The sequence below is a fragment of the Chenopodium album genome, chromosome 10, assembly GCF_948465745.1.
Source record: "Chenopodium album chromosome 10, dcCheAlbu1.1, whole genome shotgun sequence".
In the NCBI taxonomy this organism is placed as follows: Eukaryota; Viridiplantae; Streptophyta; class Magnoliopsida; order Caryophyllales; family Amaranthaceae; genus Chenopodium; species Chenopodium album.
The window spans coordinates 13,761,434-13,877,461 of record NC_137843.1 but is presented as its reverse complement, the minus strand read 5'-3'; the positions used below and the strand labels follow the sequence as shown (position 1 = coordinate 13,877,461).

General features: G+C 34.2%; 9 protein-coding genes, 1 long non-coding RNA gene and 1 other non-coding gene across 11 annotated transcripts; 5 read left to right on the top strand and 6 right to left on the bottom strand.

Annotated features, from left to right (window-relative positions):
- Nucleotides 1-7,447: 7,447 nt before the first annotated feature.
- LOC145563616 (dirigent protein-like) lies at nt 7,448-8,156 on the bottom strand. Its single transcript, XM_081624060.1, has one exon. The coding sequence runs from the start codon at nt 8,154-8,156 to the stop codon at nt 7,575-7,577; it is 582 nt and encodes a 193-aa protein (XP_081480186.1). The 3' UTR covers nt 7,448-7,574.
- Nucleotides 8,157-20,531: 12,375 nt separating this feature from the next.
- Nucleotides 20,532-21,839, bottom strand: LOC145564889 (uncharacterized). The gene is made up of 2 exons (XM_081625054.1): nt 21,553-21,839; nt 20,532-21,417 (listed from the first exon to the last, which is right to left on the bottom strand). Exons 1-2 carry the CDS (start codon nt 21,837-21,839, stop codon nt 20,532-20,534), a joined length of 1,173 nt encoding a protein of 390 aa, XP_081481180.1.
- A 4,845-nt stretch (nt 21,840-26,684) lies between these two features.
- Nucleotides 26,685-28,412, bottom strand: LOC145564888 (putative indole-3-pyruvate monooxygenase YUCCA10). Its single transcript, XM_081625053.1, has 4 exons — nt 27,801-28,412; nt 27,465-27,698; nt 27,096-27,218; nt 26,685-26,873 (listed from the first exon to the last, which is right to left on the bottom strand). Exons 1-4 carry the CDS (start codon nt 28,410-28,412, stop codon nt 26,685-26,687), a joined length of 1,158 nt encoding a protein of 385 aa, XP_081481179.1.
- Nucleotides 28,413-36,489: 8,077 nt separating this feature from the next.
- On the bottom strand, nt 36,490-38,068 carry LOC145564887 (uncharacterized). Its single transcript, XM_081625052.1, has 2 exons — nt 37,743-38,068; nt 36,490-37,339 (listed from the first exon to the last, which is right to left on the bottom strand). Exons 1-2 carry the CDS (start codon nt 38,066-38,068, stop codon nt 36,490-36,492), a joined length of 1,176 nt encoding a protein of 391 aa, XP_081481178.1.
- Nucleotides 38,069-39,643: 1,575 nt separating this feature from the next.
- Nucleotides 39,644-40,729, bottom strand: LOC145564886 (uncharacterized). The gene has a single exon (XM_081625051.1). It carries the CDS (start codon nt 40,727-40,729, stop codon nt 39,644-39,646), a length of 1,086 nt encoding a protein of 361 aa, XP_081481177.1.
- An 11,827-nt stretch (nt 40,730-52,556) lies between these two features.
- LOC145562267 (uncharacterized) lies at nt 52,557-60,225 on the top strand. The gene is made up of 8 exons (XM_081622484.1): nt 52,557-52,977; nt 56,162-56,242; nt 56,345-56,404; nt 58,284-58,327; nt 59,359-59,401; nt 59,510-59,581; nt 59,670-59,771; nt 59,885-60,225. Exons 1-8 carry the CDS (start codon nt 52,603-52,605, stop codon nt 60,002-60,004), a joined length of 897 nt encoding a protein of 298 aa, XP_081478610.1. The 5' UTR covers nt 52,557-52,602; the 3' UTR covers nt 60,005-60,225.
- A 6,265-nt stretch (nt 60,226-66,490) lies between these two features.
- Nucleotides 66,491-70,239, top strand: LOC145562266 (uncharacterized). The gene is made up of 3 exons (XR_014094306.1): nt 66,491-66,764; nt 66,882-67,041; nt 69,641-70,239. It is a non-coding gene; the product is annotated as an uncharacterized LOC145562266 (long non-coding RNA).
- Nucleotides 70,240-78,536: 8,297 nt separating this feature from the next.
- On the top strand, nt 78,537-80,056 carry LOC145562264 (S-adenosylmethionine decarboxylase proenzyme-like). Its single transcript, XM_081622483.1, has one exon. It carries the CDS (start codon nt 78,709-78,711, stop codon nt 79,840-79,842), a length of 1,134 nt encoding a protein of 377 aa, XP_081478609.1. The 5' UTR covers nt 78,537-78,708; the 3' UTR covers nt 79,843-80,056.
- A 1,979-nt stretch (nt 80,057-82,035) lies between these two features.
- Nucleotides 82,036-82,107, top strand: TRNAH-GUG (transfer RNA histidin (anticodon GUG)). Its single transcript has one exon. It is a non-coding gene; the product is annotated as a tRNA-His (tRNA).
- Nucleotides 82,108-101,632: 19,525 nt separating this feature from the next.
- LOC145563615 (protein CLAVATA3 INSENSITIVE RECEPTOR KINASE 5-like) lies at nt 101,633-105,588 on the top strand. The gene is made up of 11 exons (XM_081624059.1): nt 101,633-102,052; nt 102,142-102,274; nt 102,475-102,546; nt 102,661-102,804; nt 102,974-103,045; nt 103,142-103,201; nt 103,317-103,414; nt 103,546-103,698; nt 103,796-104,137; nt 104,402-104,781; nt 104,864-105,588. Exons 1-11 carry the CDS (start codon nt 101,947-101,949, stop codon nt 105,182-105,184), a joined length of 1,881 nt encoding a protein of 626 aa, XP_081480185.1. The 5' UTR covers nt 101,633-101,946; the 3' UTR covers nt 105,185-105,588.
- Nucleotides 105,589-107,285: 1,697 nt separating this feature from the next.
- On the bottom strand, nt 107,286-109,998 carry LOC145563614 (F-box/FBD/LRR-repeat protein At1g13570-like). Its single transcript, XM_081624058.1, has 4 exons — nt 109,810-109,998; nt 108,466-109,315; nt 108,217-108,375; nt 107,286-108,118 (listed from the first exon to the last, which is right to left on the bottom strand). Exons 2-4 carry the CDS (start codon nt 109,279-109,281, stop codon nt 107,825-107,827), a joined length of 1,269 nt encoding a protein of 422 aa, XP_081480184.1. The 5' UTR covers nt 109,282-109,315; nt 109,810-109,998; the 3' UTR covers nt 107,286-107,824.
- Nucleotides 109,999-116,028: the final 6,030 nt, after the last annotated feature.

Here is a 116,028-nt window from a genome sequence, read left to right as displayed (position 1 = left end):
GAACTTCAGCCGGTAACCGACTGATGCCTCAGGGCATCCGGTATTCGGAAACTTAATCATTCTTGCAGACTATTCTGGTCAAACGACTATGAGTTGACCATTTTGGTCGTTCAATCTTTTCCGTCTGCATAGATACTTAGAGCTGACAAAGAGTCTGTTCTATGCAACGATTGCACCCAGAGGGGTGTCGCCGGACACCATTGTCCATGTCGGGACAGGCGATTTTGTAAATTAAGCAACCATCCGGCCATTGGCCTTTGGTCTTGTTTGAGACCGATTGTATAGCTACTAAGCGTTTTTGTGCTTAGTTTTTTCAATCTGGCCATTGGCCGCGTGTTATTTGATCATTGAATTTAACACTAAGTATCAAACTTAGTTGGTTAAGCAAATAAATTACCCAGACGGATAAGTAATTATAAACAAAACAATTTTGAAAACAAAGTCTGATTTCTCATAAATAGACTCTTTGTTTACAAAAACTTACAATTCTCAGAAGTAATACTTTTTTAAGTTATCTACATTCCAAGTTTAAGGTAGGCGTCTGCCGTCTAGGGTTTCCAGACGGTAGGTGCCATCCCTGACTTCTTCATAGATCCGGTAGGGGCCTTCCCAATTGGGGGTTAGCTTTCCAAGCTCATTGGCCCTACCGGTTACCTCCATTTTCCGTAACACAAAGTCGCCAACTTTCAAAGGGCGCTTGCGTACCTTCTTGTTGTAGGCTCTCGTCATTCTCAGACGGTATATCACATGACGCAGGGCAGCATTGCCCCTGCGTTCCGGGAGGGAGTCCAATGCCAGCCGCATGGCCTCCCAATTTGCCTCTTCATCATAAAGCATGACTCTAAGAGTCGGCTTGTAATGCTCAATGGGCAAGACGGCTTTAGCACCGTACACCATGAGAAATGAGGTTTCACCGGTTGCCCCTTTGGCAGTTGTCCGGATGGCCCATAGGACATGAATCAGTTCTTTTGCCCATAAGCCACCGGCTCTTTTAATTTTCTTCTTTATGCCGTCTGAGATAAGCTTGTTGAAAGCTTCAACCTATCCGTTTGCTCGGGGTCGGCCGACTGATGCAAAACAATGCGAGATTCCCTGATCTCCCAACCAAGTCTTGAGGTGAGGCGTTTCAAACTGAGGGCCATTGTCGAACACCATAGACATAGGTACTCCAAACCGGGTGATGATGTTCTTCCAAATGAAAGAGATGACATCCTTCGTCTTGATGTTCTTGACCGGCTCAGCCTCTACCCATTTGGTGAAGTAATCCACATCCACCAAAATATAACGCTTTTCACCTGGTGTAGGGGTATAAGGACCCAAGATATCCATGCCCCACTTAGCAAACGGGATTGGGCTGTGGATTGCCGTCAGATCAGTAGCCGGACGGTGTATAAGCTTGCCAAACTTCTGGCATTTGTCACACCTCTTCACCAACTCCTTAGCATATGCCTCAAGAATAGGCCAAAAATAATGCCGCCTGGCTCTGACGGCTAGGGACTTGCCGCCTATATGAGAGGCGCAGTATCCCGCATGCAATTTTTCGAGAACTTCCCTACCCTTTTCTAGGGTAACACACTTCAATATAGGTTTAAGGAAACCCGCCTTGAAGAGCTCTCCATTTCTTATCTCGAAATTTTCTGCTCGTTTCTTCATGACGGCTGCCTCCTGTGGTGAATCAGGAGCGTGCCGTCTGTTAAATATGCCCGGATGCCATCCATCCAGGTAGAGCTTCGGTCTAGAATTCCAATGGGCTTTTCATATATACTTCTTTTTTCCAAAACTTCCCAAAAGACTGACCGAGACGTATCGCAGCAGGCGGAGGATGCTAGTTTGGACAGTGCATCCGCCTGGTTGTTATCTGACCTGGGCACTTGACTCAGACGGAATTCTTCAAGTGCCCCAGCCTCTTCTTTGACTGCCTGAAGATACTTGATCATAGCCGAATAAGTTGCCTCATATTTTCCCTCATACTAGCTTACGACCAATTGTGAATTAGAGTAGGCGTCAATTTTTGTTGTCCCTACTGTCCTACACATGCGGATTTCGGCTAGCAGGGCTTCGTATTTCGCCTCATTATTCGAGGCCTGGAACTTAAACCGCAGTGCATATTCAAATTTGTCCCCCTCAGGGGACTCATAAATAATTCCTGCACCGCAGCCGCTCTTCGTAGAGCTCCCGTCTACATACATTTTCCAAACCTGATCAATGTTATCCGGTGGTACCGGTCGTGTCTTTTCAACAATGAAGTCGGCAAACGCCTGACCCTTCACTGCCTTTCTGGGTTCAAAAGTGATTTCAAGACTTTGCATTTCAATAGCCCATTTTAACATTCTGCCGGATGACTCCAAGGTAGACATTGGCCGCTTGAGGGGCTGATCGATGTAAATTACAACTGGATGTGCCAGAAAGTACGGCTTCAATTTCTTGAATGCCATATATAAAGAAAGGTCAAAATTTTCAACCATGGGGTACCGGAGTTCAGCATTTTTTAGCACATGGCTAATTAAGTAGACCGGGAGCTGGATGTCGTCTCTCTCAACAAGGAGAACAGCACTAAGGGCATGGTATGAGACGGCTAGGTATATATATAACGTCACTTTGGGCAGAGGGCTAACAAGCCTTGGCAAAGAGTGCAGGTGTTCTTTCAGCTTTTAAAAGGCCGCCTCAGCATCATCCCCCCATTCAAATCTGGTGTTCTTCCTGATTGCTTGGAAGAAGTAAAGGCATTTGTCACCTGACCAGCTGAGGAACCTCCCCAGTGCCGCCAGGCAACCGGTTAGTCTTTGTACTTCCTTAACAGTGCGGGGTGACTTCATGTCAATTACCGCCTGTATCTTCTCAGGGTTAGCCTCTATCCCCCTTTGATCAATCAGGAATCCGAGAAACTTCCCAAACTCAACACCAAAGACGCATTTCTTAGGATTTAACATGACCTTATGCCGCCTGAGTGTGGTGAAGGTTTATCGGAGATCAGCAAGGTGATCCGCCTGCTGCTTGGATTTGACTATCATGTCATCTATGTACGCTTCCACATTCCTCCCAATTTGATTAATGAAGACTGTATTAATCATCCGTTGGAATGTAGCCGGCGCATTTTTCAAGCCAAACGGCATCACAGTGTAACAGAATAACCCCTGATCAGTGACGAAGGCCGTCTTCTCTTGATCTTTTTTCCACAGGGGTATCTGATGGAAGTCGGAATAGGCATCCATAAAGCTCATCAAGGCATGCTCGGCTGTAGAATCGACCAGACTGTCAATCTTTGGAAGCGGATAACTGTCCTTTGGACATGCCTTGTTGAGGTCTGTGTAATCAACACACATACGCCAAGTAGCATTCGGCTTTTTTACAAGCACAACTTTTGCCACCCAGTCGGGGAAATTACATGGCCGAATGAACCCAGCATCCAGCAGCTTTTTACTTCAGTAGCTGCCACCTGACTTCTTTCCTCGCCGTGATTTCTTTTATTTTGTCGGATGGGCTTCTTTTTTGGATCCGCGGCGAGTTTGTGGACAGCAAGATCCGGGCTGACGCCTGGCATCTCTTCCACTTCAAAGGCAAAAATGTCTTTGAAATCTTTCAGCAATAGGTGTAGGTCTGCACCCAGCTTAGCATAAGCAGCCGTCCCAACCTTAACAGCACGCCCGTCCAAGGTATATCAATATGTTCTCCAGCCGGTTGGGGACGGAGCTCATCTGACCGTTCCCCGGTCAGTAATTGCTATTTTTTCTCTTTCTTCACCTCCAACAACTGAGGAGCCGGTGCTTTTCTTTTCTTCCCGGCTGCTGGTAGGGCTAGGCTGGCGTCCTTGACATTGTTAAGGTCTATTGGTTCCTGCCCTTGGCCGTCTAGGGCCACAGTATCCTTGACGGCTGAGAGGTAGCACTCCCAGGCTGTCTTTTGGTCCCCATTCAAGGAACTAACAGAGCCATCATCCCTCTCATACTTAATGAGCATGAGAGAAGGGATGATTACAGCCTTGGCTTCGTTGAGGGTTGGACGGCCTAGGATGATGTTATAGGCGGTCAGTTCCTCAACGACCAAGAATTTGACTACCAGATGTCGTCCTTTTCCTTTTTCACCCAACCAGATAGGTAGGTCGATCCTACCGACTGGGTAAACCATCCCACCCCCAAAACCAACCAAGGGGTGGGTAACCGGATGCATGCTGCTGAGGTTGTATTTCAGCTTTTGCAGGCACCGGAGACTGATAATGTCCGACGAGCTGCCGGTGTCAATAAAGATTCGACCAACCAGCTGGTTGGCGACCTTACATTCAATGACGACAGGATCGTCATGCGGACGGCGTACAGTTCCCCTGTCCTTCTCAGTGATCAGCACGTCTGGGAAGGAGGAACTACCTACCGCCTGATCATCATCATCATTATTGTCCATCTTTCGAAGATGGCTCTTGGTGCCCCGGATGGTAGGGCCACCGCATGAGAACCCACCTGGTATGGTGTAAACCGGCTCCTTATCGGTGTCTGAGCTACTAGCAGGCTGGGGTGTCTTAGATGACTGCCTCGGGTTCTTCTTATGAGTCACTTTGGACTTAGAAATGTAGGGCTTTAACATCCCCTTGTCAGCCAGACGATCTAACGCCCGTTGAAGGCTGAAGCAGTCGTTGGTGTCATGGCCAACTTCCTCATGGTATTGGCAAAATTTATTTTTGTTCCTTGATTGAATGGAACTTTTCATTGGATTTGGCTTCTCTAGAGACAGCCGGTCCTTGATCTCCATGAGGATGGAGTTGCAGTCCTTGTTAAACTCGTACCTGGGGACGTACGATTTAAATTCTTTCTTTTTCTTCTGGGACGGCTGGTCAGAATCACTCACCGCCCAGACTTCTTTTCTCTTTTTGCTCTCATCTTTTTTCTTGGCCAGCTAAGCAGGCCGGCTGTCTTTTTGCCTATCAGACTTCTTGGAGTCCGACTGGCTACCAAGCGAGCAGAGGTCCGTTGCTTGAATATAGCTTTCCACCTCCCTCAGGGCCGCCTGCAAAGTAAAAGCCCATTTTCTAACAAGGTCGAACTTAAAGGCCGACCCATCTCTCAGACCCTTAAAGAAGTCTGTAAAAGCTACCTCATCAGACAGTCCTTGAATCTGAATTCTGGTCAGATTGAACCGCCTGACGTAGGAGCACAGTCCTTCTCTCTCTCCCTGCTTAATGGTGCTCAAGTCAAGACTTGTTTTCTTCGCAGGGATGTTCATTGAGAAGTTGGAAGCAAACAAGAAGGCAAGCTTCTTGAAACTATCGATGGAGTCGGCTGGCAGGTTGCCAAACCATTGTTGGGCAATGCCCTTCAATGTAGCCGGAAAGCATCGACACCAAGTGGCATCATCCGACCCCTGTAGATACATGAGGTATGTGTAAGCCAAGAGATGATCTTCCGGGTTGGAGGTACCATCATAAGTACCCACCAACACATTTTTAACCTTGGCCGGCTGCGCCACCTCGGTTATTTTCCGGGTGAACGTAGAAGGTTTCTCACCCAGGCAGAGCAGACGAAGCTGCCAGTCCAGTGGCAGGATATTGTTGAATGTCACCTGACCTCCGAAGAGGGCCGGCTGCATGTAATGAGGAGAATACGGGTCGTAGACCATAGGTGGCACATACGGTGCATTCCCAATCATCTGAGGGCCAGAATGGACGGTATTACCGTCTGTATGGCTCTCATGCAAGGATTGCACATTCCCTGCTGACGTATTCTTAAAGCTGTCTGAAAAGCTTGATGTAGAAGCCGACTCAGACAACTGTTGATTCCTCCTGCGGGAGATGATCTCCCGGGCATCAAGAGGTGATTTTTTGTTTCCCACCGGTTGTTCACTCCGGCGGGTATTGTTGGTGTTCCTCTTAGGCAAAAGAATCTTGGACCAATCAATGGTCCCGGCTGCCTTCTCCTTTGGATGCGGAGTTGGCTGCCTATTTCTGACTGACTTCCCCTTCTCCAGAGGAGTCTTCCTTGCTGACTGACCCCTGCTTGGGCCAGCCCGACTCTTGGTGATCAGATCCTTAATTTCACCCTTGAAACTAGTCATGAATTCGTCTCGAGTGACGGGAGCAGATCCACTGGCCGTATGGGTTTCCCTTTCCGGCTGTCCAGGGGGTCAGTTTTTACCTGCCTGGTTGGCACCCCTCTCCAGAGTTTCTCTGGGCCGGATGCGCTTGGTTATTAGAGAGCCATCACTGGCTCTATAGGTTTCAACTTGAGGATCGTCGTCCTCTTGGTCAGTAAAGACTTCCGATTGGTCTACCGGATGCTCAGGAGGTGGTACAGACTCTTGAACCATCCTTGAGGTACTCTCCCCACAGACGGCGCCAAATGTTTTGGGTTTTATCCCTCGGGAGAGTTACGTCACAAAGATTGGTCCGGCTCGAGTTGTACCTGCAAAAACACGGAGACTCCGGGTGGTGGAGCTCCGTCTCCGAAGATCAAGTTAGTATCTTGAAAGAGAATAAAGAGTGCGGAAATTTAGGTGGGGATCTGCTTGGATTCCAAGCTAAGGTGTTTCTCTGATGAGAGAAAAAGTAGGTGTAATAAATGATTGAATGTATCCCTAAAATGGGGAAATATCTCCCTATTTATAGGGTCATTGGTAGGTGTGCCTCTATCTAGGTCATTTGACCTAGACCTTAGTGGGCTGCGCCGAATTACGGCGGTTTCTTGGGATTTGGGCCCTTGAAGGCCGTCATTTCAGAATCTATCTGAAGGTGCCACGTGTCAGATGGTTGGGGGACCACTTGGGTCAAGCTGGTCTTGACACGTGGCCTTCTCTTATTGGGACACCTGTCTAGGGTAATTTTTACCCTAAACAATATCTAATTACCCGACAACTAGATTCGTACTTGACCCGCTTCCGATTGACCGCATCAGTCACTTCCCGTCCATGAACAAAGTCAGAAAGCCCAGATTGTGTCAATGGAGAAGAGCCTGTCAAGTCAACGCAGACATCACGACCACGATCCCATGAATTAGCACATTACATGAGGAAAGCAAGAGATAATAGAACTAACTAATTTATTTTATTTTTCATCTTACTCTTAATGGTTTAATTAATGGTATTAATATAAGTATTTGTAATTTTGTATTAAATATTCTAGACAATCAAGTAACTATTAAACTTACTTTAAAAAATAGGGTACCCTCTTCCGCAACCAGAACTTGCAGGTTTCGGTTTCCAATTTTTAAGAACCTGTTAAACAAGTTCCACTTTCGATTCCAGGTCCTGAAATTTTTACAGTATACCCTGTGACGCTCACCCCTAATTCAAACAAATGTTTGTTATACCACGTCTTTCCCCTGCTATACTTTTTGTAGTTGATTCCCTTACTAGTCAACAAATCAGACATTTTAAATCAATGCAGTAGTTTAGTACCAAACCACATTGCATCCAGGAATCCAAAATATATATTAAAGTACACAAACTTTCAAAAGAAAAACAATTAAAGTACACAATTTCACTCTTTGTTAAAATTCAAATGACCTTGATTACACACAATTAGGGGGAATAAAATGCAATACGCTTCCAGAAATGTTGCACCCTTAAAAACCTTACGCAAACCATGAATGATATTACCAACATTCATAGAGCTTAACATCAGTACGAAGTCGAAAATAAACATCATCTTCGAAAGCATCAGTCACCAATGTAGCAACACCCCTAGCCATGAAGAAATCACCAGTTCCTCCAATAACAGAGATGTCCCTAGCCTTGCTCGTCGAAGGGTTAGCCCCTGCAAAGTTTAACGACCCCTTATGCTCAGTAGAGTTGAACACGAAAGAGAATCCGAACCAAGATGTAAACACGTCCTTCTTGTCGTATAAGTAGAACCCTTGGGCGCGCCCTACTGGGGTGGAGTGAAAATCATTTGTAAGTGTAATAGGATCGTCGAAAACCACAACATCACCAAAGCGATTTTGCCCGGCAAAAATGGTTCTGTTACCCCAAGCGGGCGCTGCTACGATGGCTGAAGTGGCATTTTTGGCATTCTTGCCGTTGTAGACTACGTCATGGAAGTAGTAAACCATCCTCTTGCATGGTTTTCTAGGCCTTTGGGTGGTTTTTGGGGGGTTTTTAAGTGCATTTGAGAGATTTGTTAGTGAAAATAGAAAGAAAAAGAGAAGGGAAAATGTTAATGATTTTATGAGTGCCATTTTCCTTGTTTTTGAGGAAAGATAGAAATGTGTATACAATAGAAGAGTGCGTATATTTGTGGGGAATATCATATCTATGTAAGGCTGTTTATATAGTGCTCTAGGGTCAAGACAAGCAATCAAACATTTACGGAGTAACTCTCCCTTTAATTTTGTGGGAGCACCAGTTGAGATAAATAAAAATTGTTTATTTAACGGCATTTCTGTAAATAAATCAACAAAAGGTCTCAGTCAACATGATAATGTCTCAGTCAACATGATATTTTTTTAAATAAATCAACATTTATGAGACCTGAACTCAATAAAAATTGTTAATTTATTTACAGAAATACCACCAGATAAACACTTTTTTGTATAAATTTGTATCTTCTCCTTTCAAAGCTCCCGGCCCTACGTACTTCAAAATAATTACTGACCATTTAGGACCCTATGTCATTTATGGTTATTAATAAAAAGATGTTATGTTAAAGAAATCACTAGACTTACTAATGTATCAGCCATGCTAAAGAAAAACAATATTAACTTTGTAATTGGTCAAGATTACAGATGATATCATTTATGGCCTCGGGTTTTGCTCAAGGCAGGGCTGCTTGGTCGGGTAGTAGTAGTGGTGATGCTCGTATCTGTGATCATTGTGGCAAAAACAGTGTTGTCTTAGATATTTTGGAGGCCCGGAGTAGAAATTAAAAAAGGGGCCCTAAATAATAGAGTCACATCTCATAACTAAGGACAAAGCTAAATATACTCACAGGATAAATTACCCATTACTATTACATGATTAAAATACGAAACGAAGTATCATTAATCTTGCTAATTTGTATTCGATTATTACTACTCTTTATTAGAAGTGGGTAATTGTAATTTATCCGGTGGGTAGATAAAGAATTTTCCCATAAAAATACATAGCATGAATTTTATACTTTGTATTAAAAAGTTCAGCAAAATTACTAATAACATGAATGCAAGATAGTCACTTAGATTGGGCAAAACTATTCTTTTTCTTTTGTGGCTTATACTTAATTTGCATTATGACTCATCTTTACTCTTAATTTTCATAATAATTAGAAAATTAATTAAGAAATTTAAGTGAAGAATTTTAACTTACATAGTAATAATTGAGAAGAAAGTAAAATGAGAGAATCAGAGAAAAGGGCTTGAACGACAATAGAATAGTACAGTACTTTGTAAATATTTTAGCTTTGGTTTTGTTTTTATATTTTTATTTTTTTCGTTGGCAATGTTAGTAGCGCAGCAGCTCTCTGCAGAGTAATGGGTAGGAGATGAATGATGAAGATCGTGGTTCTGCTCTAACTCTTACTAATGATGAGTAGGCACAATTTTTAAGTGCTATAAAGGAAACTAAATCCACTGCTTCCTCGACAGATATTAAATCTCACGGTACGTATATACATGGATGAGTGGATAATTGATACCGGAGCTTCAAACCACTTGTTTGGTAACTTAAATTTGTATTCTGATTTGCTTGATATTATATCTCCTGCTGGTTTGCCTAATAGGAAAAGTACTGCAGTTACAACGAGGAAAACTTATTTTGAGTGATGGTTTGATCTTAGAGAAGCTATGTACTATTTAAGACCGTACTTTGGAGAACTTGATTGGGGGGGGGGGGTGGTGCAATGTAATGTGGTCTATTTTTTTCGGCCGATTCGTGCTCATGTTCCTCAAGTTAATTTGGTTAGAGTTTTAGATGCAAGTATTTATGGCATAGGCGTTTAGGTCATCTTTCAATGAAAGTAGTATCATGCATGTTTACCTGAAATAGCCAGTAGTAGTATAAATAAAAAGTGTGATGTGTTAGATTGTCATATTTGTTTTATGGATAAAAAACTCTGAAAGTAGTATCATGTTTGATTTGATACATTGTGATATTTTCTCACTATTGTTTATGTGTTTGATTTCTTCTAGTTGCAATGCTAGATATTTTCTCATTATTGTTGATGATTACTCTCGTGCTACATGGATTTATTTCATGGTTGGTAATTATCTAGGGAAAATAATTCATGATTTTTATGCTCTAATCAAAACTCAATTTTATAAAAAGATTAATTATTACAAAGTGACAATGGGCAAGAGTTTTTGTGTTTGAGACCATTTTTTGATAAAAAAAAAAAAAGTAATACATCAAACCTCAAGTGTCGATACCGTTCAATAACATAGTCGTGTTGAAAGGAAATATAAACATATTTTGAATGTTGTTCGTGCTTTGCGTTTCCAATCTAAATTGCCTAAGTACTTTTAGGGAGAATTTGTTTTGGCTGTCGTACCATTCATCTTATTAATTTGACTCCGACTCCTATTCTAGGTGGAAAAACCCCTCATGAATGTTTGTTTGAGAAACCCCCCTCTTATGATGAACTGCGTGTTTTTATTTGGGTGTTTGAGTTAAGTTGTGAATAATTCTCGTGGTAAAGATAAATTTGATTCGAAATCTAGGGGGTGTATATTTGTTGGTTATTCATTTAGAAAAAAGGGTTGGCGGTTTTATGATTTGGAAACTAATCTATACTATCTATAATATTATTAAAACTCAAAGGGATAACACGGTACATTGGTACCGCCATGTGTCATGGTCCTTTCGTATGATTTGGCACCACATGAGCGCTATGTGTCACCTTATGTGTCATTATTTATCATTTATCATCCTAAAACTCTTCATATGCATAACCTTCAATTGTGTTTAATCTAATATATATATATATATATATATATATATATATATATATATATATATATATATATAAAGGGGAGTTTTTTCTCGAGTATTTAGAGAGCCACGTAGGATTTAATTTTTTTAGCACGCCATGTAGGATAATACATTTTAGTGGTACTCAATTAAATACGAGATTAATAATTTCTTTTAGAATTAAATAATTTAAATGACACGTAAGCAAAATTGGCGAATGAGATTCCCAATTTAAATTAATTAAATATAAAATATTATCTTTTGATATTAGGAATTTTATCTAAATATATAACAAATTTTAGAGCGCGCGCGCGCACAGCATAATATTTTATAATTTATTTATTTATTTATTTATTTTTAAGGAGATTCGATCACTCAACCTCTTATAATAAAGATGACTATTTAACCACCTAAGCCAATCATTAACCATGTTATCAATGTGTAAAAAAAAAAAAAAGTATATAAGTGAAAAGCACTAAGTTTAATTTTTTTTTAAAAAAAATTACGATACTCAAAGAATAAACTCGATAAGTATTCAATGTAACTATTACCTCATACGTCATACCTCTTGAAGACGAAAGGTATGTAAATTATATCTATATAAGTATAATACATAAAAAGTATAATACTATATAATACGTACTTCGTATAATACATAATATATGACTCGGGACAACGCCCGGACTAATAAACACTAGTGAGTTTTTAATTAGTCGTGATGTGAAATTTAATTTGTTGAAGATAAGTTCACATTTATTGAGTCTCTTGATGAGGGTGCAACGGGAACATTACTTTATTCTAGTGACTTGAGTTTGTGGGATGATAAGGATTTTGACAATGATTAGGCATGGCACTGTTATGCGCGCGAGATGATGGTGTAGATTTAAGGCAAGATGTCCCCTCTCACTAAGATTCTAGTGATGTGAAATTTTTTCCATAGAGGCGGATGCATGATGCTTCGTGTATCCGTTTTTTTTAAAAAAGGCGGAATGAATATTTAGTTTTTCAGTAAAGAATATACAATTGTTTTGTAAAGAACATATACCTATTTTATAAAGAGTATCACATATACTTGTATTGTAATGAACATATAGATGTTTTGTAAAGAACATATAGCTATTTTGTAAAAAAAAAATCCAACTTGTTGTTCTTTATATATATCTAAAGAATATCCGTAATATTAATAAAGAACATGATGATTAGAAGTGATCAACTTCGGGCCGGCCCGATCCGACCCGAAAATAGGGCGGGTTTGGACAAACCTAAAAATGCATTTTTAGATAAAAATCCAAACCCGACCCGAAAAGCCCGCTAAATTTTCCGGGTTTCATTACTAGAAAATCGTCCATTTCCGACGGAAATTATCTGTCGCAAACACCCTTAATTCCATCGGAAAACTCGTTTCCGACGGAATTCCGTCGGAAGTTGTTGTCGGATTAGTGTTTGTAGGGAAAACGACCTTTTCCGACGAAAATTGCGTCGGAAACACTTTTCTGACAGATTTTCAGACAGAATTTTCCGTCGTTAGTGGTTTTCCGGCACCGGCTTAATCCGTCGGAAATTTCCGACGGGAATTCCGTCGGAAATTAATTTCAAGAAATTAAAAAAGAATATGCCGTGCCACCCCCAGCACGGCGTATCACCACCTCCAACCACCCAAAACGCCTCTCTCAACCACACCACAGACTACCCACCTTAACCGAAACACCACACCAAAACCCCACACCAAAACCCAATCACCCTTGACCGAATACACTAACCAAACCCACACCACCCACCCCTAATCGAACCCCACCAAACCCACACCACCCACCCCTAACCGAACCCCACCAAACCCACACCACCCTGACCGAATACACTAACCAAACCCACACCACCTACCCCTAACCAAAACCCAACCAAACCCACACCACCCACCCCTGACCGAACCCTAACCACACCACCCACCTTAGCCGTGGCGGCACCCAAGACCACCACCACCAACAAACATAAAAAAATAATAAAAAAAGACCACCGCCACGACCCACCCAAATACGACCCAGACCACAACCACCACCGAAAATCACCCAAACTTAGATCCACCACCACTGAAAATCACCCAAAAATTAAATAAAAAAATCAAAAATTAAAATTAAAACATACCTTAAGATAAAAAAAAACTTTGAAATTCACCTCGAACTTGGTTTAACAAGGCCAAATTCGACCACGAAAACCCTAGATCTAGGATTTTCATGGTCGAATTTGACCTTAAAAACCATTAATTTGACCTTAAAGCATCACCTTAAACGACATAAACAAGTAGAAGAGGAAAACTTGCGAGAGGAGAGAGAGAGCGTGAGAAGAGAAGGAGGAGGAGGAGGAGAGGAGAGAGAAAGCGTGAGAAGAGAAGGATGAGAGAAAGAGAGGAGAAGATCAGAAGAGGAAGAGAGGAGAGGAGACAGACGGATTGTGAATGAGGAGGGGTAGGGGCGCCGTTTTATTAGGGTTTTGGGTTTTTTTTCTTTTTTTTTATAAATTAAATTCCGTCGGAAACGGGTTAAAATCCGTCGCAAATCTCTGACGGAAATAAAATCCGTCATAAATTTACGACGGATTTTATTTTCGTCGGAAATTTCGTACTTTCCGACGGATTTTCGTGTCCGTCGGAACGGTTCCGTCGGAAATGACCTGTTTTCTTGTAGTGTTTGGGCACGAGATATTATGTTAAGGCTCGGGCCAACCTGAATTTTTTATCACCTCTAATGATAATATAATGTAATGAACATTATTTTTATTCAACCACTATGATCTAAAGACAAAATTCAAAGAATATTTTAAAATAAACAATTAACATTATGTCACAAATAAAAGTAAATTATTTTGATAATCAAAGAATATGAAGATAAAGAACATTATTTAACAGCGTGTTATATTCTTTACAATTGTATAACATGTTTTTTTCACTTTAACTTAATGTTTTTTACATTTCTATACAATGTTCTTTACAATAATATAATATGTTCTTTTCACTTTAACTAAATGTTCTTTATATCTCTACACAATGTTCCTTCCACTTTTTTTTTGGAAGGGATGTACCATGCGGATCGTGCACCCGCCTGCAGGAACCACGCATTGTTAGTGATGGTGTTGTTTCCGATCATTTTTTAGTTAGTACTAATATTGCCTCTAACCTTCTTGAATTAAGGGGGAGTACGAGTGGTGATGTGGCAGAGGATAGCACTACAGGTACTGGTGAAATATTGGGTCATGGTCATTGTACAAAATACCCCATACTCTTTCTGTGTTATGTGACTAATACAATTGAGTTTTTGACAATTTAGGTTAATGTTGTAAGCCTATTTTTATATGATTAATGGTAAAGATTAATCCGGTTACTCCTAAAATTCTTGTGAGTTTAACAGATGGATCGGATCAGATGAGATTGAATTCGGGTGATGATACATCCAACACATCACCCAACTCATTCATCTATTCGTGTATATATATGTTTTTAGGAAAATTTGTTATAAAGGTACTTATATGTTCACTTTTTTGCAAATAAGGACCTTATTTGTTTAAAGTAATGAAAAAGGTTCTTATAAGTCATTTTTGTTGTGAGTAGGGGCCTTGACGTCGGAATATGGTCATTGACTTTACTTTTTCGGTATTGACTATCACGCACGTGGCACGTGGATGATGTTTTAAAAAGGCCATTTCGTTCATTTTTTCCCCATATTTTCACATTCTCTCTTTCTATCCCCAAAATTTCTCTCAAAATCCCTTTTCTTTCCTCAAAATCATGGGAAAAAAAGGAGAAGGCTTTTTTTTAAACATCATGTGCTTGTCATATGATGGTCAATGCCGGAAAAATGAAGTCAGCGGTCATATTCCGATGTCAAGGTCTCTCCTCACAAAGTAGCTTATAAGGACATTTTTCACTAATTTGAACATATAAGATCACTACACAAAAAAGTGAACATATATGTACCTTTTAGACATATTTCTGTTGTGTTTATCTTTGTAAAAAGGAGCAAGTATAATATCATGTTCTGTTCAGCTTAATTTCAGTTCAGTTCAATTCAACTCTAATCACTTTAGTTTATTTTATAATTTCCTTCTCTTATAAATAATTCATTTCAATTCAATTCAGTTCAACTCCAATCAGTTAAATTTGGTTCAATTCATTTCAATTGTTTTTAGCAATTCGGAAATCTTCATGTGAGTACATTCGTAAGTTAAAGTTTCATACGGTCATACCCTGCTGCAGCTGCTCCAATTGCAGTAATTCCTGAACAAGTTATGAAAAAGTGGTGGGTCCTTGATATGATGGTGTACACTGTAAAGGTCCAACAATGTCATATCAAAGTTTATGTTACTGACCTAAGTTACCCCATGTCCTGCTACTCCAATACTACTCTGCCGACGTAACGGCAAGTCGGCAAACAAGAACTAACGTAATAAGACACCACAGTAACAGAACGAATCTATGAACAATGCTTTTTTTTTTCTTTTATGTAGTGGCATGAATTGCTAGACAAAGTATGCAAATAACAATCATCACTTCTTGTTCACGAAAAATGAATTATTTGGGATACATAATCCCATTATTTGGGTTAAAAACTACCCTAGCTATTATTACATTTTAATCTCCGTTAGTCTAGTGTATGTATATACATAATCCCATATAATGAGATGAAGAGCCGAAGAAGTTGGTATTCAATACTGTAATGATTATTTATCAATTTCACACACCTAAAATAATAAGGAAAATTAAAAAATTGTATCTATCAAATTTGATATCAACTTACAACCATAAGCTCAGTGAAACATGAGATACATACATAATGGATAATGCCCTGATCTCATGATTATAATCAAATCTTTGAATTATGTTCCCAAAGCTTTTATTCCAAAATACTAGCTTTGTTTCTTATTAAGTGCATCTTTTACTAAATATGTACAATCTTTACAAAACTTTCCTTATTTAAGTAATTTTTTTAATAAAAGGAAAATTTATCAATTGCAGCCATTTAAAATACTCCCTCCTTTTCTGAAAGTTCGACTTACTTAGCATTTGCATGGTCTCCAATAAACATCTTTGACCATTAATAACTTCGACTATATATAATTAAAATTTTTAAAATTTTGATATATATTTGAAAATTTTATCATTAGGGGAATCTTATAATTAAGATCAAGCTTGTTAATACATATATTTTGATTATATAAGTCATAAAATGTGGTCAAAGTTATTTTATTTTGGTCACATGAATAGTAAGTGAGTCGAACTTTCAGGAACGGAGGTAATATGTATTATGCAAATTGCAGCCATTTTTTTAAAAATTGAAAATCCAAAGAAGGGCGGGATGGGTGGGGGCTGGGTTTTCAACAGGGGAAGGGGAAGGAGAGGGTGTTCTCCGGCGGGGGAAAGAGGAGGTTTTTTTTCTTTTTTTTAATTTTATTTATTTAAAAAAATTATTTTTATGTTTTTATTTTTTGGACAAATTAGGGCTTGATAAGTAGTGTCAAATTACCTTTTAAAACAAGTCGTTGACCGGTAATTAATGACTTGATAAAAGGAAACGCCACCAAAATTGGGTTTGTTAGAAAATATTTGATGGTTAGGATTATTAAAAATAAATGATTCAAAGTTGTGATTAATATTATCAAATTTTCCTTTTTTAAAGAGGCATTGCGGGCCAACTCCTAAAATGACCCTTGGACTAGCTAGCTCATGCATCAACCCAATCAAACCCTCGAGGCCTAAGGTTTCGGGCCTTACTTGGAACTTACTTTTCAAATTTTGAGCCCAACCTAATAGTGGCAGATCAAGCCATGGATTGGACCTACAGTTGTTAATGGCTGAGGTTGCTACTAAAATGATACAAACTTTGAGGGAAAAATTGTCAAAAATAATACAAATTTTGAGCGGTCCGTCAAAAACAAGTCAATCTTTTGATTATATCTGAATAATAAAAACTTTGAGGGAAATCCGTTTTTAACAAGATAATTTACCTACATCCTAAAGGATCGGTTAATATTTTTGTTTTTTTTTTAATAAAATTGTTTAATACTTTAATTAACTCCTAATCAAAAACATTACTTAACTTTTTCCTTAAAAAATTACTTAACTTACTAACCTAACTTTAATTAGATTTGTTAATCATCAAATAATCACCCATTCACCCCCCTCTCTCTCCCCTGCCCCCCTCTTTTCTCTTCCATCTTCAATCAAAAACCACCACCATCATCAATGACCACCGCAAACACAACCAACCAAAAATCAATTTTGCCTCCAACACCACCGAAACCAGAACACCGACGCCGCCAGTTCACCAGCAACACCGTCGGTCCACCACCGAACACTACAAGTCCGCCGGTCCTGTTGGAGTTGCTGCCCCTCCCCCTTGTCAAAGTCGAAATCCCCTAAGTTCACCTCCCATATTCGCCAATTTTGCATTAAATCTGAGTTTTCAAACTCAATCTCACAATCCCCCTTTCACTTTTCAAATTCTAGGCTTTTAATTTTAATTTTAATTTCAATTTCGACAATGAGGGGCAGGGACTCTAACGAGGAGGGGTTAGAAGTTGGTTTGTGGTGACTTCGGGCTGGATGGGATGGGTTTTGGTGATTATGGTGGGGTTTACGGTAAGTAAGAGGTGGGTTTTTGGATCTTGGTGGTAGTGGGTTGGGTTGGTATGGAGGTTTCGTAGGTTGGTATGGTGGTTTTGGTGGCTGGTATGGCAGTTTCGGTGGTTGGTATGGTTGTTTCGGTGGTTGGTATGGTGGTTGGTGGTTGTGGCTGTTGCTTGCGATGGTTTTTGGTGGTGCAGTGGGTGGTGGTGGTGGAACAAGGGAGGTGGCTGGGGCACGGATCGGAGGTCGCCGGAAGGCTGAGCGTCGGGAACATGATGTTGATAGGGGGGGAAGAGGTGGATGGGCGGGGGAGGGTTTTTTTTTTATAAAAAATAATAATAAATAATTAATAACATTTGATTTCTTTTTAAAATTAAAAATATTAAAAACATTCTAAAAATCAAATTAAATTATTTAACCAATCAAAAAGTGACATGTGTCCCACATACCTATAAATTAAGTCACCAACCGGTAGATTGACTTATTTTTGACGGACCGCTCAAAGTTTGTATTATTTTTGACAATTTTTTCTTTACTTTAATAAAAATGAACATTTTCTAATTGAACATATTTAACAATAATTTTGTATTACTTAATAATCAAATGTTCATTTTCATGTAGTATAATGTTCATTCTTATTAAATAAATGTTTATTTTCATATTATATGATATTCATTCTTATAAAAATAAATCTTCATTTTATTTTTTAATTAATACAAAATTTTTGTGACCTCACCCAAAAAATTGCAATATGAGTGATTTTATTAATATAGGCAAAATCTTCATCAATCCTTTAGTTTCTCTCTCCTTCGAAAAAAGGCATTTCTGACTCAACTTTACTCTCTTTCTCTACCCTTCACTTTCCTTCACAAACCTCCTTCAATTTACAACTCAAACCAACATCGAAAAAGTAAAGCCAATGGTCATATTCCAACGACAAGGTCCCTCTCTATAACAAAAGTGGTTTATAAGGACCTTTTTCACCATTTTGAACATATAAGATCTTCTTTCCTAAAAAGGTGAACAAATAAGTACCTTTTTAACAAATTTTCCTATTCGAGTTGGCTTAGAATCGCTAGTTGCGCTCATGACACTAGGCAGAAAAAAACTTTTTTTTTTTTCTAAGAAAAACCCAACAATATCGTATTATGTTGTTCAACCAATACGGCAATAACCTTGATTTGTATTTTTTTTATATACAAAAAAAACCAAAATAAAAAATCTTTATCTATCTCAGTCAGTTTCGTGCCCAACACGTTATCCATTGATATTTCTATCCTTATTTTTTTTGACAAAATATTTCTATCTCCCATTAACTAGATGTTAAGCAGCTCTGAGATAAGATGTTAAGTTTCTTTTTATAATCATCGAATTTCAATTTCACAATCTAGGGTTTATCGTCAAACTTCATTCTCATTACACACAATTTAGGTTCTTCTAAACTCGTTATTCAACTATTGATTGTAATCAGCCTGATTTGATAATCGAATATGGGAGAAAGGAAAGTATTAAACAAGTATTACCCGCCAAATTTCGATCCCAGTAAAATTCCAAGACGAAGAAAAGCGAAGAATCAACAAATGAAAGTTCGAACAATGTTGCCAATGAGTATTCGCTGCAATTTTTGTGGGAATTACATGTATGCAGGCACTAAATTCAATGGCAGGAAGGAAGATATCATTGAAGAAGAGACATATTTAGGGATTAAATGTTTCAGATTCTACTTCAATTGCACGAATTGCTCGAAATTGTTAAGAAGACTGACCCTCAGAACTCTGATTATGTAATTGAGGCTGGTGCAACGCGGCTTTTCGAGCATTGTCGAATTCGAGAGGATGTGGAGTCGGAAGACACAGGGGATGTAATGAAGGGGTTGGAGAATAGAATGTTGGAGTCGAAACGAGAGATGGATTTGGTAGCAAGGGTTGAGGAGGAAAATATCTGATTATGGATTTGATTAGTGTGCTTAAATAACAAATTAAAATCGCACTTTAATCTATTGTTTTTAGTACATATCTTTTAACAAGAACATAAAATCCAAATCTTGTCCACCTATAATAAACAGAAACTTTCTGAACCAAGAGATGTGTTGACAATGTGTAATTAAATGAAGATGACTTGAGCAAAATTGAAACTTCAGATGGTATTCATGGTAAGCAACCTAACTTGCAGCCTCTGGCTTCAGTACTCAGATTCATGGTGATGAGGAAGTGAGGAACCAGCTCAGAATTCAGACGGCGACAAAAAACTCTGTGAAGAATGAAGGGATTGCCCCTTGCATTGTAGTGAAGATGAATAAGCAAACAGAACATAATAAGGTATAGTCTGAACACTTTCCTGATTCTATTGGATGTCTAACATGAATATATGGATTTGTAGACTTTACTTCTGATATGACAATTTTGAGTTTGTTATATAAATGAAACTCCGTATTTGATTTATCTTCTTATTATCCTGTGGGGTAGATTCAGAGATTAAAATTTTGTTCCCCTGTTTTTAGTCTTATATGGGTTAGAATAGACTTTATTTTGCTAGCAGAAATATCCAGATGTTAGTTGATACAAGAAGTTACAAATCCAAAATCAACGTATGATAGTCAGCATAGCGAGTCTGTTAATGAGCTACTTGTGTTTGGCTTGAGAAGCTTTTGAACAAGTTCCTTTGTAATACATAAAAGCAACATAAACTGAATTTTCTTGATTTATGAGTAATTATAAGATTAAGTCTTAAAAAGTTAGTGAGAAATCCAGTATATAACTGTAATTCTATGGCTTTTCTGCTTCAAGGTTCATTTTCTTAGCTTTAACATTGGGAGATCATTACTCAAGTTGAGCACTCGAGCAGTTGAACTCAAATTTGGATTGGTTCTAGCTGAGCGGAGCTGCCCATGCTCGAGCACAACTCAGCATTTGATGATAAAGAAAATAGTAGTTTTATGTATGTATATATGAGCATAATCTGCATGAGCAGGAAATATACAATTGAGATTAAAACTTATATTTTGCAAGAACATAGTATATATTCTGATGCTTAAACAAACTAAGCATAATAGTTGCTACTCCCAGTTGGTCTTAATTTGATGAGTGTGCTTGAAATCACAAGTTAAAATCACAGTTCCATCAATTCTTTTTAGAACAAATCTTTCGACAAGAACATAACACCCAAATCTTGCCCACCATCCGATTCCTCCATACTCCTCATCTCTAATCATCCTCACTTGCTTTTCCTTCCCATTAACCCATCCAACTCTTTCTTGCTCCCATAACATTCTTTCAACAATCAACTTATTCAACCCAACACTTTGTTGTTCTCCCACGTTACCAATGGTCTGAAACCAAACCACCTTATTGTCTGAAGTTCTCTCATCTATAACAGCATCCTTTCCACCTACTGCAAACTCTTGTGTTCGAACAACAACATCCATCATCACCTTATTATTATTGCCTTGGTTATAACTACTATCAGTTATGAAAATCCTCTCCCACCGTTGTTCAAGTGTCATCTCATAGTACACTGAATCCTTTATTTGATCTTTCAACTTTCCTTCATGAATGAACATGAAAGGACAGTACCATTTACCAACACAAACAGGTTCTGAAGCTCCACGAGACAAGGGGAAGTTGAAGTCAGGAAGTTGTTTGCGCAGTGAACTATTAAGGCCATTGGCTTCTTCATATATGAAATCTTTGGAGTTTGTAGTTGATCTTTGGATGAGTGTAGGCAATTTGTTTCTTAAGGATCGCGGAGCATGACCATCAGGAGCAATGGATTTAACCACAAATCCTCTGCTTTCAGTGGTGCAGGTAACTTTCATCGAGTTCTCAAACTCGAACTGCTGATATATATCTATAGGATCCAAGGGTTTAGGTGTCACATCTTGAATATAACTCCCTCCGCAACTTATGCCTTTACCTTCTTCCTTTGAACAAGCATACGCTTCTCTATTTCCAAACAATCAAACCAAAAAAGCAAAACATGATAAAGCTTTGTAAGAAGTAAGCATCTGAGGTATTATGAAACCATTGCAAATATGACAGTATGCTCATATTCTATATGTATTCATATCTAATGCTTACCCTTTGTGCTTCTTATGTGCCTTGATAACGTAGTATCGATTTGAAGAAAGTGGCTGATTGATAACAGGAACAGCAAGGATTTGATCCCCATCATCAGTAAAAAGTATCTTGTTAGATGGAAGAGGCAAGTCGTTGATGCCGAGGCTCTTAGACTGACCAAAACAGGAAGGCATCAATGAACCATCGTCTTGGATAACAAGGTAACCCGAATTCGGACCTTCAGGGGGTGGAACTGAGAGCGAATCAGGGGATTTACTGTAAAAAGAAATAGGTCTAGTTACATACATGGTTGTTTTGTTACAGATTCACGGTGTTATCAACTATTCTTTTCAACTGACGTATAAATTGTGTACTATCTTCTTGTCTGTATATATCAGGTACCATCTTCCCATGTTATATAGTTGCTGTTTCAAGTTTTTTTTTTTAATTTTCTGCCTCATTTTTTTCTTGGATGGTCAGTGACTTGTTCATAGATTGCTTAATTGACTTGTTCTGTTTTAGATTAGAAGTAGCTTAATTATATATTAGTAAATGCTAAGGTTTGATCGAAGCTAAATACTTAAAGAAATAAGAGTTGTTAGATAGGAAAATAAGGATATGATGATGACAAGTTGACAATTCTATTTTACCAAGTATCTTGGTATAGTCATGGCTCATGGCTTATTTGATCACTACTCGTAGTACTACATTTCTTTATATGAAAAACATGCATTGAAACTTAATTACTAAGATATTTAAGTGATTTTCTAAGCCAACCTTTCTTGAAAAAATATAGCACATGGAGTATCTTAGTGGAATATTATTTTTGATTTTGTTGTGCTAATTTCCTATTGAAGAATAAGGAAAATTCACTTGAAAGAGCATTAACAATGGGGAGGATACATATATCCTTTTTCATTTTCTCCCCTTTCCTCCGTTTGATACATCACATTTTCTTTCCTCCACATCATTACCCATTATCTCAATTCTTTTCCTCATCCTCTTTCTCCGTCATTAATGAGAATCATTTCCTATTCTTTCTCTCCTGTTTACGTATACCTACATATATTCTCTCTCTTATTAATATACTCAAGTATTTTTTTAAACACCAAAATGTGGGTTTTTTTTTTTACAAAAGATACTATTAAAGAAAAACAGAATTACAACCTAAACATAAACTAATACAAGAATACAAAACAACCTACACACACTAAGAACTATTACTGGAAGAACGAAGAGAACAAAATACTGAAAATGTCTTGTAGCACACGAATAGCTGCGGAGCCCGAACAACCAAGAGAACCAACCCACATCCATACTGTGGACCAAGAGAAGCCGAATTGACTGAAGCAGTCGAGATGGACCAAGAGCGCATATCATAAACATTAAAGAGAACCCGACCTGGCATTGACAGCGAAGGAAAATCGTGATGGAAACTATTGGGAGACGGAAGGACCCGAAATATGCACCTTTTTGCTGAAGAACGTACCTGTGACACCACTCCTCTCCTAGGGATTAAAAAGCATATCTGCATCCTAGGAGTATGGGAACCAAACCTATAGAGTCATATATCCTAACGACTCTATGAGAAACCGTGCATCCAAATGTAGGATCTTTTCTTGAAACTCTACCAACATCAAAGATGGATAGCAAATGCAGGACTTTATTTGGTTAACCCAAACATCAAAGATGGATAGCCTCCTTCAAGATATTGATTAACAGCGATGACTGATCTTGTCATCACCCAAACTAACAAAGGGATGATAACAATTGCTTGGCGATGATAACAATTGCCTGAATGCCCATATCATCCCATAACCTAGCAACAAGACCCGCAAACCAAATCTTCCCTCCAAACCACACTCCTCCTGCAATCTCCATATACACGGAAAACCATCCACTCGCGCAAATAACTTCACCTCCCAGAGAATTGTTTTAACTACCAGGGGTACACATTCACACCCTGACAAGCCTATTTGTAGGACCACCAATCCAACTAATAAGAGAAAACTTAATCTTACAACCCTTAAAACCAACCAACAAGGCTCAAAAGACCACGACAACACTTCATTAACTTGCAAAGCTAGAACTATTCTAAGGAACTCTAACTCAGGACCAAGCTGAGAAAGAGGAATATTTAAAACCAAAACCCAACCAACAAAACAAGCAACTTAAACAACAGCAACATAAATACACTAAAGCAACACCAAAAACAACTAAAAGGAAACAAACTCATAAATAAACTAAAGCAAAACCAAAAACAACAACTAAAAGAAAACAAGCTCAAACTTACTTGAGAACAGAGTAAAAAGCAACGAAAAATTAATAAAACCTCACCGGCAAAAACTCAACCCAATACCAACAACAACACAAAGAACCCCTCACTGAACCTAACCTTGGATACGCGAGGAAACCCTAAACTTAACTTCACCTTTACCGCCGGGAATTAATTAATGAAATTCCTTTCAACGGCGGCGTTAACACTAGTCGTTGGTTCTTAATTCATTGAAGCTAGCCGCAAAACACTTGACGATGAACCCAATAATATGGAACCACCAAAGAGGACCTCTGAATTCTTCACCAACAGAGCAAAAAACGAAAAATGAAAAAAAACTAGAAAGGAAACGGATAGGAGAACTGGGCTCGCCAGCGACGGCTAGGCGAAGAGCGCCAGTCACTGGTGAGCAGGGGTTGAGAAAAGGTGGGGCGGTGGAGGATAAGAATGGGGGTTAAAGTGAGAGTAGTTCTTACAAGGTATTTATGATACCAAAATGTGGGTTAGATTGCACGCATGTTGAGGAGTTCTTTCCTCTTCACCAAGAGGATTACAACTTTTCCTTTTGCTAAGAAGACTCTTTTAGTATGCTCAACATCAATAAAGATCAAAGGATCCTTTAAGCAATAAAATAAAGGAAGGCTAAAAGGAGAGATATCCTATTCATTGCTGATGCTCTCAAAGGGATGAACAATGACTATGGATACGACGTACTTTATAATGCAATTGTATCCCTTTGTTGTTTATGGAGGTAGATAGCACGACATCTATAATGTTATTAAAACTCAAAAAGACAACATTCTAGTATGCTACAGCCATGTGTCATTCTCTTTCCCTCGATATGTTTTAGGTGCCACATGAGTGCTTTGTGTCACCCTAAGTGTCATCATTCTTCCCTCATCACATTGTAATACTCCATTTGTACCGTTTTTTTTTTTTTTTTTTTTTTTTTTTTTTGCACTATATGACTTATAAAGCTCTCACATAAAGTGGACCCATGGTGCAAAAAAAAAAAAGGAATAGAGGGAATAATGTTTTACTTTCCTTGAAAAAAACTCTTCATATTTAAATCCTTTTAAAATGTAGCTCATTAGAAATTGCACAATAACCTATATTCTACTTTGTATAATAGTATCTTTTTTTTTTGTGATATATATTTTTTTTTTGATGGGAAGATTAAAGATGTCATTTATAAAATAGCCAAACGGCACTTACAATCAATTTTTGAGAAATTTAAAATTTCAACAAAAATATATAAAACCCTAAAAATAACAACATCGTAGATGCATAAACTTCATCCGAATTGATACTAGCCTTAACAAAAAACTTCATCCGAAGCAATACAATCTGTGAGTTCGCTCTGATTCGGCATAAGATCTGCAGATGCATAATTTTTTGGATGAATATACTTCCGTGGTCTTCTAAACTCCGGTAGAAATTGCAAAACCTTCGATCTTCATTCTTCAATAAACAAGTAATTAAAATCCCTACCATGAACACCATCTTAAGGATGGTATCTTTTTATTGAAAGCAATTAAAGAGATTTTGGGGCTTTCCACCGGTAAAAACCAGTGGAAGCCCCTACAAAATTCACAAATAAAAATCAAGAATGAAGGAGATGAAGAGAAGTAGGGAAGGATTGAAGAAAAAACAAAGAAAAAACCCTAGCAAAAGAGGCTAGTATAATTAATGAATATATTTCATTAATACTTCCCTTAGGACTATATATAGCATTTTTCATTAAAGTTATAAAATTATAATGATGGGGCATCATCCGGGCCAATAAATACTTATTGTATAAAATGGACTAGATTGTATTCGTGCTTTATTTCACTTGCTCTAATCCGATATACTGTTAAATCAATAGATTCACTATAATATGCACTTTCTAAATATGGAATTTTGTAATTTTAGTAACTTCAAAATTAAAGATCTTAAACGATAAACAAGCCCTAATTAAAAAAAAAAAAAAAAAAAAAAAAAAAAAAAAAAACCAAAACAAAACAATCTTAACTTATTTCGACGTAATATACTACCTTCGTTAGATATAAAATACTCCAAAGCTGCAACTAATATTTAACAGAAGTAGTATATAATTTGATCTAGTAATTAATTCTTAAATAAGCAAATATCAACTTGAGTAAATTGAACTAAACATAGCCCTACATCAACTTTTATCTTTAAAACATTATTAAGAAGGTGGCTTATACTTTAGTGTAAATTAGGTTAGGTCCCGTGCCATACACGGTTATTTTAATTACCCCATATCTTCTTATGACAAATTAATTTATTTATAGCATAAATTATAAAAATTGTTAATCTTGAACAAAATTGAAGTAACATGGAATATTTGATCAAGATCAAATTTTTAAAAAATATTCCACCAAAATTACATCTTCTTGAAAAAAATTATATATTTTCTTACTATTCCATAATTAATTTCATATTTACATAAAAATTGGTAAATATTATTGCTCATTTATATAGTTGACAAAAACAAACTTTTTTTAAATAACTTCCGTGAAAAAATAAAATAAAATAGTAATCAATTATTAAAAAAAATATATATACTAAGGACACACCAGAAATTGACACGAGTCATTGCTGGTGTGTCTTTTAGTATATTGTTATTGATGATTATTATTGATTGATTGATTAAGCTCCTTCTTCCGTTTAACGATAATAATAATGCTAAAAGCATAAGTTAGATGATGAATATGTAATAGCAATATCTATTAATTTATAAATTTATTTGATAGCAACATGTATTTTAGATTTAATTTGCACCAGCCTATGGGTCGTAATAGCTTAAAAAGCAAAGTAAAAAAATAAATTATTCTAGAAAACTCAGCACTAACCACTAAGATACATATAAAAGTTAAATATCTTCACAAAGCACAGTTCTTAAAACCATCTCAATATCGTTGGCAATGGCTATGGCATCCTTTGAAACACCTTGTAGTCCCATTCTCGATAATCCAGCACAATATAATTTATTCTTTCCTTTCCAGTGATTTGGGAAACGATTCTTTGGAAATCCATCGTTCTTTAGTATAAAATCATAATCCTAAGAGAAAAAAAAAAAAAAAAAAAAAAAAAAAAAAAAAAAAAAAATCATTTTTAAGTGTATGTTAAAATAATATATTATACTTATTGATAAAGTAAACCCAAGAGAAAAATAATGCATAAATAATATGATTAATCTCTATCTATGTGTGCATACATGTGTGTGATACTAAGATTGGATTGTTACTTAAGTTACATAAACTTGAGGTAAAAGTGTATATACCGTAAGCCATTCACAAGCCGTGCTTTTGAATCCTGTTGCAAATATTATTGCATCAAAGCTTAATTCAACTTTATCTTCAAATATGACTTTGCTCTTATTAATTCTCTCAATCCCCGGCAAAACCTATAAGTTTCACAAATAAATTGAAAAAGACAGGTAAGAAATTTGCAAATAAAATACAACATATGATAAATTTGGTGGTACTTTTTATATATATGAAGATATTCATGGTAGTTAGTAATTTATTATATTAACATTATTCAAGATTGTCCATTTTGTCCCCATACAATGAAACAACAAATTATCCAAGGGATGAAAAAGTTGAATCACAAAAATTTATTAACAAATAAATAATTAAAAGAAATTTACCTTAATTGCTCCGGATTGAATTTTGGCAATAGTTCCCACATCAATAACCGGGCTTCTTCCCTTTGTTGCCTTAAGCAAAAAAGGGCCTTCATTTGGTCGATAGATTCCGTACTTTGATAAATTCCCGTATTTCAAGTAGCTAGCAAGAGTGACTAGAGCGTCCACTGTTGATAAACTAAAGTACTTTAGCAAGTGCATCCCTACAAAGATCATTTCTCTTGCAACCACATGAACCTATATGAACCAACAACAATAAAAGAATAATACATAAGTATGGTTTATTTGTGTTTCCTATATTTACAAGATAAAAAATGTGATTAAAAAAAAAAAATTTACCGGGTTTCTAATAATAATTGAAGTGTTGGCTCCTGAATTACACAAATCATAACTAATTTCCATCCTAGAATTACCACAACCAACGACCAACACATCTTTGTTTTGAAATTCACGACCAGACTTATATTCACTAGAGTGCAATACATCTCCCTTAAAATCCTTCAAACTGGGGATATTAGGGATGTAACTCTTGCCATTTTCACCTGTTGCGACTACCAAAAAACTCGCGACGAAAAATTTAGATGTTTTCACAAAAGTGTCCTTAGCTTCAACTAGCCATTTTCCCTTGGCTTTATCAAATGATGCAGATTCAACAGAGTGAAAGTATCGTGGCCTAATATCAAATTCGAAAACATAATCATCAATGTATTCTATGAAATCATTCTTACTCATATATTTCTTAGATTGTGGTGCATGGGGCTTATGGGGTAATGAGCAAAATTCTTTTGCTAGATGAAGATGGCATCGATCATAAGCGCGTTTCTTCCAAAGAGAAGCACAACAATCTTCCTTTTCAAGAACAATGTAAGGAATAGATTTTTTGGTTAAGCATGCAGCAATGCCTAGTCCCGCAGGACCTGCTCCCACTATTAGGACAAAGGTTTCTTCCATATGTTTGTTTGTTTTTTTTTTTAATTGTTTTGATTTGCAAAAGAAGGTATATATTCAAAGGGAGCAATTGGATTTTGGGGTGAGTGTTTTTTTTATTTTTTTTTACTTGAGGAATGAAATAATTTGGGACTAAATAGTGTGTTTCGAATTACCCTTCCAGAGTGTTTAGTGTCTATATAGAGGGTTGTGTTGTAATATGACAATGAATATTACATTTATATGATGATTTTTGTACTTTTTAGAGATAGCACATTGTCATGTGGTGTTAATAATACTAGATTTTTCAAGTAATTTTGATATTTTATGATTTACAGAATATAACTTACTAGGACATGCTAAAAAGTAATAAAACAAAATAAGCATTCCTATATTTAATGTAAATAATATGACAATTAGTACTTGTAAACTTGGTAGATTAATTTTTTTGTGATGATTTGGGTAACTTTTTGGAGGGCGCACATTGACATGCGTTCTTACTAATATTTGACAAATTGGCATTATAAGATCTACAACATATAATTTGCCAGGAGGTATAAAAAACTAAATAAACTGACAACATTTTCTAAATTTGATGTGAATTCAATATAGTAAAACGATATCTTAATTGATTCCATTTTTTCTTGACAGTTTTACTAAGTCTAAATAACTTATACAAAATTAGCATTAATAATTCTCTAATTCTTTTAGTTGCATTGTAATTCTAGGACATAATTGAAATGAAATAGAATGTATAAAATTAGTATTTAATTAATATTATTTTTACGTTAATTAAAATGAATAAAAAAAAATAGAAAGGTGCATAGGTAAAAAGGCACTAAATTCACCAAGCATTCATCTATGTATCCTACAAAAAAAATTCACCTACACAAAAGATATATTGTAAGAGGAATTTATGATTATAAGATGCCTAATTATTTATCAAATTAATGGTCATGTATGTGTATTGGATTTTCTATAGCCAAATCATCAATGGATTAGCTAAAATTAAATATCTTATGTACATAAACTTAATTGTGAGTATAATACCTAATTATCTATATCAAAGGTCATTGGATTTTCTATAGCCAAATCATCAATGGATTAGCTGAAATTAATATCTTATGTACATAAACTTAATTGTGAGTACAATACCTAATTATCTATATCAAAGGTCATTGGATTTTCTATAGCCAAATCATCAATGGATTAGCTGAAATTAAATATCTTATGTACATAACCTTAATTGTGAGTATAATACCGAATTATTTATATCAAAGGTCATGTATATATGTGCATTGGACTTCTATAGCCAAACATCAATGGGTTAGCTAAGTTTAAATATCTTATGTAATTGTGATTACAATGACTATTTTTTTTAACACATAATAGACGATTTATATATTAATTATAAAGTTTTACAAACCATGAACCTAAGAGTTTAACAACACAAAGTCTCAAACCATTAACAAAATATGAGACTGATACATAGCAAACTAGGAATGATCCCCTATGAAGCTGAAAATTTGAGATCAAACACCTAGAACAACAACAGGTGCCCCCCCGAAAAGCATTAAAAAACTGAAAGCTAAAAACACTGAAACTGTAGATTAATTTGACAGGGGATATTTCAATCCTCTTGCTCCCCCTGATCCTCCTCTTGTGCTGCAGCGGCAATAGCAGCGAGTTCTGCATTGTAGAAAGGCTTGATATTATCAGGACATGCCATGTGAATATGATGGCCAACACTCATCTCCAATCCAATGGCTGCTAGTTCGTGAGCTACATCATTGTTGTTCCTCTGCACATGGATGATTTCGAAGACATCAAAGAACTTGATTATTTCCTCAATATCCCTGACAACAGCAGCTAACTTGTGGTGAAGATTATTCCCTACTGATCTGAGCATAACTCTAATTGATAGAGCGTCCACCTCCAATTCAACCTCCTTCATTTCAAGGTGTTTCACCATATGAAGGCCCTCCCTTATACCATGAAGTTCAGCTGAAAAAGCTGAAACAACATTATATTTGCTCGAAAATCCCATAATCCAAGTGCCATCATCTCTTCTAACAACCCCTCCACCAGCAGCAACATTGATTCTCACCCAAGAGCCGTCTGTGTTGAGTTTCACCCAACCTTTGAGGGGTGGATTCCAAGAATTTAGCACTCTTGAGCTACTTGGAGCATTAAAAGCTATAGCCTTGCCCTGCATAATATGGTTAGTACATTGATAATCAATAATGAACCTACTGAAAACAACTCGAGAATTATGCATCTTTAGATGTAAACCAGTGGTGTTCCTTTGCCTCCATATATGCCAAAGAGCAATGGTGAAGGTCATCTTCCAATGGTTGTCAAAGCCGAGATTATAATTAAGCCGGCTATACCAATCCATAACATATAGGTGTGAAAGTTAAAACCGACAGGAAGTTGGATTTTAGCAAATATATCCTTCCAAAGGATGGAGGAAGAAAAGCAATCTCTAAACAAGTGCAAATGAGATTCATTATACATATTACATCTAGCACATAAAGGGGAAATATTGGGAAGAAAAATTGTTAACTTCTCAGCTACAGGGAGAATACTATGCACTATGTTCCAGAGAAGCATTCTATATTTCGATGGTACAGTTATTTTCCACAAAGATTTCCAAGCAGTGAAGAAAGAGAAGGAAGAGTATGAGGGAGAAATAAGGGAATGACATGCCGATTTAATTGTAAACTCTCCAGATTATGAAAGAGTCCAGTGAATAAAATCGTCAGCTTTTGAAATAGAAGAGATTGGAGTTGCCAAAATTTCTGAAATTAAAGCAGGAGACAGAAGATGTTTAATACTATCCAAATCCCAAACTCCATCTCTAATGATGTTCTGAACAAGCCAATGAGCTTTAGAGGGGGGAACTTCATCAGACATTAGAAGATAAATAGGACCCTTTCCCACGCAATGATGGTACCACAAAGAAGTGGTAGCACCATTACCTATGCCAATTCTAAGACCCGAGGCAAGAATCAATCTACCTTTAAGAATATCCTTCCATAATTGAGAATGAGAAGCCTTAGGTGTGCACTCAAACAAAGCTGATTTTTTTAATATTTTTCAATGAAAATCCTAACCCAAAGCTTAGAAGGATTATTAAGCATAGACCAACTCAATTTAGCCAGGAAGCACAAATTCCACTCTCTAAGGCTCTGTTCTTTTGAGCTTCTGGGCAGATCAGATTAAATTTCAGCAGAGTAGAGTAGAGCCGAGCCGAGCAGAGCAGATTTCAACATTATTATTAATATTATTATTAATGTTATTATTATTAATGTTGTTGTTATTATTATTATTATTATTATTATTATTATTATTATTATTATTATTATTATTATTAAGTGCATATACCATTGATTTAGGTGAGTGAAAACATAAATAAATGTGTACCATATTTAACATATGTTAATAGTAGAAAGATAAAAGACAATGGTTTACTTATATTTATTTCACAAAAATTTTAAAATAAAATGATTTAATAAGTAATAATGATTTTACTTATAAATTTGTCTTAATCATATATTTTTAACCCTCAAAATAATAATTATATACAAAGTACTACTTGAAAACAACCTCTTTTTTTAATTCTTAAATTGTATGGAAAGATTTGAAAAATAATTTAACTCAATGAATTAACAATCAATACCCACATAAAATGTTTCTACACATTGTGATTCTAATATCAAATGTTTATAAAAGAAATTGTTATTAATTGTTACTATTATTATTTATTTTTTTGAAAGAATTGTTATAATTATTAGAAGTTATTAATTAATAATATTATTAAATATTAATTCTTAATAGTTTGAACTATTAAATATTATTATTGATAATTATTATTAATTATTATTATGATTAATAAATATTAATTATTATTAATATTAATAATTATTAAAATTATTTTTAATATCAATAATTATTATAATTATTCAAAATAATAAATTATTATCATCAATACAATATTAATTATTATTATTATTATTGTTATTATTAATTATTATTTGAAAACAGAGCAGAGCATATTTGATTTGAGAAGAGCATAGCAGAGCAGGGCTCAGCAGAGCAAAGCAGCTCTAAAGAACGGGGCCTAAGTCTCCTAATACCTAAACCACCAGCTGCTAAGGCATTGTGACATACTTCCATCCCAACCTAGGACTATAGGGGACACTATCAACCTTGTTCCAAAGAAACTTTCGATACCTTTGCTCAATTTTATCTAACACTGAAAAGGGAATGAGATTGGTTTGCATATGATAAACCGGATAAGAACTCAAAACCGACTTAACCAAAGTGCATCTTCCTGCCAAATTCAAGAGTTTAGCTTGCCACCCTTTAATTCTACCCATGGTTTTTTCTAGAATCCCGAAATAGTGATAGATTTTCAGCTTATTGGGGCTAATCTCAATACCCAAATATTTCCCAAAGGAGGTAGTGCATCTAAAACCAAAAAATTGGGCTAATCAAATGATTCATCTTAGCCGGAAAAATCATAGAAGACTTACCTTGATTAATTCTCAAACCCGAGATGTCACCAAAAGAATTTATGACCTTCATCATCTCCTTAACATTCTTATGTGCATGAAATTTATATCTCCTTAACATTCTAAACTTACCTTGATTACAATGGCTATTAAAGATGAAATTTATATCTTATGTGCATGAACTTAATTATGGTTATAAAGTGCATAGTAGCCTAGTAGGTATTGGATAGTTCCATATTTGTACATGAACTTATCCAAATAAACTTGCCTAACATTTAGGCTTGTGGATGAGCTTATCCAAGTTGTGTGCACGATCAAACTTATAAGAGCCAAAAAACATTGTGTTGATCTTTCAAAATTGGGGCTTGAGCATGACTTGGACCACACATTGTGCTATGCTAATGAAACCTTAATAATTTTTTATATTTTTGGTCAGCAAGCATGTTGACGTGCTGTTCAGACCGCAATGCTCGAGCTAATGTCAAAATCTGCCAAAAATTGATATATATGGATAGTTCATGGCCCACTAACATACCTACCTTATATTGGATGTGTCATGTCGAGCCATATTCATGTCCGACTCAAACACCCCTTGACCCATACACAACTATAAGTGGTAGCTATTTGACTCGGCCCATGCTCAACTAGTTTGTAATTTGAAGGTTTCAATACCTGAAATGACTTGAAAATTACTCTTCTGGATTTGAAGTGACTAAACTGAATTTTGGTCTGGGTGGCTGCATAGACATAGTGATTTAGCATGATGTGTTGACATGACTCTGTTAGACCCAAACCTACCAACCTGCAATCTCGGTTTGATACCTCTGTGAGCTAAGTCGGTTCATAAGGTGTGGTACCGGGTGTGTGAGGGAGCCAGAATTCTGATAGAATTGAGTTGAGCTGATCAAAACAGGTCTTTTAGTCTTGTAAGTTGTAACAAATTATACAAAATGATGAGGCAAAGGTTGACCAAAGCCCAATCACTCGGTGGATTTTGGACTTCTGGCTTCCCCAGCCCATTACACAACCTTTAGTTGTAGATTTGAACATCATAAGATCTTGCTCTAAACTGCCATTATACCATATTTATTTATCATGAGATTTTGCTCTTAAAATTTTTGAAGGATAAGAATTACTAACATCATAAGATTTTGCTCTAGAAACTGCCAAATTTTTTTTTTTTTTTTCATAAGATTTTCCTCTTAAGAATATTGAAGGATAAGAATTATTATCATTGAATAAGCATATACAAATTCCTCAATTTATTCTCAGTTTTACAAATTGTATGTGCAAATTGTAAGCTATGGACTAATTCAAACTCACAAGATATCAATTTACTTGTCAAAAATGGTCCAAACATCAACCCATTTAATCCTCACTTGATGAGTGTGATTAAAATCAAAATTCAAAGCAATGCTTCCATCCATTCTTTTGAACACAAATCTCTCAACCAACATATAACAAGCAAACATCTTATATGTACCATCATATGCTCCATATTCCTCTACTCGAGCAATATTTGCGTGCTTTTCCGTGTTATTAGACCATCCAACTCTTTCTTGCTCCCACATCATTCGCTCTACAACCAATGAACTTAACCCAATCCTACAACCATCACCGTTGTAGTTGTCTATTACTCGAAACCACTGCATCCCTGCACTACCCCTGTCATTAGTCTCATTACTAATTTCCACGGCTTCCTTTCCATTAACCTTAACTCTTTGAGTAGGAATAGTAACATTAAAAGACACAATGTTTCCTTCAGTACCATTGTTTTTGTGGTAATAAATCCTCTTCCATATTTGCTCGAGTTTTACCTCATAGAACATAGACCTTTTTACCTGTTCTTTTAGTGTCCTTTCTTTGACAAACATGAAAGGAGTATACCATTCACCTACCAATAGTACTTTGGAACATTCTTCTGATGGTAAGAAGTTAAAGTCAGGAAGACGAGCACGTAGAGCATAATTTAGTCCATCAGCTACACCAAGTGTGAAATTTTTTTGATCTGAATTCCATAGTCTCCACCCTCCATTTCTCATGAACGTTGGAGGATGACAATCAGATGCTACAGATTTGACGCGAAACATAGAATTTCCCCATTTTGTGGTAGATGAAAACTCAAATTGTTGTTTTTTGTCAATAGGATTCAGTTCTTTTGTTTTTTTATCTCTGATGTTGCTGATGCAGAAACAGCTTGTCTGCCTGTTGTCCTCCGTCGAACTTGTATAAGCCTCCCTGACAATGAAACCATTTATCACACAATTTAATCCAACAAAAAGAAACAATAAATAGTTCTGTATGTTCAGTATTGGCATACTTTTTCTTCTTGTGAAAGGAGAGGAAACTCAAAACTCGCAATAAGGACAGATTGAACAATCTATCACAATCCAGTAGCTAATAACATAGTTTTTTTTTTTTTTAAATCCATACATACCCTTTATGATTGCCTTCATTCTTGATGGAATAATACTGATGAGATGATAAGGGTTGATTAATAACAGGTATCAAGAACAAAGGGTAGTTAGTGGTATTTTTGTCACTTTTGTGCTGAATAATGAGGGACTTGTTCTGTGGAAAAGGGAGATTTGTTGTAAACGAGTTGTTGCACAACCCGAAACAGGTAGTTGATGTGGAATCTTCATCTTGCAATACGAGATAGCCGGAATTTGGACCTTCAGGAGGTGGCTGAGCAAGAGCCTCAGGGGACTTCCTATACAGAGACAGAAGCCTTGTTACATACATTTTGTCTTCAACAAAGTTGGACCTGATGTTCTGTTGAATTCATATTTGTACAAAAATAAAGTAAATAGATGACTTTCACTACTTTATGGCTATAATAATACAAGTAGAATATTGTTAATTACTTGTCATTATAACAATAATTGAATTTTTAATTTTCCTGATTGATGAAGAAGGAAATGGCACATAGACTTTGTCTTATATAACTTTTGAAAAATCACGTCGTGTATGTTTGTTTCTAAAGACATCGATTTTTGTTGCTGCACAACAACTTGAAACGTTTCATAGTATGAAAATACGTAGCAAATGTAAATTATTACTTGTTATAATATATCAAAGGCTCATCAGTTTTTTATTTTACAGCATACCAAATCAAGGAAGAATGGCAAGCTAATTGATCTGGTAAAAAAACTGAAGCATTAGTCATTGTAAATTTGGAAAATTTTAGACATTGTATGAAGTTTGCTAATCTCTTCTTGATATGTTACTCTTGCAGCAATGCAGCGTGCAGCTCGTAAATTCCACAGCCACCCTGTCTGAATCAGTAGCAGTGGCTTTCGAAAGCACAGGAAAATCTCTCAAAGGTACGACATTATGCAGTACAAAAAACACCAGAGCTTGAATATATCAGTTGAACCGTAATTTGTTTGTACACAATGCTTGTATATACATTTATCAAGTAATTAAAACCAGGAAGTTACTATTTTTACAGTTGAAGAAAACAAATCACATATTTCATACCATTTGCCACACACATAATACTTAACAGATCTTTAACCTCTTGTATTTGTCTTAATCATTTTTCAATGACAGAACAATCAAGTTTAGTGAAGGATATTCGTTCATTCCCATTTGCATCTGATCTTATGAGTATGCTTGAACTCATAGGTTAACACTAAGCTCCCATCTAATCTTTTTAGCACGAATCGTTCAACAAGCACATAACAACCAAACTTTTTCCACAAATCACTTCCGGTATATGTCTCCATTCTAGCAACCATCACTTGCTTTTCGTTCCCATCAACCCACCCTACTCGTTCTTGCTCCCACTTCATTCTTTCAATGACCACCAAACTTAGTCCTATCCTCGATTGCAATCCCATTTCACTAATAACCCAAAACCACATTATGTTGTGAGCCTCATCTCTTTCAGACACAGCATCCATCCAAGATATCTTGACAAGTTCAGTAGGCAGTACAACACTTACAGACACTGAATTATCGCCTCCTACTTCAACTCTTTTACATGAATATATTCTCTCCCATTGCTGTTCTAGTGTTATTTCATAAAACATCGACCTTTCCATTTGTTCTTTTAGTGATCCCTCCACAACAAACATGAAAGGACAATACCATTTTCCAACTGTCACTGACTTTGAATGCTCGGTAGATAAAGGGAAGTAAAAATCTGGAAGCTGAGATCGGAGTACTGAATTAAGGCCATCTGCCTCACCTATCATAATCTTGGTTTTCGAGTGGTTGATCCTCCATCCTTGTTCCCTCAGGAACTTTGGAGGAATACCCTCAGGATGAACAGACCTTGCAGAAAAGCAGCCAGTCCTTGTTTTGAAGATTTCAAACAGTTGATAAATGTTGTGGGGGTTGAGTTCTTCTGGTTCTTTATCTGTTATGCTACTGCAGAACAAACAGCAAGTTTCTGTATCTTCCTCTTTTGAATTTTTGCATGCCAATCTATACATTTCAGAAAAAATAACTTATTTGAAGTTGGTAATATATAAGTTGTGCAGGTTTCTCACTTAAATCAGATCACTCTTCTCATTTGACCTTAAATCTATATACTTTGTATATATGGTCATTAGACAACTTATGTTTCAACTTTTATGTTGTTGCAACCAGGTCGAAAGCTTAATAGTCATTCTATAAAATAGCACTTGATCATGATTGTGTAAGCATAAAATTGACAATTTGGTGATATTCAAATACAGAATGGAACTTAGCAAATGTCATTTAAATACAAAATTGCAATGTTAAATGGTTATCAATAACATAGATAATACAAGAAAGTATGACTAGAAGTTTATGTTGGATAAAATACTAATCAAATAGTAATATGATGAAAACCTTGTTAACTTACCCTTTGCAGTTGCTATCTGCCATCATCACATAGTAGCAATTCGAAGACAAGGGTTGATTGATGATAGGTATGAATAAGGACTTATGCTTTTCACTATGATCACCACTTGGTCCGCCGGATGAATAAGTGTAACATACTGTAAGGACCCTGTTTTGAGGAAAAGGCAAGTCCTTAAGTAACGCCTTAGGACCTGAAATTGAGTGGACATACTCAATGTCTTCATCATTCTGAAGTACTAAATAACCAGAACCTGGTCCTTCTACTGGTGGTATAGACAGTAACTCAGGATGACTCTTGTATAGAGAGAACGGTCTTGTAACATACATTTCAATTAAACTCAATCTGATTAGTCTTGTATTCGTCGATTTTTCTGTTTTTGCTGATGTTAAAACAGAATTATGTGAAAAAAATTGTTAATGCAATATATTTGTGATTGATCATGTATTATTGAGAATGAGCTCAAAGTTGTCTAAACATATAATAACAAGCCACTAGTTCATTGACATATATTTATTTGTATTTTTTCATGCTAGAATTTTTATTACTAGTTCTACATTCTGTTGTTGAGGGTTGAGGTTTGAATGTTTTATGATAATAATAAGTCAGCTTAACTTGCTTACATGTACTGATGTAATACAGTAGAAAAATATAAATTTTGTATATATTGAATTTTTGATGTCTGAAATTTTATTTGTTAGTCGAAAAGTATAATATGAAAACTACATAAAATAAAATAAGGTAGAATGGTACCCCTTTAGATTAAAAAAAGCTCAAATTTGATTAAAATAGAGATATGATATATGGAGTGTACATCTCCTTTTTTCTCAAATAGAAGGTTTATACAACAGGTTTAGTTACCCAAATCATATATACATTGTCGAGTTTTCGAATAAACCCGACATTTACGTTATTTCACTAGTTTGAAATGACTTAGGTCTATTGTATGACTACCTTAGCAAAAAGCATATAAAAGAAACTCACTAGATGCATGCATGATTACTATTAATGAAAGTAACAGCAAGAAAATTCAACCAACATAATACATGTCTTTCTGTCTTCAATTTTGTAAAACCAATTACATTGTCAGTGGTACAACAGACAGCATAAGACCAGTCTTAGACATATTACAGAAAGACAACTTCTTCCTTAGACCTTAAGCCGCAAGAGCTTTTCTTCTCTGACATGCTTTTACCTTAGCAAATCTTCAGACACACACTTTATTTTTTTTTTCATAATTGTGTTTTTCTGATAATGATAACTCTTTAAGTCATAATTTAAGAGCTTATACTATAATGCTGTCCAGCATCTATGTTTATGCCAACCATAACTTTTTTTGTTCTCACCGAATTTTTTACTTACTTTTACACCTTCAAATCATATAAAGATTGGCAAAAGTCAAAAATATGATTTCGAATGCTATATTGACCACTTACTAAAGTTCTATCAAGACGTAATTTGATCTCAGGTCTTGATCGAGTATCAACATGAAGACTTTACTGTTACCTTGAATAGCATTTACACAATCACAGATGATACATAGTATAATATAATAATGCTAAGCCAAATTGAAATATCACACGTGGATGCCAACTATCTTAGTTGATTAAAGTCTTTAGGACGGTGCTTGAAATCTAATTTCGTTTACATAGCTCTTTTTACAACAAAAATATATAGACATGTTTGTATCTAAAATTTGACCCAAGTCTTGGACTAAGTAATGCAACCTAACTATGTAGTAATCGAAATATGAAAAAAGTTCATGAAATTCTTGCAAAGAACAAAAATGCATTCACAAGATGAAACAGGGGAATTAATGACACAAAACAAACCCCATTTGATTGTTGATGGAAATATAGAAACTAGGAAATAAATAAATGATTTACATAAAGAACAATATTTATTCAAGACTTAAAATCATGATCATCAAATTTAGCAGAACTATTTTGAGGCCTGAAAAACCATTTCCAAACCTTGTTATTCTTTCTGCATTTCTTCAATTCCCTTTCCCTAACACTACCACTAATCCTACATGATCCCCCTCCATTGTTGAACATCTCATGCCCCAAAACATCCACCCCTCGAAACCCAAACTCCTTCATCGATAACCCGAGCCCGTTTCGCCTCATAGCAGCAAGATCAGGCACCTTTGAAGGATCTGATGACATACTACTGTTATCATTCAGTTTCAAATCTATAAATGCAGGATCATCAGAACTCACAAATTCAGTCTCCTTTAATGAAAATATATTACTATTCTTATTTGGACCAACCAAATTTGAAGAATCACAATAATCAAAGTTGCTAATTCTTGCTTCAGATTCACTAAAACAGCTTCTTTTAGCAGAATCTAACATGAAATTTCCAGTACTTACATTAGAAGCTCTTGCAGCAGAATAAGAAACAGGAAACCCTCCAATTTCATCAGTATCATAAAACCCTCTAAAACTGCTAAGTGATCTTGATCTTGTAACCCCATTACACTCATAATTCTCCTCATTAATCTTAATCTGATTAATCTTGTCTCTTTTCTTCCTAAACAACCTCTTAATCTTCCAGAACTTTCCTGCTGTTTCTGATCTCTTACTGTCATTCAGAGCAATGCTGCTGCATCTTTTCAGATGGGCGAATTCATCAGTGTTTACATTGCTGAATTGTGATGACCTTTGCTCGTGTTTCGGTTTCGAACCCGAAATCTCAGGACCACCCTTCTTCTCATTCTCAAGCAAGAATGAGATTCTTCCAACATCAGAAGAACTTGAGTTTGAAGTTGAGATTATATCAGAACAAGAACAAGAAGTTATCTTTTGTTCCCCACATTGTTGGCAGACTAACTGAACTAATCTATCAGTAAGACAATAAGCACAAATTCCACCTGAAGAAGAGGATGAAGTTGGGTGTTTTTTGCAGGGAAAATCTGGGAATTTTTCATCAAAGCAATCTCCATTGTTATTATATGGTTCTAGCTCTCTTTTTCCCCTGTCTTTCATGGTTTGTATGATGGAAAATTTTACTATTTTGGGTTGTGAAACTGCTGCAAATTGGAGTATTAGGACAAGATTTTGAAATGGGTTGTTGAGATTTTATGATCAAAAAGAGGAAAAGCAAAAAGACAGAGAATTTGGGGTTTTAACTTTTAAAGTGGAAAGGAGAATATGAAAGGGATAGTAGAGTAAAACAGTGAAAGTGGTGTTCTTATACTTATTTTTTTCCAACTTAATTTATTTTAGCTATAGTGTAATTTTTTTTAGACAAACTTTTAAATAAATCAAATGTACAATAAAATATTATATATCCGTTATAAAGTTACTCTAAAATAAACAAAAATTACCCTAATATGAATAAAATGGAAGACTATTCAATGGCTACTATAAAATTGTGGTCATTATAATAATATTAAATCCCAACCCTTTATTTTTAAGAAATGATCTTAACCATTCATTTGTGTCAACAAAAAAAAATATAAATTAATTTTGAAAACAGTAAGAAACACTTTTTTTCCAAGAATTACACGTTAAATGTATAAAAATAATGTTCTTTTTTAAACTTCAAGATCAAAAGATTTAAAACTTATACCTTCCACGGAAAATCAATGGGAAATCCATTCCAACTATATCTGTTTATTAAAAAAATGTCTCTACTTTAATATATACAGTACATGATTACAATCCTAGCTCATGTTTATTAAATTACTCCGTATCATTCGCTTTGTGTTTTTTCATTTGATTGGTGATCGAATATGAATTTTGTGTTAACTCGGTTGAATGATTGATCACAAATTGCAGAGAATTAGCAATGGAAACTTTCGATAGGAGTAGTTTATTTTTTGGGAAAAACAGTTAAAAGATTTTTTTTTTTTAAAGGTAGTTATTTTGGTCAACTTAATCAATGGTACTAATCTATGTAAAAACAATCAAGGGTGTAGATTTCATTGTTATAATGACTATAACTTTATTGTACCCATTGCAAAACTGTCCTGAATGAAATTTACCCCGACATAAATAAAAGTTACGAAGTATTTATTCTTTATTGATAAAAGTTACCAAAAAATTGTAAAAGTGACCCTAAATTTGATAAAAATGACCCCCAATTACTGTAAATCGGATATATACAAATGTTAATTTGCAAGCATTACTTTAGCCAAACTTGATAAGGTCAAAATTAATGTATTAACGAATTCCTTTTTATTCATGAAATTCTTCCTACTTATTATTATGTGGTTTAAGTAAGAAGATTATGATAGTGTTTGATTATTTATAAGATTAAAGTGTACAAGAAAAACAATATCAAGTAAGATCACTAACATAAATATTCAACAAACTACTTAAGAAAATTACGAGTATACACGGTAATATTCAGTAATATTCCATATTTTGTAAACTAAGAAAACTAATTAGTCTTCCTCAAAAAAAAAAAACTAATTAGTCGTAACTATTAATTAGGTAGTATATAGTAATAGTAACGTCAGTGGGATGGATTTTAATTGAGACCCGCTTCGCATTCACCCCATCAAGGTAGGGATGGTGAAGGCTAGGTTGGTGATCAATGGGGGTGGAGGCGGAGATAAAAATCATACCTATTTATTATAGATGATAGGGCGGGTGTAGATTTTAAAGTGAGACCAATCCATGCTCACCTTATACCTTTTACTTTAAAATCTATTGACTTTAATTACATATTTACCTTCATTTGTTTTTGTTAAAAAAATAATAATAAAATAAAATAAAATTTAATAAATAGTATGGAGTATAAGTCGTGAAATACAAATATATATGTGTATTATGTTTTTAATTTTTTTTGTAGTTCTTATTATACGTGTTGAAATTAAATTAAATTTGACACGTGAGGTGGATTTTATTAGGGTGGATAAAGTAGATGGAGGGGCGGGTAGATGGGTGGTGTAGTGGTACGAGAGGGGTGGGTAGATGGTTGGTGTAGTGGTACGAGAGGGGCGGGTAGATAGGCGGTGTAGTGGCACGAGAATAAGTTTTGTTTTGTACTTAGTGAGAGACTGAGAGTGTAGTGGTACGAGAGGGACGGGTAAATGGATGGTGTAGTGGCAGGAGAATAAGTTTTGTTTTGTACTTAGTGATGGTGAAGGTGGGGTTGGGGGTGGGAGAGGGGGTGGGATAAGTTGTTTACCTATCATAAATTGGGTAGGTCAGTAGAGATGAGGATGAAAATTTGAGGTGAAGATGAACGGGACTGCCTTAACATCTTAGAGGCTTTGTGCTATTTACACAAATTGGGCCCCTAAATAAAGTTGTACTCCATAAAATTTAACATAATATTACTTTTTTTGCAAATTGAAGCTCTAAAATTTAAAATCAACCAATAATGTACCATCCAATCATTTCTTCAAGAATTCCTAAAACAATTCAACCTTCAACAAATCATTCATAATAGCTGAAAATCATAATTTTTATAGTATTAAATATAGTGTGATAATTAGAGATATAGTATTATTTAAATACTAGAAAAAAAATTTAAAAAAATATCAAATTGAGGCCCCGTGCAATGGCACTCTTTACCCTCCATCTTCTATAACACTGCAAATGAGAGAGACTAATATTCGCATCTTACTTGTCCCATTAACATCCCTAATAAGTAATAATATCACTTTTATTAGGTATAAATAAATAACGTGTACAAACGATATTACTCTGTATAAGTATACCCTAGGTACAATCCTCTATTAATCAGTACAAACGATAATTAGCTTTGTACATTCCATAAATTTCTCTCAAAATATCACGTTCTCTATCTAGAAATTAAAACTCGATATACTTGAGTTTCTTTATGCGGCACTCACTTATGCAAGATTTTACTACAAAAATTCTACAATATATAACGTGTATCGCTATATACTACTCAAGCAATATACTGATATGTATATTAGTCATTAGAACAATAATTGCCTAAATAAAGATGTTAGGTAATGATGATTGGGATAATATCATAGAAATACAAATTTATTTATCCTGGTGAGAGTGCACAACATACATGACAACAGTGTATACTTTAATAGCATTACTTATCCCACAAGGCCACAACATGCATGAATTGCTTTGCATGAGCAATTGAGCAGCATAGCATAGCTAGCATTCCAAGCAACATTTTGCGTGTGGGTTGAAAGTTAAATTAATTAAAGTGACATAATGTCTTGTCTATTTATGAGAAAAGACAACACCTCATCGTTGTTGCCCACATAGATAGGCTACGTAAGTACGTACTACTCCGTATATTAAGCGTATATTATTCATAGGGATGTCAGTGGGGCGAGTTAAGTAAGAGACCCGACCCATTCCCGCCCCACTAGCGAGTTAAGTAGGAGACCCGACCCATTCCCGCCCCAGTGAGGCAGGAATGGATCTCGATTTGGCGGGTGGTGGGGCGGGGATGGGGATAAAAACCATACCCTCCATGGGTGATGGGGCGAGGGTGGATTTTAAGTTGTACCCACCCCACCCGCCCCACTTTCTACCCACCCCACCCCCACTTTATATCCACATCTATATATCTTTAAAAGCAAAAATACAAACTTCTATACTATTTTATAAAATAATTACATGAAATACAATATTAATTATAATATTTGTATGACACTTATATTATAAACAAAAATGTGTGTAATATTAAGAATGTTTTATTTTTATTATAATCCGTATTAATTATATAGGATTGTGTATTTGAGAGACGAAAATTAGGTGGATCTTGGGTGAGGATTATGCGGGTCTTTGGTGGGGTTAGGTGGGGATGGATATCCAAGTGGGGTGGGGCGGGGATGGTTTTGGAGTTGTACCCGCCGGGGCGGGGATGGAGATGGTTTTGGAGTTGTACCCGCCGGGGCGGGGATGGGGATGAATATTGGACCCGTCGCGGGGGTGGGGATAGGAATGGGGATGAAAATATTAGGTGGGGATAGGGATGGGAAGGCCAACATCCACCCCGCCCCGCCCCATTGACATCTCTAATTATTCATGAACAAAGTTTTCAACATTCACTGTAATTTTCAAGTGTTTGGTTTGCAAATACTAAACTTAATAAAATCGTGATTGAGGATTGGCTGAGGTATGATTAAGGTCATTCTCTTTATCAATATCGATAAAAGACAATCTAATATGCTGAGAAATATCTTGATTTCCGTGTCGTTATATTCAGGCCGAGAAAATGGCTTGTTTACAAAAAAAAAAAAAAAAAAAAGAAGCACATACATCTTGATCTTATACCATTTCATATCACACATATCGAGATATTTATCGACACAAAAATCTATTACGGAGTAATATTTTACTATCTTAAGTTGAATTCTTAAAAGCCAAAGTGGCCCCAGAACCTTAACTACAGGGTTAAATCTCTTTTTATACCAAGTTTGTTTTCAACTTATTAATTAAGCTAAAATACTTTAATGGAAGATTCACCACATTTATATAGGGTCTAGGGAAGCATAGAGTTGTAGATTTGATAGTTAATGGCTCTGTTTGGCAAAACGTAACTACACAAGCTATAAGGGTAGTTATTAGTTATGATAATTATCTGGATTTGTACTAATAAATTAATAATTTGCTAGGTGTAAGCGTGTAGCATTCAAGAGGAGGGTCTTCTAAGATATTTTCTTCTTACCTATCAACAAAATGTATAATTAATTTTCAATTTCTTAACAACATAATATAAATACTTTGCAGAAGAAAATCATCTCCTAGCTAGTGATGCAATAAACGGAGTACTTTCATCAATTAATAATAGAGTTAGATAATGAAACTACTACATTGACGAACTATAATGTTAAATTTATTATTCATTAATTAATTAGTTGATGAATCAAGAAGATGGATCACAATGCACTAATAAAGCTTTTGTCATCAAATCAATCATGGTATAGGATCGTATAGAGACCCACGAGTTAGGTACATGTTATATTGTTATGTTCTCTTCCATTTAATTTCATTTGTCTTATATAAAGTTCTCCGTATTATTTTACGGAATATTTATTGTCCTGAATTTATCTTATTTTACCTCGCTTTAATTATCAACTCTTATTTTATACGAAGCATATTGTTATATAAGGTGTTATATAATCGAAATAAATTAGTCTTTAACATATAAAGATGAAGTGAATAGAGTTATAAATTCATAATTCCATATTTCCATAGGTAAAACAACATAGAATACAAAAGGGTATAAAAAATACCAGTAGGAGTACAATAATTATTAGCTTATTTTCTTATATGTTTATCATCAAGTAACAAGACTGTAAATAAATCAGCATAATTGTCTAATTAGCATGTCATTTACAATTGATTTATTTATGAAAAATAAAAGGCTGACTGGACAATAACGTTAATTTAATTTTCTTTTAAAATTAAAAAAAAATAAAAATGGTAGGGCAATCTTCAGGTAGCTGATGCACGTTTGTGGCTCTGACAATTGACATGATGGTCATAAATTACAGGATCCGCACGCCCAAGAACCACGCATGATCCTAAATCTAACAAACTATGTATGCTCCGTAATACAAAACCAATTATATATTCTATGAAAATGTAGTGTTAGTTACCACTTAAACTTTTATTCTTAAAAAAATAAAAATAAAAAATAAAAAAAAATATGATTTATATCAGTAAAATTGTTAACAATTAATAGTAAATAATCTATGAGTTGGTAATTTGTTATACAGTGTGTGACTGTATGTGTAAGTGGAGGAGCTTGTCGAAGTTAACTCCAACATTCACTGTTACACACTATGTAGTAAACGAAGTTAACAACAAAGGAACATCATCCCTTTTGTCATTGGTTAACATAAAACGGTGTAAGTGAGATAGAAATACTTACATCCCCATACGCCTTTCGTTCCAAATTTAATGTCCTAACTTGATCAGACACTAAACATGGTTGTCAAACTTAGCCCGTCACACTTTAAAACTAGCCAAGCCCCGTACGGTCAGTACAGTATTGGATTGTGTATTGGGCCTTGACCTAGTTTTGGTGATATGAGTCGAGCTAGACCCTACGCTCGTTTTTAGGCCCACTAGAGCCCCACATGTGTATCATAGTCTAAGTATTTTGACATCGAATTGGCACGCTCCTACCTTTTGGCGGCAAAGATGCAAGCCTTGTGCAAAAACGAGACTTGTGAGCACAAAGCAACACAAGCGGACAACAATATCTCAAAAGATGCTCATGTCTATTGGCCACGGAGTGTGGATGATTGGGGATTGTGAAGGCCGATCAAGTCAAAACGTTCACAAACATAAAAGCAAAACATTAGGTAGAAGACCTTTAGATTTCATCCAGTCATGTACCCTCTAAAGAGCTTAATTGATTTTACAAAAAATCTCTAGTGAACACTTGATTGATAGTAGCACAATAATTGCGTCTAATTAAAGCCTAGAAAACTTAAAGAAAAGTCTAGGAAAGCAATACAAAAATGTATCTGATACATCGAAATGAAGTTGGATTCTGGAATAGAACATCAAGCTCGGCCCATGGGTCTTGAAGGCCAGTTAAACACACGACCCACCCTTGCCTTTTTGTACTTATAATTTTCATTTTTCTTTTTCGTATATAGTCTACTATTTTTCCCCTTCAAAAAAAAAAATATATAGTCTACTATTTTTTAATTATATACTTCGTTGGTCACCATGTATCCAATTGTTCCTCAAGCCATTTTTTTTCTCTTTCTCTGATCATTCTTTATGAATCTAGGTTGTCTTTTTTAATTATGTTTGTATATAAATGTTTTTTTTGTCTGATAAATTAGCATTGTAGATGCCATAATGGAGAGTACTTTTACACACCGAGGTTACTTTAAAAACAGTTCAGCATTAAATTATTTTTTATCACAAGAATAATTTGGAATTATTGATTGCTTGAATGATTATATTCGGTTGATTGAATTATTTGTGTATGAGACATCACAACTGTTAAAATGTAAATTACATAAAGCAAAAGAGGATACGCACCAAATCTCTTGGAACGTATATATAAACCTTGAATGTGAAATTAGGGGGGCGGGGAGGGTATTGTGTGACTTAATATTTTATCATAACTTATCCTGAGGGTACACATAACTTATTTTAAGGATACTGGATGCTGTATTTCCTTTTATATTATGCATAGGGACATCCTCACTTATGAGCGACCTATATTGGTATTAGCACGATTAGCTCCCATGTTAGTCTCCTGCTATGGAAAATTTGAGTGGAAAACCCATTCGACGCGTAATTCATCGAATATTAATAAATAACTTAGTTTAGTCGTGGATTGTGATTTGTATGTTAAACTTAAAGCTTTCTGGTAAGTTTTTTATATTGCTACTTGTGTTGCTATGATGTATCCTATTAGTGTGATTTCCTTTATGTTTATGTACTCAATTTTGTTGATTTCATATGGTGTGTGTTAAGTCATATTTTTACCTTGGTCATACGATGACCCAATTATAGCGAATGGTAGGGACAACATAAAGTGAAGCATTTCAGGTGATGCTGCATATTTTTATTGGGGATTGAGCAAAGAGATAATCATGTTTCTCTAAACTACGTACTCGTTTATGTGAACTTTATGACTTATAAATATTTATTCGACGATTGGTACTAACATACTCATTTTTGAAGATTTGGTTGGTTTAAAGGGCCTACAATGGTTCCAAGTTGGATGTTTAACTTTGTTGTACTTTGATTTAAATTATTTTGGATTTTGTTTGACATGGTTTGACCTTGAATTTATTTTGTTCGATTTTGACTTTGTTTTGAATTATTTTGGAAAGACCACTAGTAGAATAAGGCAAATGAGAAGCAATTCAAACCTCCTAATGGGAAGCGGTTTTGAACCGCATGTGCTTGGGGGGCTTTTCATTAGCCTTTTAAATGGGAAGCGGTTTAAATTATTGATTTTGTTTGACATGGTTTGACCTTGAATTTATTTTGTTCGATTTTGACTTTGTTTTGAATTATTTTGGAAAGACGACTTTCATTGTGTGTCTTTGATAAAATGTCTTAACCGTTATCACGGTGGCAATAATGTCTTACTTATTTCCTTATTCGAAATTAGTAAAGGCCAAAACAAGGTTTTTAAAAGAAGGAAATCTCTAGGATGTTACATGAGAGCAACAAGAACAAAATGGAAAGTCTAATCTTACTATTTTAACCAAATTGTATTACTTGTATTTATTCAGTTTATTGCAAAATAACATTGAAAATTATATGATTTCAAGAAATTACAGCATATAATAACATCCTTATTCATTCAATATTTACATTACCGTTAAAATGACTAGAATCCGAAATCTAGTTCTTGGTTGTAGTTTTAAATGTTGAGTTTACTTTTAGGAAAAATTAGAAAATAACACCACAAAATAAAAAAAACTTTTATTATAACACCACAAAAAAAAAACTAAAAAAAATTGATTTCATCACCTAGTAACGGATTTTTGGATGGAATCCATTAATGGGGCCATAAGAGACACGTGTCAAATTCCTATTGGTTAAAAAAATAAAAAAAAAAAACCTGACCCAAACCCAACCAGCCCCATCACCGGCGGCCACTACTAAAAATTAAGGTTTTTGCGACCGCCTCTAACGTTCACAAAAATAGCAAAAACGGTCGCTAAAAATAATTGCGACTGTCAACGGTCATAGAGGGGTGGTCGTTATTTACTTTGGTCGCAAAAACAAATTATTACGATTGTTTGACGGTCGCATATTTATTGCGACCGTTTTTATTATTTTCAACGACCGCAAGGGTAACAGTCGTAAATATTAATTATTGCGACCGGTAAAAGAAGCGGTCGCAATTTTGGAAATTAGCAACCGCTTTTGGCCGTCGCTAAAAGTTAAAATAAACAAAAAAAAAAAGAAAATACGCACCCACCCCTGCTCTTCACAGCCAAGCCCCCCACCGCTTCTCACACCCAAGCCAAACTCCACCCACTGCCCCTTCCAAGCCAACCACCTTTACCCACCAAACTGCACACCTCGAAAACCCCAACCAGCCACCACGAAAACCCCAACCAGCCACCACAAATTAAATTAAAGAAAAATTCAAACATATAAATCAAACAAAATTAACCAAACTGAAATTAACGAAAATAAAACCCAAAAATAACAAAAACCAAACAAACCAGCAAAAATCAAATCATATCAACCCAAAACACATAAAATCAAACCCAAAAAATAAACCAAACACAAACCACAAAAATCAACCAAAATCAAAAGATAATCAATCAAAAAAACAAAATCAAAAATCAACCAAAAACACGAATTTTAGCTGTGAAAGATCATGAAAATTAGAACAAAAATAAGACAAAATCCATGAAAATTAGAGCAAAATCAACGAAAACTTAAAATCAACGAAATCCAAACAAAAATTCAAACGAAAATCGAAAAAAAATATCAGACAAAATTCGAATGAATAAAACATGGAAATACGAATTAATAAAAGTAATAAACCACAAAATCGAAAATAAAATAAACAAAATCTAAAGAAAAATAAACATATCTTTCCTCAAATTTCTTCCTTTTTGGGTTATATGGTCAAATTCGACCAATAAAAATTCCAGATCTGGAATTTTTATGGTTGAATATGACCATGAACACCAAACTTCGTGTACTTGCTTGAGGAGATAGTGGGCTTGCTTGAACGAGCAATGATTTTCCGGCTTCCAATTCTTCAAATGCCAAAGTACTTTGTGCTTTGTTCTTTGTCTGATTTTTCGAAATTGGACGTTTGAGAATTAGGAGATAAGGAATATGATGAGATAAGGAAAAGATAGAGGAGAATGAAAGTGGAAGCAAAGAGAGGAGGGGCGTGAGAAAGAAGAGAAGGAAAGAGAGTAGTTAAGGAAAGAAGGAGGAAGAGTGGCGTGAGAAGAGAGAGAAAGGAAAAGAAGAGATAGCGGCTGAGTTAGGAAAAATTAGGGTTAGGGTAACCCTTTTATACCCGATGTTAATAAAAAAAAATTACGACCGTAAAAAACGGTCGCAAATAACAAATCTGCGACCACCTACCCACCGCAATTTACCATCTACCACAGCAACATCAACCCTGAAAATCACCTTCCCTTACCTTTCACCCTCAAAACGGCCGAAATCGACCATGACACCCTCGGTTGGTCGATTTTGGTCGCCAATTTCACGGAAATGGGGGAAATGGGTGTGTATTTTGCGGCACTTTGAGAAATGGTGGTGGATTTCGCAGCGGTTAGGTATGGATTTTGCGGTAGTTTAAAGGGTCTAGGGTGGATTTTGGGGAGGGGGAAGGGGGGAAGAGGTGGAGCGGCGGTTGAAGGGGTGATTTTTAACGGTGTTAGGGCAGGGGATGCTGGCGGCAATCGCGGCTGGGTGGTGGGTGATGAGTGACATTTATGTCACTCCTAGGATAGTGTTTATGCCTTGTTTTAGCTTGTCTTAGGGTGTTTTGTAGTTGTTTTGTTCAAATAATGCGTGCATACATGTCTCGATGTGATTTTAATGAAATCGCGTATATTGTTGTATGCTTGCCTTCATTGCGTGTTTGCACCGTTCCCTATACCTTATTGCTTCCCTTGGTGTTTGTGCTTAGGTATTTGAAGTCTTGGATTGCAAAGAAGAAGCCAAGGAAGCATGAGAGAAGAATCGAAGAAAGCAAGGTGCAAGGGCGCAAATAATGTGCGGGCGCGCAGCCCTGTGAGAACCCGCGCAAAATTGGCGAAATTGCAGAATCGAGGCAGAAAGTTTTGCGCGGCCTGTGCGCGGGCGCACACTCACACCGTGCGGGCGCGCACACCCAAGCACAAGCCGCGCAACCCACAAATGTGCGGGCGCGCAGCTACTTTGCGCGGGCGCGCAGGCTGCTGCGAGGGAGCGCGGGCCGCTGCGAGGGCGCATAGACCGCTGCGAGGGCGCACGCGCGGGCGCACAGCTACCATGCGCGGGCGCACAGATCCTTGCGCGGGCGCACAACGGGTCCTGTTCAGCGTTTTTGCGCAGTGGGCTCACTGGTTAAGGGGTTAGAGTTTTTTTTTTTCTTTTTTTTAAATTAATTTATTTAAACCACTAGATACTTGACATGTGTCTTCAAGGGCCCCATTAACTAATTTCATCCAAAAAAACTGCTAAGTGGCGGTGAAATCAATTTTTGGGATATTTTTGTGGTGTTATAATAAAAGTTTTTTTTTTCTTTTCTTTTGGTGTTATAATCAAAATTTGGGTTTTTTTTTTTGTGGTGTTATTTTCTAATTTTTCTACTTTTAAGTTGTATTTTGCAAAATAGAATTAAAAGGTTGTAATTTGCAAAATGTGACAAAATATGGAAATACGACAATATACCTCAAAATATGTTCAATTGCATAAATTTCTTTTTTTCTGTTCTAACAAACAAGTTCTCCCTCCGTTTTTATAATAATTAATACAATATGCCTTTTTTCACTCTTTATTCTCACTTCCACTATCGTATTACACTGATGAACTAAAAACAAACGTTATCTTGTAAAATATTGTTTAATATTTATTAGCATAAATTCACAATATCAAAAATTTATATATATAATTAGACAATTTTAGCTATATATGTTTAGGTCAAACTTACGCGTTGCAATTAAATGGATAGATTATTTTGAAATCTTTCCAAAGCTATTGCAAAAATACAAAATGAAGGGTTTTAACTTGCAATTCATGTATGCATACACAAGCAATTGTTGTTAAAAAGAATAAAATAATAAAATAAAATAAAATAAATGTCTAACCCGCTAACCTGATCGGGTTGTTCCATACAAGGTTCGGCCCGTGAGAAAGACAACATTCTTAAACGGGCCGAACCCCTCCTCCCTCATCCGGAACCAAGCATTACTTTGTTGTGATAATGGAAGAATTTCAACAAATTTTAAAAAATGAACAAATTATTGAAACTCCACCGTTATCACTCTCCTCTCTGCTCACCTCCTCCCTTCCTTCTTCACTCTCAAATCCTCTCTTTCAATCCCAAACCCATCAAATTCTTCCGCCATTACAATGCCTTTTCAGCTTCATTTTCTCTCTCTTCTTCCTCCTTCAAACCCAGAGCAGCTTTCAAGGTCGAAGACATTGTTCCTTCTTTCTGGGGCAATGAACAAGAAAGGTTAAATGATGAAGATGATTCTGGGTGTCTTGAAGATTTGGCCTCTGATAGTCCAGTTTATCAGAAAACGCTGAGATTAGTGGAGTGTGCCATGTTTGCTGCTGTTGCTGGATTGACTTATCTTCTCAGTAATTCTCTTGCTATTGAGGTTAGGGTTTTTTTTTTGAATTGGGTTTTACGATTATGTTAAGATTGTTTATTGCAGTAAATATTGTTCCTGAATTTAGAGATTGGTTTGCTGTGCATATTTGTGTAATTGTGTTCTGGGTTTACTTCAGTTTGTGTTAATTCCAAGTTATTTTTGTGGTATAGTGTGATTGGAAGTTTGTGCAATAAACAATTATCAGTTCAGTTCGAATTTATGCAAGTGCTATATATATGTTAATTTTGTTTGAATAATTATACAACTCGGGGGTGATTATTTTGATTCACAGAGCTGAATTACAGTGACTATCTAATTCCCTTGTGGATTGATCTTGTGATTCTTGTCGCCGAGAACGGCCGTTGGTCATAGGAGTGTTTGCTCAGTTTATTAGACTCGGTCTTTTCAATTTCATTGTTGTACTGTGAAGTTATTTTATCACTTCATTGGAAGCATGAATTAGACTGTGTTCCCAGGAAAAATGTTTGCTCAATTTTAAAATTTATCACTATATTTCCTGTAAGCATATATGGTTTCCATCCTAAGGGATCGTTTGGTATGAACACTGGAACAGAATGGAAAGGAAACAAATAAGAGGGGGAAAAAGGAATCATTTAACTCTTAGCTTTCCATTTGTTTGATTTAACCATGAAAATGAATCACTTAAACTTAACTCTTTCATTTTGTTTGAGGAGGGTAAGGCTAATTGTTACCTTAGGTTTTAGAGAGGTAACAAATTGATGGAAACCATGTCCCCTAGGCCCTAGGTAATGGTAATTGTTACCCAAACACTTGGTTACATTAATGGTTTAATTGAATATGTTTCCATTTTCCAACCAAAGAAAAAAAACACCCCTTATCAAACGTGTTCAAAAGTGAACGAATCAACCAAACACTAGGAACAGGGGAAAACAAAAAAGTTCTAAAATTGAACCAAACATGTACAAATAGGTATGGGGTTCTTTAAATGGCACAATCAGTGTGAGGTTCTATTCCATTTCATTCCATTTCCAACATATTAAATCTAATGACCCCTCCCCTTAAACATTTAGACTATGGTTGTTTTCGTTCATTGTCTTTGGAGTAAATCAAATGACTCAAAAGTTCATACCATTAATAGTGTTGGGCAAAGTAATTTTAAGCTGAGTTTGGCTTTTGGGGTAGTGTTTTAAAAGCTATTTAGGATAGTGGTTCTTTAATTTACTTTACTATTTCAATGGCTAGTTGTGTACTTGTGCCAAAAACTTCCGTAAATAGTTAGTACAAGTGTACAACAGCAGACACTCCTACTATACCAGCCTTTTTGAATAGACCTATATTGTTCAGAAAATTGACTTGCACTAGGGTAATGGTATTATGATTTATAAATGGTCTGAAACACACGTGCTCCCAGTCTATGAAGAAGTGTGGCTAAGGGGCGCCTAGGTGCTGATGTGCTAGGCGATTGGGGTAGAGCCATTATTTTTGTCTAGGTGAAGCGCATTAGTCAGGTTTTAAAAAGGTTTCTGTTGTGGCCTTTCTTCAATGAGGTGCACTAAAGTGTGTACAAGGTGCACCTAGGCACAGCAAGAGTGCAGGACCCAATTGCCTTAGTGTGCCTTCAGTTTTATGCAATCATTTGTAAAAAGTGCTGTCAGTAAAACATCAGTAAATAGGATTAATGTATATTTTAGGGTATTTGTTCCATAACTTTGACATTGCAATAATGCATGTAAACTCTTGCACCCAATCATCCATCATGATTTAAGCATTACAATTGATTGTTAAGAAGTTCAAACACATGTTATAATGGAGATAAGAGCTAGCATATGTAGTCCAGAGGGTTTATGGCATGAGTTCTTGCGGAATTGGTTGTTTACAGTTTTCTATGGGCGATGGTGATGTTAACCTGAACAAGTTGCTACTTAGTCCTGTATGGCTGTAGTCTGATGGACCTCTTGTGACGCGTTTTGTGAGCATTCCTTAGTTTAATGTTACATTGTTGATAGAAATAAGCATATATCTAAGTTGCTTTCCTCATTGTTGGTAAATTTTGCATCATTACTGTGCTTGATTACTAGTTCTGTCAGATTGAGAAGGGATATATGAAGTTAAAGAGAGGTAGTCTGAGGTGGGTTTATTGTCCTGGAGAAGGGAGAGTAAGGCCCCATTTAATTCGTTTGGTTCAAGTTATTTTAACCAATTTAGACTTATTTTCAGACAAAATAAGTTGTCTTCAAACAATTTCATACTTCCTTTGTTTTTTTATTTAGTTGCACCATTTCTTTTTGGCACAATAATTTAGGAGAAAAAGTAAGGGGCCTGTAAACAAAGAAAAGTACATGAATTATGGCAAGTAGGAATTAGTCCCATGTGAAAAGTAGGAGTATATAGGTTATTCCATAGAAAAATTCATACTTAATAAAATGAATGGTGCAATTATTATGATATTTCCATTTTAGAGAAATGGTGCAACTTAATAGAAAAAAGGAAGTACATAGATAAGATAATTTCTAATAGACTGAGTTGAAATAACTAAATAAGACAAGTTTTTGACAAGATAAGTTGAATCAAACAAAGAATTGCTGTTTGAAAGAGAAGAAATAAAAATTCTGAGACTTGCAGTAAGCCAGTAATACAAAATTACTACTACAGGGAAGCTGATCGTGAGAAGGGGAAGTAAAGGAGGACTGGATGGCCTTTTGGCGAGGCAGGGGCATAAATAGTAAAGGAAAAATGTGAGAGGAGAGATATTCAGTGATTTCTTTGAACTAACCTGTCATTGATCTATAACCCAACGAGGGTTACAAACAATGGGCTACTGGCAATCAAAATAAGGGCTGCGTAATTTATTGCTAAATTGGTGATTCTGTATCTGGATGCATCCATAATCGAGTAGACATGAGGAAAGTTGTACTTTGTCGAACTAAGTTCAGTATAATATCATCTATCATATTCAACTTCTAACATATCACTTTTTCTCCCAGCCAGAAAAGGTCATATCCCCATCAAGTGGTTTCTATTCTTACTCTATTGCTTTCCACTCGAGTGCTTCTCACTTAAGTGTTGTAGTCAACGTTTACTTAGAATTTTGTCTGTAAACGATTCTTCTCATTTGGAAAATGCTTGAAACAATTTCTCCAGCATGCTCTAAACTTATATTCTCTTATAATTATCCAAGAGACTCTCAGTTCGCTGTTGGTTTGTGCAGAATTATTTTGGATGCTTTTTCGCATTGCCAATAGTAATCACTTCCATGCGTTGGGGTATTGCTGCTGGGCGTAAAACAATGGTACAATCTCATTTGCAGTTTTGCACCTTATTATTGTAAATTTTTCTGCTGTTGATGATCTATCTTTCAGTTGTAATGTATTTAGTTTCTTTGCTCTTATAGGTTGCAACAGCAGTGCTATTACTTGTGCTGTCAGGGCCTGTGAAAGCATTAACCTATGTGGTAAAATCAAATATTCTTTTTTATGTGTGCTGTACTTGTACCTGCTTAATTTCTTGTATTCACATCTGCAGAATTAAAATTGTGATGACCTAGATTCTAAAGTGTAGGGTAATACCGTAGTAGGTAATCCTTTGGATTAGGCTACAACTTTTAAAAGCGGACTTGCGTTGATATGTTTTACTTCTTCCATCAGCTTTTCTCTTCATATCCTCCTTCAATTGTTTAGTTACACTAATGCAAATTAAGTGAAACAGTTAGTCACTTTTACAAGCTAATGGAGCTTAATAATAAGTCTTGTTACTCCTGTAAACTTTGTTACTATCAGAAAAGTGATTCTTGATTTCCTCCTCATCACATTTCTTTATTTGGTATAATAATTTAGAATTTCCGTTTCCTCGACCCCTGCAAAATACACAGTTTGTGTATACATCTAAACTTATTTTTTATCCCTCTTTGATGACTTACTGAAACCAAGCTTGAGATTGGGAGGTTCATAACTTATCAAGCAGTCATTGTAAAATGTCCCTTTCCTTACAACACACATGGTTGGGGACTTTTACATTTTGACTCCTCCCATACCATATAATTGTTGAGGCTATCATTTTCATTCTGTAATATAAGTGTGGTCTGCGTGTGTATCCCACCTTTTATCATCTGTCTGCTTGAGCCAACATCTCCCACACCTCACTTATCTTTATTTCTTGCTTGCTTCCACCCTCGCTGGAAATATCCACTATATCCTTTATGATGATTAATTCTTCAAGATGGTTTTCCTTTTATTCTTTTGCCTTGATAGCTCATCAAAGACTCCCATAGTCCCATACTTGTCAGACTAGCAAAAAAAAAACCTTGCTACTCTTACCTTACCCAATAAGAGTGTGCTAGTCACTCCCTCATCTTTACACCTTCATCATCCTCTGAATCTTCTGTGACTTGTATTTGTTTTTGAAACTCTCAAGTCTCAACATTTTGTATCTCCCTTACCACTGTTTTCAACTTCCAAACACTACAATAAACATGTCGATGTGTGCCTTCTCTAAGGTTGCCAATTGAAGAAAACCTGAATTGCTTTATATAATTGCTTTAACGTTGTAATAATCAATATCCAACTCTTGAAAATAAAGATCTACAGCTTGGACAAATTATTGCGCATGATTGCACATGTATAGCTAAATATAAGTTCAAAGCTGTGGTAAGAATCATAAGATGCAGAATATGGCTTTTCCTCCTTTTGAAATAAAAGAAAGAAACTTGATTGCTTGACAGTTGTACTACTTCTCAAAAGCTTGGTCATTATTTCCTTGTTTACACAAGGAATTTCTCTATTTTATTCATAACTACATGATCTGATCACTTGTCATTTCTATACTCTAAACTGCAGAAAATTCATCATCTTTTGGCTACTGCTCATTGGTATCATTTTCACCAAGATTATAATACGTATGAGATGCTTGACAGCTCTACAATCCATTGATGAAACAAACCTCCGTTCACAAGATTCCCCAACAAAATAAAACCCCTCAACAAATTTTATCAAAGGATAGTATAATAAATTAATAACCCACAAAATAAAGATGTGGAAACCATAAATCCAAGTGATTTGGAGAAACTATGTGTCAATTTTGCTGCAAAAAGTGGTAGAAATTTCCGGCATTTGACTTGGAGACTTGGTGTCAGCTGGTGGAGGGGAAACCAACCTTGTTTGACACCGTCAAGTCATGTTTTGGCATGACTGCATGTGTACTTTGTTGGAGGAGCTTAAAGACCATACTTAGTACTCACTGTGGTCAATTTTCATAAATTTTAAAGATTATACATGATACTGTGCTTATGGGCTTGTGCTTCTTAATACAAAAAGTTATGGTTTCATTTATTGCAGTTAATGCATGGATTACTTGGATTCACCATGGGCTCTTTGTGGAGGTATATGGCTTTATCTTGTTTTCTTCGGCACTCTCATGATTATTGACCACTTGCTTTATCATCTGTCCTTCACCTGTACTTTGCTCCATTTCTGGTCTATGACTGGAAGAGACTTCGTTGTTCTTTCTGGCTGATAAAAGTTCATGAAAGTTTTGTTGGACCTTTCATATATATGCATCCAGTTATCCGCATGCCAATAAGCATCGCTAAGATTAAAACTGTATCTGGGACTCTGGATAGACAACTTAAGTACCTTCCCTGATTGTTCTTCCCTGGTGAGAAATGCAAGGGCGGAATCAAGAACAGATACAGGAATTTATGTTGAACTGAGGGAAATGACAAAAAAAATTAGCTTTCTATAATACTCCGACTGTTGAAAATACCCCATTGCTTCTCTGGAATGGGCAAAATGAAGACTCTTTTTCTTAAAGTACTCCGTAGTAAAATAAGATTGTTCATTTCAATTTCCTGATGCCATTCTTTTTGTTGGTTTTGCAAATTTGCTTCAATATTTTTGGCTTGGAATAAAAAAGGTATCAGAATACTCTTGCTTAGCATGCTTGCTAGGAACTGATGCTGTATTGTCATGTTACCTAGGTGCTTAATTCTTACTTTTGACATCTTTTATGGGTATACATTTTTTTTTTCTATTATACAACACCTGCTATCAAAAAGTATGCGATTACTTTAGGCATGACTGTATTAATCTGTTTTTTGATGTCTGTAGAAACTTCTGTATTTTCGGTCCAGAGTTACCTAATCCCCCCCCCCCCCCCGGGCCTTTCAACAAACCACAAACCGATAAAGATGAATTATATCATAAAAGTAGTACAATTTTGCCTAACTTAACAAATTAGATAGAGAATTTCAAACCTGTATGGCTTTACACAATCTCATACTACTGCGTCTCATTAAGTAACTTTGCTTTAGTCTATTGTCTCTATTCTTTTGTGTCTGCTGCATTCCCATTTCTTTTTGCCATTCTTTTTTCTTTGTATTTTTACGTTTATTTTCGGGATTTGGTAGCTTAGGCTACAAGTCAAATGGAGGCTTTCGATCTTCTTGTGCACACTGGTATGGCTCTTTCCCACCTTTGCCTAAAAAGTTTTGTTTCCGAGTTTGTTAAGCTATACTTTCAGTTGTTGCATAGATAAGGAAAACTTTTTTTTGTTTGAGATGCAGGTGCGAGCAATAGGAGCCTTGGGTTATGTTGTAACAACCTCGTTCTTGATAAGGGAAAACATACTTGCTTTGGTACGTAATTAGGTGATTCCTTCCTATAGAACTCTTTCTTGTGGTCAGACAAAAGAGCGCACCTTAACACTGTTATCATTTGTTGCAGATCACAGTAAATGTACATGCTACCCTCACCTTGATACTCAACTCATTAGGATTTAATACAGTTCCATCAATGAATACTATATATGCTATATTTGGTACTCTGGTAAGACTTCTATATCCATCCAAGTATCAAATAAAGAGAAAACAAAAAAAAAAAAATCAATTTTTAATTCTGTATGACATAGCCATCGAGCTTACACTCGCTTTTTCTGGCAGCTCTTGCTAAATTGTTGCTTCTTCGTGTTTCTTCTGCACATCCTATATGCCTTGTTCTTGAGTAGGCTTGGGATGAAGACATCATTGGTGTTGCCGAGATGGCTGATGAATGCACTTTAGTATCTATTTACAGCTGCTGTGAGGCTGCTATGTCATAACTTGTAAGTTGTAGTGTATACAAAATCTGAAATGGTAGTTCAATCACTCTACAAATCACGGATACAATCTACAACCAATTTTTCTTGTATAGTTCTTATGAATTTGTATGTATCATGAAAACAAGTTTTATTATGGAGCAGGGTCACACAGATTAAACACACCTTGTGATATTATTTTCAACACATTTTGTTATCAGACATGATTCTTGTAGATCAGATTCTTATACTATTAGGGAATATAAAAATGCTTAGTCAATTAGGGTGGCCGAATTGCCCAAATGCTTTCCTGCTTAGTGCTGATGTGACTTGTGAGTCGCAGCAAAAACAGCAATAGGGTTGCTTCGCTTGTATTGAGCTTAGCCTGTTTAAATCATCACAATCTCTTTGTATGAGCCGAATCAATCCATATCATTTTTCAGTTATCATCTCATGTTTTGAGCTATACCCATGTTGTTTAGCACCTCAAGTTATTTAGTAATTTACTTATACTTCCTCCCAAAACAAATTAAATGTCTTCTCTTTGAGGGCTAGGCTTTGTATTACGGAGTAAATTACTCAATAATATTTTCGACCTAATATTCTGTCGGCGCTCAGACCCATATAATATTGCATAGATCTGATGAATGATGAGCAAATTGTTCAGCTCATACAAGAGATTTATATATAGGCAATTTTCAAACTCTATTATATGTAGATTTAAACACTGTTTTTAGTTGATGGATGACATAATATTTTCTTGGTCTCCTTTATTTCTATTTTAACCTAGGAAAGTGACATGGTATTTGGAAAACTTTCATGATTGTACCAAAAATAATTAACATAATCTGATTGGACTTGTGTTGCTTTTCTCTTTTTCTTGAGCTTTGTATCCGTGATATGATACTCTGATCCTTCTAGGAAGTTCAACTGTTGAAAGGGGTGCATTATTTAACTTTGAATCTTTTATTTTATCTACTTTATAGCTTTTTATTAGTTTATTTATACGAAGTATTAGATTACTTGTATTGATTTGATTTGTGTGACGTGTGTCTATGAATGTTTTAAGTTGCAAGCATCACCTATTTTTGGCAGCTTCATTGCCAATAATTAAGGGTGGTAGGAATCTGTCAAGAAGAGTGAATAAAGAACGGTGATCCAAAGAGAAATTTTTGTTAGGAATAAAGTGTATCCATGTCAATGCACGAGATATTGTATGATAAATAATATTATGGGTCTATTCTCATTCACTGAAATGAACTGAACTGAACTAAACTTATTAGAGGTGAACTGAACTGAACTTATTAGAGCTGAACTGAACTGAATATTTTATAAGAGAAGGAAATTAGGAACTGAACTGAACTTATTAGAGTTGAACTGAACTGAACTGGACTTATTAGAGCTGAACTGAACTGAACTGAACTGAAAATAATCGTATGAGAACAGGCCCATACATCCAATAATTGAATAAAGGAGTACTTCGGAATTTTTTATATCTCACAAATAATACCCTAAAGTTGATATAACAATTAATGAACGTAATTTAAATTTTCATGTGTTGCAACTAGAAGTATATGGAGAGTTTTTTTTTTAAAAAAAAATGTTTTGGCCGTTCACAAGCCTAACACCCATATACACAACCAAGCAAGATTTGATTTGTTTCATAATTAACAGAGAATATGAACCAATCATGGATTTCAACTATGTTAATAGCATATTTTATAAGCTGATGGTTAAAGCTCATGATTAGTTTATAATTTTATATAATATATCCATAATATTCTAGAAGTTTGTATTTGAATCATACCAAAATGAAGGTGTTAGGGAAGACTTTCTTGCAAATATAGAACCCATAAAGCCATGAAGATCTAGTTCTCAAGTAATGTCCTTCTCCCTACCATGAAAACAAAACAAAATAAATTAAGGTCCCTACAACTAATTAACTATAGTTGCATTATTGTGAATAACACTAAGGACATGTTCTCTTCACCTTAAATTCAGTTCAGTTTTCTCATAAACAATTCATTTAAGCTCTATTCAGTTTAGTTTAGCTCTAATCAATTCAGTTCGGTTTAGTTCAACTCAGTTCAGTAAATCAAAACAGGCCCTAAACAAGTTACTAACAATCTATAATCTATAATTAATACTAAAATAACAACCGTTGATATCATCCTTTGTTTTTACATTGTATACGTGTCAGCTTCTCCTTAAATTTTTTCCCCCCTAAACTTTTTTTTCCTCTTCTAAATTTCTTTAATTATTTTATTTTTTATTTATTTTTTTTAATTTTGGAAAAGCTAAATATTGACTGCAAAATACTTTTATCTTAAGTTACATATAGCTAATCTTAAGGAAAACAAATATTAATACTTTTATCTTAAGTTACATATAGCTAATCTTAAGGAAAACAAATATTAACCCTGTATATATGTGATTACTCCGTCTAATTACAAATTCTACTGACTTTTGTTGTAGACATGATTTTTTTTTTTCATTATACAGAGTATTATTTTAATTTTTGTAGTTTGGTGTTGATTAATACAAGGATTTTACATATTTTAAGTGATAATATGACTTGAAAATACATGTATACAATTATAAATTTTTTTTAATATATCCGTATATCGCACGAGAGCTAATCTAGTATGCCGCATATAATTGGCAACAAGTAGAAACACGGGGTCACAAAACTCAAAAAGGATTTACTAAAAAAAGCAAATATTTGACAAAATTTGAAAATAAAGTGGGAGTGGCATCTTATCACTTAAATAATGGAGAGTGTAGCAGAAAGCTTTAATGTCCAAACAAATAGGTGAGTCATGTATCATTATCTTTACCTTGGCATCATCCTATCTAATTCTACTTCAAGTGAGAATCTGATTCTTTACACTTCTATTTTGTGGCCCTACGCATACTCCGCCGGATCTTGCTCTCAAGTTCTACACTTTTTCTCCCAAGTCCTACCTCCTCTTTCCTCATCCCCATTATACCCCCAAGGGTTTATTTATTTATTTATCACGTTATCTGGAGTTTTTTTTCTAATGGGTGGAAATGTTAAAGATTTTCTTTTTTTTTGGAGGAGGGTATTGACTATTGAGGAGTATATACTATACTTTTTGTTTGAGCATTTAAAGTATTTAGTTGATTATTATTTATGTTATGTTAATTTTAACTCATTTGGTTAAGGTGTCATGACTTAAAGCCTGTTTTCATTGATTGAACTCAGCTGAACTGAACTAAGCTGAACTGAATTGAACCGAACTGAACTTATTAATTAGTGATTTTTAAATACAAAATAGTGATCTTTGATTATTTATTATTATACATATGTGTATATACAAATATACATATTAAAATATTTAAGAAAAATATACTATATAATTAAAATATTTATGGAAAATATATTAAAAACATGAAACCCCAAAACATTTTAAAAACATATACTATTTAAATAAAAATAAAATATTATTATGACAAAAGAACACAAAACACTTTGTAAAAAATTATCACAATTAAAAAAATAAATAAATAAAAAGAAAAAGCTGGAACGAAATTAAACAGAGCCAACCCCCCCAATTGTATACCACTCTCTTTATTATTCTAATTAATACAATGTTGTTATTAATTATTATTATTATTATTGTCGTTGTTGTAATAAGAGCTTAAAAGAATGAAATTTGGCTTCATATCATTAGCAATATCATTAGACATAAACTGAACTGAACTGAAATGAACTGAAAATAAACGTATGAGAACAGACCCTTAGACAACGTATGATTAAGGTAGTAGTGTACAACTAACCAAGAGAAAGGAAGAAAGTGGCTGATTCGTCACTATTATTGCAACTGTTACTACTTACGGTTTCAGTTTTGATTCTCTTGATTTAGTTGGGCAGTTAGTACATACTTAATGCATTATAACTTAGTGTATTAATGCATTGTTTAATGCATCTCTTAACATTTGATGTTTGATGCATTGTTTTATGTACTGTCTTAAATTCTTAATACGTTGTTCAATGCATAGCTTAAAGCATTGTTTAATGCATGACATAATGCATTATTACGTTTGTTACTAAGCTACTATCTTATATATATATATATGAGAAACTCCTCATATAATGAATGGTGGTTGTAAGATGAAATATAATTTCTATCTTATCACTTTGGCATAGGGAGTTATTATCAGTTGTTCATTTTCACAAAATCACAAACACTTTAATCCATTGAATTGCTATCATCCTACAAGTGATAGTAAATGTTCTTCACTGTATCTCCTAAATAATTTCTGTGATACCCGGTTGTAGTATAGGGTCGGAATTATACTTTTGGGAAAGTGATCCTGTTCACGCCTCGAAGATTTTTTCTAATAATTTCATTTCGTTTCTTTGTGACCCTTGTTTACTAAAAAAAATCCCCAACACTTTTGTACGTAAATTGAAATGTACTGTAATCTGCTAGAAACTGTATGCAGTAATTTGATACAATAATCACTAAACAATAATTTTTCTCACATTTTCCCGATTCGTTGCGTTAATTAAAACATATATTGAAAATTAACCCCATATAATAACCCGAGGCATCGCCCGGGCCTAAATACTAGTTAAACAAAAAACAATAAAAAAAACGGGTTTTTCACCGTATACCCCTGAGTTTTAACATGATTCACCATATATCATCAAAAAATTTCAAATTTACCATATATCATTCAGTTTCACGAAAATGTCACAATATACCGAAGTCAATGACTTTAGCCATTAAGGTTAATTATGCCACGTGACTGTCAGTCTGTCACTTATTGGTTCTTATTAATATTATTTAATTACTTACTTAAATAATAATAATAATAATAAAAAAAAAACATCGCCATCCTAGCCAAATCGCTGCCTGCCAGCCCAGCCCTGACAGCCACCCCGGCTGGCCGGCGCCCATCACCAGCGACAACCCCTGCCCCTTCCCCTCTCCCTTTCCTTCGTTCCTTTCCCTGATTTCCAAAACCCCACCACCAATTTACCACCTAGCCACCCTCTCACTTACCAACAACCCCTTCCCCACCCCGGCGATCAGCCATACTGGTCCTCCATCGCCATGCGACCCACCCCCTACCTTTAATCCTTAGCTGACCCTCTCCCTTCCCCCGTCGTGCCACCAGCCAAACCCTAACCCACGAAATCTACAAAATCTCACTCCCTAGCTTTAACAAAACAGCCTGAATTCCCCTCTTTCTCTCAATTTGAAGAAAATTTGAGATAATTCTTTCCCCAATTTAAAGAAATTATCTATGATTTGAAGAAATTGAACATTGTTTAAGGTTAGGGTTAGGGTTAGAGTTTTGATCGAAATTGTTTTTTGAAGAGGAAATATAGAGGCAAAGGGGTGCGGCATCGGCATGGGGGAGAAGGGTCTTGGGGTCAGCGGCGGGGTAAGGGGCAGTGTTGGGGTGGCTAGGTTTGGGGAATCGTGGTTTTTTTTAAAATTTTTGTTTTAAATTTTTTTTAATTATTTTAATCAACTATTCAAATAAGAACCAATTAGCAAACTTAACTTGACTAACATACAGAGTAAAGGTGGGCATCGTGTTGTGCCGGGCCACTTGGCCGCCCATGTTTTTTTTTTTTATTTAAAAAAAATTGATATATTTTTTTTGAACAACTTTTAAAATAGATACACTATTTAAATAATTGTATTAAGTTATGTGTATGTTATTTTATTATTGCTCTTTTTATTATCATAGTTCTTTATTATTTATGTTATTTTTATTATTTATTTATTTGAAGCAGCGATATGAGTATTTGTTTTGCACGGGTCGTGCCGTGCCTAGCGTGCCGCATGTCGTACTTGGCCGTGCCATTTGTCGTGCTAGCGGATCGTGCTCACGGGCCAAAGTACTGTGCCGCCTGCGGGTTCGTACCGTGCCCGTGCCAAATTTTCGAAATTGCGTTCACGGCATGGCCCACGGCCCACTCCTCGGTCATTGTCCCGTGCCATTTTCGTGTAGGGCTCGTGCCGCCCGCGGGCTGGCCTGGCCCATGTCCATCTCTAATACTCCCTCCGTCCCCAAATGATAGTCACTTTTGAAGAAAAATTACGGGAATTAAGGAGAATTAAATAAAGTACATCGAAAAAGCAAATTCACATTGGGTATGCAAAAAAGTAGAGAGAGAAAGTAATTAAAGTACATGGGAAAGTAAAATTTACATAGGAAAGTTAAATTTGCACAAATATTTTTGCAAAAGTTAGAGAATTTTGATTAAAAAAATAATATTAATGGTACCTGAAAAAAAACAAATGTGACTAACATTTTGGGTCACTAAAAATGGCAAAAGTGACTATCATTCGGGGACGGAGGGAGTACAAAGTTAACAGAAAAGGGTATGTGGTATTATTTTCATGAAACTGATGATCATATGATGAAATTAAAAAATTTCAATGGTATATAATAAATTAAGTTAAAACTTAGGGGTAAATTAAAAAAATAAAAAAAAATAAAAAAAAAATAAAAAAAATACACTTTTGCGTTCGTTAGAATTCTTCAGCAACTCAACAATTGTGTAAAAATAAACAACTCGACAACAAAAATCTGAAATCACACAAATTAATTGACGCCTAGAACCTTGAAAGTACAAGAAGAATTCATGTCAATGGAGGTTCCTCCAAATTCAGTTTCCCTCTCTTCCTTGGATTACCTTCTTCTCTTCTTCCTACGCCCTTTATTCGCCCTTCTCTTTGTTCTCTCCGTCCTCTGCTTAGGTATATCAAATCAACTGCAATTAAACAATCAATTTTTTGAATTTTGATCAATTAATCATCTGAGAAATTACAATATTACGGTTAATTTATTGATTGATGAATAATCTCAAATTGTAGGTTGGTGGATGGCGTGGAAATTGGTGTTAGTTCATGTTCCATTGGTACAAGAAATCTTTGGGTTGCGTAAAAAATCTACTAAACCCAAGGATCCAGAGCGTCGCTATTCTCAATTCTACAAATCCCGTGATTCTTCTGCTAATCCTCCTCCTTAATAATGGTCGCTATTCTTTCGATTTTTCAATTTTCCAACTTTATATTTTTTGTGATTTATTAGCTTAGTTTGAAAATCGTGTGAACCAATTATTTCATTTTATTGGATACGACATGCGAGTACCATTCAAACATTGTGGCTTTGTCATAGAAAATTTGTACATCTTAGTTGTATGAGTTAATTGAACTTGAACTGTGTGTTTCTGTTCACTCTAATTCCAATTAATTCATATAATATTGGTCTGCATAATTGCACAAGGTCAGATTAGACTAGTTCGGCTGTTCAGCAACTTAAAATTAGATTAGTTTAGTTTAGGAAATATACTGGTTTTCATGTCCAATTTACAATTCTATTGTTATAATAAGTTGGAATAACTGTAAATCAGATGAATATGAATCCGTGATTGAGAAGAGGCGAAGAGATTGGTTTAGGAATGTATTTTTGCCATTATAACCACCATTATCAAGTCTATATATTTCATAAAAAGCATGGAAAGTGAAAAGATTATTGCTTCCTGTGTTGATTTATGAATTTGGTATAATGCTTTGTGTACCCTTTTCAGAATAGATGATTCCTCTAATTTGATCATCTTTGCTAGTTGCTAAGTAATTAAAAGCATTTGTTTTCAACATGTATCCGGTTGATGGAAGGATAAATTTCATAGATTTCCAGCATGCCCCTTTCTTTTACAATCTAGAAAGACTTTGTTGACCTAGAAAGAATATATGAAGTGTGATTGTGGAGGATTCTTAGGTCGAAATTTGGTTTTAGAAATCCCTTGTTGCTGATGCCATTTCATGAAGTTGAGTTCATGTGTTTTATGTATGTCTCAAACATATGTTGCCAATGAGTTAAATACATACTATTTGATCCATTATGCTTTTTGCTTGCATAGCTGCATGAATCTCCCAAAATAGACAGACTATTTTTGATTTATAATCTAAGTTGAGGGCTTTGATCTAGCTTCTTCGGATAGGATAGCTGAAGGTGGAAAGTCTTTAGATTCATCTCCAATGGTTTAAGCAGGTCAATCGTTATTTAGGTAGTTTAGCAGTGTATATTTCATTGTAGATTTGGAGATGCCTTTACTGATATATTTCATCTGCCTCTGTCTTAGATGAGAACACAGCATAATTCCAAGTCTAACAGTCTTGTATAGATCTTTAGTGCATAATAATTTTTGCGAATAAAATATAACTCTCTGGGGTACTAGAGGTGAGGGGGGTGAATTAAACTTTGGCTGATTTGATTTTTTAATCTCTAAATTTAAGTGCCTCCAAATTTATCAATTCCAAAGTTACAAGGTCTCAAATTTGAATTCTTACCCGTTTAAATTTATCTTAAATCTTTGTGGCTATCCATCACCCTACATTATTGGCATTTGAAAGTCTTGGTAGTCTCCTTGGAGCTTACTACAAGAATTAGGACAGGGCGCACCAAGCCTCCCATTCCGGCATTCCCCCACCTCAAGCTCTTTCTTATGGATTCCTCTTCCTCCCTTTCATCCTTCTCTTGTGTGTACAAACAGTGCTATGTCTCTCTTTCACTGTATCCTAATTCCATTGTCACAGTGTCAAACAAATTAAATTACTTATTGAGGGCTCTCTCTGATGCTGCTTATCTTTTTCAGTAATTTCAAGACCTCTCAAAAGTTAATTACTTCCAATTGACTCTGCTGAAAATCAATGTTTGTCCGTCTTCACAGCTTTCGGTTTATTATTCTTTTTTCCTGATACCCTTAACTTTCATATGGGTTAGGAGGTTTATTTTATATCTATCAGATTTGAAGGTTCTATGGGACCGGAGGGTTATGAGGAAATGCTACGTTGTAAGGTTGGAGAAGCTTCTGAAAAAGGAACTAGAATTAAATTATTTTTGGGGCAATATAATTTGTGTTCAAATTGGGATTGGGGTTTGGAAATTGATTGATGTGGAGATAATTAAATTTGAGTTGCTGGGAAGGTGAGGAAACTTATTTTTGTTAGACTCGTAGCATATGAGCATTGAAAGAAAAGTTGGTTGGTTACTGTGGCATACAGGTGTTTGAAATATAGAGAAATGGAGGTATATGCTTCAATACATGAAATTTTGTACAGCCAGCATTGACTATGCGCGTTTGTTTTCTTGCTAAGAAATTTAGATGTTGTCGCTCTATTTGGAATGTGGATGTTGCAGCACTTGGATCTGTTTGTTTTGACGAAAAATATTTTCCCACTTATTACTGTTTGGCTTATAAACGGTGGTAAACAATTTTCTTAAAGGCGGGACATACTTTTCTCAACAGCAGAAAGCATTTTCCTATTGAAATTTTGAAATGAACGTTTTCCTTCCTACTCTTAACAGTCCTAACACCCCCTTTTTCTCCTCCTTTACTCTTCCATTTCCTCCATAATTTTACTTGTAAGATTATGTTATCCGTTGCTCATTGTTTTCCAATCATATTACCGTAAAATATTTTTGTCAAAATAAAAGAGCCTCTGATGAAAGTAAAATGGCTAGTTATCTTTTTCTTTTATCTCCTCATTTTGCATTTCAATTTCAGCTTATATCTGATAGTATATTGGCTCTTGACAGTCGCTGCAATGTTAATGTTGTGTCTTGCCAGGTAGATTGATGTTCTAGCTTATGGATCATATTAATACAGATGGATTGATATGGGCAACTATGCAGAACCTGGTTCTAGACGGAGTAATTGTAGGATTATGCTATGCACTTTTTGCTTTGTGAACTGTTTGTTCGTGCTTATCACTCTGATGTTGAGATTTGTGGACACGGTAGATATTATTGTTCTGCTTGGCCTGAATTAGAATGTGATGCTGCGGATCTGTTGTGAAGGAGAGTGTCCCTGAAAGCTTCAAAATCGAAACAAAACGTTGGGTCAGCGATCATTATCTTCCCATCCACACAAGGTCACAAGGGAGTATCTGATTCTGTTTTCTATACTTGTGGACACCAATTCATGGTCCTACTTGAACTCCACCGGACCATGCTCCATGTCCCCAACCATCGCAATCCCTCTTCCCTAATATGTCCCCAAGCTAGTTATTTCGCGCTACCACATTATGTGGATTGGTGAATCCCGTGCAAACATTGTAAAAAATGGATATGTGACATAAAGAGTTGTATTGTATTGTATGGCTTGAATCTTGTACACAAATACGGATTGTATTGAGTTATTGACGGCCTACCCTTTAGAATACAGTATATAATTACTACGGACTATGAATTTTCAATCATTTCCAACAGATAATCATTTATTATATTATAGATAAAATTTAATCATATCACAATGGATGGGATGATTTGGTATATACAATTAAAAAAAAAAAAAAAAAAAAAAAAAAAAGAAGATGATTTGGTATATAATGAATTAATGATATTAATAATGATAACATCATGCAAATCATGATCAGATACTAATATTGTACTATCATTATAATAACATCATCCCGCACATCACGTTACATTAAAACTTTTCAAAGTAGCCATACATAATTTTATTTAATTTTTTGATATAACTTTGAAATTAAAACTCTTAAACTGTACCCATATATTCTTAGGGCCTGTTCACATTTATTGAGCTGATTAAACTGAACTGAACTGGGCTAAAATGAATATTTTATGAGAGAGGGAAATTGGGAGCTGAACTAAGCTGAACTGAACTGATTGGAGCTGAAGTGAAGTGAACTAAAATTAAATAAATGTGAACAAAACCTTAATATATCTTTAATAATTATTTTTAAGTACTTTTTCTTTTATTACTTTGTTAATGCACAATTTGAATAATTAATACTACTTCATTTACATTATTTGCAACGATCAAACATTTTTCCTCTCTACTTTATCTTAAACCGTTGTAAATAATATGAAACAGAGGTGGTATCTCCAATTCTCAATAAATAAAAATTATGAAAAATTGATATTTATGAGTAGAGACAACAAAAAAAAAATAAAAAAAATAACGCAATTAATTGTAATTTGTTGTTAAAACTTCTATTTCTCCTATTAACATAATCCAAATTAACATCTTCTACATTTTGTTTGATATCCTTTGCTTTGAAAATGGCTACATTTTAAAAATGAGAAAAAACTTCATCACCAAAACACTTGTATTTTTAACACAAAAACACATTTTTGGGAAAAAAAAATCTATCTTTTTGTGTAGAAATCGTTTTTCGTTTTCCAACATTTAGGAATAAAGAGAGAAGAAAAATAGCGCTCTTATTTGCGAAAAAGCTACACATACATTTACATTGTGACATGGCAGCATATCATTTGTTAGTAAAATGGGCCCCAAAATCCACTATATATGAAATTTTTATTTGAATTTCAAATAAATTTCTGGTTTAAACTTTGAATTTCAAATTTTTTTTTGTCATTTCCAATATAAATTTTATTGTTTTTTTAAAAAAATTAAATGTATAATGGAATTAGTGTTTCTTGGCATTAGTGTTTCTTGGCATTAGTGTTTCTTTGCATTAGTGTTACTGCAGTCATGATAAGTCTGATGACCCTTTGAAGAAAAGATAACCCTATTCTAATTGGATTAGTGTTTCTTTGCATCTCTTTATGGTTCTTTGATTCTTCGGTAAAAATGCAAAGAAACATTTAGCCTTGAAAATTTTTATTTTGCTTTATTTGTCTTTCCCTTCCCACATACATGCATATTGCTGTATAATATATTTGTCTAATCTATAAGATCACACCGATGATAGTCGCCTATTAGTTATTTTACATGACAACATTTTATTTTAGAAATTAAAAAAAAAAACCTTGTTCATTTTCAACAGTTAGCATCATCAAATACAATGGCCGCCATGGAAGATGAAAAAAAAAAGGTAAAAAATTCATATCTAGAAGATAATGTGTAATATAGTTTGTAGTTTAATTGAGTTAATCTTCATCTTTTAATCATCTACAATAATTGAAATTAGTGTTCTTCTACTTTTTCTATTGAACTATTGAAATTGGTCATCTGCTTTTTCTTCTTCCCATTTTCTATTGAATTTGGAATTGTGTAGAAATACAATAATTATTAAAGTAACAAAAGTGGTCAAAGTCTTATTCGTTAGTAAAAAAATGAGAGTCGAATGACCTCAACAATGGCTGAAAAAGATAAAAAGTCAGCGAAAAGGGCAAAAAAATCCCGATAATATTAAACACTTTAACTTACTAATTTATTTAGTAACACAAGCATATTGTTTAGTAACACAAGCAATTATGTTTGGTAACCAAATATAAGAGACGTAGCACTACTTATTATTAACAAAAAAAAAAAAAAAATTCCTACAAATGTCGATGTTTATCTTGCAATCTTGATTACTAACGATGAACATAAATTTGCACCGATGAAATATTGTTTACGAGTTCGATCCCTCACAAGAACATGAGTTACGTTTTTTTCAAATTTTATTTGTCCTTACCCTCCAATTGATATTTACAAAGATAGTAACAAATATTGTATCCTAAATCTTGTGATGAGTAAGTTATATTTTACAAATATACTTTTGTAGTAACGACAAAACCCAAATAAAATTGTGAACATATAATTATTAGTAATAAATTGATATATTGAATATAATTCTCAATAATTTTTCAAACTTTGAATACTATACATAGACCATAGTTATAACTTTCAAAGTTACCAATTTATCCTTAATAATTTAACTTAATAAAACACATTAATCGTTATAGGAAATAAGACAACATTATATTGATCACGTGTAATGATTTTTCTTTAAATTTTTTTCATGTCCGAGAAAAAGAGGCGACAAGTGTTTAAACTTATGGATGATGTGAAATAGACACGGTCACTAAAAAGTCATAAGAAATAAAGTTGAATAAGTAAATATATAGTAATCGTGTTTCACATTAATATTAACCATTGATGTGAAAACTGTAAGTATATGATTAGTCATCACCGACGATGCTATGAAGAGTACTATATTTTGTTTGCTAAATGTTTACATGGTGAATATCAGAATATCTCACAACGTTTGTAAGTGCCGTTTGACTATTTTTCATTAATGAAATCCTTTTTTTTCGTCACAATGTTGGTTACTAACACGTTGCTCATAAATTGTTACACATTAAATTTGGTACCAGGTTCGTATGTCATCCTTAATCACAACAGTTTTTTTTAGTATAGTTTCCTTAATCACATAATTACACTACAAGAAATGAGCCAAATACCGATGGCAGCCATCGGTATTTGGCTAACGGAAAACCACTCATCGGAAACAAGAAATTCCGATGGAAAAGCCATCGGTAAAATTGATACGGATGGCTTTACCGATGGCAAAATCACGTAGTATTTTTTTAAAATACCGATGGCAAAAGCCATCGGAATTTTTTTTTTACCCATGGCTTTTAGCCATCGGTAAATCGTAATTAAAAAAAAAAAAATTTAATACCCTGCCCCGTATCACCCCATACCTCCCCCTACCCTCTACTAACCCTAACAGCTCTCACCTCCGCCTAAACCACCTGCAACCACCACCTAAAACCTCTCACCGCAGCGTTGACCACATCCCTTTTCACCTCCAACCACCGTAAACCACCTACCACCACCAACCAAAAATCACCACCAAATTCAAGAAAACAAAGAAAAAATATACAAATTGTAGATCTGAAAAAAAAAATGAAAAAAACCCACAAAAATAAATCCCATAAAAATCAACCCACAATATTAAACAAATCCTCAAAAATTAATCCACAAAATCAAATTTAAACCCACAAAAACCAACCCACGAAATCAAAATTAAACCCACAACAAAAATCAACCCACGAAATCAAAATTACACCCACAAAAATTATACAACAATCAACGAAATCAACCAAAATAAATCAAACAATGTAATCAAAATTTAAACCATACAAAAACGAAAGTAACCCACAATCTTAAAATAAAAATCAACATACCTTATGATATTTCACATTTTTTGGGTTTAAATGGTCAAACTCGACCATGAAAATTCCAGATCTGGAATTTTCATGGTCGAGATTGAACAAAAAAAATCGTAAACTTCGATTTAAAAGTAAATGCTCTTGATTGTGATGCTAGTAACCACATAAATTCATAAAGAAAATTAATGGCTTGTTATGGTGGTGGTGGTTTTGATGAGGGAGAAGATGGTGAAAAAAAGAGTGCTAAAATAGGAGATAGGAGATGGAGAGCAGTGAAAGCAAAAGAGAAGGAGGAGAAAAGAGAGAGGAGAAGGGGAGGAGAGGCGTGAGGAGAGAGAAGAGAAATGAGAGGAGAGAGGCGGATTCGACTGAAAAAAAATTAGGGTTCCTTAGGATTTTAGGATTACAAAAAAATCCGATTTTTTTTTTTTTTTTTGTTTTTTAAAAAATTACCGATGGCTTTTAGCTATCGGTAAAATACCGATGATCTAAAACCATCGGTATTTTTGTTTTATCGATGGCTTTTAACCATCGGTAAAAAAATTAAATTTTCTTTTTTAAAAAAATAATATTCCGATGGACGAAAGCTATCGGAAAAAATATACCGATAGCTAGGTCATCGGTGTTTCTCTAAATGCCGATGGCTTAGAAAAACCATCGGTAAATTTCATTTTTACCGATGGATATTAAAGGCCATCGGTAAATGAGCTTTTTCTAGTAGTGTTATATGGTAACAAAAAATGAAAATATAGTATTCGAAACTATATATTTTACTCATATATAACACTTTTTTTTTTTAGTAACAACTAATCTTTTTTTTAAAAAACAAAAAGTAATAACTTATTATTAAAAAAAATATGTCGTAAACACATGGGATATTTAGCAATAAGTGACAATAATTATATTGTGTGTAACCAATCATGATTCGATTTAAACTCTTAATTATTTTATTTAAATCTTCAAATATATAAAGTAAATCTACTACACTTAGATTGTAACTCTCAATGGCCTCAATAATGTTTCAATTTTGATGTTTAAAAGCATATAATTGATCCTTTTTTTTAAAAAAAAAAATCCTTTTTTTAATAACACTTTGTATTTATTGATACTATAAGCAAACTATTCTTTTTCCACGTATTTAATACGAGTAAATTTTTTTTTTGAAACATAATATGAGTAAACTAGTATACGTAAATATGATAAAATCAAATAAAAAATTAAACCAACTTATTTAATAACGCAATAAAAAAAGATAAGTTATAAATACACGGGAGTATTTAGCAATAAGTGATAATAATTTGTGTATAACCTTAGCTTTTGTAATTTCATGTTAACTTTCAATTATTTGATTAAAAACCTTCAAGAAATGAATAAACCCTCCAATGTATGAATTAATCCGTACAACCTATTTAATTTTATATAGTTTCTTATATGTAATAAAAATATAATTGTACTTTATTGTTATGTTTGAAATTTTTGTAGTAACAATAATGACAAATTACTAACACTTTTTTTAAAAAGTTAACAAACATAGTAAGGTTAAAATTTTCTAACTTCATAAATTTTTTGAAAATATATCGATATGGATGTCTATAAAAAAAATCTTTAAAAAATAATTCCATTGGTTTTTTTATAATAATTTTTTGATTTATAGTTTGTAAAATATCGTCAATTGAAGTATTATTCGATTCTTATAATAAACATTTCTCTTCATTAATGACGTTGACTAAGATGCTATTTTCTCAGTAACAACATTGTATATTTTAGTTGTCAAAAAAAAAAACAAAAAAAATTTAGTAACAAGAAAGATTATTTGTCGTCAATGAAATTTGTCCCGCCTTTTTATGGTAAATGGCGTCAAAAACCAAAAACTTTTCCCTCTCATTTTTTTAGCTAATGATGAATTGTCAATTTTTAATTGGTAATGTATCTTGGGACCACATACATTCAATGTATGTGTATCATTGTCCCTCTTACCTGGATAGACTAATATAGTGTAATTGTGAATAGTATATTGCAACAACAAAAAAAAAAAAAAAAATGTAAACTCAAAAGATGAATGCTAAATAGATATGGTGAATTTTCCGCCTAATTTCATTAAAAAAAAAAATGTAAACTCAAAAGATGAATGCTAAATAGATATGGTGAATTTTCCGCCTAATTTCATTCTCAACTCATTACTTGTAAAGTTGTAAACTAATGGTTTGTTTGACATTATTTTTTGGTTTTAATTTTTTGTTTTTTCGAAAACCAAAAACTGAAAATAAGAAAAAAGTATTTCCCTTTTTTTTTTTTTTTTTTTTTTTTAGTTTTCAAAATTATCATAATTTTAATAAATTTAACTAATTTTAAATTCATTATTATACGACACATAATATGATGAAAAAACGTAAAAACACAATGATGTCGAATGAACCCATAACTTAACTATTTTTGAACTTAATTGTTTTGAAGGTAAAGTGTAATGAGTGACATTCATACCCACAAAGTAATTGATAGGGGTTTTAATGACATTATAATACAATTATCTTTTTTTTTTTTTTTAACAATTATACTTTGGTATATAATAATTTGTTCAACTTAATAACTTATTTCAATAAATCCAAAGATAAGTTTAAAATACATACGTTATACAATGAATACTGAATAGTAGAGAAAATTAAAATTCCAGTACCTTGACAAAATCAAAATGATTCAACAATTAAAGATTTGATTAGAGTTATAGACTTACAGTATTTAGAAAATAATTTAAACTTGTAACCAATTGTACACATTCCTTCAATTTCAAAATACAAATATTGGGAGTACTCATATTTTGTTTTTATAATATTATAAATAAATAAATAATAAATAATGGCGAATGAAGACAGGCTCACATGAGCAATGGACCGACCCATTTATTCATGAATCTTGAACAACGGTTAAAAGAAATGTACTCGTACTCCTCTAGAGAATCCTACAAGTTTATGGCAATATTTATTTATTTAATTACCATTATACCCCAAAAAATAAAAAACTACCAATAATAATAAAATCCAAAAAAAAAAAGACTTATACAGTCATGCGAAGCAACGAGAGCCACTAATCCCATAGTCAATAAGATGTAAGCAACGTGTTGGGCCACAAAAAATCTAGGAAAATAAATAGGGGCTAAATTCCGTAATTATACCCCTGACTCATGGCTGAGTAGCCTCCACGGAAACCCAAGGGTATGACCGTCTTTTCACCCTTTCACAGCTGTCTACACTTCGTTTTCCCTTATATAAAGACCTAACCTGCTTGCTTACTTATCTCAATTGCAAAAGAAAGCCTGCCAATTTTCCAAAAGCCGCATTTCTCAATTTCTTAATCATCTTTTCATCATATACTTTTGCCTTGGTTTCTCTCTCCTAGGGTTTTCTTTTGGGTTCAATTATTTCGTAATTATTTCGGAATCTTTGTTTTTCTCGATAATCCGATTGTTGGTTCTGGGAACTGATTTTGGTTCATTCTTTGATTTTCCATTTATCTGTAAGTTTCCCAATTCCTTTCGATTTATTTTCTGTTTTTATCATCTTGATTTGATTGTTTTTGTTGCTTTTGTTGTTTTTGTAATTCTGTTCAATCTTTCATGATGTTTATTGTTTCATTATGATTATGCGAGTTCCATTTTGATTGTTTCTTTAGATCTAGATTTTTGTTTATTTTCAATTTTATTAGAATTGTTTTAGGGTTTTTAGCATCGATAAAATGATGCATGCGATTTGATGATTATGATTATCGTTTTTTGAATTTCTTTTTTTTTTTTATCGTTTTATTAATTCTTCTTTTTTATCTCTCTAGATCTGATGAATTAGGTTGTTTTTAATTGGTTTTTCAAATTCTGAAATCGTAGAAATTGTTTTTAATTTGAGAAAGCGATATGAGATTGCGCGATTTTCGTGTTTGAGTTTTTCAAGTCGGTTTTAATTTGATAAATCGCTGTCAATATGACGTTGGTCCGCCGTTTGATTTGACAAGTTCTTTGTTATTTTGTTAATTATAATCGCGGTATAAATTTGACTAGAATTAATGAATATAGATTCAGGCAACCAACAATTTCTTCAAATTTGTTCAAGATAATTATCATGTATGAATTTTCAAATTTATTTCTTCAATTGGCATGAATAATATTTATGAATTTGCGTCTTAATAATGTTTGCATATTAATCTCTCACAATTTCACTAATCCATCTCTGGTGCTGCAATTGATTTTTGCTTTTATCAGATTTATGTTCGTGTTTGTGTATTTTTTTGAATTTATAGTCCTATTATATGCTAACATTTAATTTCTGGGTTGTTTTATCAGTGAAGAGTGAATGTTCTAATGGAATCTAAAGGTGGTAAAGACGATTCTAGTAGTAGTAGTAGTAAATCCTTGTTATACGCCGCTCCACTCGCCTACAGCATTGAAGACGTCCGACCAAAGGGAGGAATCAAGAAATTCAGATCAGCTGCTTACTCAAACGTAAGCTCCTTTTGTTGCATTCAATTGTATTCAATGGATTATATGAAATCGCTACGATTTACTTACGGGTTTTTCTGTTTCTGTTTTGCAGTGCGCTCGCAAACCATCCTGATATTCCCTAACTAGTGTTCCGCTCGACCGCTAGACGTGGTCATTTTTTTTTTTTTTAGTTATTGCTGTTTTTGGTTTTAAGTCCCTTTCTTCTTCTTCTGTTCTCCTCTTTCCTGTGTACTTCGACTTCCTCTTTGCGACTGTAAGGCGTTCTTCTAGTATACGTAGTCATGACGGTTCCCATGGCTGGAGACAACAACAATAACACTAACAACAATGAAATGGCAATTTCTGCTATTGGTTTTGAAGGGTTCGAGAAGAGGCTAGAGATTTCGTTCTTTGAGCCCAGTATCTTTGTCGATCCTGAAGGGAAGGGTCTCCGTGCTTTGGCTAAAGCACAGTTGGATGAGATTCTTGGCCCTGCTGAGTGCACCATTGTTGATTCACTTGCAAATGACGATGTAGACTCTTACGTTCTTTCTGAGTCTAGCCTCTTTGTGTACGCATACAAGATCATCATTAAGACTTGTGGGACTACTAAGCTGCTCCGTGCAATCCCACCTATTTTGAAGTTGGCTGAAAGCCTTTCCCTTGACGTGAAATCTGTTCGTTACACCCGTGGCAGTTTTATTTTTCCGGGTGCCCAATCTTACCCTCACCGGAGCTTCTCTGAGGAAGTGGCTGTCCTTGATGGTTACTTTGGTAAGCTTGCGGCTGGCAGCAAGGCCTTTGTTATGGGAGATTCCGCAAAGCCCCAAAAATGGCATGTTTACTCTGCATCAGCTGAAACGATCAGCTTTGATGCCCCTGTTTATACTCTTGAGATGTGCATGACCGGACTTAACAAGGAGAGGGCTTCTGTCTTCTTCAAATCTCAATCGCCGAATGCTGCTGTGATGACAGAGAGCTCTGGAATTCGCAAAATTCTTCCAGACTCAAAGATATGTGACTTTGATTTCGAACCCTGTGGTTACTCTATGAATGCTATTGAAGGATCTGCTATCTCCACCATTCACATCACCCCTGAAGATGGTTTCAGTTACGCCAGCTTTGAAGCTGTTGGTTATGACCTGAAGAAGATTGATCTGAACCAGCTGGTGGAGAGGGTTCTTGCTTGCTTTGAACCAAGCGAGTTTAGCGTTGCTATTCATGCTGAGATTGCTGCTAACTCTATGGAGCACAACTGTTTCGTTAACGTGAACGGCTACAGTCGTGAAGAGGGAGGCATTGAGGAGCTCGGATTTGGCGACTCTTCTGTATTCTACCAGAAGTTCTGCAAGGCAACTCGATTTGCCCCTAAGCCAAAGCCAGCTCTGAAATGCTGCTGGAAAGAGGAGATAATTGAAGAAGAAAAGGATTATTAGTACCTTTTCAATTTCGTATTTGTGGTTATCTTTTTTATTCAATAAGATTCAGGTCTTCATCCTGATGGCTGTTATTCTGTAGTGTTTTTCTTCACCATTGTTATCATTTCGGATGCTTTTTTCTTTGTAGTTCCAATTATGGAACATAACATCATTTAAAAGTGTGCTCGGATTATATCATTTGACTTTTATATGATTACTATTACTATTATTAGTCTCATAGATCCTTAGTTAGTAATTTGGTACTCATTATTTTTACTCTGTTTCAATTTTATGTAACAATTATTACAATGTATATTGGTACCGTTAAGGAAGGTAAGCACTTTTGTCGTGCTAAATGTGACACCATAATTTGCAGATTATTGCTTTTGAACCATTTCATGTGTTAAGCCTCCCTTCAACTTTTCTCATCAAAATCCTGAATGCCTGTTTTACTACGTATATTATGGATGCAAAACTAAAATTCATTATTTTGGGCGGATTTTTATTGATCTTTATTATTGGGAATTTGCCATTTTAAATATGAAATTATACTCCAATAACCCTTTTGGTAGAATGCTCAAAATCATCAGTATGAATAAGTTTCAAAGAAATAAAAACCTACTTTTAAAACTCCGAAGTGTCTGTTTTCCCTTTGATTAAAGTTCAAAGATTTGAAAACATATTCAAACATGCTTTTAAATGTAATCATAGTCGCTACCTTTACCTATTACGGAGTATGATTAAGGCCATAGTTGCGAAAATATACTCGAACACGTTTCTTGTCTTAAACTAATTGCCTAATTGGGGTCATAAATGAGAATCAAATTTTTATTTATTTTTGGCCTTAAACAAATAAATATGACTAGTACAAATTTGTCTTTTTTTTTTTTTTTTTTTTTTTTTTTTTGAGAAAGGTACAAATTTGTCTAAGTTGGAGGATTTAAATCTGATTTCAAATCTCGTTTTTATTTGTTTGTTTGGTGGAACATCTCAACTTTTTTTTTTTTTTTTAAATACATCTCAACTTTTTTTTTTTTTTTGAAGAAATTTCAACTTTTGTTTGAAATTGTTTGTACGACAAATTACAGTATCTAACATCAATATAAAATTTGTGCACACCACATTGATTGATTTTCATTTGAGATTAATAGCTCTAAATATGAGTAAAATCGTAGTAATTGAGTTTAACCCAATAACATACTTGTATTCAATATACATGTACTAACTTGTGCATAAAGAACCAATTTAGATCTTAGTATATTCAAACAATACAAATGATTTTTATTGAGGCACAAAATGTCCATATTCTCATCTTTTGCGTTTTGAATAAAATTTTAATTGCTCGACTTGTAGAGTGATCTTTATTAGTTATGCAAACTATTAACAATTAATGATACCGATGGCCAAGTCCAAAGTAGTTAGATTAGAATCTTCTCTTAATTATCGTTTGTAAATATTCACTAATATTATCTTGTATAACAACTCGTATACAAGTGTATATATATTTTGTTATTATCTTTTGTGAACTATTACATTACTTTTTTTTTTTTTTTTTTTTTTTTGACGGGGATTACATTACTTCTTAGGAATAAATATATGATAAACTCAATGAGAATATCAACTACCTCTAACGTACTCAATTCATTTATATGGTATCTAGAGCTTAATTAATGATCTTTGTTGCATTTTAAGCTCCTTATAAAATAATTTTAAGGATGATTAAAGTTATTCCGATAGAAGACAAAAGTCATTCATCTTTTACTAACAAAATTACTCTTTACAAACTAAATTACAACATACCCCTAAAAAATTAATCTTACTTAAAGTATAAATGCAACCTCTTACTCCTTAAAAAAAATTAATTTCTCGAAATCAAATTTTCAATTTCAAAGATAACAAAAATGGGTCAAAAGCCATTCCAAATTGAAAGTTATACCCCAATTATTGTAGAACAAGAGTTACAAGACAAACAATTCTTCTAAAAAAAAAAAATGAGTTACAAGACAAACAAAAGGTTTAGTACTTGTCAAAGACAATCAAGTTAAGGTAACAGAGAATCTGTCCATTAAAAATCTACGCAACTGGCGCAATTTGCGCAATTTGCAGAATCTTATCAGCATATACCTTAACTCAGTCAACAATGGCGTGAGTTGTAATGTGTAAAGCATAATATATGTATATTTAATTTTACAGTGAAAAAATAACAAAAATGTGGCTGTAGTTTAGTGGTTAGAATTCCACGTTGTGGCCGTGGAGACCTGGGCTCGAATCCCAGCAGCCACACTTTTTTTTTTTGTATGGGATAAAAACTCGTTTTCTATACAAAAAATATAAGAAAATTCTTATCATGTTTTTGGACTATCCCTTAATTTTGGACTGCGATAATCTAATATTCGAGGTTCCTTCTTTTCTAAAGAAGTGGTCGATATTATTAAATGAAGGTTTGCTTTACTTACAACCTTTAAAAATAGGGAAATCATATCTTACTTTAAAAAGGCTATTAATAAAATGATAATGTAGAAGAAGTACGTTAGCTTTGATATCTTTGTTTAAGAATTTCGTATAGAATGATTAAGCATTAAAAAGAATAAGAACTAATCGTTGTTACTTTATTCTAAGAATAGTTTGATTTTGAAGAATTGTTATTTAAGTAAGAGTATGATAATCAATTGACATGGTGCCTAGGCGGCTAGGCCTAACTGTCAATGAATATGATACATGCTTAGAAAACAACACAAAAAAACAAGAAAGGTCGTATATTGATAAACAACATATACTCTAAAGTTAGTGTCAGTGAGTACAATTTAGCCTATATAATACTTCATTTGTATATGCTATTTATAAAGTTTTGAATGGTATTTATGAAATATGATAATGTAAACGGTCCAAATAAGATAACAAAATGTATGATTTGTTGGCCTATGAAGTAGGGATATACGCGGGATGAGATTGCATACTTGCATCACCTTTGGCCAAGATTTATTACTTGTACAATTATTATTTTATTAAAATTATAAGATGGGTTAGAATTGTTTCCAAATAACCGAGGTTAAGTGACTAGTTTGTATCTTATCAAAATACTCGATGATTTATTCTATGACAAGCGAAGATATAAAGCTTGTTAGCCTAATCTTATCACATTCTTACGTGTTACAATTCACTAATTATTAGCTTGATTGTAGGTGTCCAAGTCTAATACTTGACTTAGTCTAAGCTTATCTTTAACGTCTATTGTATATAATCTATATACGAAATATATGTACATTCCATATTACTAGCTGTGCAAATCCTTTAAGTAAGCTAAGGTTAATTATATAATTTGATTATGCTTATCAATATGTAGTTCATTAGTTGTCATGTTATACGGTAATGTTTAGTTCTATATTGTTAAGATATGCCCTAAACTTGTCCAATTATATTTAAAAATGTTTAGGTTCTCATAATTATGTTTTTGATTTGCATATCAAATTTCTTTGCTTTTTTGTCTATGTCCATCATTCCATGTAACAATATTTCTAAGTTTCAATTTGTTAATCTAAGTTTTTGATTTGCATATCAAATTTCTTTGCTTTTTTGTCCATGTCCATCATTCCATGTAACAATATTTCTAAGTTTCAATATTTCTATGTCCATCATTCCATGTAACAATATTTCTAAGTTTCAATTTGTCTATGTCCATCATCCCATGTCCATAATTATGTTTGGTTCTCTTCGATCTTCCTGTAATGGTACTTAGTGTGTGTAGGTTGTTAAGTGTTCTTGTTTTAGTTAGTATTAGGTTGTAATTCTGTTTTTCTTTAATAGTATCTTTTGTCCAAAAAAAAAAAATAAAATTATTATAGACGTTGTGTGTCGGTGTGTGATTTTTTTTTTTTTTTTTTCTCTTCTAAATTTATTTATTTTCTCAAAAAAAAAAACCTTGTCATCTGTTTGGATACCCAAAAGGATCTGCACTTTTATTGGGCCGACCCATCAATGACATAAAAGGCCCATATGCAGATGTAATCCTAATATGGGATATTTTTAGCCAAAAGGAGAGTGTAAAATTGTAAAATGTAAATGTAGCACTCTAAAAGGAACATAGAACTATAAAAGGTACGTCCTTAGCCTTGGGAAAAAAAAAACCTATAGAAGGTACATCATATCATTTTACACTATACTTGTGCACTAAGAAGCTTAAGATTGAATGCACTATTGTTTCAAGCCCCTTTAAACAACGAAGTATGTTTCTTCAGTACCCTCTCGAGGCCAACTTATGTATCTTTGTGCACGAGTTCTATACATGAGCATTTAGCCACCACGTTTCAAAAAAAAATAAATAAATGAATATATAAAAAAAAATAATAATAATAATAATAAAAAAAAAAAAAAAGAACCTTTTAAAAGGTAATTGTTTCACAGCCGAAGTGACAATCAATGTTAAGGAGAAGTACGTCCATCATCAATTGTTATAACTTGTAAGGTTTGCTTCAAAGATGGTTACTTTTCCCTGAGATACAATTGCAACTTATCATCCAAAAAGAAAGTGGAGTGGCAATAATTTCTCACTCAATTGGAAGTTGTAAAATCAATCATGTTCTGGTCAAACTAATTGTTTGACTAATTTGGCTCCAAACTAGTCCTTTGAAGAGACACAAATAAAAAGAGGCTATTTGTTATCGTCATAAAAGTGAAACAATATTTTGATATGAAATGTTGTGTTTTGAAAAGTTGGAAAAGATCATAACAAAGGAAATTAGAAGGAGGAAGAAAAATACAAAGTGGGCCCAATATAATGGATTTCTTGCTGGCTCTATGTCAATTTGGATTGTTAGGAGCAATGAGATTTTACAATATAAAAATAATAAAATAGAATAATTCCATAATACGAAGTATTGGTTAAAGTAAGGGCTTGTTCACTTTAAGTGAATTTCAGTTCAGTTCAGCTTAAATCAGTTCATTTCACTTCACTTCTTAATTTTCTTCTCTCATAAAATATTCATTTCAGCTCACTTCAGCTCAAATCAATAAATGTAAACAGATCCTAAGAGAGTGAGATTTCATTTGAATTACTACGAAGTTTTGAACTTGAGTTTCCTCTTATATCTTATAGAACTTATTTGAATTTATTTTATTAGTTTATATTTTTCGTGAAATAAGATGAATTAAAAAAACCTTAGTCTTTTATTAATTACAATTCTTAAATTCTTAAATCTATGTTTAGCATAGATAAACTTTTGTTTTCTCTAATAGTCTAATTCATTTATTATTATTATTATTTGATAGAAAAATTTATTCAAATGTGAGAGATTTCACTAATCATCATAAACTCTTTATCAAGCCAAAAATAAATTAACATTCCAAACTTAACCATTGGTTCAAAATATTACTCCCTCCGTTTTGTAATAATAGCAACACTTTGAATTTTGCATTATTTATATGTTTATTTTGACTTTTTTTTTCAACTTATTAAAAACATATATTGCTGTGAAATATATTTTTAGATTAGTGTTTATGTATGAACTCAATAGGTCAAGTTGTTATACTTCATAATAATATATAATTACAAATATTAATGGTTAAAGTAGTGCATCAGTATAATTCCGGTTAAAGTGTTGCGATTATTATGAAACGAAGGGTGTATAGTGTAATGGTCCATGAACCATGGTACATTGGTGCATGTGGAGTGCATAAAACTTAAATACATATGAATATATGATTAAAGCCTGTGGTAATGATAATAATGGTTTTGGTTAAGTAAGGTTGTACTTTAATTATTAAAGGTCCTGTCTCAAGTCTCAACCCCAATATAATCTTCTAATATTGCTTAATGAAAAAACTTATCGTCCGATTCCATTCATTTGAAGGTTTGGCCCATCACTTTTACCTGCTCCCACTACTTTTCTTACTTTACTTCGCATATCTTGGGCCCATTAATCATACAATATGAAAATACTTGAAATAAAATAATCACCTCCCTTAATAAAAAAAAATTAGGGTCCGTTCGCTTCATTTTAATTTTAGTTCAGTTCAATTCCTAATTTCAGTTACAATTCATTTCACTTTAGCTTAATTCAGTTTAGTTCAGTTCAGTTCAATCAGTTCAGTTCAGTTTAATAAATCAGAACAGATCCTTACTCCCCTCATTTGAGAATGGTCAACACAATTTGAATAGTTGTATATTTCAATGTATAAATTAATCATTAATATATGATAAATGATAATATATGTTAATCGGATGTATTAAAGTTAATATTATGAAAATGTATATTAATAATAGCAACTTTTTATAGGATAACATTTGAGTTTTATACTCATATACTTCGTACAAAGTATTTCCTCCATTTTTCAAGTTGACACCATTTGACCTTTACACTATTCACAAATTTCACTTTGATTAACTTTTTTGATTTATAGCTGCGATAAAACTTAGTCAAGTGTGATCTTGTTTGAATCGTCTCAATGTATATTTTATTAATATCCACTTTTTATAATTTTACAATATTAAGAATTAGATATATTAATCGTTAAAATAGTGTGTTAGCAAGCGTGGTAAAAAAAGGTGTCAACTAAATAAAAATGGAGGTAATATATATTAGTAGCATAAATGATATACTTCGTATATTTCTTTCATTTTGGTTTACTTGTCACACTTTAATGTTAAAACCATTAACATACTCCAGTAGTCCAATTCGACTAACTTTTATGATTTATAGGTGAGAATATATATGTAGTCACATCTTGTTAAATTCGTTTTAGGTAGCGGTTACCATTTGGACCAAGTTATAACACTAGTGGAAAAAGACAAGTATGTTTGGTAAGGTAGCATTTCATGTAGCGGTTAGTGGTAGAGGTAGTGTTTAGATAACTTTCGTCAAACGTTAAACATATTAGCGTTTGAAAGATAACGAATAGCGTTTGACAACTTTTGTTTACTTTTTAATTATTATGCATGTATTTTTATTGTATTTGAACATTCTAATTTCTAACTGATACATTTGTCAAATACTCATACTTTTAGTTGCTACATTGACAGTTAACCTCGACCCGCCACTAATTAACAACTACCAGCTACTCTAACAGTTACCCGCCACTCTAACAGTTACCTGCTACTTAACTGCTAAAAGTTACACGCTACAACTATTTTTGCCAAATAAGATCATCGTAATCATGGACGCAGAGAATAAATGTAATACCCCATATTTTTTAAACGTATTTTCTAATTAGTATTCTCTTAAAAAGGGTATTTTAGTAATTTATTTTACTATTTGAATTTTGGAGCCAAAATGATATTTGAATTTTGGCGCCTAAAGTATTTTAAAACTTAATTATTATTTTTGGATTTTGGATAAGATTTATTATCCATTTATTTTATTTTAAAAACCGGATTATTTATATATATTTCGGATATTTTAATTAAACAAAAGTATATTTTATTATTTATTTAAAAGGGCCGAAAATTCCTAAATTATTAACTATGATTTTCGGATTTTCTATGTGTAGAAAATCTTATTTTCTTAGTTTTTTTATTTAGTGAATAATTGGTATTTTCTTAATTAATTATTTTATACAAAATATTTATTTACACAATCATTTTTAATCCTTAAGATCTAGCAAATATTTCCCTAAAACTATAAGTGGAGGTCCGAAAATATGAGCATAGATATGCTCAATATTTTCGGCCACCATATGCTAATTTTGGGTTAATTGTTTTGTTAGTTTTGTATTTTAATTATCTTCCTCAAATTCCTTATTTCCTTAATTCTTATTTTCCATATCACAAAGATTTGATAATCTTATTTTCCTACCTTTTATTTCTCTTGATTATTCCCCAAGTAATCTTCCTTGCCATATTATTTTTCATGACAACATACCTTCCATATTTTTGTTATACACAATCACCTTAATATCAAAACTTTTCATATTTCTTTATTCACTTCTCCAAGTAATTTCCTTAATTCTTTTTTACCATAATTCTTCCCACATTCTCTTGCCATAATTCTTGCATGAGCTAGCCTATAAATACCCTTTCATACCTCTCATATTCTTCACACCAAAAATCCAATTCTCTTCTTCTCTCTTATTCTTCTTTTCCCTAAACCTTTTCATACTTTTCTTTTCCTCTTTTTATACAAATATTATCCCTTATACCTTTGAAGCCAGTTTTCGGGAACTTGTGGTCAGTTTTTGGGGTATTGATGTTTCACAAAAGATTGTTCCTCTCAAAAAATCCTTGAGGTTAGGCTCAAGAATCACCCAATTCGGAGTTATATTGAAGGAGTTATGACCTCTGCAAGTTCTGCCTATTCTTTCCAACGAAAATTCAATTCTCTTTAATCCTATTATTTATCTTCTTCATGGTTAGTTTTCTAAAATACAAATACCTATTTCAAAGCTATAATTTTATATTAAAGTATTATTTTAAAAGAGTTTTATAGCCCATGCACATTAGATTTGAGTTTATGTTGTGATAACCTTATGGTTATGTTTAATTGCAAGGTGTATTCGTGATTGAACTTTGAAAGTGCGAGGCGTTGATTGATATTCGGAATCAAGGTTCTTGAGGTTCTTTTTGTGTGGTTTTTCTAGCAAGGATCAAGGTACGTTTAGGTGGCTAGATACCTTTGAATGTGATTGGTTTGAATAACATGTTTTACATGATTTGATTGGTGATTGAATTAAATTGATTTGAATTATGATTTTGAAATAAATTATGTTTGAAGGTATTGATTTTTAATAAAAGTATTTTGAATGATTGATTTTTAAATCATGTTTTGAATGGTTTGAATTACTTATGGTGTTTAAATAAAGGAATTGATTTTAAAAGATTTGTTGAATTTAATATAAGGTTTTTCAAGGAAAAGTTATTGCTTTTGAAAAGTTATTAATATGAGATTTTATTCTCAAGTATCTACTTAAAAGGTTTTGATTTTGAAAGTATGTGGAATTATTAAAAAGGAGTTTGAATTATATTGGAATTTATTGAATATTAAAAGGATTTATTGAACCATTAAATTAGTATGATTAATGCTTTATAAGCATGTTGGTAATCCCACTATGCGGATTTGGTTTATTGATAAGGCCTTGGACTTTGTATGACCGGGTCTTTCCTCAAGAATAGCATTGTAATATAAGGAGACTAGCTTGGGGGGTGTGCACACTTGGGTGAGGAATTGGATTTGTTGAGTAATTAGGTTTTGATGATTATAAACTAATGATAATTATCTATCTAACATGTTTGTTTAGTTGTGCATAGATTGAACAAGTTATGCTTGGAATAGGGTACAAGGAACCTGGGTAATGACAGGTATATATGTGAGGAACTTGAGTAATACGTGATAAGCAATATAAGGAACAAGCGCAATGATGAGAGATGGTTGATGAGCATGGTGATGGCGAAGGATTCATGAAGGTAACTATGTAAATAGGTGTTTACATATGTTAGCTTCACGAGGTAAGTATCCTATGCATATATAGGTCATGTATGTGTAGGAGTCTTTTAATTTAGTTTAGTTTTCTTTATTGTTTTTATAAATGAAAAAACTAACCTTTTGTTTTACTTTGTTATCCTCAGAAGTTTGCTCAGTTTGTCATCATCAAAAAGGGGCAACTTGTTGACCCTTATGAGGTTTTGATGAGATAGTTATGATTGAGCAAACTTCCATTTAATAAGGATTTTCTAGTATTGTGATGTTTGCAGGTTTAGTAAACTCTGGGAGTTGAAGAAGGAATTGAAAAAGAGGAACTTTAGAAGATCCATGAGGATACAAGTAAAGTTAGAAGAAGAGTTCCAGAAATGGAACTTCAAGGTGTTCCCTGACAAGATCATATCAAGGGTTGTAATGACCTGTATCCGGTGTAATGCCGGGGCAATGGTGTGTCCTGACAAGAGCATATCAACGGGTTGTAATGACCTGGTTCCGGTGTAATGTTGGGGCAAAAACCTGAGATCCAGAATACATCAAGACTACAGGATTCCAGAACAAGAGTCTCAGAGAAGCAACATGAAGACGGAGAAATAGAAGTATATTGCTCTAGGATTCATGTAAGTATGTTGGACATAAAAGTCGGTGTGGAACAAGTTTATATAGAACCAAGGTGAACTCCAGACAGTCAATGAAATTAGAGTTACTGACTTGTCAGGAACTCAGAGACTGTCAGAAGTTCCGAACCTAATAGGAACTTAAGTATGCACGTCTTTAAAAGTCAGTTTTAATGATATATATTTATCTAATACGTGCATATCTTTTAGGGATTTGGTTTTACTGAATAAAGATATTTATTCTCTAATAAATCCCTTTTGGAAAAAGATAAGTTAGTTTAAAAATTATTTTTAAACAAAAAGATAAGTTTTGAATAAAATCTGATTTTATGTTAATTATATCTTTATTATTAATGACAGATTTTATTCTTAACAAAAAGATATATTTTCGGAAAACTTATTATTAGAAAATATCTTTTAAACTTATCTTTTCATAAAACCTATCTTTATTAAGGTGAAATGAATAATTCGAGTGTACTATAAATATGCTCATATGTGTTCATTCAAAGTTGAGGCTGATGAAGTGGAGTGGTCGTGCTTAATGGTTTTATCCTTCACCACGAAGCTAAGTCAGTCCTCCTGGTCAAAGTTCCTATCAGGTTTTGGTTACAGTTCGTCTAGTGAGTTCCAGACAGATCTCGAGTGTCCAACATATTAGTTTTATCTCTTTATTCATATATATGTATTTAGAGTTATTCAATGAGATCTTGTAATGGGAAAAAGGGTTTGAGTGTTTTGGGTATTGGGGTGTGATGAGTTTGAATTCTCTAAAATTCAAGTGGAGTGAGTCACCCTGAGTGTAGGGGTGCTTATGATGCGAGTTGAGCTCGAGTTCAGCTAAGCTCGACTCGAACTCGAAAACACAAAACTACAACTCGACTCGAACTCGAAACTCACGAGCTCAAAAAAATGGAGCTCGAATCGAACTCGAAAACCTATTACTTAAACTCGACTCGAGCTCGAACTCGAACTCGAACTCGAATTGAACTCGAATTTTTTTTTTCGCAGAGTGAAGTTATTATCTTATTAATTTAAAGCATTTTTTTTTTAGCCAACAATTAGTTTAATCCTTTAATCCAAAATATATGTTTCACTTATCACTAGTAGTTAGGAGAAGCATAAGAGTAAGTTTGGCCCATTATTCCTAATTGTAAATATAAATATGTTATATATGAGTTTGGCCCAATATCATTAATTATTGGAATAATTGAATAAGAAAATTAAGTGTAATTTTTTATATATATAAATAGGTTTTTTTTTTTTTAATCAAATATAATACTCCATAGTGTATTATAAAAATCGAGTATCTCACGAGCTTTTCGAGTCGAGTAAGGAGTTGCTCAGCTCGTCTCGTTAACATTTCGAGTCGAGGTTTGACCGAGTTTTGACCGAGTCGGGCCCGAGTAGCTTGCGAGTTGTCTCGCATCATAAGCACCCCTACCTGAGTGTGTCTTGGGTTGCACAGTGAGAAAAAGGAACCTGAGTGTGTCTTAGGCCGAGAAAGGAACCTGAGTGTGTCTTGGGTCGAGAAAGGAACCTGAGTGTGTCTTGGGTCGAAAAAGGTGCTTGCGTGTGTCTTAGGTCTGATAGGATAGGTTCTTATCAAGTGGCAAGTGTCCGTGGTAAAACTTACAAAGCAAAGGTCTGTGTAATAGGTTGTACTAGGAGAGTTGCCTATTATAGTGGAATTTGTTTATAAGTCCCAATAGGGCCGAGGTTTTACTTCCAGTTAGGCCCTGGAAGGTTTCCTCGTAAAATCTGTATTGCACTCTTTAAGTTCCTAACTATAACTGTTTTATATTCCGCGAAAATTAGGCATTAAGAACTCACTACAATTCACCCCCCCTTTTGTAGTATATCATCTAAAATAACAGGATTAAAAGAAATTGGTTCTTTATAAAGGAATCGGTTTTATTAACTATTATTTTGAATATTGAATCATTGGAATCGGTTTTGGAATAATGAGTTTGGAATTTATTGGAATTGATTTTTAAAGCATGTTTGCAAATAAATTGAGTTTACATTATCTTGCACTTATCGTACGTACTTATCATATTTTGCTAATCCATATTTCTTATTTTGTTTTGGTTCGCCCTGTTTACCTTAATGGTAAGCAGTGTTGACTAATTTCAAGTGAAGTCATAAATGAGCATTTGGAGTCCTGGGAATGGTTCACCTAGATTAGGATGTGTTGGTCCTTGTATTTATTACTCATGACAATGGTTACTATTTATAGTCTATTATTAATAAGAGAAGAGTATTGAAGTTTTCTGCTGCAAAGTTTTGGTTTTGTTTAGTAAGTTTGAGTAGCCTTGTGTAATCACGCGACGGTAACATTCCTAAGTCTATCTCTACGGTATAATTATACGTATTATACTAGTATTTCTGTAGAGGGAGATTTGAGGGTGTTAGAATAAAAAGGGTTCTTTTCTTTGTTTTCATCGATTTTTTTTTCGAATTCTATTCTATTCAGACGAAATCGATTTTCTAATTAAAACTCATTAGAAAGAGAGGGATGGGGTTTCCCTCGCTTATGCCAAACCCAATGTGAGCCCTTTTTAGAAAAAAAAAAAAATGACTTGCCCCCGCCTTGATTTAATGAGAATGAATAAGAGGCTCGCGGGATTTACCCCTCGGTCTATTCTTGAATTATCTCTCCAGGGATTGTGATGGCGCATTGGTCTTTATAGCATTAATGCTTTTTTGCTGGTTGGTTCCATTATCACAAAACTGCTCCAAAATTGGCTTGGTTCCAAGATGTGAAATCTTTGTTGAATCACCATTAAGCACACTACTAGGGCTTGGGTCTTTTTCTTGGGTGAGGCATCAAATCCATGTAGCTTTACTGATTAACCAATTTCTAATTGCCGGGGTAGATCCTAAAAAGATATCACTTCCTTATAAATTTATCTTGAATCGAGTTAATGGTATTATTAGTAGTTCATTTATTAAAACTACTAAGAGTATTACTGATGCAGCATTTCAAATCAATTTGTATTTGACTCAACACTCTAGCCTCCCAACCCCTAAGCAAAATCGTTAACAATATATGCTAAATAGGCCTTGGCCACACCTGTCACGATTATCCACTTTACACTTCAAGGAGGTTCCAACTCAACATCATATTGCAATAAGGATAGTAGCCCTTAAAGTAAAGCCAATGGTTGCCCAAATCAATGGTGGTCATCAACTTTTTTTAAAAATTATTAATATCTCTCTCTTCCATCTCATCCATGCCCAATTATGCCCATGTATACCCATTGGTTGCCCTCTAATATTTTATGATCATAATATTCATTACTAATTAAGAAAATAAAAAATAAATAAAAACTGACAGCCCACTCATACCGTGACAAGTGGCACATACATATTGTTTGCCCACCCTTTGCCAATAGTCATGGCCATGACTTGGTCATTAGATTTCTCCCCTAAAGTATCATCTTTTGAGTTTTTTAATACTTTTTTTTCTTTCTCTCTCTTGATGTCCACCTTAAATAGACAACCATTGACTCTGCTCTTAGTCTTATTAAGTGGACACAATCTTTAACGTGAATACGCATCCCAACACTCCCTCACTTTTATACCCATTTAATACGGGACAACACTTCCATTCACATGTGAGTTTGTTCATGGGTTCAACTGTATACCAATAAAGTTTTTGTTATCAAAATCGCTAACTTATTTGTATTAAACTAGTTTGTACTTTGTATTAAGATCTCTATTACCATAAGTGTTCTTACCCAATTCTTTTTTCGGCCTGACATAGATCAAGGTAATGGGCCAAACCATTGTTGATTATCTCCAGTCTCTTATTCTTTCCACAAACCGTAGTTTTATTTAAGAAGATAGTGATTTATTATTTCAAGATTTATATAAGATCATATGAATAGTTGAGCTGAAATAAAATACTAAGTTGAGCTGAATTCAATTGAAAATAAATTCAAAAGAACAAGATATAGTGCACTAAAGATCTCTTGATGGAGTACTCTAGCATAGTAGTCTAGCACACAAATTCGACCCTATTTTGTGCTGAATCTTCACATTAATGTCAAAATTCATTTCTTAACCTATTTGTTTATAAGATACAAGTAAATAGGATCCTTAATTGCACAATGTACAAAATACAACCAATTTTACATAGAAAATTATTGTGTCAAACCTAAATGCTACGATCTAAACCTGCTCAACGCCATCTATTAATCATCAATACATTCATTTTAGGCATAGTGAGGATTCTAAAATTTTGAACATAGAGAAATGCCGTCGGTATAAGCTAAAAGTTAGCCATGTTCTTGATTTTGGGAAGGTGGGGCTAAAGTTTTTGGAATAGATGAGATTCATGAGAAGAAGCTAAGGAAGAACACCTTTTATAGCTTTTGGCAGTTGGCTGCCTTTTGTCGTTATAAATCTCATCTCTTGGACACTTTCTTGACTAAAGACCTTGATTACCACATAGATAAAAAAGTGATGGATGTGATTTGATTTTGAAGTAGGAACACGCTATAATTAACCAACCCCACTTTTCACTACCCCTTTAATAATACTTGTATACTCCCTCCATGTTTTTTTAAGTGTTATAATTTAACTGATATATAATTTTAGGCAGTTTAATTGACTTTAATAAAATAAGATGTAAGTGGGTAGTTGGAGTATTAAAAAATTGTAAAAGAAAGATAACGGGGTTAATAGTTTATTGAAAAGTAATGAATGTGAAGGGAGAGAGATCATAAAAAAAAGGTAATAGTGGGTTTTGGGTGAGGACCATGAGAGGGGAGAGATATAATATTTTAATGTAGCTTATTGCTAAAAAAGGAAGTGTAACTTATTAAAACAAGACCGAATTTGGTAAGTGTAACACTTAAAAAAACACGGAGGGAGTATAAATAAATATCATCCACTATCTCCAGTGCATATAGGCGCATAGCACCTATATGTTAAGCATGCATATAGAAGGATATTATGGGGTTTTTATTTTTTTTTTCATTTGATGTTTTTTATAGTGGTACATTTTTGTGTATTATTATGCATGTATAATGTACAACTAAAGTATAATTTGTCTTACTAGTATTTTTTGCGTACTATTATGCATGTAGTGGTACTTTTGTCATCTTTTATTGTTGATTATTTTCTTCTAAAATATCACCACCTATCACCTATTATGCTGTAGTGGATTTTATCATACACGTTTCTAAAACATATAGGCGCTATGCACTAAAACCATTTTCAATGGTGAAACTCAAGTTTGAGTATTGAAATACAAAATGAGTTGTTTTTTAACTCCAATGGTGATACCATACTGACTTCTTAATTTAATAACTCATGTGAAGTCTAATTTTTCAATGGTGAAACTCTCTAAAATATAATGTCACTTTCAATTTAAGGTCCACCAAATCCATTTATTTTTAATATCAAATATTGCAAGATTAAAAAATTATTAAAAAAAAAAAGGTAAAACTTAAATAAATTACAAAATATATTACTCCCTCCGTGTTTTTTTAAGTGTTACAGTTTGATCGGCACATAATTTTAGATAATTTAATTGACTGTAATAAAATAAGAGGTAAGTGGGGTAATTGGAATATTAAAAAATTGGAAAAGAAATATAGTGAAGTTAATAGTTTATTGAAAAGTAATGAATGTGAGAGGAATGATATAATAAAAAAAGTAGTAGTGGGTTTGGGTGAAGATCATGAGAGGAGAGAGATATAATATTTTAATATAACTTTTTGCCAAAAAAGGAAGTACAACACTTATTAAAACACGGCCGGATTTGGTAAGTGTAACACTTATTAAAACACAGAGGGAGTAGAATATTGATAAGGGGCCCACACTTTTTGTCAAATGAGACTCAAAGTTGAGTATCTAAACTTAGCAACTTTCTTTTAGAGTTGCTAAGTTTAGATACCAACTTATGGTATACATTGCAACAATTACTCTCTCTCTCTCCTAAAAATACTCACTTGAATCTCACCATTAGAGAGGGCCTAATACTTAACCCTCTGTCCAATCCTTTTTTTTTCCATTTCATTTGAAATCTTGACAACATACGAAGTGGCATAATAATGTTGAGTCTTATTTTAATCAATCTTAGTAAGTAGTTTATTTATATGTTAATTACTAATATAAAATTATAGATACTTTGTTTTTATGATCAAAGTAATACATTGACACACGTGCACAGTTAAAATATAAACAAACATTAGGACCAGAGCATCGGAGGGACTAGGGAGATAGTAACTTGAATGTTTTTTTTTTTCTTTCAACCTTGACTCCCCAACCAAGTTCTTAGGGCGTGTTTAGTTCACCTTACTTTTGCTTGTATGATCTAATATGATTTGATCCGATTTTATTGTCTGATTTGATCAAACTTTGATTTTATTGTCTGATTTGATCAAATTTTGATTTTATGTGTATGATAAACTATAAAGAAAAAAAATTAAACATAATAATAAATTTTTAATAAATATGTATTTTTCATATTTTTTTTAATTACGAATTAATGATATTTAGCAATAAAAAACTGCACATAAACCGATGATTTGATTTGAACTTATTTTTTCTTATTTTAATTTATTTTTTCTAATCTTATCTGACTCATATTTTCTCAAATAAACAAAAATAAAGGTCTGTTCACATTTACTGAACTGAGCTGAACTGAACTGATTGGAGCTGAACTGAACTGAACTGAGTTGAAATGAATATTTTATAAGAGTAGGAAATTAGGAGATGAAATGAATTGAACTGAAATTAAGCTTAAGTGAACATGCCCTAAGTTAAACTAAACAAGACCTTAATGCTCAATAGTTGATCTCCCCTTTTTTCTATTATAGGTGTATAATATATATTATGCATCAATATGAGTGCATCTATGATAACAAAAATGTCATTTTACTAACTTTCAATCACGAAATAAGTCTTGAATACTCAATTTTGTGCGCTCTCCCTTTTCTTACAAAACAATAAAAATAAAATAAAATAATACTTTCACATAGCCCCTCTCAACTTTTCAGTTTCAACATCATTTTCTTTTACATATACAAGTATATGATATATAATTATATATATGTTGTGTATTAGCATGAAGTAGATTTTTTTTTTCTCAAACCCTTAATTCTCAAAATTTATTACTCCAAAAAATTTCCTTTTTTTTTTCTTTTTTAATTTTATTTTACAAAAATAAATAAATATTCATAATTTTTATGTTTTGCAAATAAAATGTGGGTACATTCTACTATTCTAGTAAAAAAAGAAAAAAAAGTAGATAATGCATCTCCCAAAGTCCCAACAGAATATCTCACGAGTAGATAGAGGCCTTCCAAATGGAGGTTTGATAGGTACCTGTACATACATATCAAGGGGCATAAGAGACATTTCGCATGAAATTTACTCATCTCTCTCCTCCTTTTTTATACTCCCATGTGCTGGATTTAAGTGTACCACTGGGTGATTAATAGTATCACTAGATGATCAAATAGTATCATTGAACATTCAGTGGTACTATATATTCATTCAATGGTACTGTATATTCATTCAGTGGTACTAACTACGTGTAGAAATAGTATCACTACACAGTCAATGATATTATATAAGCTTTCAGTGGTACATTTAAAACTGGTCCCACGTGCCCATCTCCCTCCTCCTTTCTCTCACCCCCATGTGCTTTACAATACTTTTTAATATTTTAAGGTTTGATATGTATTTGCAAATACATATCAAACCTACATTAGTACTTCCTCCGAGTAGATATTGCGGTTGCCAATCTCAAGCCCAATCATAGGTCCTCCCCATTTTTAATACGTTTATAAAACCAAATTACTATTGTTAATTTAGTATTATTGGTTTAGTAGGATAACCATACTGTAACTTTATTGGTTGGATAAACAGGGAATGTTAGAATTCCAAAAGAGGGGTCTGAGTGGATATTGTGTGACAGCTAAATTGGGTGACCCACTAGACTACCCTAAATCACTTCAAATTCTACTTAGATTACCGGGAAAAATTATCTTATTCCAAATATCCTCTTCACTCTTTCTCATCTTTCCCATTTCAGTAGAGCATAACAAAGCTTTCAACATACTGCAGAGCACAGTAGAATAACTCAAAATTACAGAACCTTAGTATAAATAAGTTATTCCGTTCGGCTGATATCTGCTCTGCTGACACCTGCTCTACTCTGCTTAAAAACTCAAAAGAACAGGACCTTTATTTAATTAGAGATTTGTATTCGAAGAATTATCTTGTTAGTGAAGTTATACAACGTATTATAAAACTATATTGCAATAAAATGAGTAGTGCACAAACTTGATAGGCTACTTATTTTTCATATCTTGATATGGAACAATTGTTTTTTGCACGCTTGATAAACTCCCAAGTCCTAACAATCTTTTCCTTCACATGCGTGTTTTGACATTACTTCAATTCCCCTTAATTTTACACTCTTACATTCAAGTCATAATATTAAGAGCTTATGACACCTTATACATAGCTCAATTAGTCAATTATACAATTATAATTGGAGTCTTTTTTCGAAAACATCACAGTTACAAAGTGCATCATGCCTTTAATTATAAGCCACACTAAGGAATCAATGCAACCAACCTTAAAACCAACCTACTAGAGATTTGTGTTCGAAAGATCATCTTGTTGGTTGAAACTCGTATGTAGCTCTCTAGGGTTTTTGATTGCCTAATTGTTAAGTTCTTCACATTGATCACACATTATCTTCATTTACACATGGACCACAACCTTGCATTCCCCCGCCAACCCTTGCAACATCTTAAGCTTCATTATCAATATTGGGCCAATAGTGCATTTTAAACCATCTTTGATAACCATAACAGTTGTTCAACCTTAGGTCACGTTGGGTTGTTTGAGTTTCTGCCAATTTAATACCTTCGGTTCGGATTATTGGATCAAGTTAAGGAATGCAAGCTTTACCTAAACTATATGACATTAGGAGTATCGCATAACCCTTGCTATCATTCTTAAAATATGAGACAATTTTTCTTCACACACACATAGAAACAATTAGCTACCTTATGTGATAATTTAAATAGTACTAGTATTATTGATTTTATACTATATCACACTCTCTTATATGAAAAGCCTTTAATTTAAAGTACGGATGTATTAACATACGACCTTTTTCTTACACTAATTCTTGATATATTAAAAAATCAACATGAGACAATTGTTCTTCACGCGCACATAGGAACAATTACTATTGCGTCAGGATGGAGTCCTACGGACTGGCAAAATGCGGATTTTGATATTCTCAATTAGTTGGATTATATCCTCTATTGGCCGGATGATATTTTTTATTGGTTGGATGATATCATCTATTATATTGGCTACATGATATCATGGATGGATGATATCCTCTATTGGTTATATAACATCATAGCTGGATCAACTTACGACCTTTTTATTACAGATTCTTGATATTAAAAAATTAACTTAATTAAAAGATCAAATTAATGCTTTTAGAATAGAACTAGGTTAAGTCCCGTGCCATGCACGATTATAATTAAACTTTACAACAAAAGTTATAAAGAATGGTTTTTTTTTTGTTGTTATTGTTTTTTTTTTTTTTTTTTTTTTTGAGGGGAATAAAGAATGGTTGTTAATTTAACAATAATTTATCTAAAAAAAAATATTTGTGACAAAATAACTTGAATTTTAATTTATACCAAATGCGTAAAGGTTATTATTTTGAATTTTATAAAAAAAATAATTTAGTAATAGAAATTTAGAAGCTATTAGGTTTTATATAAGAAAATGAAAATATAAGCTTAGGTTAGTACCCGTATATATCTTCAAAAAAAAAAAAAAGGTTAGTACCCGTATACGAACTCATATACATACATTTGTCCTTATATTTTTGTTGACACACTTTGACCGGCATTAAATAAAAATTTAGTTGATTTTATATTAGTTTAGGATAATTAGTATTCCGTAATCAAATTTTTTAAACTATATTTATAGTGAGTAGTAGCGGTTTTATTTTAATTTTAATAATCACATTGCATAAAATGTGTCGAGTAATTAGATTGAAGTTTTCAATATATGTTGAGTTAAAATATTTTACACTATTCATGTGTCATCATTTACTTAATTTATTTTACTAATATATAATATAAATATGATCATATATTATGTTGTTGGATTTGTCATATTGTCTGCTTTTATATATATAAAAAAAATCATAATTTTTAATAATCTCTAATTAAAGATGTTGATAATTAAAGTTGTGTCTCGGCAAATGTGCAAATCTAACTCTAGCTTATAAAAAACGGAGGGTGTATAATATAATAAAATAATTTTGTTCAGTTGTTTGTATAAACGTTATGTATAATTTTAAAATTCATACAAATTACGCTACCAAAATGATTTTTCTATTTTTAATTAAAATAAATTTAATTGTCAAATGATTAATGTTGGAGGAAAAAATTGATACTCCTTATTAATATTATAATAATCTTAGGCAATGATATATTTCAATACCTTATTTTTAATCTATGTTAGTATATTTGTAACTAAAAGATTAATAGTATATAGAATATATGTTAAAAAAATTAATTGAGTATGATTGGATTAGATATGTTGTCAAAATAGAAATAAGTATTATTGTAGCTTATAAAATGGAAGTCATTAAAATTATTGTAGCTTATAAAATGGAAGTCATTAAAATTATTGTAGCTTATAAAATGGAAGTCAGTAAAATTTGGCAAAAAAAAAAAAGAAAAAAAAGAAAAAAAAGGAGGGAAAATTATTAATAATATCGTGACAAGTGTCATTTTAGGTTCGCTTTTAGTATAGGTTAATTGATTGATTAATTTATACACTCAATCACTTAAGAACAATTCTTGTCTATCTTCAAAGATGGAGTTTTAATTTAAAACACGCTATATCCTTAATAAGTTAGGAAACACAAAAACGACATTGGTCAATTCGGGAAATTGATTTATCACACCAAAATACTGTCTAGCATACAACATCTAAGAAGAGACAACACCAACCCTGTAACAAATTCGGTGCAAGGGCATATCTCACATAAAACTAACCTCAAAAGAGTGGTTTACAGATAGCTACCGCATCAATATTTAGCTTTAATCAGAAGAACTTCCAAATAACTATACAACAGGAATATTTCTAACGTCACCCTTTTCTAAGAATATAAACCAAACGCATGATTGAAGGAACTTGCCTTTTCTAATCTCTACCCATACTCTTACCACCTTTTTCAATTCCATTAATAATTTTTTTTACAATAGTAGGTTTTGATGGTATCATTATTTTTGTATTGTTTATGTTTGCTTTTAGCAAGAGTTACATAATAGTGATAATATGATGTAGACGAAATTTGATCTTAGTTAAATATGGATTATGTCAAAATCGACTCAACCTGACCTAATTCGAAAGTTTCCCAATCTTCCCAAGCATCCACAACACGTGCATTAATGTATTGGTTAGATTGTCCTTCGATTAATCGATTGTATATATTTGCTTCAAAACAGTCACAAAACGCAATAATGATCAGTGAACACTGATAACTTGATGTAGACTAGATTTAATCCTAAATATTCACATTACGAGTGTTATAGACTATAGTGTTGCTAAATACAGTAATTCTCATATTATTATGTTTATTTTTATTACTCCATAATTAAAACAGTAAAAGACAGTAATGTAGACGGAATTCAATCCCGAGCATTTCCACCACGAACATTATTGTATTGTTAAATAATTATTCCTTTCAATAGCTTTGGTAAGACAGTGGCAGGCATGTTGGTTCCTTCTCACACTTTGGCCATCTTTCTCATCTCCTTTTCTCTCTCTCTCTCACACCAAAGCCTCTTTATGCCTTTGGGTCCTCCTGACATGGTGTGTCACATTGTCAGAAATTTGCACACTCTTTGTATTTCTGGAGACCATCAACACTCAGAATTTGCACTCTCATTCACCTTTCTATTTTTCACTAAATTGAATTTTTAACCTCAAACTACTTTCCACCTGCTCTCAATCTAAACTGGGTTTTTCCAATTTTCTGGGTTTATTTTATTTTGGGTACCTGTATATCAGGTATTCGACGTATTGCCTCAATGAAATTGTTAAACATGAGGCAATTTTTTCTCGGTATTATTGCCTTTTTCTTCTTCTGCAATTCCTCTGTTGCTCTACTTACTCCTGATGGAGTTAATTATGAAGGTAATCATGGAATTTAATGTGATTAGTTGAGTAATTAGTGTTCTTAATCATATACCGATGAGTTTAATGTGTTTGTAATTTTGGTTTAGTTCAAGCTTTGATGGATATTAAGGACTCTTTGAGGGACCCACATGGTGTTCTTGATAATTGGGATAGAAATGCAGTTGATCCATGCAGTTGGGCTATGGTTTCTTGTTCTTCTGAAGACAGAGTTGTTAGTCTGTAAGCATCTTTCCCTTTCTACTTCTATTTCTTACCCGAAAAGGGGTATTTGAATTAGCGGTTTTAGCCTGAACCTTAAAAAACACGCTCTGTGCTCCCGAGGTTATGTGGACGGTATAACAGTAATTAATTCCGTACCAATACCAATGGGAGATTATCACTATCTAGAGTTAATATGATATTGATTGTGTAACAAACAGGGGTATACCAAGTCAGGGCTTATATGGGACACTTTCACCAAGTATTGGGAACTTGACAAATCTCCAGACTGTGTAAGTGGTGAAGCATTAATTATGAGAGAGAAAAACATAGGACATTTTTATTCATGTCATAAAATAATGATGGACTAAATTAAATTTTCATTCTTTGTTCATTAATTTTGACAGGCTTCTGCAGAATAACAATATATCTGGACACATTCCTGCTGAAATAGGAAAGTTGTCAAAGCTTCAAACACTTGATATTTCTGATAATCGCTTCAGAGGAAGAATTCCCTCTTCTCTTTCCCATTTGAAGATCCTCCATTACTTGTATGTGATCAACATTACATATTTAGTTGCACCTACTCTATTCGTCGAGATTTAGTTGTGGTGTTAGTAGTTCAAAGTACACTATCTGCGTGATTATTGATTCCGGATAGAGGGGCTGTACCACAATGACTTGTAAACTTATGGCAATCTGCTTCATTTTTGTGAACAGGAGGTTGAACAACAACAGTCTCTCAGAAGAAATTCCCCTATCTTTAGCTGACATGAGCCAGCTTACATTCCTGTATGTTTCTTTCTCCTTCTTTAATCATGAATTCATGACTTTTTTTGTAAACTAAGCTAACTTACATTTTTATTTTATTGTTTTTGGATATTCTAGAGATTTGTCCTATAATAATTTGAGTGGTCCTGTGCCAAGATTCCAAGCAAAAACATTCAGGTGAGAATGACATTACAGTGATTAATTTATACTATCTATTTTGCCTCCTAGGGAGTATTGTGATTAATTCAAATTAATTACATGTATCATTCATTAATCCAAAATTCTGTAATAGTGTTGCAGGAAATCCTCAAATTTGTGCCACAGCGAGCGAGAAAGATTGCTATGGAATTGCTCAGTTACCTCTTTCTTTCAATGTGAATAATTCAGCTAGTGAGTACTAATTTCTTAATTTGTTGCTAAATAATTTTTTAACTCCAATATTTTTTAAAAAATTCCTTGAAATAATTATAGTAATGAAAGCAACTGTGAGAAAGTTAGTAAGGAATTTTCTTGTTATGAAGGTCCTCAGGCAGCTCAAAAATCTAAAGGTCATGCTAAGCTTGCCCTGGCCTTAGGTTCAAGTTTAGCTAGCACTTGCCTTTTGATATGTGGGTTTGGTTTCATCTTATGGTGGCGGTACAAGCACAACCGACAGATGTTCTTCGATGTTAAAGGTAATAAAAGACTCGATTGTACTACATGTCAATTAAGTACATATGTAATCTTGGAGATTTCATCTCTAAAACCACAATACAATTTTTATCATTACAGATCGACATCATGAAAATGTTTGCCTTGGAAACTTGAAGAGATTTCATTTTAGGGAACTTCAAAGTGCAACAAACAACTTCAGTACCAAAAACATAATTGGGAAGGGTGGTTTTGGGATTGTGTACAAAGGACACCTTTTAGATGGTACTATTGTTGCAGTTAAGAGGCTCAAGGATGGCAATGCCATTGGTGGGGAGATTCAATTTCAGACTGAAGTTGAGATGATCAGTTTGGCTGTGCACAGGAATCTTTTACGCCTAAATGGCTTTTGTATGACCTCCACAGAGAGGCTTTTGGTCTACCCTTACATGTCAAATGGAAGTGTCGCTTCTCGTCTTAAAGGTAAAGGGCATTATGCATAGTCTTGCTTTGTTTTCATCTTAGATAATAAGTTCACATTAATTACAACAAGGACTACCTAATCTCAATATATTACTGTACAACATATACATAAAACTAAGATGCGTCAAGGAAAATTCAGATGAAAAGAACGAATCTTTAATCTTTCATTTATGTTCTGGTGCAAACAAAATTTGCATTACCTTCACTCCTGTCAATGTTTGGGAATATGCTAATTTTGTCTATTCACAACAATTGACCATACAGCAAAGCCAGCTCTAGACTGGGGTACCAGAAAACGAATTGCATTAGGGGCAGCTAGGGGACTACTATACCTTCATGAGCAATGTGATCCTAAGATAATACACAGGGATGTTAAGGCAGCTAATATCCTTCTGGACGATTGCTGTGAGGCCATTGTCGGAGATTTTGGTTTGGCAAAGCTATTGGACCACCGGGATTCACATGTCACTACAGCTGTTCGGGGCACCGTGGGTCATATAGCTCCAGAATACCTCTCTACTGGACAATCTTCAGAAAAAACAGATGTCTTTGGATTTGGAATCCTGCTCCTAGAGTTAATAACTGGTCAGAGGGCACTAGATTTTGGAAAAGCAGCAAACCAGAAAGGAGTAATGTTAGATTGGGTAAGCAAATTTAATTCAAGGAAATTAGTATAATTCTTTTTTTAAAAATGATTTTCCTCTAAGATTTTGGCTGTATTTGCAGGTGAAGAAGATTCACCAAGAAAAGAAGCTAGAGATTATGGTAGACAAGGACTTGAAGAATGAGTATGACAGGATTGAGCTTGACGAAATAGTCCAAGTAGCTCTTCTATGTACTCAATTCCTCCCTAACCAGAGACCAAGAATGTCAGAAGTGGTAAGGATGCTCGAGGGAGATGGTCTTGCAGAGAAATGGGAAGCTTCTCAAAGAGCTGATTCCACGAGGAGCAGAGGCAACGAGTTCTCTTCATCAGAGCGGTACTCTGACCTCACTGACGATTCTTCGTTGCTTGTTCAAGCAATGGAACTCTCTGGACCTAGATGATAGTCCTTTTCCAATCAGAGAACTACTATATATTTTGCATAGAGTTAGAGATCGGGTTAGTTCAACAAGATCGTGGAATCAGACGATCTGGTTTTGAACATCATCGTAAATCAGTAAGTGACACTCAGCAGAGTTTGTCTATAACTTGGTATTGTACAGAATCAGAATCCAGAAACTTAATAGAACGAGGAATTCAGGTGACCCACTTTCTTGACTGCATGAAGAATCTTGTTGAAGAGTGCATCAAGTTCATTAGAATAGTGCAATGTGAAAAAGGGTTCCTGTTTTTTTCACCTTTCAATTTATGATATCCTAGACTTGTAAGCATATAGAGTGGCATTTTGAAAGGTGTAATTTTCCAGCCATATCTTAAAGAAAGTGTATAATATATTGATATATCCGTATTTGCGTAGCCTTCCTTTAACGAAGATACTGCCAGATTGATTGTGACTTGATTGTCTCATGTTTGGGCATCTTTTGAAATTTTGCTGTTTCGAAATGATCGACAATGAGTATAGATTAGACTCAACAAAGGTTACTCCGCAGTTTCAATGTGAATTCAAAGAACATGCACAAGAGCCACTTAGACTGGTTAGTTAGGTACTCAGCAAAGAGACAAATTATTATACATTGCTGATATACTAAAGATTGTAGTTGAACTTAATGACAACTTAGCATAATGTTTCACTTGAGATTTAACAATGATTGTAGATTGGGCTGAACAAAGGTTATTTAACATGACAATGTTTTCGACGCCAAACCTTGATGTAAAACTACTACGGAGTATGATGAAGCTCGTTTAAACCAAACCATACATCAAAATCTCACTCACAAACAAGCTGCAGAGCCTGCTAGAAATAAGGCAGTCCTACACCTCGACAGCTCAACTATTTGAAATATGTTTAACTTGATCCTTAGAAATTAATCTACCGACATGTGAGCTCATGATGCTACGAAGCATAAACAATGAACCAATGAGGCCTTAACCTAATGGTTAAACCTAAGGGTCTGTGTATGATTTGTATTCGCTCTTGCTGTTTAGGTGCACCCAAAAAACAAAAAAAAAGTATAAATATTGGTTCCACAACATAACAGCAAAATAGTTGGCAATCCAATTTTCATTAGGATGCTTGATAAATGAACTCGGATCAGAGATAAATTTCCTAAATGCATTTGATTTCATGAGCTCAAGTGGCGGAGCCTCCTTACTAGTGTCAATACGGCACTGGCAATGGCCCTTCCCCAAGAATTCAAAACCCATTATTTAAGGTGGGAGACTGAGAGAGTTTGGGGTTCTGCCTCAACCTAGGTATAGGCATGAGGCATCCTCTCTGGACGGCTTTGCTTAGGTGGTGAGTTGGTGAAATATTTTCCGAATACCTTGGTTGTTTTTTTGGTGGATCTTTTTCAAAAAAATAAAAATTTGTCTTGTTAAAGTCTATAATTTGTCTTTACATAGTCAAGGAAGGTTCTCATCGCCAGTGAGGTGGTCATGTTGCCGGACAAGTGGTGGCTATAATTGTGGCGGTGGTGGCTGGAATGGTTGTTGGTTAGGGAAAGAGAAGATAGAAGGGTGGGCAAGATTGCAAAAAGTGAGGACAATGACAAGTTTGGGTGGTGTTTAGGGCTCCACTTCTTGAAATTTCATGGTGTGCAACTGTAAAAGGATTTATGATGTATCTAGAGTAGATGTTAAGAAGGCTTCATGCATCACACTCAATTGCTCGTTTATCCTACGTTTCAAAATAATGGTTACACTTCTCTAGTTGAGGAATTATGAGCTGAATTAGATCAACCTTTGGCATATAAAGGCCCTTTCGGGCTAATGCATTGGGCTATGCAGTTTAAATATTTTGGGCCAGATAGAGCAGACTTTTAGGCTGGGCTGGAAAGTTAACCAACATATACATTTAGGCTGGCTAAAGCCCAATTACTTATAAAAATAGTGCCAAGATAAGAAAATTCTACCCAAAACATGTTTTTTTTTTTTTTTTTTTTTGTTTTTGTTTTTTGAGCCAACAGGATAGCAGTGAACAAAAGGGAGCATAACATATGAAAATGAAGGAAAAAATATACTACTAAGAATAAATCCATATATTACTTTGTATAAAGTAAAAAGCACAAAAGTTTAGAAAGAAATAATAAATTAAAGGGAACATCACTACAAAGATAGTAAAGTGTAACCAACTAACCATTATTTTGAAACAGCAAAAATAACAAACCCTAACCATTGATTTAAAATGGGGGTAGTATAATAGGGTCTGAGAACTTCGAAAGTCAGTAATACCTTAAACAACTCGAACATTATTATATGGATTGAGCAAAAATGCAAATCAACCTCAATTTTCCCATGATGATTCTATCTTTGCAGTTACATAGTCTACAGAATTACAGTATATCAGATTACTGTAATCAGAAATGACGCACATTCAAACTTAAATTTTTGGGAGAAATTATTCGTCCACAGTTTTCACTTTCATATAGAATTTCATACATGACATTTTGGAAAAGAATGGTTTTATGGAGTTTTGTTTTTTTATTTTTTATTTTTTATTTTTTTTTTTGGTAAGGGAATGAATAAAATTGGCTTCATGGTGTACCTTATACTCTGAGGGAATGTATTCTAAAAATATGCAATATTCATTCTTTGATAAACTGAATTTCAGCTAGAGGAGAGGCTCGTCGCAGTCTTACTAATTCTACCAGCATATCCAATTTTAACTCTGTAACATATATGCAGGGCACTATACTCATCTTTTCAAGAGCTGGGGAGTTCCCCAGTAAAAATTTTATCAATTCCATCTCATGAGGCACTCCGTACATATCTGTCATCTTCACGGTTTTCAACTGTTTGAATGTGCAATCTGGAGGACATTCTGTCTCCCAAAAGTCTAGGTTAGGTGCTTCCAGAATGACATTTGTGTTTGATGAACCCTAAGCACAAAACAGGAGAAGAATACACAGATTCAACAAACGTAACAGAAATCACAAGTGCAGATAATACTGAACTAATGCACTTCATCATGACTTACAGAGATCTGAAGCTCCTGCAAGTTTGGGGAGTTTGTAATCAGGCGAAGAACAACCAGTAACTCTTTCATGTCCTCAAAACTTACTTGGTTTAATTCAATGATCTTTAGATGGCTGTAAGTCAGTGATGGTGTCCACTGCTCAATGCCTATGCTTAAATACTGGAAAAAAGAAAAAAAAATATACAGAACAAAATAAGGATGCAGCATAGTCATACTCCTGAGGTATATTAGGTCATATACTCATGTTACCTTTGTAAAGTAGACATGTCCGGCTAGCCTTTTGAGATTGGGTACACCACCAAGAAACTGTACGAAATTGCAACCTGAAAGTTGCTCAAAATGCTCCTGAATTTCATCTGTGTTCATATACAAAGAGATAGAGACTTCTTCCAGCATTGGGGTATTTTCAAGGCATAAATCTTTGAATTCACCTTCTAGGTGCAAGTACTTAAGATTAGAGGCATTGACAATCAAGTCCAAACCATCATAGTATGACAATGTTAAACTCTCAAGTAGAGGACAGCTAGTAATTAAGCTTTCAATTGCTTCAGGTGTCACCAAAACTTGACTGAGTGTTAAAGTACGCAAGCACAGAAACCCTCTGAAACCAGGCGGAGGATCCAATTCACATCGACAAAGCTCCAAAAGAGTCAATTTCTTGAAAGAAAACAGACAAGTTGGCACCCTGAACCACTCATCATCACTCAATTCAAGGGTGAGCTCCCTAACATCATTCCTCGAGAGGAAAAGTAGCCACTGATCAATATCAGGGCAACTTTGCAGGATCGAAGTACAAATCTTAAACTTATGAATGGGGCCTTTGTGGAGAAAAAGGGCATGGGTAATAAACTTTTTAAGCTTGTCTTCGACTACCGACTTGTCCGGCACAGGACTGACACATTTGTCACAGAAATTAAGCTGTGGAAGGTTTGCCCATCTATACCTCCATTTAGTTGACAATGTGCTCATTCTAACAGCATCTCTAATAGGCAGTAAGCCAAGGATAATCTCAATTAGGCTAAGTGGCAGATCACTAAGTAAATCTGGAGCTGTTTCATCATCCATTTATCACATAAATTCAACAATATGACAAGATCACCTATCACAAATACATTAAGAAAATTTTATCAGAAATCAAATACTAATGATTATAAAATCGAAGGAAACATGTGAAAAATCAATAGTTGGAGTCAAAAAGTAATCTTGACAAAAACCCTTGTCGCCAAATTGAAGAAAACCCCAATAACAATTAAAAGAAAAGGCTAAAAATTCAAAATTGGGCCATAGAATTCAATTAAAATTGAAATAATAATTATAAAAATTGCCAATTCAATTAATTTTGTAATTCGGAATTAAATCCCAGAAACCCAATAAGAAATTTAAATTTTTTTGACATATTTCACATCCTTATAAATGGAAAATTCGACCCATTAATTGATTCAAATACCCAGATTAATAGTTAAAATCAGGAGACATAAAATGCAGCAAAAGAGCATTCAAATCATAAAGCATAGAACCCTACAAAGTATAATCAATTAAATAGTAAAATAAGAGAAATAGATACAAACTATAATCAACGAAGTAAGAACTCACCGAAAAACAACTGGGTGAGATATTGGTATGAAATCGATTTGAATGTTTCTGCAGAAATTCGTTAAAAAGGCAATGGAAGAAATAAACGGATGATGGTTTGAGAAACTTTGATGAGTTGAAACTTGAAACCATATCGGTGGAAGGTGGCGTTATGTCGGATGAAGTTGAAGTTCCCCCTAACCAAATCAAATTGAGAAGTTTTTGACCTTAGCTAAACTCCAAATGTTTAGACTTTTGAGTGTTTCGTTTCAGAGTTGTCAATTCGGGTACTTGAATCGGAATTAATAATATCGTTGAGTCGCTATTAAAGATAAATCATACTAAATTACTGTGATTATAAAATTTGAATGAGTATTTTTAGGTTAAATCGAGTTGGATAAATCGAGTCATTTTTTAACACTTCTATCTCTTTTAATCCTTTTTATTTATTACACTTTGTCGTCGGATACTGGAGCAAAAATTAGTGCAAAATTCGCGGTCTTAAAATCTGGACTTTGCTGAACTGATTGATTAGTGATTTTTAACTACGGATTAATGATCTTTGATTATTTATTATTATATATATGTGTATATACAAATATACATATTAAAATATTTATGAAAAATATACTATATAATTAAAATATTTATGAAAAATATATTAAAAACATGGAACCCCAAAATATAATAATAATAATAATAATAATAATAATAATAATAATAATAAACTCATGAAGAAATTGGCAAATAAATTTTTCACAAATATTTTAATGGAATAGTGGAGTCTGACATATAATAATAATAATAATAATAATAATAATAATAATAATAATAATAATAATAATAATAATAATAAACTCATGAAGAAATTGGCAGATATATTTTTCACAAAGGTTACCGATTCTGCAAAATCAGCTTATTCTTTAACTCTTCGGCAATCAACATTATGGAAATCACAGCAAAAAGATCACACTTCTGTTTGGCTTAGGGCGGTCCCTATTTCGGGGGTGGGCTAGGCGATGAATGCCAAGACTTATCGATGTGTGTTGTGCTACCGGTTGGGTGTTCCATTGTTCTCTATCACGACGCCATGCTCTGCTTGTTCAAGGGTTTTTACTGGGGATATTTACGGTGATCACGCGGTGTCTTGTGCTGGTATTGTGGGCATTAAACATCGGCATAATGTTGTTCGGGATACCCTTGTTGATATTTGCTATCGGTCAAGGATTTCAGCTAGAAAGGAGGTGGACATTGGGTTATCTGGAGGGAATGATGGGGCTCTCAGACCTGCAGGTGTGTTACTTTATTCATGGGATCGTGGTTGCGATACTTGACAGGGTCCTCTCCTTTGACACAATCTGGGCGTTCTGACTTTGTTCCTGGACGGATAGTGACTGATGCGGCCAATCGAAAGCGGGTCAAGTACGAATCCAGTTGTCAAGCAATTGGATATGGCTTCCTTCCTTTCTCTTTCTCTTCTCTTGGGGAGTTAGAAAAGGAGGTTGTTGTATTGTTGAAGCGGATTCAGAATTTCTCGAAAACTCAGGATATTGGGACGCGTGCTGCAGCTCATATCTTTACTAGGATCGGCTTTTCTATAGCTAGAGGAGTGGGAGCCCACATTGTATCTCGGCTTCCCACTAATTTTCTATAGGTTGTATAACTTTGTATGTTTTTGAGATATAATAATAATAATAATAATAATAATAATAATAATAATAATAATAATAATAATAATAATTATTATTATTATTATTATTATTGTCGTTGTTGTAATATAAGCTTAAAAGTATGAAATTTGGCTTTAAATCATTAGCAACATCATTAGACATAAACTTATTAGAGCTGAACTGAACTGAAAATAATCTAATGAGAACAGGCCCTTAGTCTGTTGAATAATACTATTGATACAAAAACCCATAAGAAAATAATAAATTTAGATATATTAAATGAATATGTATGTGGGGGTGAAGTAGTGGTATCAATTTGGGTCTTCAGATGGGATTCAAGTTAGGTGACGTATGTAGTGGATACCTTATGAATAATTGAGATTACTTGTATTGTTTCATTTGTTTAAATAAAATACAATTTTCAATAAAAATCTACTCCTTCTGTCCCCAAAACTTCGACCCTTTTGGCCTATAGTCTCAAAATGATCGACCTATTTGCATCAAAATACCCACCAATTTACAACAATATTTGGGCAAAATTAGCTTCCTCATATAAAATTTTGTTTTTTCATATATTTTTAATACTTTATCTCTCTACTTTTTTACAAACCCGATATAAATTTATTTTTCCAATATATTTTTATTTCTGTTTATTTAAGTTTCTTAATAACCGCGAAAATCAACCCAAAAGGGTCGAGTTTTTGGGGACGGAGAGAGTATAATTTTGTTATTTTTACATAATAAAATTCGTTTTAAAAAGGTATTTTAAAATAAGATCTAAGTATGATATATTTTATCATTAAGGATATTGTATATAAATTAATCTTAGACTTTAACCGTTAGCTTAACTTTTTAATTGAGTTGATTCTATAATAATATATCAAGAGGTAGAGTGACAAAAAGGCCGGGAAGTCACGAGTTTAAATCTTATCCACCATTTCTTTTAAGTGTAAAGTTAGCATTGGGTATGGCATTCCCAAGCTGCATCATTTAATAGGCATGAAAGTATATAAATATTGTATTCACAATTACGTTAAGTTGTTAACATTTGACAATCGAGCCAAAAATTTATCTTTATAATTTCACTGAAAAACGGAAGGTATCGCCTCAGCAGAATTAATAGTATAGCTTTTTGAAAATTTTAGTTGATTTGTCAAAATTGTTAGATAATATAAACTCCTCAGATTGGAGTGATTCCATTGATCAAATATATATAGGGTTACAAGGGTGAGTCCTAAACACGTTAGGAGATCTCACAAGATAATTACAAAATATTAACAAACTATATCCTTCTATACAAAATAATATCGAGAATATTTATCATATTCTATCACACCCCCGCAGTCTTAGCGGGAGGAGGTCGTACACTGAGACTGGATCGGAACTCCAGAAATAGTTGTCGAGGTAGGCCTTTTGTGAAGATGTCGGCAAACTGATAACGTGAAGGAACGTGCAAGACCCGTACATGCCCCAACGCCACCTTTTCTCGAACGAAATGAATGTCCATTTCGATGTGCTTGGTGCGTTGGTGCTGTACGGGGTTATGGGATAAATAAATGGCACTGACATTATCACAATAAACAACGGTGGCCTTACTAAGAGGACACTGTAACTCCAAAAGAAGATTACGAAGCCAACATGCCTCGTCAACAACATTTGCGACGCCTCGATATTCTGCCTCTGCACTTGATTTAGAAAGAGTAGGCTGACGCTTAGAAGACCAATAAATGAGATTGTCACCTAGAAAACAACAATACCCTGAGGTCGACCGACGAGTGTCAGGACACCCGCCCCAATCTGCATCAGTATAAGTAATCAATTGCGAGGATGATGAAGGATATAAGTGTAACCCGTGATCAATGGAGCCCTGAATGTACCGCAATATACGTTTCAATGCATCATAGTGAGCCTCTCTGGGGTCATGCATGAATAAGCAAACCTGCTGAACTGCATAAGCTATGTCAGGGCGAGTAAATGTCAAGTACTGAAGAGCACCTGCAAGACTACGATATAGTGTTGGATCATGAAATTTAGGCCCTGTCTCTGCACTAAGCTTGGATTGGGTATCCACTGGAGTCGCCGCAGGTTTACAACTAGCCATGCCTGCGCGCTCTAATATTTCCTGCGCATATTTTTGCTGTGACAAAAACAAGTATGATGGAGTACGAGTGACAGCAATGCCCAGAAAAAAATTCAGAGGACCTAAATCAGTCATTGGAAATCCTGTACGTAAGTGAGATATGATGCGCTCACGTAACAGATCTGAGGATGTAACCAACACAATATCATCAACATATAATAGAAGGTATGCCATATCATTCCCGTGTCGGAAAATGAATAAAGAATTGTCACTTTTAGCAATGACAAACCCCATATGCAAGAGAAAGTTAGCAAACCGTTGATACCAAGCTCTGGGAGCTTGCTTTAGACCATAGAGAGCCTTACGAAGTCTACAAACATAGTCTGGAAATCTCTTGTCAACAAAACCGGGGGGTTGATGCATATACACACACTCTTGCAAATCACCATGTAAAAATGCATTTTTAACATCAAGTTGATGAATAGACCACTTACGAGTCATAGCCAAGCTCAGCACCGTGCGAATAGTAGCCGGTTTCACAACCGGACTGAAAGTTTCGTCACAATCCACCCCTTCAACCTGTGATTTTCCATTACAAACAAGACGAGCTTTGTGTCGTTCCAAATCACCGTTAGAATTCAATTTATGATGAAAAAGCCACATACAATTAACAATGTTCACCCTCGTAGGCCTAGGAACCAATTCCCATGTCCCCGTATTAATTAAAGCACTATATTCATCACGCATCGCAGCATTCCAATTTGGGTCGGAAAGGGCTTGTTTGTGATTTTTGGGAAGCGGGGAGCGGGTTATTGGATGACTCGGGGTGGTAGTGGCAAGACCGTACTTTGGGTTTGGTTTAAAAATGCCGTGTTTGGAACAAGTTTGCATTTGAGGAGAGGGAGGTGGACGAGTAGGTGTGATGGGGGGGTAGCCACGAAGTGGGGGAGGTGTGTAGGTAGGAGAGCCCGAGCTAGCAGGGTGCGTAGCTGGGCTGTGAGGTGTAGCTACACTGCCCGAGCCAGCAGAGAGTGTGGCTGGGCTAGTAGGGCTGCTTGGCTGGGTTGGCTGGCTCGGAGTGGGGCTGTGAGGGACTGCAGCACTGCCTTGCAGCTCTGCCTGGCCAGCAGCGTGAGGGGAGTGCTGGGCAGCAGGGCCAGGCAGGCTGGTCCGCAGGTTGGCTGCGGTGTGAGGCAGCAAGCCGCGGCCTACCTGCGGACTAGTCTGTCCGGGGTTTCGGGGTGGGTTTTCGTGATTTTGGTGCATCAAACGCAATGAGGGGTGATGTAAAAAATATGGGGATGGATCATCGGAAGTCAAAAAATCATAATCGGTTTGGCGAAAGATAGAAATGTTGCGGTATGGAAGGATGTTCTCATCAAATGTGACGTGACGAGAGATGATGATTTTGTTGGTTTTGAGATCCAAACATCGGTAACCTCTATGGTCAGAAGGGTAACCCAAAAACACGCAAGGTGTGGAACGAGGTGCAAGTTTGTGAGACATAGTAGCAGACAAGTTCGGGAAGCAAAGACACCCAAAAAGCCGAAGGTGATCATAGGACGGAACTACCCCAAAGAGAGCCTGAGCCGGAGTGATTTGATTGAGAGTTTTAGTAGGCAAAATATTAAGTAAATATGTTGCGGTTTCAAGAGCAATGTGCCACATAGAGGGTGGAAGGGAAGCATGGAATAGAAGAGTACGCTTAATGTTGTTAATCTTACGGATCATTCTTTCGGCTTTGCCATTTTGGGAAGATGTGTTAGGACATGAAAAGCGAAAAACCATTCCATTTTTGACACAAAACAATTTGAACGGATCATTATCAAATTCGCGACCATGATCGCTTTGAAAAGATTTAATAGGACGGTCAAATTGAGTGAGAATATATTGTCGAAAATTAAGAAAGGTTTGAAACACTTGAGATTTATAAACAAGCGGAATAGTCCACACATGATGAGTGAAATCATCTAAGAGCACTAAATAATACTTGTGACCTTTGTCACTACGAATAGGAGAAGTCCACAGATCGGCATGAATTATATCAAAAGCAGAATGAGTAGTGCTATTAGAACGATAAAAAGGCAAGCGAATATGTTTTCCCAATTGACAACCAACACAAGTATTGGAGTCATGCTCCTTATTACAAACAATCAAATTCCTACTTTTAAGTAAATCTAAGGTAGGTGCCCCGGGATGTCCTAGAAGATTGTGCCATGTGGATGGAGACAAGGCTGTGAGAGAAGTGGCTAGACAAGTTGACGGAGTGGTGGTCACAAGATAGAGGTCCCCCGTACTATTGCATCTGGTTATTAGACTCCCCGTTCGAAGATCCTTCACAGAAAAACCACTAGGATCAAACTCTATGGACACGGAATTATCAGAAGTAAATTTACGAACAGAAATTAAATTTTTGATAATTTGTGGAGCTAAATAAACATCACGTAAAGCAAGGGATTTATTAGCAATAGTGGAATGACCATAACCCGT

Coding starts and splice junctions, on each gene's coding strand:
- LOC145563615 (XM_081624059.1), top strand. CDS start 101,947: ATGAAATTGTTAAACATGAGGCAATTTTTTCTCGGTATTATTGCCTTT. Junction 102,053..102,141: donor TGATGGAGTTAATTATGAAG/GTAATCATGGAA, acceptor ATTTTGGTTTAG/TTCAAGCTTTGATGGATATT. Junction 103,415..103,545: donor CAATGTGAATAATTCAGCTA/GTGAGTACTAAT, acceptor CTTGTTATGAAG/GTCCTCAGGCAGCTCAAAAA.
- LOC145563614 (XM_081624058.1), bottom strand. CDS start 109,281: ATGGATGATGAAACAGCTCCAGATTTACTTAGTGATCTGCCACTTAGC. Junction 108,376..108,465: donor GACATGTCTACTTTACAAAG/GTAACATGAGTA, acceptor TCTTTTTTCCAG/TATTTAAGCATAGGCATTGA. Junction 108,119..108,216: donor TGCAGGAGCTTCAGATCTCT/GTAAGTCATGAT, acceptor TTTTGTGCTTAG/GGTTCATCAAACACAAATGT.
- LOC145563616 (XM_081624060.1), bottom strand. CDS start 8,156: ATGGCACTCATAAAATCATTAACATTTTCCCTTCTCTTTTTCTTTCTA.
- LOC145562267 (XM_081622484.1), top strand. CDS start 52,603: ATGAACAAATTATTGAAACTCCACCGTTATCACTCTCCTCTCTGCTCA. Junction 56,243..56,344: donor CTGCTGGGCGTAAAACAATG/GTACAATCTCAT, acceptor TTGCTCTTATAG/GTTGCAACAGCAGTGCTATT. Junction 56,405..58,283: donor TGAAAGCATTAACCTATGTG/GTAAAATCAAAT, acceptor CATTTATTGCAG/TTAATGCATGGATTACTTGG.
- LOC145562264 (XM_081622483.1), top strand. CDS start 78,709: ATGACGGTTCCCATGGCTGGAGACAACAACAATAACACTAACAACAAT.
- LOC145564886 (XM_081625051.1), bottom strand. CDS start 40,729: ATGAAAGACAGGGGAAAAAGAGAGCTAGAACCATATAATAACAATGGA.
- LOC145564888 (XM_081625053.1), bottom strand. CDS start 28,412: ATGGAAGAAACCTTTGTCCTAATAGTGGGAGCAGGTCCTGCGGGACTA. Junction 27,699..27,800: donor CAATTATTATTAGAAACCCG/GTAAATTTTTTT, acceptor TGGTTCATATAG/GTTCATGTGGTTGCAAGAGA. Junction 26,874..27,095: donor CGGCTTGTGAATGGCTTACG/GTATATACACTT, acceptor TTTTTCTCTTAG/GATTATGATTTTATACTAAA.
- LOC145564887 (XM_081625052.1), bottom strand. CDS start 38,068: ATGTATGTTACAAGACCGTTCTCTCTATACAAGAGTCATCCTGAGTTA. Junction 37,340..37,742: donor GCAGATAGCAACTGCAAAGG/GTAAGTTAACAA, acceptor TGAAATGTATAG/ATTGGCATGCAAAAATTCAA.
- LOC145564889 (XM_081625054.1), bottom strand. CDS start 21,839: ATGTATGTAACTAGACCTATTTCTTTTTACAGTAAATCCCCTGATTCG. Junction 21,418..21,552: donor GCACATAAGAAGCACAAAGG/GTAAGCATTAGA, acceptor GTTTGGAAATAG/AGAAGCGTATGCTTGTTCAA.